The sequence below is a fragment of the Ascidiella aspersa genome, chromosome 1 (genome assembly GCF_963924565.1).
Source record: "Ascidiella aspersa chromosome 1, kaAscAspe10.2, whole genome shotgun sequence".
NCBI classification, from domain to species: domain Eukaryota; kingdom Metazoa; phylum Chordata; class Ascidiacea; order Phlebobranchia; family Ascidiidae; genus Ascidiella; species Ascidiella aspersa.
This window is the reverse complement of record NC_139447.1, coordinates 3,418,902-3,544,810: the sequence shown is the minus strand read 5'-3', so window position 1 is coordinate 3,544,810 and position 125,909 is coordinate 3,418,902. Positions and strand designations below refer to the sequence as shown.

Below are 125,909 nucleotides of genomic sequence, written 5' to 3'. Positions count from 1 at the left end.
GTCTTTTGGCATGTTTCATCAAACACTCTCAGTAATGGGAATATTAGTTAAAGAAATTTGGAACATTTTGAACGTTTTCAATAATTCTTTATTTAAATTTAACATGGTGAGAAGACACTGATTCAAATAAATAGTTATTCTAAACGTTCAAAATGTTAGATATTTCTATATGGACTTTGAAATTCTTACTGCATATAACTAAAACCTCCAATCATTTTGCCCTAAAGTTATTTCTTACAATGATCTGTGTTCTAAACTTCGGCCAAACGGAAAATTCCGTTTTGCAACTAAATTAAACTTCTCAATAGTACAAATTTTCAATTATTAGCCAGAAGTTAAACCAGAATTCTGTTTTAGAGGCTTGGGCTTCTGATTTAGTTTGACAATAGCAGAGTCGGTCATATTAGCATAATGCGGCCCACAATCTTTCCATTCTAGGAAACATGCAAGCGATGTTATATTGCTCAGCAGACGCCAGGAAGCACGTGACCGCCACCCTACGTCATCAACAGTAGATTGTTGCGTCACACTTGTTTGCTGGTTGGCGCAAATGGGGGACGTGCCTCAAAAACGTGACCCACAAAAAGAGCCGAATCATTTCGCTTTGTGTTTACAACTATTAGTAAGTCGGTGGAACAGAGAAGACATCTTGAACATGCTGCTTTTGTTTTTCTGCTGTCTAATGGTTTTGTTCAGCAAAGCAAAGTAATATTTTGTGACCTCAGTTTTGAAGGCTTTAGCTACACAAGCTTTAGCAAGGTTCAATTTCAAGTAACATCCAAATGTTGGTGTGATTAAGTCTTTGAGCTGCCAGTCAAATTTGAACGATTTATTATTTATTATCTTGCTGAAATGTGTTTTAGGCAAACTTTAACTTGACTAAATTGCTTTTTTTTCTATCTCGTGTAAAGATAGAAACGCAAGCCATCTCTGCATCTTGCACTATTAGGATGATTGATTATTGCCTAAAATGCACTCGTGGAAAGCTAACAAATAAGTGCTAGATTGCCAAAGCCAAAGAGGCCAAAATACCACTTTGTGGGATTTTAATGATGAGCATTTATTACGAAAAGGGCTATTCAAACGCTATTGATTCCCATATCAAAATAGCAAACAATATTGTAATATTGATTTTCATTTCGCAACTTATGATTCAGACACCCAAGATATTTACGTCTCTACTTTATATTTCATAAGTTGAATTTGTGATTATAATGACTACTATGCAAATTGCAACCCATTTGACCACACGGTTATTTACATATATTTTTCATGATTACCTAAACAAAACTTATTTACAAGTTTTAGACATGAAATACCAAACTGGCCTTACGAGAAACAACTTAGTGGACAACGATTTTAACTTTAAAACGTCAGGTGATTTTAACGTGATACCATTGTTTTAAATTTACGTATACGCGAGCAGATCGAACAACAAAAAGTCGAAATTAGTTGTCGTTTTAAAAGCAATCATTCCATTCCGTTATATTGCCTCTCACATTTCGCTAAAAATATTGCCTTTCCTAATGTAATATTGCTAAATCCTGATAATGTGACGATATTACTGTAAAGTTGCAACCACTTTTCGTCATTCTGATGACGTATACAGGCGAGTAGTACTGGACGCATACGTCACGAGTTATGACGTAACTTGGGGTAGATAGTTGAGTGCTTCTCGAAAGCATGACAATGGTGAAAGTGTTGATTCATGAAACGTGCGCGCTAAACTTTTCCTCTACCATTTGAAGTTATGCTGATGAATGGTAGGCTGTGTTTACTTCTTTGAGGGCACACAGGGTTGGAAGTGATAGCCTAGTAAGCCTTTCCAAAGATCATGATAGTTTGGTGCGTGTAAGCAATATGATTACCAAACCAAACGTTACTTCCTGTTGTTGCTATTGGTTAGGAAAGTGTATTCAAGATCCTGAAAGACAGAACGTTTTATAAGCTATACATTGACACGTTGGTTTTTGAAGTTGACTTAAAAAACTGTAAATTTGACAAGTTAGTCTGGTGATTTTAAAATAATATATATATATATATATAATCCAGCGGCACACTTTAGAATCTTTTAAAGCACACCATTGTGCTGCGGTACGCAGTTTAAAGAATCGCTGATTTAAATTACTAAAAACGTTTTATGATCAGTTGGTGTTTCTTTTTTGTCTAGAATTTTAAAAAAGAGCATGAAATGTTTTTGTCAACAGATTACATCTTGTAAAAGATTAAAACTTCGATCTAAACGAATATAAAAGTTACTTTCTTTTCTTCGAAATGTACCGGACTTTACTGAGAGGTGTTTTACTGTCGATCATGGCCACGTGGCTGCTTGGTAAGTAATCTCGTTAAAGGTAAAGCTTGGTGGAAATATAAACAGCGTAGCGTTATAGGAACGAATAAAATGTGCCCAAAACAACGGGGACGTTACGTTTTGACAGATTGGCTGTCGTGCATTGCAATGTGCTGATAATCGTGCAGGGGGAAGTTTATTGTAAATGAAAGTTTGCTGTTTAAAAAACGTGCTAGTTTGTAACAATTGCCAAATCTTGTAAACCGGGATTATATCTGTCACAGTTGGCATATTAGAAGGGTTTATTGCACTATATAAGGCAAGCTTAAGGGTCATGGTATTTATTGAAAAATGTCTAATTAGGGGATATGTCTCCTAAAACATAGAATTCTGTTTTAAAGAACATGTCTCTACACAAGTACACATTGGCAGATATTGCTTTATCTACGTAGTACCAATATATATATACCATACTAGTTTTTAAAATATATATACCATACTAGTTTTTCGAAAAAAGAACTCATTTTTAAGTTTGGCAAAATGTTAAATATAAACTGTTTTTTTTTAATTTGTTCGTTTAAAAACAATGTATTTTTTGATGAAAAACTCTCGAAAACGGGTAATCACCAAATGTTAATTCTCTTACACCAAATATATTTATACTTGAAATTTGCACTGAGTCATGAAATCAAATGGATTTCATCGACCAAAGCAAGATAGGCGGTGTCCCAGCTGTAGGCCCACAGCTTCGATTTTTTATGGTTGCGAAATAGGACAGTGAAACATTACGCGTCAAAATGCTAACAAACGTGATATGGCAAATGTAGTTGCCCTAAGTCGCTTAATGTCGGTCATGAAACACGCCGCACTCGATGCATTGCAGTTCCATTTGGGGCATTTACAGATAGTTTAGAAATCCTAACACGGTTGATTAACTTTACTCCAGCGATTTTTTTTTTTGGCATAGTGAAAATGTTAACATTTAAGGCCCGTTTACACTACAGCTGCACTGGGCGTGAAATTATTTTCACTACAGCTGCAGTGAGCTGCGCTGGGCGTAAAAATCGCCCCAAAACGTAACGTGTTTCAATAGCTGCACTGCGGGCTTGAGTTAGTAAAATAAAAAGATCACAAGCGTCATAAGAACGACATACTTACCTTTTCAAACCGTAAACGAGTCACAACTTACTAATGAGGCTGAATCAAGGAAATGAAACGAGCAAATAATGCAAAACAATGCCTAACAAGACATTTAAAACCTAATCACCCTCTAAACGTAGCGCTCGCAACCAATTTGTAATCATCGTTTCCTCTCTTTTCAGTATTAACTCGCACGCACGGGGTTCGTGTAAGCGTACAAGGAGGTTACAAGGAATACAAGCTACAAGCGATAGAGGGGGACAGAGTCAAGCTAATATGCACCTACAGCGCTCAAAACCCTAATGGACGAAAGAGGTAAAGAAAGTATCTCTGCGTACTAGTCTTGTAATGACTTAAGTCAGGGGTTATTAAACTGGGGTTAACGGACCCTTTGGGGGTGCGTGAAGTAGTTTTAAGGGATCCTCGAAAGCCTTATTAACTATTAGTGAGTTATTTATAGAGTTATGAATTTTTGAAAAAAAAAGTTTAATTCAAAATAAAGTTTTAGCACTGAATGTATATAGACTTAAAACTAATTTGGACCGAAAATAGAAGGTTTCTTAGATTCACTCGTTTTATAACGTCATATTATGGAGTCAGCTCTAAAAAAACACGCGAGCAAAAAAGTAACCCCAGGGGTCCGCGATAAAAGAGTCTAAAAACCCCGTCAATGACTTGACTTAGGTACACTTAAGTCGTCATAGTTTTCATAATACTTTGACTTGATTTGAGAATGACTTGTTTAGTCACGTTATGCTAAAATGACTTTTTCCAATTTATTCCTGCAATATGTGTTTATCTTGCCGCTTCACATATTTGCTTGTACCAACAAAAAAACAAACTTTACTTAGCACCATCAGGCGTCTTCGGCTTATGAGATCCAGAATCTGAGTAAACAAGAAAATGTAACGAGTTAACTCTATCAATGTTTTGGTTGTTTCACCTTCACTAAAACTAAAAAATATTAAAAAATATAAAACCCCCGTCAATGACTTGACTTAGGTACACTTAAGTCGTCACAGTTTTCATAACATTTTGACTTGATTTGAGAATGACTTGTTTAGTCACGTTATGCCAAAAATAAAATTACAGAAAAAATAGCGCAAAGATACGCAGAGAGTAACTCTTATCAGTGTTGTACTGACTTTTAAGTCAACGACTTGACTTAAGTGCACTTAAGGCGTCACATTTTTTTAAATTACTTGACTTGACTTAAGTCATTTGAAAATGACTTGTTTATAAAACTGCTATTTTATCACATTACGCCAAAATTCTGTGATAAGTTTATACTTTGACATAAAATAAACATCCAATCGCGTACAAAAGTAGATAACATTTGCTTGGGTCGCCCAATTTCTTTTTTGAAAAATTAATATAAGGTCCAGAGGGGCTTTTAATTACCATGTTTAAAATTGCTAATTTTTTTTTAATATTTCGTTACAATTCCCCAGCAATAGATTCAACCCTTTATATACGAATCATTGAATCTAAAGGATCCTTGATGTTTCCTGTATGAAAAACGAAACATCTTTAAATATAAGTTTTAGGGAAATGATTTTGCACAACCTAGATGGAGCATACAAATTTAGTAGACACTTATTCTGCAGGGTTCCCATTTTGACATGTTTACTTCTACGTACAGCCAGACTTGGACAACTAGATTTATTTTAGCTTTTCAAAATTAGATTAGAATTAGAGCATTTCAGTTTTTCCAAATTAGATTAAAATTACCGAATTGTTTAAAATCAGAATTTAACCTATAATTTATTCACAATCAATTTCATTTAAATCGCAATTTATAGGAATGTGCTTGGTTGGTATCTCTGTGCTAATTTTATATGTTTTTAGCATATCATATTCTTTTCAGACTGTAAAAATCACTAACAATTGTTCCAACCGAAATGTAATAATTCAAATTCTTTGTTATGACGCAGAAAATAAAAATGCTGTTGGAGAAAGTAGCGTTTTTAATTAAATCCGAACTAGATTAGATGTAGAATGAGGATACACAATCAATTTACAAATTAGAATAGGATTTTGCTCTAATTCTATAGAATAGAAAACTAGAATTATCTAGTTGACCCAGTCTGCGTACAGCCCACCATATTACGTGACCGAATGCACACTTTGACGTAGATACGAGCAGCGAAAAGTCTCTGCTATTTCCTGGAAATATACCAGTACGATCATAACGGTACGGTTTAACAACCCGGGGTATGACTCTCTGTGCGTTTTTACAAGTCACAAATGTGCTGCCAAAATGTCAGCCGAACCCTAACACAATTAGTTAAGGCACAAGCCTGCGGAGTTAAGAGTATAGTCTGATGGAAATAATGTTAACCATGATATTACTCAGACCCGTAGTGGAGGGGGTGTGGCTAGTTTAACCTACTGTCCCCGAAACATGTTTCCATACAAAATGATGTCCGTGATTCAGTTTCTGAAACGATTTTTGAATGACTTTAAACGATTTTATTTCTAAAACGATTTTTTGAAAAATTTTAAACGATTTTAGGATTTTATTTCTGAAACCATTTTTTGAACGATTTTATTTCTGGAATGATTTTTTACACTTTTTTTTATCAAAAATCTTCCCCTGCTACTTTTCAAAAGTTGGCGTAAAAACAAGCATTCTCAGTCGAAATTTGTACGACGTTTTTTGAGGTAATTTTAAAACAGTCAAACGGGTAGTAGCCTCAGAAAAATCAATTAGTTGTAGTTTAAAGCAGGGCTGCGGAGTCGGTTAAAAACAACCCGAGTCCAACTCCCGGGTCCGACTCCGGACAAATGTAAGATTTTGTCGAGTCCCGAGTCCAGCTCCGACTCTACAGCCTGTATTTTACCTATTTACGCAACTAAATTAAGGTGGATTTTCTGCAATCCACTTATGTTGGTGTCATAATTGATCCACCCGCATTATATGGTTTAAACATATTTCACCATTTGCTATTGCACTTTTACAACTTACATTTTGCCGCCTTAACAGTTTTAAAATTGATACTGCGCATGCGCACGTCGGACTCGGGACTCGGGTAGTTTTACGTGGTCTTACTCGAGTCCCGAGTCCCGAGTCCCGAGTCCCGAGTCCCGAGTCCCGAGTCCCGAGTCCCGAGTCCCGAGTCCCGAGTCCCGAGTCCCGAGTCCCGAGTCCCGAGTCCCGAGTCCCGAGTCCCGAGTCCCGAGTCCCGAGTCCCGAGTCCCGAGTCCTGAGTCCTGAGTCCTGAGTCGAACTCCGACTCCGCATCCCTGGTTTAAAGTAAACTTGAACATTTCCATATCGTATGCCAAGCAGATACTAAGTCGGACACCAAGTTATTATAGGAATTTATTCCTTGAATTACCTGCTTATTTGAGCAGAGTAATGACGTCATTTTGTATCGGATCGGATCGGATCTCGATACTTTTTGCCCAAAATATCGGTTATCGGTATCGGAATATCAAGTATCGGACATTAAAGGGTTGTTGAAATCACTGAGCCAACAAAATAAAACTGCTTTTTATAAACGAATCCTTTTAAACTTTGAATTAAATGAAAAAGAGATTCGTTTTTTACCTCACTAATTATTTAGACTTCTTGTAAAAAACGCAGTTTACTAAATAGAATTAAACCTAAATCCTTTTTATAACATTTTTAAAAGCATGAAAGAAAACTAAATAAAACAACCCCATTAGAGATCGGATCCCCCCTTACTTGAAAATATCACTCCCGATAAATATAAATAGTTATATTTGAAAAACTGAAAACACCGACAAATTGTATTTCGAAGTTGACGAGCATTCGCACAACCGCACTTTTTAAATTGACATTAGCTTGGCTGGATTGGTGATTGCTGTCTAGGCATAAAAGACGCACCTTTATGTTCGTATAATAATAAGTGCTATTTTCATTGGTACAACGAAGCTAATCATCAAATAAGTACGCGAACAAATTCTTTCTCAAGAACGAATATGAATTCTGTGAGTCAGATGTGATGAAGCACGGTTGTGAGAAAGCTCGTCAACAGTGAAATATAATTCCACAGGAGTTCCACTTGTTTTCAGTTTTAAATAAGACAAATACGTCCATCAACCAAGATACTTATATTTGTTTAGGATTGAGTGGATTCGTAGCAAGTCGGCTGCCAGTCGGGGAGGAAGACTCATCGTGGACGATAAAGTTACGCCGCATTTCGCCGGCAACTTCTCGCTTCAACCTCAAGCCACACTCGTCATCCACAGCGTTAAGAGGAGCGATACAGGTAAAGATGATAATATCGTTTCTTGTTTTTTTATACGAGGGCTGAGTAACCTCAGGGTTGTTGAGGCTAGCAATTTGTTAAACCTCCTTTTGGTTTGGACTCATCTTTCTTATCACATTGTTTTCTAACAGTGCTTTTCAAACACGAAAGAATTAGGTTAAATATATGTAACTTTTTGCTTGAGGTTTGGGGTCTTTTGCGTTAAGTTATCGCACGGTGGTTATGTGTAGCAAGAGCTTTGTGTAGCGCCGCAAGCCGTTTTTGGCGCATACAAACCGAATAAACAGATTTCCAAGAAAGCTTGAGAAAGGGTTGATTTTTGCCCTTGAAATATTCGCACAAGTAATGCCTTAACCGCCAAAGCTGGGGGTCAGTGAGAAACTTTTAAGGTGTCATCTCAATATTCTTAAATTAGTTTTCTGATCTGATTATTCTTATTGGTTCGAACACGCCCGTCTTATTGATTTGAACACAAGAGTATTATATTAGTGTAAGTCTTTTGTAGGTTTTTCTATAAAAGAAATTATAAGATTTCTAATTCTGCCAAGAAGGCAAAGAGGTCAACCCGGTGAAAAAGTTTAATAACCACTGAGGTTTTCTATGCCGTAATTGTGTCCTCTGGTAACGTTTGTCCGAGTGTTATATGCGTTGAATATATTATTCAGTCCATTCCACTGAAATATTATTTTTTTTGCTATTTCTTAAGTGTGACGTAAGATTCTAGATCGGTGATTCTTAAACTGTGTGCCTAGAGAGATTCTGTAGTGTGGCGCGAAACTATTTATATATTTGCAAATAACACATTGGAGTGCATTCAAGTATGCGATATTTAGAAGAACCCCATCCATGAGATAACTAATAGCATTACAGTTTTTACTTACTACATTCCTGTGGATTCATGGTGACTGTGAAGTTACAAGGTGACTGTGAAGTTATAAACGGTTTTGTATACCGTGTGCCGCGAATTTCGTTTTATATTTTTAGTCTGCATCAGACCACTGCTTTAGAAAGTTTAGATAGTCGTCTATTAATAATTCTAATCGACTTGGTATAGGCTGCACGTCTAAATTGCCAAATCGGGATGCTTAATTAAAACCTTCTGCGTCGAAATTTGGTTTTTAAATGCGGCAGCGCTGCCGATAGAATTTCTGGCTGTATGCTAAATGACTCACAGAACGAAAACCGGCGTCAGTTTAGAAATTTATAAGGGTTTGTGAATGGAAAATATGGCGGACTTTTTAGATTAAAAAAGACTTTGTTTCAGTACACATAGGAAGGTGGTTAGGGTCTTACGTCTGGTAGGTTAAATTTCAACAATATTTATGCATATACGTTATTCTCAACCGGGGTGCATTTGTTAATGCTCAATGTTTAATGGTGCCTAGATTTATCTGGGTTTATTTAGATTCAAATTTTTACTCTATGGAATATAGATAAACCTCTTTCGTACAACTTTTAGGACGATTAGTGTGCAATAAGTTAAATGGTTGTTTCCCACATTTATAAAGTTCATTGTGCTGTTCCAGTCCTGTTTAAAGTGACATTACAACAAACCACTTAACGTTAATTTCCGCTTAAATGTAAAGCACGGGCACTGCAATCCATTTGTTATTTCTGGGAGTGCCGTAAGCCATATAACGTTGAAAACTGACTTAAACAATTACGTGCAGATTCTAAATAAAATCCTGTTTTCACTATTTATCCTTAAGGGTTACATAAAGTAGCAATTTCTTTAAAAATCTGGCGGACTAAACATATGGAAAACCCTATCACGTAATACAATATACATACACACTATTGGATACGACTGTAAATTTTCAAGTCGCGACATTCCCGTGACTTTTTGCTTATGTAATATGTTAGCAAAATGCTGACGCAACATTGCGTTATCATCATGTCGCTGAACAACCTCTTCTAACCACCCCATGGTTTACGCACGGGGCAATAGAACTACTTAAATATAGAAACTGATAAACAAGTATGGTCACGAATTGTGACTGGCGTTTTGTCCACGGTTCCAAACGTCATTCACCGTATGTTTTGAATAATAACCAGTAAGTTGTTTTACCATTTCTGTGGTAAGAAAACTTGTTAGATTTTTGTATTTCTCATTATTCATTTTTAAAGCGGTTTCGAAAAATCACCCGCAAGAAATTGACGCTCAACTATGTGATAAACACCACCCTTAGAAATTACCTTATTAAAATAATGTTTTTTTTATAACGTTGGAAAGAAAGCCAAAGTGTTAATTGTTCTCTGTTTTCCCCAGGCTACTACAGATGTACGGTGAGCTTTCCTGGAGAGGACCCGAGCTTCGGAACTGCAAGCTACAACCTCACAGTGCTAGGTAGGAAGAAACTGACCACTGCTGACAGCACACTATCCACTGACAGTCGAAAGTTTGCCAACATCGGTAGCGAGCACGCAAAGTCGACAAACCACGGTCAACCACTGATCAACGGTGCATATGCGTGCTGTGCTCGTTCGATGCCTGTTGTTTTATGCCGCTTGTTGCACCAAATATCACCAAATCACTTCTAAAAGTCCTTTGACTTTTAAAACAGATTTGAGCCTTGGAACAACTGTAAATTAGCGAAAAACTGAAAACTACTACCCATGATTTATCATATAGCGATTGGTTCAGTGATTCTTAAATTGTCCGCGGCGGAACACCGGTATGCCTTGAATAATTTTAAAGTATGACGAGAGTATGTTTTCGATGTGAAAAAACATATACAGGTTTTGTAAAAAGCGCTATACATTAGAATTAAATAACCAACCAAACCGCTCACAAAAGGCACTCATAAACTGGCAAAACTATTTTCGCACGAAATCCAATAAGGGTTGAACAAAAAAAAGAAAAGCGTTACGCTGTTTTTGTATTATTGTACCGCAAGCTAAATAAGTTAAAGAACCACTGGGTATTGCTATCCTAAATAGACATATGCAATAATATCGAGCCCATGCTCGAAGCCAACTAGTATCGTTATTTGTTCGATACAAAGGGTGATACTGAGCTTGCGTATACATTCTAGCCATGGTTTGGTTTTTGCGCAATAAGAAACTTTCCAGAGTAAATTAACAAACGAATACAACCTTTCAATGTTGAAGCCCATTTGGTGTTATAACTTTGAAAAACATTAGGCCTACTTTCAGACTTTGGTAAACACCTTTTCAAAATGATAAAATCAATCAATTCCAACTTGATTTGGATAAACTAAAATCTCGCAACTCAATTTAAAAAAAGCTATGTAAAAGAATCAATTACCAACATGCATGCATCGAATCCCTGACGTGCACTACTTATCACTGTGTACTTAAAAGCGGAAATCGTGTATCAATTGCTGTGTGATTATATAATACTGAATAACATAAACTGATGATGTCATTCAATTATATGGCAAAGTGCATATTTATAATAAACTTTTCCTGGTTATAGCTTGAGAAGCGCACCCTTATTTTAAAATTTTAGAACTTTTATCATAGGCATTATGTGTTCTGTTGGAGGGCAGGAATCTGTTGTGGAAATACACACTAAGCTTACTATTGAATATACCTTGTTAATGCAAGTTTTATTTATGCAGTGAAGCCGACCAAACCGGTGTGTGCATTTCCTCCCGGCAACCGAATGACAATTGGAAGACGCTCGGGATTTACCTGCAGCTCATCCGATGGTAAGAAAAGCTATAATCAGTCAAACGTGACATCGCCATTTTGAATCGCCACCTAACATTTGTTTAGCCATTTACTTTAAATTCACTTATTATGCGTAAGAGCGTGTCGCTAGATTTGTTTAGAACAGGGGTGTCCAACTCAAACATGCCGGCGTGCCAAATCTTATAACTTCTTCCCGTGCTTTCTTAACCGAACTAATTCTTTTTAATCATAAATGCGCTTTTTAACCAAAAATACAAACGTTTTATTTAAACTTGAAATAAAACTGTCTAGTAGAAATGCGCATCACTGCATCAAAGTGTCTATCGGTGAGCTGACTTTGGTTTCTTCACACCAAGCTATATAATATTATGTGAATGCTGGCCTCCACACAGTATATTGTTACTATATCAAAAGTATAATTGTTGGTTGTCGTGATTGAACAAACAATTGCAATTGGCTATATAACAAACTTAGTATTTTCTGACAATTAGCTGAATAACAAATTGAGCTTTTTTGGCAATTCGCTAAATAACAAGTTTAGTTTTTCAGGGGGAGGGCTTGCGTGCCACTTTTTATTAGATCGCCTGCCACATTTTTTCACGCGTGCCGCTTGTTGGACACCCCTGGTTTCGAACAAATCTCAATTAATCTAACTGTGTAAAACTATTGCAGTCTGCGCTCCAATTTTCGGTGTCGACTCATGGGTTGGAAAACACTGAATTAATGGTTGGGAACTTTGGACATTACTGGTTCAACTAATATTAAACAGAACCAACACAAACTTTTCTGAACTTCAGGGATTCCGGCGCCGTTTTATCACTGGTACAAGGACGGCAAGCAGCTTCCGTACCACAAGCAGTTGAGCCCAGAACACTACAACTCAAGTTTCAGCTATCATCCCAAGAGCGGAGTTCTGAGCTTCAAGGTCAGCAGTTGTTTTTCTTGTGCTCCAACATTCCGAGTTTCTTTGATAGTTTAAGATCATTGATTTCTAGGATGGCAGTTTTATAATCTTAAGTTTATTTTGGGTTTGCGTGGTTTCTATTTTGTTGGCAATATTAAAAAAAAATATTGTAAAAGCGCTTAAGCTAGTAAAACTTATACATTACGAAGTGCATTCTAAATTGGCGAAGATACATTTCAAGGAGTTATAACATGCATTTAAGTACATTATACACGGATCTATGACTATAATGTAGCTTGAAAATGAATCCAACAGCTAAGTAGGTGGATTAAATCGACACCATCTTAAAATAACGATTCTTATTTAAGATTCTGTCGATTCACTCTACCTATTTGGCTTAAACATGCATTTTCGAGGTAGAATATGCCATGCTGTAAAACAGCGGTTCCCAAACTTTTCTAAAAAGTTTTCCTAGTGGACCCGTTGGAATTATATTTTGATATTTCGCGGCCCTATAAAAATTCAACGGTCAGTTGAGCAATGTTTCTTGTAGTATACTAGTGGCTAGTGCAGTCACGATTATTTCTAATGTGTCATCTTTATATCTAATAAACAAGCATAACTAAAGACAATAATGGTGACAGATAATGTTTAAAACAAAAAAACTAATTTTGAAAAACTTAAAAGACTAATTCTCCTTGTGGGCTCTCTGAAACTGCTGTACGGACCCCAGTTTGGGAACCGCTGCTGCAGAACTTGTGTTTATTAAACGTTTTGCTTTTCGCTCGGCAGAGTGTCACATCGTTCGATGAGGGAAGCTACTACTGCATGGCTTTCAACATCGCCGGCAAGAGCACGTGCTCTATGACGTATGTTTACGCAGGTGGGTACGTCACTTCCGTTTGACGTCATCAATGAAACATCCTGAGTTTTTGCTGACCGAACGCGTTCGCTGGAAAACTGAACTCTTGTCCACTATATTATTTAAATACTGCCGATAGTGAGAGTCGAACTAACGACCGCGGGAATATACGACCTTTGATTTACCGACTGGGCTATCAAGTTTTGTTTATAGTACGACAGTGTATATATTAACTGCAGATATGATAAGTAGCCAACATTAAAACCGGCAAGAGAGCTCTTTCAAATTATACCCTATTGCCATTGTTTTTATGCAAGTTACTTCACTGTCTGATAAAACTTATACTGATATTATAATGATGATGAATGGTGGACTACTTTACATTTAACCTAATTGCTGAGCATTTTTGTTCATCTAAATTTAATTAAGTTAAAGGGATTTATGTTTGTTTCAGTGGTTCCATCGGCAGGCTTGCGAAGCATGATGTCACTACTTCTGATAACTAGTTTGACGTCATTGGCCACATTCTTTGTGGCGGACATGACCTGAAGTGTGTCTTTTCTTGACTTCTGTTCTAAGTTATTTTTATATAACCTGTTTCAAGAGTATAGGCTCTACGGACTCGTTCAGCCTGCAGAAAGCAAGTCTGGGCCTCTGCTGTAAATTCGTGATATTTTTCAGCTTGCAGAACAACAAAAACAAACTTAAAAAAAATTCGCGACTTTTCTGTGTAACTACTTAACAATCTAATACAGCATTATGCCTTGACAATCACCCTTACTATTACCCCAAGTATACCTAATTCTGTGAATACCAAAGACTGTATGTCAGTTTGTAATGCGAGTAAATTGTTTTATCAAACAAAAAAAAAACTGCATGGCTCAGTTTTCGAACACCTTACTATACGCCAAGTATCTGATTCTGTGCATATCAAAGTCTCTCATGCTCTCCTGCATGTCATTCTCCAATGAGAAGAAATTGTTTTTCAAATCCAACACAAAAATCGCATGGCTCAGTCTAAACCATTCGTGTATATTATTTTTTTTTTTTAATAAAATTCGCCCAATATCACTGTCTCATATTAGCGATGGTTTTCGCTCAAAGACAGCAAACAAATCGCTTTATAATGTGTATAATGCGTGGCGTGATCTCGTGGAAGCCCAATCGGGTTGAATTTATTACTGTGTTAAATAGCCAAGCTCAAAACGCATGTTTAAATGCATGTCACGTTTTTACAGCGAACGCCAGAGAGAAAAGTATAGAACAATATTATCCCAAACCACCCTCCCATGTTCAAAACAAAAATAATTTCTCAATAACTTCGTGTTCTTATTAGGGCTGCGGAGTTGGTTTAAAGAAACCCGAGTTCAAATCCGGTTAAAATAATAAACTTGAGTTCCACCTCGGAGTCTCGAATCCGACTACGGTCAAATATGATATTTCGATGAGTCCCGAATCCGGCTCAGACTCTCCAGCCTGCATTCCACCCATTTACGCAACTGAATAGCGTGGATATTAAGGAATCCATTTTTATGGGTGTCATCCACTCAAAATACATGGTTGGAAAATATCCACCACATGCTATTCCACCCATACAATTTACATTTGGCGGCCATATCAGTTTCCAAAATTTGGTACTGCACATGCACACGTCGGACTCGGGACTCGAATTTTACATTGTCTTACTCGAGTCCCAAGTCACAAATGACTTGACTTGACTTAAGCCTTTTGAAAAATGACTTGGGTTAAAAGGAAGTGTTTCAATAAGCATTTTTTATACAATTGAGCTATAGATAAAAAATGTGAAATCCAATGACATAAATTTAAAACACAAGCAAACAGTTGGCACCCAAAATATATGCCATATGTTTTTAAATGAAATAGTTGCATTTCTAAAAAAACAGCTAATAAAGGTACAATTTGCATGGATACACATTGGACATATAAACAAAATATATATGCCTACTCTCTAAACTTACACATAAGAATCTCAATATGCGAAGCAACAAACTCTTCGAGCCGCATCAGCCTGCAATTTGGAGAATCCTGTTTTTTTTATTTTTACTGATAATAATTTGTTTGTAAATGCATAGTGTGCGTTTCACGCAAGAGTTTATTGTACAGTGCAAAGTAAAAACAACAGCTTCGGTACCACGATAATGGCTATATGCCGCACACACTATGGAACATTTTAACAAAATTAGAACAAAAATAATAACCTAAATAAATTAAAAGCATGGCATGAGTCGAAAAAGGGTTTGACCTTTCCAAGAGGCGAAAACCAATTACCGGCGTGAAAGAATAGTTTCACGGTCCATATATTAATATTCCGTCAACATGATTTTGCTGCAGTTGAGTGACGTTGAAGATTAAAAGGCCGCATTATACCGAGTTTAAATGCAAATTACTCTTTAATAAAAGCACAACTAACCACGTTTTACACTATAATTATTATTGGTGCCATTTGTAAGTTCTAAAACATGCTGCAAATGGAAGAATTAGGTATTGTTACTTGATTAGCTGTTGCCTAAAATATAAGAACTATAAATTTGTTTAACTATAGCAATAACGCCGATACAATAAGTAATACAGAGCCCAATAACAAAACTGTTTCAGTACATGTTTAACAGAGATTATTTTTTAGATTCATTTCGGTAAACGTAACGCAATTTCTTTAAATGAAACTTTCGAGCCTACAAATTACGCAGATATGGCACAAACTGTGCAAAATAATTAAAAAAAAAGATTGTACTGCAAAAAACAACAAATTCCTTTTACGAAAAGGCTCTATGTGCACACAAATCTAACAGTTCGTTTTGTTTAGCCGAACCGTAATTTTAGAGAAGCAAAAACGTGAAAAAATTGGGAAACGCCGAGGTAGATAGAGGGGCCTGTTTTGCAAAATAAACAATAACATAACTTTGTAGTGCCTAATGACAGATACGCACACACATGTGTTCAATATTGGATACGCACACACATGTGATTAATATAAATCAAAAACAGCTCCTTTGGTAATTTTAATTCTTTACCAACGTTTCGGCAACCTACACAAGCCGCCTTCGTCAGGGAGGGTTTTTCACCCTGACAAATGCGGCTTGATTAGGTTGCCGAAACGTTGGTTAAGAATTGCAATTACCAGAGGAGCTGTTTTTGATTTATATTACTATGCATGGTGGCAACACTTTTTACATGTGATCAATGAAAGATACAACTGTGATCTAGCCCTTCTGAACTTTGCAGTGGCGTGAACTTCATTGTTAACCCTTGTTGGTCACTCACGGTGATATTGATGATTTAAGTTTAATGCCTTCCACCTTTTTTTCAAAGTGCAACGATTTCAGCTGAACGGGAAAAGGCAGCAAAGTGTCTTGTTAATAAACCTCTTGTATCCGTCCCGAAAGTTCTTGTTCATCGCACCGTAAATAATGCTGTTCAGCGCGCTAAACACAAAGGTGAACATGGATATGTTTATTTGGTTTCACTATGCACGGATCTGTAAAATAGCTTGATTATGAATTGTAAAGCCAATAAGGTCGAGTAGATCGACATCATCTTGATTAAGACGTTTCGACACGAGCTTGTATCATCTTCAGTTAATGTGACTGAAAAGTAATCCAAGCACCACTTATACAAAAAAAAATTGCAACCCCGAAGTGCTCAGAGGGGCTTCGGTGTCTATCCTAGACTGTAGCCCGATTTGAAAGTTGACTCTTTATCAACACATCTGTATCTGTTTAACACCTGAAGGTGCTGAATAATTATTTGACTATAGAAATTCAAAATTATAACAATGGCGTTCCACCTTTTTATAAGTAATACTTGATTTACTTCGCAGTCACAATAACTGGAGATGATACAAGCCCTTATCGATATGTTCATTGCTTGGGAAAAAGATTCCCAGGGAGCAGCGAAAGACCGTTAGGGTCATAAAAGTAAGCCGTTCCCTGAAGATAATGTGCAATCCTCTGAATTTTACTGTGATGTTACTAAGTACAAAGAAATTATACAATACACATTGACGGAATAAATCAGATTACAAATAATAGCTAAAACATCTCCATTAAATTGTTATCTGATCAGCATCGATACCAGCCTGGCATCCTAAGAGTACAGATACAACCACTTGGTATCGGGTATCGTCTTCGATCCGAAATTATCGGACATCCTTTTGCAGAGGGTGTTTCAAACATTCGACAATAGCGTTACCTGTTGGTAAGTCCCAAGTAGATGAGTGCTCGCTTCACGAGTGCGTTTGCTTGCGGGTTGATAAGGGACAAGGTGGGGTAAGGACCCAGGCAGATAAGGTACGCTACAACCACTGCCAGCATCATTGTCACCATCTGCCTTTCGCATTGGTTCATAGCGTGACTCGAGAGACTTCGCCGGACCTTTATTGAGGTTTTCCATTCGGTTTTAACTTTGGTTTTGCTTTTGGTTTCAGACGCTCCCGTTTCGGTAGAGTTGCTAAGGAACGTTGAAGTTCCCGAAGCTGCCGTTTGCCTGGAGTAGCTGACCTCGTTCATCTGTAAAGCGTTGTAGTATTTTGTTTTTATCCGTGGCCTGATTTGTTCGCCGTGTTAAAACTTAAATTTAAATACAGACGAATAAGTTGTTGAAAGTTTGAATTTGTAAAATCTAATTGCTACGGCCTCGGTCATACGAATACCTTTTCTCCACCAACCGAGCTACATAGGCTCACCTTGGTAGTAAGTTATTTTACATATTGATGTATAAACTATCTTAGTGCCCATGCCAATAGCACCTCGTTGGAGATGGGCTTTTCAAACGCAACGAGTTTAAGGGGAGAGTATTGCTTAACCAATTTCACACATTGCTTTACATTTGTATAAGTTGTAGGCTTACTTCGTCCACCTTTGATTGTGCACATTAGCCATTAGGGCTGCGGAGTCGGGCGAAAATGTAACCTGAGTCCGATTCCCGAGTATGACTTCGGCCGAAAGTTTGAACCCGAGTCCGACAACCAAGTCTTAAAACCCATTCCGGCCAAATCCGGTTTTGTCCTGTTCTGTGAATCCAACTCTACAGCCTTTACCCATTTACTTAACTAAAATAGGCTGGATATTAGCAATCCACTCAAAGAGTGGGACACAAACTCATCCACCCACAATACACGGGTTGGAAAATAATGTACCAATAAGCCATTCAACCTTTGCAATATACTGTTGGAGGCCTCATTATGTTCAAAAATTGGTACTACGCATGTCGGACTCGGGACTCGGTAGTTTTACGCAGTCTTACCCGAGTCCCAAGGCCAATTTCGACTCCGACTCCGCAGCCCTGATGCAAATATTAAATTTTGTGCAAAACTAAACCCTTGGGATACAAATCCCTATATCAACATACATCGAATAGATAACATGAAAATGTGAAACAATTTTGTTCAACACTTTTAAACCTAAAGCGGTGCCAAAATCTTCATTAAATGAAATAAAACGTTTTTGGAATCCTGTGTGTGAGTAAAAATAACGGTGTAACAAAAACAAAAATATATTTTAATCTTCTCCAGGAGTATCTGGAGTAAAGTTCTGCAATCGTTTAAAAGGGTCATGTACCTTGAGACATGCGCTTGGAAGTTGCCTTCTGCGTTGCTTTATTCGTTTACGGGACTTCATTACAAATCTGTAAAGACATGTATATTAGTGACATTAAGTGTAGCATTGTGGTAAAGGTGTGATTAAGGTATACACGAATTTGTTGGTTAAAAGGTGAGGAAATGATTTTATATTGCATTTTACAGCGAAAATTATACAAAATAAAACTATTTATTTTAATTGTTTTTTTTTCATATTCATATACCGTTCCTGTACCGATACTAACACTTGGGTATCTGCTCCTGTTAGATATTATCGGAAGTCCCTACCAAAAACACTTACCTGAATATCTGTATGTAGAAAAACAGAAGTAACACGAGGGGAAGTCCCACTGCTGAGCCGATCATGACGAAGTTGTAAGCTTTGGATTTTTCGTTGTGGTCATCCCACAAGCACATTGCCACGTACGGGTCGAAGTCCAGAAGTATACCGCTCCCTGAAGTTGCAATTCGAACAGCAATGAATTAGAATTACTGATTAACTCTTATATGTTTTAAGGTGGTACAATTTCGAAGTTTTGCATCGTTTTAGGCTCAATGTGGTCATTTTTGGAATTTTTTTAACGTTTCTTGATAGTCAAAATGTAAAACGTAGGACGCTCGAAAATACCTGGTTAAAATCTGAATATATTAATTAACACAAAAATAACGGGCAAAGTCACGAACTTTTTAGGTCTGGGATACCAACACGCAAAAGTGACTGGACATGTCTGACGTGTCCTAGTTTTAACATTATTCTCCTTGCTATGAGCTTCAATTTTTCTTGTTCATTCAACCATAAATTGAATCAACATGACGTCGATAATGCGCATTGTTAAACTAGAATGTTGGAACAAAGCAAAATAGTTTTGTTTTAATACCCCGACTTATCTTTCATATAGTCTACCCACAACTTCCACGCCAGTTATAATGGTCCAAAGTTAATTTACACTTATAATGAATACGTCACAGACTCGTGACGTCATTCCGTCTACGTAACTGCTTGCGCTTACCAAACCAGCCGGTGATTTCCGGGAGAGCAACGAGTGCTGCTTGAATCCAGCAGTAGATGCACATCGCAATTGTCTTCCTGCAACATATTTAGGCTTATTTAGGGAATTGTACATTGAAACAACGCCGTATATTTAGAGCTTGGAGCCGTTGAGCGCACAAGTTTTATTAGGACCGAACGTTTTTATTCGCATTTGTATATAACAATGCTAGGTTAGGACCTAAAACCTTCGCAGATTAGATACGTGAGCCGTAATCGTTGGTGAAAAAGCAGCTTCAGAAGGACTAGATAACAGTTGTTGAACACACATATGTGTCTGGATCTTTCATTGCTAGCTTGCGATCCATAATAATCCTTGGTTGTTTAGGGCAGGAACGAGCGGGCTGCATAATAAATTATGTTTATATTTGCATCCGACAAACCTATACCTCTGCAATATAGAGGCGTTGGACAAACATTTCCGTCAATAAACTATCTATCTATTAACCGTGTTTTTTTAAATGCCGGTACAGGTAACCCCGCGGCATAGGCGTAGCCATGCCCCCCCTCAAAATTTATAAATATTTTACTCTTAATAATTTTTTTTTAGCATTTATGAGCAGTACCACAACAGTCGATCACAGGCATGCCACACCTTCAATTGTCATGCACTGTTACATCATAAACGATGTAGTTATTACTACGTTTGCTATACATTAATGCAGTTTTAGTATTTTAAGACAGTTTTTTGCTCTTTGACTGTGTTTTGAGTATTGCGTTAACAATCTGTCAGTTGTTGCTCGAAACGGTTTGCTAGCTTTGTTATTTTTGTTCGTTACGGCAGTTAATACAATGATAAAAGCTAAACAAAAAAGTTCAAACTTTTTGGCCCCCCCAAAAAAATTTTCTGCTGGCTACACCACTGCCCCGCGGGCCGTAGTTTGATGATCCCTGGGTTGGGGAAATTGTTCTTTTCCATTTCAATGTCGTTACCCCCCGAAAGAACCCAACTTATTTCCATTAGGCCAGTGGTTCTTGGCCAGGGTTCGATTGAACCCTTGGGGTTGGACGAAGCTGTTTCAAGGGTTCGGCAAGGACGTCCTCTGGAGCATAAATGCTGTTATTTCGAGCTAACTTCGAATCTCTTTTTTGCGCCAAGGTGTCATGTAACGTTATAAATTAAAAGTTTGGCAAATTTAACCTTTATAAATGCAAGTTTAAAATTTGATAATGCCCAGTTTCAGCTGCTAGGAGCAAGAAATGAATACTGAGCGAAAATTTGGGGTTCGACGAACGCTTGCAGAATAGCATAGGGGTTCGACAGGTTGCCGAAGGTTAAGAACCACTGGTTTATAGGCATTCACATTTTCGATTTCTTTCGAAACATGTCGATATGCATTGCATCGGAAACAATTGAAACAAGATTTTAAATCTCCTGGGACCGAATAGTAACAGTATAGCTATTGGCAAGGTCACCGCGTAAAAGCGTATACTACTATTCGAGCCTGATGAAAACAAATGATATATTTCTTCTGGGACCGAAATATTTCTATGCAAGGTGGTTCCTTAAATCAAAATCGCATACTAGACTTATGTTTGGACTATTTTATCGTAGTCCCTTTTTGGTTTGATGCAATGCTTTTGTCAGTTTAAGTTGTTTTGATGTTCAACTGTTCCTTTTAATAGGTGTGATACTTTTGACTAATTCTAAATATCCTATTTATAGTTCGGGCTGTCCTTATACCAGGGCTGCGGAGTCGTAAAAATTACCCGAGTCCGACTCCGGCCAAAAAAATAAACCCGAGTCCGACTCCCGAGTCCTGCGTCCGACTACGGTCAAATGTGCGATTTTGTCGAGTCCCGAGCCCGGTCCATGCTTTACAGCCTGTATTTTACCCATTTACGTAACTAAATTGACGTGGATATTCAGCAATACACATATAGGGGTGTCGTATAATTCATTCAAAACAAACCGACTTCTCGAGTCCCGAGTCCGACTCCAGCAAAACAAACTGACTCCTCGAGTCCCGAGTATCGAGTCCCGTGTTTAAGAAAAAAAATTATAATTCCATTTAGAACAAATATAAGCTCATACGAAATACATAAAAAAATTTGAACTAAATATACACACAGTCTAGAAAAATAAAAGGATCTTACGAATACAAATTTCCAATTCAGCATTATACACCGATTGACGGTTACTAAATGGTCTTCAACAACAGATTGGCATCACCTCTTTGAAAACCACTTGTCGAAAGTGGCAGAGCGTGTGATCTTCCAGTAACGTATAAGGGCGATGAACATGAGGGTTTGCATCGAAGTGTTGCAGAATATGGTTGCGGTGTAGCCTATCATGTGGCAAAATACCATGGCCGAGGCGAAAACGTTGGTGTAGCCCTGCGTTAACAGCAGAACAACGTTAGCACTGGCTTGCGATAGTTCACAAGGTTTGAATAATATGAAAATGTTAAACACGAAAATAGGATACCGGTACTTTAAAATAGAGGCCTTATTATTGTAAAGTATAAGCTGGGTGGTCGTTGGTAATTCTATTCAAAGCAGGGGATCTTAAACTTTTTTTTACCGCGGACCCCTAAATTTATTTTTTGCTTCGCAAAGCCAAAAAATTGGACCAAAGCCAAAAAATTTCAATTTTCAAAAATGACGTCATAAACTGACGTCACAATCAAAAATACTTTTGAATATATGCTAACAGTGTTTTTTTTAAGGTGTTTTGGGGACCGAAACGGTCCCCCAAATTTCTCCAGCGGCTTCCCAAATTTTGGACTTTGGTATTTAAATGAAACACTTGCGGTCTCTTAAAACTACTTAGCGGTCACCCAAACCAAACCTTAAAAAAAAACCTGTATACTAATGATTTAAGTAAAATGAAGTCTACATACATTCGGTGCTAAAACGTTTTATCGTTAATTAAACTCTTTTCTTTGAAAAAAATAAAACTTATTAATACACTAAAATTTCAATTTGCCTTTGTGGAGCCCCTAAAATTATCTCACGGGAAATTATCTTATGGACCCCAGTTTAAGATCCCTGATTTAAAAGGTTTGAAAAAAGTTTTTAAAATAGAAAGAAAATGATTATTATGGAAATAATGTTATGCATATTCCTCCATTAAAACATTTAAATACCTGCGAAGCTGTCATAGTTTTAAACGGAGAGTTCGAATATTAGCCTCCTACCTAATTAACGGGAAACATACTTTCCGACCAGTTTTATTTATGAAAAGCTTTATGAAAATCAAAACAGATGATAAAAACTTTTATTTTTTAACATATGTTTTTAATAAATAATTTTCTAAGAAGAAAACGGGATTTCCATACAAAGCAACGTAAAGCTTAACTTTTTACACTCGTATTAAACGTGATACAATTAATGATTCTAGCCGCGTGGTTTAATCCCCTTTTATTTTAACCATAGGCAATGAACGAAAATCCATTTGTCGGGAATTCCCAAGTGCTTACTGATTACAGGAAGCTATACGACAAGGTTCATGAGCGGGGTCTTTTCAAGCCATTATAATTTATATTTTTAGGTCTTCAGGCAAAACAACAGTGGCCTAAAAATATTCTATAAAAGTGGACATTTTTTAAGCTTTTAAAAATGTGCGCTTTTTTTCGAATGCGCGCACTTTTTTAATTTTGTTGACATTGTGCAAAAAATGCCTGTTTCAAAACCTCGCTGCAAAAAATTTTATAACAGCCTTAGGCAAGCTATACCACTCTACTAACCGTGACTATTAAGAATCTTTCCTGCTGCATATTTTCCTATGGTATCGAGTCTACAGGGACGTCAAATAAATTGGAATGGTTTCTGATTTGACGGATATTGATATAGGTCTTCAGGCAAAACAACAGTGGCCTAAAAATATTCTATAAAAGCGGAGTTTCTATATTTAAACATTTTTTTAATGTCGTAATTGGCCTCGTTTTCGATCATTCTAAATACAACGATATGATAACAATTGTAAAATTTTGTTTAAGTACTAACGTTACGACCTCCTGTTTGGGCAATCTTCTTCAGGGCAATATAATTGCAACTATAGGCGAAATATATCAAATATATATATGATAACCTGGACAAACTTGGCGCGCCTAGATTTAGGAACAATATCTCCTAAAGTTATGCCGCTAATAAACTTGGTACTTGTTTTGGCTTTGTCTATTCAGCAAACACATTTTTAGCAAACAATATTTAAAAAATATTGAAATTAAAAATTATGAATATTAATCATCAGCGATATTCACCATTAACTGTTCAGCCAACAAGTTTAAACTTTAACGATATAAACTAAGAGACACCATCTTCAAAAAGCGCTATAGATCATGTTCAATTTCATTCTGAATGGGTGTTTAATGTTTTTTTTTTAAATACATAACTGCTCAATTTTATAAATTTTCCTATACACGTCTATATTTTCCGCTATGCCAAACAACGGTCGGACATATATAGGAACAACATGGATATTTTTAACAGCGGTTTGGAACCTACTTTGGGTAGGACAGTCACATAAATTACACAACATTTGAACGGACAAAAACAAAACATCAGTAGGTATAGTTTAATAGTATACTTTTACTAAGTTTAACATTGTACGGGGGCACATTTAATAAGAAAGCAGGTTCCCCACCTCTAAAAATGCACTTACATTTACAACGGAGGCTAGTATAGTTGGAAGAACGAAGCCCGTTACAAAGATGTCGGCAATTGCAAGGTTGAAGACGAAGTAGTTCATGGTTCCGATTCTTCGCAGCTTCTTGTCTGTTGATAGGGCTCCCATGATAAGGATATTCCCCACTGTACCTGTTACACCACACGGAACAATATTATTCACTAAAATATATGTTGTAATGATTTAAGTCAATGACTTGACCTAAGTGCTCATTTTAAGACACTATTTTCAAAAAACTTGACTTACTCTCTGGGTCAAAATGACTCGACTGGACTTGAGTGTTTTGAGCACATAACTAGAGTTGACTTAAGGCTTTGGAACAAATGAAATGTTTTTTTTCATTGAGCAAATTTTTAAATTAGGTTATTGAGCTTAAAATTTTCAGATAAAACAATATGATTGCCATACGTTGCGTTGATGATGTCCTTTTACGTTATTGCTCATATTCGAACGAGTGTGTCAGTTAATGTTTTTTACTTGACTTGCTATTTATTCGAAAAAGACTTGATTTATAGGCTTCATTTTCTTTTTTATATATTCGTGAAGTTATAAACTACAATCAGTCCAATAACAGATAAAACTACGATAAATGTTTAAAAAAATCACCAAAAGAAATCAGCCAAGGCATTTTTTTTTCATTCTTAGGCCTAAAAAGCCAAAGAAAACGTAAAACTAACTATTTTAAGAAAGTATGGTTGCTTAAAAGAGTCTCTTCTCCTTGTTAAGAAGGTAATACGTAAGCTACCGTACTATATAATTGCTGGAAGAGTATCTTTTTAATTTACCATGCCGGTAGCAACGGCGCATAAATTGGGGTTGGGAACGATTGCTTTAAACTAGAAAACATTGCTGACAAATGTACTTCACCTCCGACAATGACCGTAGTCAGGTAAGCTCCTTCCACCAATGGATACTTGAATATATCAATGGTGCTCGAGTTGGCAGTCACATTCATTCTGGCTGACGGACTGAAACTCCTTCTAGAACGGCCCACGCCAAATAATTCCAATCACCAGCCACTGATTTTTTTTTGTTAGAAAACTGCAACACTTGTATAGTTATGCTTTTCACGCAATCTAAAGCAGGGTTTCTTAACCTTTTTTGTATGTTTTTATCCGTTTAGCAAAGACGAATATCAGATTTACCCCAAAAATATAAAATGGTGCTCATACATGACGTAACAATGAAGTAGCTAAGATATTAAAAGTATCAATTAGCGAAGCATAACGCTACCGACACTAGATAAAGAATCAATAGGCTACTAGGCTAGCTTTAAATTAGTAGTTAATCTAAACTAGGGAAGTAGGCTACGGTACCAATACCTATCGCTAGTACAATTTTTCTGTCCCGCGAACTGATGTGTATTTGATTGATAGTTCATTTACCCCCTAAAACGAGGAATATACCCCGGGTTAAAAAGCTGATCTAAAGAGATCGATAATTGTTCATCATTCATTTTAATGGAAGGCAAAAAGGTCGAGTAGATCGACATCATCTTTATAAAAGACGTTTCGATACGAGCTTGTATCATTATCAGTTAACGTGGCTGAAATATATTAAAACCTCACTTATAAAAGGTGAAACGCGACTTTGAGATTAATTATCAAGCTACAGTAAAGACCCGTGTATAATGTTCGTATTTAAAGAGCTATTTTTCCATTATTTTTATTCGAGGCTATATAGCATTTCGTCTCCCTAAAATAGAATATTTCAAGTCAGTAGTGTGGGATAAAAGTAAGGCTATTGTTTTAGCGAAGCCTGTAGGCTACTGTTTTAGTAGGTCTAAAGGTCATTTTTTTACGGATTGTTTTTTTCTCTCAAGGTCGACATTTTGTATCTTTGTCTCTCGAAAGATAGTGTCATATTTAACTTTCTGGCTTTTCACAGGAAAGATATCTTGAAAGATGTTTTCCTACCGTGAACTGTAAAGCTATAATGGAATTTTTAAATTAGCAAACTACCACACGGTTTTAACACGCTATAATCACTACAGCCCAGCAAAAAGACATAAGAACTTCACTTTAAATTTCACCGTATTCCATCTGTCTGGCCTTCCTTAATGACAGCAAAACTAGGCAAGAAAAGCTTTAACAATCTTCAGCTTATCAAGGTTCATTGTTCTGGCATTGTTTTGGTTTGACAAACGCAAAATTAAGCTTGCCTTGAAAAATCGCTCTGAAATTTCAAGAGGCTGCCATTACACTAGTTTCCGGCTGTAGTTAAAAAGGTGCTATATTTTGCTAGACTGTTTATAAATACATCTGAAAAAAATAAAGTCACTGGGCCTGCGATCTAACTTTTTTCTGATGCACATATTATTTATTGACCTTTAAACTTTTAGATTAATTTTCTTTTAACTTTTTTTAGGGGCATTTTTTTCAGAATATGGGCAATAACTCTAACTCAAAAATGGGCGCGCATTCGAAAAAAAGCGCACATTTTAAAATGCCTTTATAAATCTGCGCACATTTTTGAGTTACAGTTATTACCTACATGAAAGTGTGCGCACATTTTTGGTTTCATTAACAAATGTGCGCACATTCTGAAAAAAAAGTGAGCATATTTCTGACGGCTTTTAAAAATGTGCGCTTTTTGTCGAATGCGCGCACTTTTTAAGTTTTTGTTGACATTGTGCAAAAAAAATGTTCGCATCCCCGTTTCAAAACCTCGCTGCAAAAATCTTCATAACAGCCTTAGCCAAGCTATAGCACTCTACTAACCGTGACTATTAAGAATCTTCCCTGCCTTCATATTTTCCTATGGTATCGAGTCTACAGGGACGTAAAATAAATTGGAATGGTTTCTGATTTGACGAATATGATTAGCCGCGCCTGTGACAAGGCTATTTGGCGACCACATGTCGACTAGACGCAATAGACATAGTTAAGTTGAAAAATCGATGGAAGAAGCGAAAAAACACACTGTTGCGATTAGATTCGCCTCCCACTTTTTTACATGGGCGGTAAAAACACGTCAGCGCAGATAGACGGCGATAAATAAGGCGAAATAATTGTATTTTCGTATCGCCCAATAAGGTATACCATAGTGTTGTAATGACTTAAGTGCACATAAGTCATTATTTTCAAACGACTTGACTTGACTTAAGTCTTTCGGAAAAATGACTGGGGTTGAAATGAAGGTTTATCATTTAGCATTTTTGGTTAAATTGGGTTATTTATCTTAATATTTGCACATAAACAATTTGTTTGTTATACGTTGCGTTTATCATATGTTTTACTTACTCATATCCGGAGGAGTTTATCGGTTAACGTTTTGTTTTAATGACAAGGACTTTAATCGAAGTTGACTTGCTCTAATTACAGTATGACTGGACTAGGACTTCACTTATTATTCGAAAAAGACTTGACTTGGACTTAACTGGGACTTAAGTTTAAAAATGACTTACTTACAATACTGGTATACCAACATCACGCCGAACACGTCTTTTTTATTTGACTTACAAAAACGCCGAAAATTGTTGAAATGGCAAGGGTACACAGTGTTTAGAGAAATCGGAAAGTTTTGGCACAAAACAAATTAAAGGAAAATTTTGAATTTTTTAGGCTGTGTGGAGTCAACAGTGTGTATTTAGGGGCAGAGATAAAAAAATATTACAACATTCTCAAAATCAAAATTAATTAATTTTACGCTTAGAATGAATTTCAAAGCACATACAGAAGATTGGTAGCATTCTGTGTACGTTTTAAATAAATTTTAAATTATTAATAGGATTGCTGATAATATATTAGGATTTATTAGAAACAGTCAGAAAATGCTGCATATACTTAAGTAAGGCCTATAATGTTTATTCTGCTATAACTTTAACCTCTAGCCACAATACATTTTGAAATAACTACAGCAATGACACCAGCATTAGTCACAAATTGAAGGACGGTATGTTAAACAAACAACCGAATGCAAGAAATTAAGAGAAAAATACACAACACACTTTTTTTTTATAAAATTATTTCGTTAAACTGAAAACACGTTTGTCAAACAGCCTGAGAATAAATCTAAATTACAATAGACAACAAAGATTTTTAATGTGTTTCACAAAAAAATAGGTACATTTTTATTTACGACGAGCCAAACAAATATTAGAGCTATCAGTTTAAAAAAAAAAATGGACAAATTTTACAGTAAGAGCGTCAAGTGTTTTTAATTCGTTGCTTTGCCCAAATAAAGTAAATCTAATTTTTTTACTTGGAAAACTTTAAAAGTCTGCTGATTTGAGGGCCCGCTTAATTAAATGCATATAAATAAAGGTTACAGTGTACTATTTTTCACAAACCACACCAAACAAACAAGTAATAGGATGTTTAACAATATACCTGATAGTAGGGGGTGGGAGAAACGTACCCGATGTTTTTGACAACAATTGGAATTACAATGACGGTTTAGTTCAGTGGTTCTCAATCTTTTTTTCTTTCGTGGCCCATTTACGTTGCAAAAAAAAATCTGTGGCCCAATAGTTTTATGAAAGAAAAAACTGTAAAATAGGTTTAGAACAAAACACAGCAGAACATATTTCAAAACATATTATTTATTCAACCGTGCATTAGTTAGATGCTTGCGGCTGAACAATAAATTTAAATTTCGTTTTAATTTTTCCCCAAGCCATTATTCCTGAAAAATTAAATAAATCTAGCTTTTTAAATTAGTCTGTGGCCCACCTCAAATGTTCTTATGGCCCACCAGTGAGCCATGGCCCACTGGTTGAGAACTGCTGGATTAAATAGGCATAAAAAAAAACTAAATGAAACGTGTAAACGTGATTTTTTGCCGGTGGTAAAACAAAAAAACATTTTGCACTGGAAAACATTCTGTTCGCATTTTTTAACGCAAAAAATCCTTTTTTTAAAAGTTGGTTCACGTGTACCCAGTACTTTTAATAAATTTACCTTTTAAGTTGGAAATCGTTAAGGGTTGCCTCATAATTTTATGAAAAAAAATCAACGTCATTCAAATAAATTTGTAGGTTTTTAAATATCTATACTTGAAGTGCTTGACGTTTTCCTAATATTCGAAAACAAAACAGTATAAATGCCATGAAAACAATCTAAAATGTTTTTTATTTATTTTACCGTCACTTTTTTAGCACACAACTTAAGCCGGGCGAAAATAAACTCAAAGACTATTCAAACTTTGGAACAAAGATAAGTTTTCTTTGAAGAATTTAAGACAACCCTGTCGTTGCATTGAATCTTGAATAAGACTGAAAATCCCATAATGTTTTGGTATCGGATCGGCACCGATACAACGCTAATATCGGACGAGTACCGATACTACCACTTAGTATCGTATCGGCACAGATACCCGCTAATATCGGACGAGAACCGATACTACCACTCGAGTATCGTATCGGCGATACCACGCTAATATCGGACGAGAACCGATACTTCCACTCGAGTATCGTATCGGCGATACCACGCTAATATCGGACGATATCTGATACTACCACTTAGTATCGTATGGGCACCGATACAACCCTAATATCGGACGAGTACCGATATCAGACAACCACAATAACAACGACCATAAACAAGAAAAAATTAGCCAACCAAAACAACGCTTATTGGCCTGAGTTCTTTGACGAGTGAAAATCCACCCAGGCGAGCAGTTTGGCGCGCAGACGAGCCGCGAAGCAGAACGAGCCGATGGAGAAGAGACAAACCACCAGGACAGCTGCGATCTCGTAGAGGTAGCGGGGAGCAAAAATCCACCAGACCATTAAGTGGCGACGATGGATGAAGCTGGCAACCATACAACCCAAGGCCTGCGCGATATAAGGACGTGTTAGTACGCGACACCGGACACAGTACTGTAGGAATAAGGGATGTCCGATAAATTTTATTCCTATACCGATAGCCGATATTTTCGGATAAAAAGTATACAAAATAACGTCATTACTAAATTACGTCATTACGAAATGACGTCATTACTAAATGACGTCATTACTATGCTAGTACGCGGCAGTTGACACAGTAGTAGGGATTGGGGATGACCAATACTTGAAATTTTGATCCGATATGAGTAGGGATCACGGGCGGATCCAGGGGGACCATGCTACCCCCACAAACTGTATATTTTGCCTTTCTACGCAAATGTAAAAAAATCACGCGAAATTGTTGTTTTTCGATAACATCTTAGCTTTTGTATTGAGATTAACACCTTTCAAAAAAAACAAAAAAAAAAACTATACATCCTAAAGCTTTTTAACCATAGTTATCCGACCTAGTAGCGATATTTTTTGTCGGACATCCCTTTTAGACACAGTAGTAGGGATTTTAATTTCGCAAGATTGTCGATCTAAACCAGGGATTCTTGAACTGGGGTCCATGGACACCTTGGGGGTCCGTGAACTAGTTTTAGGGGGTCCATAAAGGCCTAATTTAAATATTAGTCTATATTTAAGAAGTAATCAATTTGTCGTAGAAAACCAAATTTTCAAATCTTACCTTTAAAGTTTGCATAGTGATGTGTTTTGTGAAGAGATCGCGCAAAGCCGGAATGAAGGTCTCTGATTGGATGAAATGCAACTCGCTCTCGTAGGCGCCGCCCTTTTCGCGTGACGTAAGACGGCCGCGCGTGATTGGCCAGAAAAGTAGGAGGGGCAGTAATACTGCCAAAAAAATAATTAGAATTGTTTTCACGCAATGGATGTTTGCTTTTTATGGCCACAAAACAAATTACCGAAAGAGCTTAAGCAAATACTTTGTTTGTGACACAACTACATTAATTAAAGAACCAACCAACCTGTGTGGAGAATCTGTGATGCGTAAATGTGTGACGTCACCATGAGGGCGGGTAGGACCACGGTGGGGTGGCTGCCCCGGAAACCGACAAAGGCCGCGTTCCAGGGAATCCCCGAAATGGCGCCCTGGTGCCCGGTGGCGAACCACCAGAATGAAGTTGAAATTGACCAAAGAGCAACCGACGGCCATGAAGCCTCGGTAACGTCGGGGTCACCAATTCTGGACAAAATGCAAGCAAAGGTATCATGTTACAGATCTCTACATAAATACCAAAAAATAAAACGCTATTCCTAGTCATTTGGAAAAATATCTCAAGTAAAAGTCTTTTCAAAATGTAAAAAATCATGTCCCAGTTAAGTCATTATTAGAGCATCTCCAAAATAAATCACTAATTTAACCAATTCTGAAAAGAGTAAGATTAAGTTAATTGAGACATCTTAGGAGTCAGCAGTAATGGCTTAAATTTGGTTAATTTAAAGGAAACGTCGGTGTAGCCATTTCTGTAAAATATGCAAGCGAAGTTAAAAGGAAACTTCGGGGTCTAATTCTGGAAAGAGTAATATTAATTTAGGTGAGAGATTTTAGGTGATTTCAAAAGTTAAAAATAAGGCATTTTAGAAGTCACTAGTAATGAACTAAATTTAGGTGATTTAAGCAAAAAATGCAAGAAAAGTAAAAAAATTCAAATTTTCATTTTTGAATTTAACAAAAATGGTGAAATCACAGGCATGGTACTTTGTAAATTGAAGGAAACATTGAGCATACCAATCCGACTAATAAATAAAAAGAAAAAAGCTAAAGTAAAAAAAAGTTAACAGTTGGACATTTGTGAAATCAAAAGGCGAGTCAATTAAAACATTTAAATTTTAGAACCACAAAATAATCTGATTGTAAATCGAAAAAAATAGTACACGGCCAACCTAATATAAACTGTGACTAGAAAAACAAAACAAAGTCCAAGAACACAAAAACAACCTGTGCTTGGCGATGGCGATCAGTTCTAGCAGCAGGTAAGTCACGATTACGTAGCAAAGCATCAGTAGCGCATACTCTGCTTCCAGTAACAGTAAAGCGAAGAGGACTGTCACCTCACCAAGACCGATGAAAGCAGCGGAACCTACTGTGTATAGACCAAAGGCTGCTGGGAGAGCTGCTGGCGGTCTATGCTGATGTTGGTTGCCTGCAAAAAATTATTGTTGTGATTGGGTTATTTGTCTTCTGGCAGTGTTGTAATGACTTAAGTCAATGACTTGTGACTTGACTTAAGTCTTTTGGCCAAAATGACTTGACTTGACTTAAGTCATTTGGACAAATGACTTGGGTTAAAATAAATTGTTTTAGTTAACCAATTATTTTTAAATTTGCGTTATTTATCCCAATCTTTGCACATAAAAGAATTTGCTTGTTACATGCTGCTTTTATGTTATTTTTAACTTGAGTTGCTCATAATAATCGGAGGAGTTTGTCGGTTTTCATAATTTAAAGTTTTATTTTTTTGACAAGGGCTGGACATGAAGTTGACTTGCTCTAATTATGACTTGACTGGGACTTGACTTGTTATTTATTCAAAAAGACTTGACTTGGACTTAAGTTATTTTACGAATGACTTGACTGGGACTTAAGTTATTTCAAAATGATTTGTTTACAACACTGACTGCTGCATCTTGGGAGGTTTCTGGAAAGAAGTTTAAGTAAGCGGAAGATGAAAGTTTGGGTATTACAGAAGAGATAACGCTGTAAAAACATTACTTTTGACTTAACTTTTTGTTAAATATCATGCAGGGGGCAAAAGCTAATACTAGGTCTTAGACGTGTTCTTGTTACATAGTATTATTATATACCGTTGGATGGGAGGCACTACCCGATGTTATATAAGGTAAAAGGCATCAGTGATTTTTTTAATATCTATAATTGTTTCTTCAAACAATTACGACGTATCGGATAAGGGGTGTTCAATAACATTGTATCGGGGTTGATACCGGATGCCAAGAGTTAGTATCGTTACTCGTCACATAATAAGGTTGAGTATCGGTGCCGATCCGACTCCAAATTAAGACTTTAAGACTGGATATGCGATCTAACGTGGAAATATATAATCCGTATGGTTTAACCCAGGGATGTCCGCGGCCCGCCTGATGTTTACGTGTGGCCCACCACTTATTCTCACTTTCAGTAGTCTTTATTTAAAACAATGTTTTCACTACCATTAAAACGTGGTGAACTCGCAGTGTTTGATGTAGGCCTAATCTTGTATATTTTAAGACTATAATCGAGTCTAATGTCGCATTTCAACATCCGTCGAACACTTTTGTGCACAATTATTGCTAAGCAAGATTGGTGTTTTTCTAAATGTGTGTTTTATTGCCGACATTTTTAAGGAAATACATCAGCCCAAAGGTGTCGTACCATGACATGATACGGCATGGCGATATTTACTTGCATATTTACGCACGAGTTCACTCTCAAAGAGCGGGTGTTTATAAGTGAAGTTGTTTTATGACGTAGCTTATGACGTCACCTATTTAATTTAATAGGTTTTTCCTATCGAAAATTTTGAAATAGGTTTTTCCTAAAATCGAAATTTTTGAAGTTGCAATGCGGCCCATTCTGCTAAAAGGTTGGACATCCCTGGTTAACCTATTTAAATCAATTTCCTCACATTAAAGCAAATTTTGACCTTACTCATCGAATAAACTGTCGCTACCGGGCATAGTAATAATAATCAAAAACAGCTCGTCTGGTAATTAAAATTCTTAACCAACATTTTGAATTCGACAACCTATTTAAATCGCCTTTGTCAGGGTGAACGACTATTGAATCTTTCAATTTAATCTATTTCACTTGTTTCAGAATAGCAGTGACGTCATTTGCTGTCGTATCGGAACGCGATTTTTTTTTTCAAAATATCGGGTATCGGGTATCACTGAAATAATTTCCAGGTGTACAACGTGTTTTGTTAGTGCTATAATTTAAATAACGACAAATGAAGCATTACTTTTAATTTGGCCTGGCTTACATCATAACATTACGAATCCCCTCAAGTTAAAGATTATATTGGGTCTAGGTTTTCAACCGCGGCTCCTAACCGTCTTTTTAGAAGGACCCAAATAGAGAGAATTCAAAGTTGTTTATTTTCGTTTCTATTGTTTTTCACATTTATATTTTTGCAGAAACCGCTTTCACAGTTTAAAGCAGATGATGTCAGTTGACTAAAAAGTTAAAACAAACACTTTTAATTTTACTTTTGAAGTGTAATTTAGTAATGCACTCACTTCATTAATTTAGAGGGGCGTTTAGGAATCTGTTTAGGCCAAGGGGGCACTAGTATGAAAAAGGTTGGGAAACACTGGTCTACCATCTTGCTGTTTTTTTTTAATTACAGTGTTTTTATGTGAAATTACAGTGCACCAGATGTCAAAAACATGTTTTAACAAATCAATAGGAAGCGGTATCTATTTCTAGTTTTAGATTTCGATTCTACCCGATAACGTAACAGGTATTGTGCTTAAGAATCTAAACCGCCGATTTTCAACTCTTCGAAAGATTTAATATTGCAGGTTTAGCTTTAGATTGAGTCCAGAAATACGTTTCTTGCAATGTTGTTAATTTTTCCTACCGTTAGCCTTCGAGCTGGAATTTTTCCCGAGTTGCTGACGCAGTTGGTGAAAGCTGGAAATAACTTGATCCTCGAACTTTTGGTCAGGGTTGTCAACATAGCGACCACGACTGAAAAACAAATATCAGGGAAATGTCATCTAGGGAATATATTAAAACCAGAGCGGCAGATTCCGACTCAAGGGGAAAAAATAAACTGGAGTTCGACTCAGGGTAAATTGCCGATTCCGTCGAGACCATAGCGCGGCTTCGATTCTGCAGCATGTATTTCACCCATTTACTTAAATTAAACAGGTTGGATATAGAGCAATCCACTTAAAGCAGGGGTTTTTAAACTGGGGTTCATGGACCCCTTGGGGTCCGTGAACTAGTTTTAGGGGGTCCATAAAGGCCTAATTGAAATATTAGTCTATATTTAAGAACCGGAATCAGCAGATTTATGAAGTCTATTTGTACTGTGACGTAAATTTATGACGCAATTTTTGAATTTTTTTTGCCTACCGTGGTCCATGAGAAGCAAAAAAAATTTTTAGGGTCCGCGGTAAAAAAAGTTTGAGAACCCCTTACTTTAAGGGATGTCTTACAACTTATCCAGCTACAATACGTGGTTGGTCAATATCTTTCTGTCTGACGTTTAACACTCGCGCAGCTACAGTTTAGATTTGATATGGCAAAAATCAGTAGTTTTTCACTTTACGCTTTGTTACACTTTCGCAGCTTCTCAAGTTTGTAAGCAGCCGAACCAAAACTAGCGAGAAGCTAGTTATCGGGTTTGATCTTGCCCGACACCTCGCGATACAAGTTCTAAAATTAAGAAAAAACAAGCTAGCTGTACGAAAACCATATAAATTTGGTTTGCAAATTATCCGGCCCGCCGAGACGGGGGCGCGAGTAATTTTTGCACAATATGCGCAAAAATGTGCAAAAAATGTTCGCAAAGGCATGTTGAAAGGTGCGTAAAAATCTGGAAAAAAAGGTGCGCACATTTTTACAGCCATTTTTAAAAGTATATACGCAAAGCTATTTTAAAAATGCGATTATCACGCAAATTGTGAAAAACAACGCCATGCCCCCTGTTGCAATTATCAATCTAAAAATAAACCGTAAAATTCCGCCCACCCAATTATCTACACCAGTACGAAACACTCTACGATCCGTTATATTAAGTCCCACCTATCGGGATAAACCAGGTGCGCGGTGACCGGCGACACAATCCACCAGGTGGCGCTGACGAGCAGCAGGGCGAATGCGCAGCGAGGCAGAACGGTGACGTAAGCATCAGGAAGGCTGTCCAGCAGGCGAGGGTCGGAAAGCTGCAGAAGCCAGTTGAGCGCCATACACAGCGCCGCCAGCGGCAGGATATTTCTGGCGCAAATCCGCGAGGGGGCGAGGAGAGCACGCGCGTTGCCGTTGCGCGCGAACCACTGGACCGTGACGAGCAGCAGGCCGACCAATGAGAGCGCGGAGACGACGAGGCTGCGGAAAGAAAAACAGTTGTATTTTCTTCTTCATTACCAGCATCTTTCGCGTCATCTCCACCCTGTGTCCTTATCTTGGCCCTCTTGTGCTGTTTTGCAACTTGAGATTTTTACAAAATCCGAACAACAACTAAGGTATTTTACCAACAGTTTACATAATATACTAATTCCAAATTTTTCAGTTTAAAAAAACTCAGCTAATATTCCCAATTAAAATATGGGTTCGTCAATTCGACGAGGCTGCGAAAAAGGAAAAACAGAACTATTTTATAAGTTCCTAAAAAGAAACTCCTTTTCAGCTTCAAATAGCATGCAGTATACCGAACAAATAAAAATTATTCAGGTTGCCATACAACTTTATACAAAAATTTCAAAACGTTTTAAAGAAAATTTGTAGGTTCTTAAAACTGGGCCGCTCGACGTTTTTTTAAATATAATTTTCAAACAAAACACTATAAAAAAAGTAATGGTCGAACACAATTAATATATTTTAAATTGTTGCTTTTACGACATTTTTTAATGCACAACTTAAGCTGGACATAAAATAAATTCAAAGCCTTTTAAAATAGCATAGGGTTTTTAAAAGAATTCGAAGATATTTAAAGGATTTTTACGATTCAAATATTTCGTGGTATCCCTGTCGTTTACCACGAATGCTACGTTTAAACTTCAAACTTTTTCTTTAGTTTTTACCTTGCCGCTGGACTTGTCCGTTGCAGCAACCGCAGTGGGTTTTCCTGCTCGGTTTGGTTGAAGCACCAGAACTGCTCGGGGCGACATTTGCGGAAAACGAAGGCAGCGCGGACCAAAACGGCCAGACAAGTGCATAACAAGCAAGCACCTGAACCCGGGACAGCAAGCCGAGTCCACAGCTGCGCCGCTCGCTTTTTCAAGCTTTTACCTGTTCTTTGAGTTCTACCTTTAGGCGGATCTAGGCTTCTGGCGAGAACAATTAGCAGCAGAAGCAAGGCTGATATGAAAAGGTAGCTCATGGCGCGGTCTTCGTTCAGTATAAGGCTGTTGCTGGTGTACAGGCCTGCGTATGCGGCGAGAAAGCAGGCGAGAAGTGACTTTGGGAAAGCGTTTTCACTTCGGCGGGAAACTGAGCGCCAAAATCCGGCCAAAGCAAACGCGACGGCCCCGAGCGAGATTAACCTTCCTGCTGTTTCTTTGTCGTTTTGCGCCAAAAAAATCAGCACTGAAAACGCCGCAACTATCCCCAGCGACTTTGGCTGGACCAGTTTGAAGCTGTGCGCCACAAAAACGGTGCAAATCAGCAGACCGGCAGCTATTAGGGCCTCGTCGAAGCGAGCCCAGATGCCGCGGCACATTTCGCGGGATTTACGAAGCAGTTTTCCGGCAGAAACCACGTCTTGGTCCCGTAAGGCGCGCCCGGCTAGATCTTGCAGTTGCTGTGTGATGGAGTCGTATTCCTCTTGGGGAAAGCTCTTGTGCGTTTCTTGGTATTCCCTGAGGTAGGTTAGGACTTGGCGAAGATTAAGGGAGAGCGCCTTCTTTAGGTTGGACTGCTGTTCGCCTGAAAAACAGTTGATACGTTGATCAAGCAGGCAAGACGTTAAGCAAGTAGGCAAGACGTTGATATAGAATAAACTATTTACTTTTCTGGAAAGGATTACTTTAAAAGTGTTTAATAGACCTCAAGAATTTAGAATTTAAAAGGTTGGTAAAAATCTAATAAATTTCTCAACTTACTGTGACTTTTCCCTGGACTTAAAGCTCCAATAAACGATCCGAGATTGGAAAATGGAATTGGAGATTCAAGTAAAAAGGAAAGAGTGGGAACAATATCGACCTGTGGAAAAGAAAATGAACTGTCAAAATGATCGTTTTGTTGTCCACAGGCTATATTTAAATTGTCTATTGTAAAGTAGTTGTTCCGGCAATATTTTCTTTATTAAATGTACCAACGTTTCGGTGACCTCTACGGAAAGCCTTCATCAGGACAATGCCTGGTTGTCAAAACATCGGCATATTTAAAAAATATTGTCGAAAGAACAATATTTCAATTGATACAATTTCTGGCAGCTACCATATAATCAAATTTAATGTGGTTTAGACAAAGAGTAAAAATTTTATAGGTTTGAATTATCTTACATTCAACATAAATGAAAGCTGAACAAGTTGGTTTAAAATTGACAACGAGAAAAAAAAAACAATCTACATTTACAGTAAACAAAGTAACACTTCTGTTTTTAAACAAAACGAAAGAGACTAAGAATTTGTAAATTGTCTTCAGCAGTCTGTAAACCTTCTTACCTGTTGGATTTTTGAGTCGTAGCAGTTCTTGTCGTAAGTTCTTTGCAGTTCAGTCATAAGGGAACCAGTTGGACTATAAACAAAGAGGGTTGTGTCAACCTCGTCTGATGTGGCACCACCGTGATCACCTGTCTCTGTCATGCCTGAAAATAGCACAAAAAAATTGAATCAAAATTTCCATATTACCCCACAGGGAAAATACAGCAATTTACACAATTTTGTTTTAATGCCAAAAAATAAATTTTGTTCTCATATTGTTTATTAGCTTGCAATAAATATGAGCTTAATCGTTATTACCGTTTAACATAAAAACATATTTTCCAAAATTCAGAGTTTCTGTACAATTGCACAAATAGGTATTGAGAAATGTTTTTTTTTATTCTATGCGGCTCAAAATTTTAAACTTGTCTAAACAGTTGAACAGCGATTTAGACTAATATCAGATCTGCAACAAAAAAACCTTAGTATCGACATCAATATATGTCTGATACTAGGATGTTATCAATGATAACAATGTAACACAGGCAGTTTAACTTTAAAGGTAAATTTAACTTTTAAGGTAAATTTATAACTGAACTTCTTCAAGCCAAATCAATTTTTTGCCAATTGACCTCTTAAAAAACCTTTGGGGGTTTAAATTTAACCAAATTTTGCTTATTTGAGTTGCTGTTATTTGGTATTGTATCTAATCGCAATAACTTTTTGTCCAAACGGTTGGGTACCAAAATAAAATGCAAAGCATTGGTAATCTATAGTCATCAGTTTGCTATTTGAAGCATTGTTTATTGAAGTGGAATTTCACTGATCAATTTTAAGAAAAAAACTTTTTCGTAAACTTACCGTGGTCGCCCATGACAATAAGAAGAGTGTCGTTGCTCATAGAGTGAACAACTGACTTGATCCAGTCATTTACTTGGTTCAGTTTAGCTGTCATCTCGTGATTTACAGGGCTATATCTGTTGTGAGACAACAAGGGTATTCAGTGACCAGTATTTCTTATTTGAGAACAATGAATAGTTTAATTTTATTTATGAAGCAAATTGATATTTAAAGTCATATCAAAGCTTACAAGATTTCTAAATTAATATTTTTATTTGATGAATATTATTCATTTTTATCATAATCTAAACTTAGAGAAAAAATAAGTATATTCTTTGTCTTTTAGAAGCAAAAGGCTATTCTGAAGGAAATTTTTTTTTTAAATTTAATAATTCTACAATTCCACAAATGTTTTGAAATCCAACAAACCTGTGACCACAGTGATCTACTCCGAGGAAATGTGCAATGATCAGGCCCCAGTTGTTCTTACTTATTTCCTTGTGTATATGTTGCATTATTCCGTTATCTACAGTGTGCAGATCCTTCACGTCAAACGATGGAAATGGAAGGGCAGTTTTAAATCTATTAGAGATGGAATTCAGATCACAGGCCGATTAGTAAGACAGAGTAAGATTATCAAAGCCAATAGTGAGGTAAGTATCATTTTAAACGTTTCAAATATCTCTTTATTCATTTTCACGTCATTTAATGATAAAGAGTCTTCTCAAATGTAACTTATAAATGTGGTGTGTGAGGTGTGTTACACAAGTAACACAAAATTACATGAAAAAAATTAAATCAATTTCAACTAAAGAGATTTGCTTTAAAAATATTTGTAAAATGTATAGTTATTTAAACAAACAAGGCAGATAGACAGAATTGAACACTATGGTATCTATTATATATATTTACTCCAGATAAAGATGTTTTAAGCCTTCAACAATTTATATGTGTAAGTACATATCATGACACCGCCATATAAAAAACTTCCATATATATATTTTAGTAATTTGAAGTAAATATATACTTATATATCGGATTAGCTTCTAGCAATTCTCACTATGATTACAAATAGCTTGAGAAGTGCATTGAAACGGAATTTTATTTGAATATAAGATAAACTGATGATGCCAATTATAAAATGCATTTTTATATTAAAAGTTTTACACCTTACTGCCTGATTTTTGTTTGAAGCTGAAGCGGTGCGCTTTTCAAGCTATGGTAAAATTTTAGAACTTTTATCGACATCATAATGTGTTCTGTTGGAGGGCAAGATTCTGTTGTGGAAACACATACTAAGCTTACGATTACAGATAGTACAACTATATGTATACCTTCCAGGGAACAAGTTCATCCAAGTATCGTCACCAAGTAAGGTGACATTGATGCCTTTTGCCACAAGCTGATCTATAATGTTGTCTTCACTGATCTCGGCGCTATCAAAATTATTGCTGATGTCCACAAAAGTTGGAAAACTTCCGGTCGTAAATCCTTTTATCCTCTGCATTGTAGTCGTAGGGGCATCGGCTTGAAATCTAGTTAGATTATGTATCTTTTTAAAGGAAAACAGTAATCATTGTGTAATTGAAAAAAAGGATATAATAGACAGAAAGTATACTGAACGTTCATATAAACAAACTGCATTCTGAGATCAATACATTTTGCATGATTTCTGTAAGGCATATAGTGTAGATATGAACATCATACTCTTTTGTTTGTATACTGGTATATGCAGAGGAGCTTTCAAGGTTAACCTCAATAAGTTCACCAAGAAAGGATTTATAGGCAAACAAAATAAACTAGACCGTTTTAAAATCATTACATAAGGCTCAGCAGTAAAACAAGTCAAAATGGAACAAATATATCCATCTTTGTTAGCAACTATGTATGTCTAATCCAAAATTTGGAAATCAGGTGGCACTTTTGAAGCCAAATGGGTGATAGATTAGATAAAATTCTAATTTAAAAAATGGTATAATGCTGACAAACTATACACAAGAAGCTTTTAATAAAATTATATTCAAATTTGTAGTTCGAGTGTCACCTAATTTCCCAAACTATGACTAAAAAATGTTTTTGAAAAAAAACAAGAGACCAACCTGAAAAGCCTAGCGCTTGCACATCCTTTTTCTTCTGCAAGTTCCCTGAAGATCTTGAGTTTGTTAATATATGGCAGATCTGCAGGTGTGTCGTTGTACCAGGCAAAATCGAATCTCAGGGCATCAATTATAAGCACGATGGCTTTACTGTGAACTCTGTTAGCACCAGTCGCCACATAACAGGTGCCATTGCTGCTTTTGTGGCATGAACTTTTCCGACTTATTTCGTGTCTGGTCAAAAGAAAGCCATTTGCGAATATGGCGATTCCAATCCAGAGCAGTAGAAGAGACAGCAGTAAGCACCCTAGCTCTTTACAAAAACCCATGGGACCCACCCTAGGCACTAAAGCACAAGAATCAGTGAAAGAATATGTTATTATGGCACGCAGAACAGCGATATGGCTATGTTTTCATACGGAGCATATCAAGCAGAGGTTACAGCTACTTAACGAGTTTTAGATCTGCATTTTTGGAAATAGCTATGTAATCTTGGAACCAAAATAAGTCATATACAAATTATAAAAAAATCTCAAAAATTCGAAACAAAATGAGTTCTGACTTACCAAAGTGACTTTAACTAATTAAAACACAAATTGGTTACTGTTTTTTTAGCATTTTTTGATAGTACTAATAATTGCAATACACTGTTAGTTAACAAAAATATGCATACAGTCATTTTAATTATGCCACTTATTGGGAACAATTGACATGAAATCACATGCAAGACGTTAGGTATAGAATAAACTATTTATTAGCCAAAAAGTTTGAAAGACATAAAAGAAAACAGTTGATTTTACAATTGTTAATGTTTACAGATGAAACTTTGGTATTAAAAACATTTGATGACAGACTTCAGTTTGCTGCCAAAATGGGCTGGCGACATATTTGATAATAAGAAAAGTATTTGCAAAATTCAATTATTTTTCAGTTAAATTTTTAAACTGGGAATATTAATATTCTACTTTGCTTTATTTCTTCTCTTCATGGTTTGCGTGCACTGTGGACAATACCACTTTCCTTTCGGAGCCTCAACTAGTCCAACACAGCCGTAGTGAAACCACTCGATGGGGCACTTGTCATTGTCGCAACCCACCATTTCCCCGTAGGACACATGATTGCACAGGCAATATCTCGGTTCATTGGGGTCGTAAGTCCACTCTACCGAGCCACTTTCTACAACTTCAACCCCAGACGAGTCCGGCACCGTTTCGCCCGCCACATGCTCCTTCTTTTTCTGTTCGTGTCGCGCTTCGGCGTGTTTCATGCGCTCCTGAACCCAAGCGGCAGCTTTAGAGGTTTGCTTTTTGGTTCTCGACGGTCGAAGGATTGTGTGGCCGCCTGATCCGATGCTAGAATCGCTGACAATTTCCGCGCTCGTGTCTTGGGGGTCTAACGCCATTCCCTCCATATCGATGAACCTGCTTGCCCCTTCGGACATCCGGTGGCTATCAAGTTTGTTTGACGATGAACGACGGCTGATGTGGCCCGTCGAAGAGCTCCTTACTTCAATGTTGGATGTAGACGGTTGACTGAGATTGGTTAACTTTTCATCTAAGAAATATAGTAAAGAATTTTTTATATTTTTTTGCTTGTTTGACATTTAAAAAGTTAATTTTACTGAAAATGGGTTAAACCATAAACTAAAATCTAGTATATATATTAGATACTAAAAGAGATAAGGCATTGTTACTCAAAGTGGTACATATTAATGTTTCATTGGGTCTATTTACCATATTTTGAATTATTTAACTGATAGATTTTATTAGCTTTAGCATATCCTTATAGCTAATTTGTACATTTAAATATTTGTAAAGCATTTTTTTTTCTTGTTTTAATAATTTTATGAGGAGCCCAACTATTTTCAAAAATGAAAATATTAACATAAAAAATGGGGTCCGTGGAACCTTTAGTGGTAGGTGAGCCATTTTTTGGGGGGTCCAATAAGGTTTAAAAAAAATCTTACTGTGTAATTCAAACTGAAATAAATTTCCTCAAAAAAGAGATTAACTGAAAAAATGCTTTGGTGTCTTGAGTATATTTAGACTTAATTTGTGTTCATATTTACGCAGAAGTTGCACCAAATTAAGTCTACATGTTTGATGATGTCATCTCACACAAATTTCTGCCTACCCTTTTTTTGGGGCCCCACATAAAAAATTTTTAAAGAATCCCAAAAAAACATAAAACACCATAGTACAGATAAATATAAACAACAATAGAAAACTATCTTACCATTGAGGTCCGCATCTATCATACTGGAGAGGGTTTCCGCAGGAAAGCTGTCTTGAAGGTCGGGGTACAACGTTGTCGTTTCTGCCTGGAGATGTGCCAATAGCTCCGACTCGGGCAGAAGTTCGACTTTCGTCTTCTTGTCGGGCGGGTCGTCACCGTTGCTGGTTGGCATGGAAACAAGTGAAGTGCTTGAAGCTGATTGGGTGATGTTTTGCGATTGTTTGCGCTTTTCTTTGTGAGGCTGCAGGAATATATGGTTGCCACAAAAACATTATGAAAAAAATTCAAAGATTTTTTAAAGAAAATGTAAAGGTTTTCAAAGAGATAAAATTGGATTGCTCAGCGTTTGTTTTTACATTTAATTCTAAACCAAAACATTATAAATGGTCAAAACACATTTAGAAAAAACATTTTAATGTTTTTTTGTTTTTTTTTTCGAAAACACATAACTTGAGCTAGACATAAAATAAATGCAAAGTCTTTTAAAAAACAAAGGTTTTTAAAGACTTTTTTCACGTAAAGCCAAAAACTTTGTGCCAGCCCTGTTAGAGCAAAATTACACAATTACAGAAATATATTTTCAGAATACAAAAAAAAAATAAAAAATTACTTACAAAACCCGGCACTCTCTGTTGACTCGCTGGATTGTCAAGCTCCAACGATTTTCGTTCCAGGATTTCAGTGATGCCTGCATTGTCAGCTTCAAGCTCCATTTTAAACTTTGACAATTCTTGGTCGAGTTTACGGAGATGTCGGTCCACAAGATCGTAAATCTGATTGGCGAGCTGAACCTGAATGAGACGCAAATAAAATGCATAGAAATATAATTTGGTAGGTACAGTGTTTTAAAGAAACGATCGTTTAAAATTACCCTACTTTTGTAACTCCAACAGAGAATTTTCAGTTAGTCTTTGTCTTTTTTATCATTTTTTAACTTCTCTTCAAATTTCGTAGCACTCACAGAAGTGAAATAAAAAACAACACAGGTATGTACGATATGATCTGTGTTGGTCGGAAATCGCTACTTTTTGGTTAAGCACAATTTGTTAGCTTCCTAGTTAATAGCAATGATATATTCAAAACTTTGGTTTTAAAATTTGTATTTAGGTATCGCAATCGTGCATTCATGTAATGTGCAGCATGGTTGTATTTACACTGAGTTGGGAATACTACATCAACTAGGCTGAGGAGTTGTAGCCGAACACACAGTTCCGGAGCCATGCATTTCAGCTAGAGAGAAAGACAGTGTAATAGCCAGAGCCATTTTTGCTATGTTTGTCAAGATTGGGGATAGTTTTATTACTTTTGTGAAGCCGGAGATGGAGCCATTTTTATTGCGACTGTGAAGCAGGAACCAGAGTTATTGGTCAAGTTTTGATAACTCTGGTCAATCGTTTAACGAGTTGAAAAAACATAAATGTGCAGTCCCTAATCATGGTGTGCATTTAAATCGACTTAAAATCCGTTGGTTGCCGCAAAAAAAACAAAAAAAAAAACAAGTTTAGAACATACTTTTTCATCCGCTTCATCCAAACATTTGTTGTATTCTTTTCTTATTTCATCATAGGCTTCGTCGGCACCCTGAAACTTTGCTTTTCTTAGCGAACATTTCTGAAACAGTTTTGTTGCCCTTTCTTTCAAAGTGTCAATGGTGTTCTGGACCTGGATGGTACAAATAAAAACAAGCTTTAAAGCATAATGGCTTGAGATTAAAATAAACACTGTTCACAAACGAATGGCCATTTAAGGTTATAGAGAAGTGTACACTGAAGTCATTGCAGACTCACAGAATTTGTCGATCAACGATAACAAGCAAGGCAGGCTAGAAAAATAACTAGCCTGCAATAAGGTTTGAACTCACGGCCTTGGTCATACCGCTAATACAGAAGTGGGTATACATTTTTGTATGGAATAAATCTTGATAAGAGAAGTTCAAAAATGCTAATGATTTCGTCTTTGTAAAAATAAATCCCCTGCGCAGTTGCAACCTTAGTCCAGTCTGCATTTAATGGCACAACAAGATCTTGGGCCAGATTTGAAACTTTGGATTTTGCGTGGGGGAGACAATTTTGCAGCTTAAAATTGCACGGCTGTAATAACATTTCCGCCCCAATTTGCACGGGAATAACAGTATTTCTAAAATTTGCACGGTTACTGAAAATTGTTGGAGTGATGAAAGTTTTGCATGTTTGAGTTCTTCGCAGCTCATTGCATTTTACGTTGATTTTAAAACAAATGCGCGGCTATGAGCGTGGCCGAGTGGGAAACTGCACGGGGGATAAATTGAAAAAATTCCCCGCGCAAGGCTTACTTTCCAACCTGGATCTTGGGTGCCAGTCTTTAAAGCATGGCAGATGTCGAAAGAATTTTGCGGGTTTTTATGTGTGCAAGTTATTAATTCAAGCGTGCACACAAATCACTTTTGAAAAAACTGGAGTTTTCAGTGGTGCCTAATATAAGTTTTCAATATGGGGTAAAACTTAATATCAGCCAGAAAACTTTTAGCAGTAACTTTATTACAGCCGCGTAATTTTAAGTTGCACAAACATCTCCCAAGTGCAAAAAAATAAATATTTTAATACCAATGCAAACCTGCAAATCCATTTCTCTCATATCGGTGAATCGTTCACTTAGATCTGAGGGAAGGTGCTCTATTAGTTCTAAATAATCTTCGAGGTAAAGCATGATTGTTGTCTAAATTTTCCCTAATTTAACAATCTATAAATTCTTAAATTGATGGTATCAAAAGAGTGTAATGTTAGTAATGCACAACATAAATTTGTCGCTTGTCGCATTGTAGTTTTGTAAACATTAAATAAAATATTAGCAAACAAAAGATGAAATTTATGCATATAAAGTGCTTTTAGTTAAGCAAACATTCTTTACGCATTAATATTCATTTTATATTTTTGAAATTATGTTATGTTTTTTTAATAATGATGTTTTGCCTTTTGTCATTTGTGCTGAATGTCGCGTTTGGTTAAGCGACATAAAAGGTGATTTCCCTTTTCTGTAAATTTGCCTCCATTTTTGGTTTTATGATGTTTTTGAGCACAATTTTTGTACAATTAAATCAGGGGTCGGCAACCTTTTTCTAGTCGCGGGCCAAAACCAAACTCAGAAAGGTCTCTGAGGGCCGCACAAAATGTTAACTTATAATTGTTTTATTAACATGTTAGAACTGTGAATCAGGCGGGGCTCGGATAGTTTTTGCACTTGAAAATTACATTTAAGGAGGCAGTAAAGTGTTGACGCAAAGCGAAAAAAAGCGTTTGTATGTTTTAAAATTCGAGTTCACACGTCGTCACCTATACTACTCATGAAAAGTGTAATAAAACTACTTTAATGGAACGCGATAAAATTGAAAGGTAACCTAGCTAAGTGTTATTTATTTTTTAGCGCGATTTTTTTTTTGGTTTACGAACATTTCTTGCAAGTTTTTATTACATTGACGAAAACAAAAAATAATTAAAATGATAAAAAATATATGTCCAATATTTTAGAATACGCTTTTTTTTCGCGACACAACGGTAAAGAAGCGCTGATCTAGTTCAAAAGACAGCATCAAAACGTAAACAAACCGGACGTAGAAAGATCATTCGCGCGAAGCTCGAAAAATTTTTCGAACTTACGTAGTTAAAATAGTCAAAAAGTATGTGAAATGGACTCGTGTCTAAGTTGTCAAAGAGGCGGCGGGCCCGATGAATTACATTGGGCCGTAGGTTGCCGACCCCTGAATTGAATAGTAAGGTAAAACAACGAAGCTCATAGACTTAGTTGTTGTAAAGAAGTGAAGTGGCACTAAATAGCCAGAAAATTGTTTAAAAAAAATACGCCAGTAAATTGTTAAAAAAAGGGTATTGTCAACATCAGTTGGCTTGTTTAAGATTTTAGCCTGTATAAAGGTTCGAACTCACTACCTCGGACATCGTCGCTCTTCTATGTGTGGGAGACTGGGAGTGCAAGCTGGTCGAAAAACATATTTTTCGTAAATTTAACCTCGTGATATAGTGGTTTGTGGATAGTTGATGCTTAACAAAGACCTAAGTGTATTCAAAACACATTTAACAACTTTACAGTGCTTAGTACATCAAAGCAGGGCTGCGGAGTCGGTTAAAAAAAACCCGAGTCCGAGTCCGACCAACTACAGTAACTTAAAAATTAACCCAACTACAGTAACTTAAAAATTGAGAGAAGTGTCATGAAAGAAGCACAGCTGACCGTAGCAGACAACTCTATGGTTTTATTGCGACGTGGCCTCGGCGCTTTTTCGGTGGCATGTGCGGTTGCTCTCGCCATTTCGGGAAAAACAAGATGTGTAGACAATAGACATGGTAGCATTCTTCATACCGGGTCACACTAGGAAACCGGCCCACTGTAGAGGCTAACCTTATTACTTTTTCCTGCTTTCAAAAGTTTTTTTTTATTTTGCAGGAGTTAGTTTATTCGGCCAGCCGATGTTATTTTTACCTGAATTATGACGTCACGCAATGGTATACTTTTGTGACGTCATATCTGAAAAAAATTCATGGCCCTCCCCAAACTGAAATCCTAGATCCGCGCCTGGTTATCATACTATCGGACATATCGGCCATATATTAACATTCGATCAACTTAATCATTCTGAATTTATATTGCCGCAAAGTTTATGTTGGTATAAATGAATCATATAACTTATAGATTGATTGATATAAAGTATTAATTAAGTTGATATCATTTATGCGGTTTGTGAGTCCATTCATAAACCTAAAAATCAGGCTATATTTAAAAAGGCACATGCAATCAAATTTGGCAGTTGCGCTTTCGTGCAACAAGTAAATAAAATAAAACATCGCATGGGATAGGGACTTTTCAGGACACGGTAAAATGAAAGCTAAGAAATTCAAAAACCTTATGGTGAAAAGGTGAAAACAATTTAGATAGTCCATAAAAAATGCTAAATATGCTAAATGCGTGGCTATCTCTTAATCAGCAAATCATTAAAACAATTACGAGAGTATTGTAAGTATGCCTGGCATACCGTTAATTAACAGACGCTATTAATGTCTGGCAAGCGGATATCGGTGTCACAATATTGCGGGCGGCACCGTTGAGGGATGTACGCAAACAAACATCCTTCCTTTTCATAAAGTTGGTTTGAAACGTATGCGCCTTTCCTTTGTTCCATAATTTTAGTATTTATTGTTTAAGAACATCACATGACACAGCTTTTCTTACGCGATATGCCTACGTGATAATATTTCAGATACATTAAGTTCACAAGTTTAAATCATTGTGTAGTGCCCACTAACAATGAACGCCCATTGTAACACCTCACAATGAGAAAGGGTCATTCGAACGTTTTCAAATTGTCACCGGGCCTGAAAAAGTGACGTAATCAGTTCATACTTCTGTCATCTGATTTTATCGAAAACAAAGCTGCGATGTTATTTTTCGAACAGTATTGTTTTTAATCGAGTAATGGCCAACATGCGCAAGGTTGGTAAGTAATGTGTCTATTAAGTTTATATATGTCACCGTACATTTGACAGCATTAATACATTTAAAAAATGTCGTAATTTTTCCTGACATAATTCGAATTTTTTTCTTTAAAACATAATCTTTAGTAAAAACAAATGTGTCTGTTGCCTCCTTGACAACTGATTAATTTTTGCCAATGTCAAAAATGCTTGAGTGATAAGAAACACAGAATAACGCCAAGAAGCGTCATTTGCAGAGGCGAACAGTCTGGGCATTCAAACACCAGTTTCGCCATAATAACCAACTTTTCCTTTTATCGACGCCAATTCATATCAATGTAAACAGCTTCAGTGCAATAAAATGTGCCTACTATTAGCCAAAGGTCCCGAATTATGTAATCCTAGTTTAAAACCAAAACTCTAATCGCAAATTCTTGTACGTTTGAAAATAGTAATATCCAACCTTATTGAGTAGTTTGAGTTTATTATTTGCATCATTACAAATATCGAAAGGTTATCTTGTGGTATCTGAAAAATGACACAAAGTGAACCCACTCGCATTTGACACGGAGTAACCCCTGAAAAGAGGCGTAGTGATCAGCTGACCCCGTCACGGCTGAGCGGTTTCCTGCTTTAAAGATACGCCAGTTTTTTGTTTTGGTTTGTTTTCTTCACTAGTTTTATTGTTGTCTCTGAACGGAACGCAGTTTATTAGAGGCAAGTTAATGTGAATTGCAGGTAAGCGATAGTTCACTTATTGACCAGAAGAAGCGAGTTAATCTATATCTAATTACCCAGTTGGCTTAGCCTTTCTATTAAATCTAAACCAGAAAATATTTAAATGATTGTCTTTAATGTGAACCTACTGAAAACGATTAGCTATTTGTTTATGTAAAGCTGGTGTATAGTCCAATCAAACTTCTACAAATTCGTTACATATTTATGGCTATCAAAGTAAGACTGAATACATAGTTTTGGTGTTTCCAGTAGAGTATGACGATTTAGCGTTTTTAGTCTATCCAGTTCCACTGCTTCTATAAATAATATAAATTTGATGAGTTAGTAATGGGCGCTGTTCCAAATTCCTATCACAACGCATATTTTTTGGGTTAGGGTGCTGAGGAAAATTATATGGTTAAACCTAAATGTAGAACGCAAATTGATGCTAATAATAAAAATGTCAAAGCCGTTTGATTTAATAAACATGACATTTACCTGTTCGCAAAAGTTTCGCTAACAAAATATCAATTTTATTAAAGATTGTTGATTGATATTTTTATGGAAGTTATTATGAAATGCTGGGTATTGTATTCCAAAGTGATCTTTTACCACAATACTGTTTTGCTGTAATTTAGTTTTGCTGTAAAAAATCGGTTTATTTAATTGGAAAATCTTTTAAAGACCTTTAAAAGGATTGTTATTAATATTCTTTATTTCTAGGTGATTTATAATGGCAGCCTCAATTCTCGTCACTTCCCATTCGCTGCAAAGTCGTCACATCTGCTTGTCGTGCGCAAAGCCCAGAAAACACATGGAAACACAGATGCAGCAACAATCAAACTGGGCCAGGCACCAATCAAGAGTCGAACTACGAAAGCAGTCGTCGCCTGCTGGCCTTTTTGCTTCAGGAAAATGCACGCTGTTAAGTGTTACGTACAACGGCCGAAATTGCATGCAGCTGACTGTTTTGCTGCCCGCTCGTACACTGAGCACAAAATCGCAAATTACCTCCGCTATCAATCAGTTTGTGGACTACACGCAGAAAAAGATGTTGTCGCGCTTGAAAATTCCACACCTCGCAACTTCTGTAAATCAACCTCAGACAAAGCAGGGTTGGTTTTCGGGCAACAAAGCCAAAAGTGGACCTCTCGTGTATTTTTCGGATTCGAATGCACTAAACGAGCAAGTTCAAATAAAATCATCACCTGAAACACCAAGTCTTGAAAATAACGATACCTCTTTTGACGATGTGCATCAATCAGAAAATGGTTCTAATGTTCAACCTGATGTTACTATTCCTCATGAAAGCTCCTTGAATGAAGAACTTAATTACAAATCAAACTCTCAGTATGATTATCTGATTGAGAAAGTTGCAAAGGATGAAGTTGTCCAAGAGGCAGAGCCAACATTGTTGTCTTCTGTTAAAACAGCCGTCGAAATGCCGGTAAACAGCTTTTTCAGCTTCATATCGCAGTCAAACTTATTTAAAAAGGGAAGTACAGTTTCCTCGAGTCAAACCACAGATGATTCTCAAAGTACAACCGAAAGCGATAAAGCAGAAAAATCCACACCTGACCCTCCCGTATCGTTGTTAGAAAATTTGTACCAGTTTATTCCGTACATGTTTTCTTCAAGTGCACCGGCTTCACCGAAAAAAGATCTCGACAAAGAACTGGATGAAGCAAAGAAGATTGCCATGCGCATTCAGGTAAGAAATTTAACTAACTGATCAATTTCCAAAAGTTTAATATTAATGCAACTGTTCATGTCATAGTTTATAATACTTCTATCAGCATTATTAACCACAATTTTATTACCAGTTAATAACACAATATGAGAAGGCAATAATAACACAATATGAGAAAGTATAATAACACAATATAAGAAGTAACAGAGCTGATCCAATACCAAATTAATATAGGAATTTTAACTGTGATTTACAATTAAATTCATAATACCTAACAACTGGAGGTAAATTTACTTCTTACAGCTACAGCAAATTTGGGCCTAAAAAACTAAAAAAGTTGCTTTTTAATGTTATAAAGTTTTCTAGTTTATTATCATTCAGGAAAATTGCCCGAACAGGTGGTCGAATCGTTGGTACTTTAACAAAATTTGGCCAGAAAAACAATTCCATTGAAATTATAAACAATGCCTGGCAGCAATAGTATATTTAATATCATTTTTCAGCATGAAAAGGCAAAAATTGCCCAAAAGGTAGAAATCAACAATCGGACGAGATACTTGATTCAGAGCATTCGAGATGCGAACAACCTGTCGACCATAGCACTTCACGTTCTTGATTTAAAGAATCATTTGTTGAGATTTCCTGACACACGCATTGCTGCCGTAAAGGTATTTAAAGATAAATCAAATTTGTTGTGTTACTGATTTTTTTTAGCAAACCATTCATCAAAATAGCACAGCTTACGTATCTTTTACAGGAGAATGCTGTCCGAGAAATCATTCATGTCTATCGCACAACAGTGGACGAGGAAATCTTGCCCAACTTAAGAATGACCCTGGCGCTCCTCGGGGCCGTTGACCCCCCAAAGCAAAAGGGAATCAGGGTTTTGTGCATTGACGGTGGCGGATGCAGGTAGGGTCCTTTTACCTTTACTTTCAAAAAACCTACATGCAATGATAAATCAGAAAATGGCACTTTTGCAAATTGGATAGCTTCTAACAATTACTGCTTATAAATCACCAACGCTTTCTTAATTATATATGTCTTCTTTTTTCTTTTTTCCTTGCAGTATTTTAATGTGTACATTTTTAGAGGAGTTCTGGCGGTGGAGATTTTGCGGCGTCTTATGACATTAAGTGGAAAGCCGATTCATGAGATGTTCGACTACATTTGTGGAGTGAGCACTGGAGCTATTCTCGCATTTCTTCTCGGCCTTAAGCGAATCTCTATCAATGATGTAGAACAGATTTATAGGTAGAAAAACATATGTTTTTAGCAATGATGTAGAACATTTTTATGGGTAAAGATGTATATTTGGTTACACTATGCGCGGATCTGTAATGTAGCTTGATAATGAATTGCAAAGCCAAAATGGCCGAGTATGTTGCGTTTATGTTATTTTTTACTCAAGTTATTGCTCATAATCGGAGGAGATTATTAGTTTCAATAGCTTAACGTTATATTTTTATGACAAAGATTTGAGATTTGACTTATATTTATTTAAAAAGACTCGACTTGGGACTTCTAGCTTTTTTACGAATGATTTGGGTGGGACTTCAGTCATTTCAAAATGACTTGTTTACAATACTGATCATTTACCAAAGTCATATTTCGGCAAATTATTTTTTCTTTAAGTAGGTCACTTAAAGTTGAATCTTTTCTCACACTTGTGTTTTTATTGCAGGAGTCTTGGTTCCGAAGTTTTCCAACAGAATCGAATTGTCGGCACTGGTAAACTTATCGCGTCACACGCATACTACAGCACTGAGACACTTCAGAAGATACTCAAAACTGTGTTCGGTATGTTTAACGTTATGTAAAAAACTTTCCTATGATTAATATTTTTGGAGCATAATGGTTGGAAGTTGTAGTAAGACGTAATAAGAATATTAAAGCCCAAACAGAAGTAGGTATCATTTTGGACGTTTTAAATAACTCTTTATTCGTTTTCAACATAGTGAGAAGGCAGTGGTGTTGAAAATGAATAAAGAGTTATTCGAAACGTTCAAAATGATGCCTACTATTTTCGGAATAATGTTTTTGCAAGAAATGTGAAATGAATTTCGTTGCCGTTTTATTGAAAAAAAAATGAACTAAGTACTTCTTTATTGACTAAAATCAGTTTTATCATGATATATAAAAGTTAGAAATACATCATTCAAGTTTTCAAATGATTTTATTTTGTGAGCACAAGATGATGTGTCATCTTATAAACAAACAAGCGGATTATTAACATAAGCAATCTTATCAAGCATACCTTACTGCCACGAAAAGTTACTCTTGTAATATGATTTGTTTTTTCAGCCGAAAGGCATATGACACCATAGCTCAACCTCAAAATGAATTTTTGTGTGTTTAACTGAATCTCGTTTTTTTAAGGGGACAAACTTCTCATTGAAACAGCAGCTGATGAGGACTCGCCAAAATGTAGCGCAGTTTCCACTTTGGTCAACAGACTGGTTCTAAAGCCTTTCGTGTGGCGAAATTACAGGTACTGTTGTGATCTTTTACACTTTTGACCCATTTGTTTAACTTTGTATTTTGAAAGTTTGTTGAACTTTAAGTTCAGCTTTGCAGTTTGGTGTTTCTGGATTTCAAATGTTCCCTAAAGTCTACAGGCCTCTTTAGTTTTTAATGTTCCATAGCGGGAATCATATACAAATTGACCATGTGGAACTTTAGTTTGTGTTACCGTCCGCAATTAAACCATATAATATGTTGTTTATTACACATTTGTCTGCTATAAACGTAGGAAATGTGACAACTACGTTAATTTAAAATATTTATTTTGGACTTGGCATCAAGAGTCTGAAATATATTGTAGTTGGTTAGTATGTCTTTTCTTGATTTGTTTAATACATTTTTGATAGTCATTAAATTTGTCACTAGGCTGTTCGAAACCGTTTTTCAATACGAATTTACCGGCCCTACTATTATGGAACAAAAACATATCGATTTAAATCGTTTATGTTCGACATCTGCTGTTGTTAGTGTCAGTTATTACTTGACCTATCACAGACATTAGCTCTTTTGGCATTTTAGTTTCAAGAAATATACAATGTCTTTTTAGGCAAGCAAAAAATAAGCCTTAACATTGTTTTGTGATTTTTTAATTGTTGTAAAATGCGAAACACAAAATGCGAACACAGTAGCATACAAATGCGAACACAGTAGCATACAAATGCGAACACAGTAGCATACAAATGCGAACACAGTAGCATAGGATTAACGAATACCACAAAATGGTTTTCAAGTCAGTTGACCCTTAACACTGTCTAATAAATCGATAACATCTTGTATTCAGCATTGTACTCGGTACCCGTTTTGACCTATCACAGACATTAGCTCTTTGGCATTTTAGCTTTCAGAAATATAGTATGTCACTTATTTAACACAATCTCTTAATATAGTTGCTAAGTTGGTACCAAACCTGGTCTATTCTAACTGACTTGCTACATACAAAATAAGATAAATAAGATAATTTTTTTTATAAATAAGATAATTTTTTTTATAAATAAGATAATTTAAGATAAATAAAATAAAGTGCGAACACAGTAGCAAAGGATCAACTAAGAACACAAGATTGTTTTCCAATCAATTGACCCTGTTTATACTGTTTGACTAAAAATCGACAACCTCTTTCTATAGGCAAGTTGGTAATTGGTTTCAAACCTGGTCTATTCTCACTGACTTGTTACTTACACTGCTAAAAATTCGACACAACGTCTTGTATTCAGCATTGTCCCTGGCACTCGTCTCACCCACTGGCCTGGCACATGCCGTGGAACCATGTGGGAAGCGGTAAGAGCGTCATCAGCTGCACCCGGGTATTTTGAAGAGTTCAAAAAGCACCACAACATTCACCAGGTGGGAATTGTTAGCTTAACAGCAGCTGCTTTTATAATAATATTTTTCCGATGATAATGAATTACAAAGTCAAAAATGTCGAGTAGATCGACATCATCTTGATTAAGACTTTTCGATACGAACTTGTATCATCTTCAGTTAATGTGACTGAAAAGCAATTCAAGCATCACTTATTAAAGGTGGGATGCAATTTATATCAAAAATTTCTATAGATAGAACTATAATATTTTTCTGATGTTTTTCAAGACAGCGACCTTCTAAACTTAATGTTTTAAAAAGACTCGACATCACTTGACAAGATTTGAGTCGTTTTGACTAATTGCTAAAGACGTTGACTGATGTTTATTGCCCAATACCCTTTCATTTTGAGAAACCTCACACATTTATCCGGTATTTTGTGAACGCAGAACACTTTGTCTGGTCCCTTGTGCGTGTTTTTGGGCGAAATAGGAGGTTTTTTAGTTCCTTGAAAAACAGCGCCAAAAAATTGAACCCGAGTCCGAGTTCCACTTCGACAAAATGTGCGATTTGGTCGAGCTTCGATTCCAGCTCTGACTCTACAGCCCGTGTTTTACCCATTACGTAACTAAAATAAAGTGGATATTCAGCAATCCACTTAAAGGAATGTCATATAATTCATCCATTCACCTTACACGGTTAGAAAATATTTTACCATTTGCTATTCCGCTTTAAAAATTTACAGTTTGAGCCTTATCAGTTTCGAAATGTGGTACTGTGCATGTGCACGTCTCCAACAAAATTAACGGATTACGTCGAGCTCCGACTCCGCAGTCCTGATTTAAACACCCAAGTAAATACAGCAACGCTAACGTTAAAAACTTTCGTGTTCAGGACGGCGGCCTACTTACCAACAACCCTACAGGTGTTGCGTTGAACGAATGCCACCTTCTTTGGCCGAACGCGCCCATCCAGTGCGTTGTGTCGGTTGGAACCGGACGCTTTGAACCCACCGTGGGTCCCACAAGCGAGGACTTTCTCACCCTCAAGGATAAACTACTCAAAGTTGTGGACAGCGCAACCAGCGTGTCAGGTATAAGCGTTTGCTGTGATTTTTTTAGTTTTTTTTAGAACATTTGTGCGTCGGGGTGTTTCAGCAATTAAAAATGGGTGTTTTTTGAGATTTTTTCTATAACAGGCTACGTTTTTATTATATATTCGGGCAATCTTTTTTGGGGCAATATATTTGCCGTTTGACAAGTCAGATATTATTTAACCCACAGCAATGTTTAGCTTGTATGTTCTTGATATGATAACAACATTCACAAGCTAACATTTTCGTCAAAGCTTGTTGATCAAAATGCCGGTAATTAATTGCGCATTACAAAGTCGATAAGCCTACACGAGCAGGAAACGAACCTGCCTGTGATGAACTAGTGTAAACATTGTCGCCGCTAATTCCTATAGGTTGTTGTATTATTGTCCGCTTGTCACTGTGTTTAGTGTATTGTGGATATTAGTATTAGACCACAGACAACGTGTGTGCTCAAAACAATTATACATTTCTACATCCTCAATCAGTCTAGTGATCTAGTTCTAGTTGTTTGCACAAGTCAGTGTTTCCTTAAAACCTTTTTCGCGTATTTGCGTTCCAAATGGCAAAAATGCGAAACAGATCTAGTTCCACACGGTTTATAATATTTTTGACGAAACACTTATTTTGTCGCCTCCTGATTTATTACGTTTTATTTGATTGCACAAGTGCGTACGTGCGCACACATTGTGCCCGGGTAAACTTGTCACACCTTCTTATGACCAACAAGCCATGTTGGGTCGACTCAAAGTTACTTTTTTATGATCAAAACCCAACATCTTGCTTTGGTGGTATACGAAAACATACCAATAAAACTAAAATAGTAACATTTTTAATGTTTTTACGGAGGGCCAATAATTGATACGTTGTTGTACGACGTTGAAAGTAATCAAGTGTAGTACGAAAATCCCTATAATTTTCTATGCAAGCAGTGAGTTTTACCAACTTTTCGTGATTATTTTTTGCCAATTTTCTGCGTAAAATCTATATTTTTAAAAGCATTTTAACAAAAAAAAATGTTAACAAAAAATATTTTTCCTTTATAGCTTTTATCTGGTTTTTGATTAAGTTTTTATGTTTAATTTTTTTAGCGAGAAAATAATCTAAATCTATTATTGTTTTGTACTTCACAGAGGTCCACACAGTGATGTACGACCTCCTACCAAACGGATCCTACTACAGATTTAATCCATTCATCAGAGGTAAGTGTACTGATATGCATAATTACATATATGACACGTTTGTTTACAATTCATGTTTTGTTAGCAGGCAAGTCTGGGAATAATGTGCTACAAATGTAATGACAATGTGACACGAAGCATGTGCCAATCATGGAATTTATTACTAAACATTTACCCTTTTAACCCGCCTTTATACAACCATGGGTACGGTGAACAGCTGATATATGTCTTTTTGACGTTTCGGCTTTTCAAAAGATGGCTCACCTACTATATCTAGTAATAATTAGGGCCCGCAAAAGTCAATAAAGTTAACATTTCCTCGTATGTCCACAAATCAAAGAATAAAGTTGTTTTTAGCACCTAGGGGACTGTTTTTAGTTTATAGGTTAAAATAAAGTTAAAATTTTTTAATAAAGCTAAAATTTGTCAAATTCTGTTTTTTGCCAAAGTTTTTGTGTTTCGTGAGAGTAATTTTTGTGAAAATCGTCGTGGAAGCATTGTAAATCAGGAACTGCGACACAACTAAACCATATTAAGCCATAAAAGCAGGAAAAATTTCACAATTCCCACTTGGATCAGCAGTAACTTTTATCGCAAATTGCCAATTTTTTTTATTTATTGTTACGTATTTAAATAATTCTTATAAAACACTTTATCTTCATAAACGCGGTCTTTTCGAAGATCAACAGTTTGGATTTTAGGAATAGCCTACTGACATTTTGTAATACAAAAATACCTAAGCAGGCTAAATCTAACGCCAGAAAAACCCGACGCACTTTTTATAATCCATAAAACACCTTGACTTTGAGACAAAATATTACGTTTGGGTCTGAAATCGACAAAATATTATGTCTCTGAGTAACTAGCATCAATTCAAGGAAAAACTGTGGCCTCTAGAAACAAGCAATTTCATTAGGTTAAAATTTATTAAAAATAAAGTTAAAAAATTTTTTTTTAGGTTAAAATAAAAATGGCCCTAGTAATAATAAACAGTTGTATGCCGACCTAAGCAAGGTGGCTCGTTTATTTGATCAAGAATTACCCGGCTAGAGTCCGTTTTTCTTGCAAATAAAGCTACTTGATATTAGTCTTTTAGGCAGGAGTGTTTTTGCTAAATAAAATTATAATTATTTTTTCGTTCAAAAGTGAAAAATCTATTTTGATAATTAATCGGTTCACACTATTTTTTGCTGAACATATTTTATGGTGATTGACTTGTCCTGGAAAGTTACGTTTAGTTATAAACGACTAGACTTGGAATTGAGTTGTTTTGCAAATGACTAGACTTTGACTTTATTTTACGCCTTAGTAAACATACCTTTCGTTTGTTTTTGTCACCATTCTTGAGTTAGGCGATTTTGAGTGACTTATACTCGACGATATAGTTTAATATACCGAGGATTTTTAAACGCTGTTGCAGAACAACTTCAGCTGGACGACTTCGAAGAGCACAAACTTGACATGTTAGTGGAAGATGCCCACCAATACATCGAGCTCAACGACTACAAGTTCAAGCACTGCGTCGATACACTCACAGGGGTCAACCAACTCTTCGCCGCCTAAACCACCATATTTAACCAACCTTGTTACTGAGTAAACAAACGGGATTAACAAGGCCACATCTGTCGACGATTTTTTTTCGGATTCCTCTTAGTAGGCCACTGCCACTTTTTGACTGTTATAGTCGGTAAAATGCCATTTGTATTTCGAGGCATGGGTCACAAAGAAAAAGTGTTTTTTTTACCTTGTTCTAGTGTCATTTTAATTGTGAGACGATCGGCGATTAATTTCAGTTTAGCTATATTCATTAGCTTGAAACTTGCCTGGCCTGTTATTTAGCCACATTAGGCATTTCGTTGTTGTGGTACTTTTGCGTTTCAGGTCTGGGATTGTTTAAAAACATATTTTTATTGTTTTACTCGATTTTTTCTTAAGGTCACCAAAGACTTGCACCAAAAATGCATTTAGCTCATTGGCTCACAACCTTCCCGGGGAGTTGTGTCGGCGGTTTTCTTATACCTCATAACACCATTTAATGCAAACGAAACACAATAATTATATTCAAGTCAACTTATTTATTATGTAAAGATTTGAAACATTTCGTAAGGGAAGTTCACCTTGAAAATACTGCTGAAACAGACTGCCCTATTTACTTAAAGGCTATGCTATTGACATTGGAGCCTAATAGTTTGTAGTAAGACGTAATAAGAACATCAAAGCCCATTGCCCATACAGAAGCAGGTAAAATTTTAAACGTTTTGAACAATCATTTATTCACTTTCAACTGTTGAAAACATACTTCTGTATGGGCTGTGATATTCTTATTACATGTTTTAACCATTGGGGCCCAAGCATAACGGTTTTACTATTCCAAAATATCGACTGTCAACTTAAAACTGCATTTTTCTTAATATTTGCAAGCAATTTTACCAGCCCTGTTAATTTAGGAAAATAAGTACATTCTTGCTGTCAAAACATGCGGTGCTGCTTTAGTCAATGTTAGGTTATACACTTTTTTCTTATTTATCGTTGTTATTTTTTTCTTAAACATTGCTTATAGTATTAAGGGGGCAAAGTCCGGTATTTTCGCTGGGTTTAGGAATTATTATCAACCTTAAGCCTTAAGGTCGATATAACGTTACCTCAAGCACGCTTGATACGTTAGAAAATCTATTTTTTTGTCTTCTATTTATTTTAGGCGTTTGTTGCCCTTAATAGCCTGACATATTTTTTTATCCTAGACGAAATTTTGTATATGCGAGATAATATCGGCTACAAGTTCGTAGAGGTAAAATATGCACCTTAAAAAAATGGGCACCAATTGTCACAGACAAGAAAGGGTTCTGAAACCTGTTTCTTCAAACTAATTGGTTTCGCAACTCCTTAAAGGTGTGATTCAAATGTAAAGTAATTACAATTATCGGCTTGTAGACGTGGCTACCGTTATGCTATATCTCTGCTATACTAAATTGTACAAAACTTTTTATGTTTTCTTTCGTTTATGCATGGCTGCGGGGAGCCTTTTTCCAGACTTTAAATCTCCGAAATGACACAGGTGTGACAATGAGCCCTTTCAAAACCAAAGACTCGCAGTAGAATATGTAACTCTGTGTCTTACATAAACACGTTACAGAATATACGCAACTGGAGTTTTTTTTTATTGTAAAACGCTGCTGACTTATTTTAACATTTTCATGGAAGAAACGATCTTGGCCTTTTTATGTTATAACATATTGAAATTGCTGAGAAAAGCGTTTTTGTGCCGCAATGTTCAGAACACTTTTATCCGTATTTGATTTTATGACAAATCTTTAATAATCCCGCTTTTGACCCGTTCCTACACAGAGATGAAAGAGTGTTCGATGTTGTGCACAATAAAACTAAAGAAGACAAACATAGTTTTGGGACATTGCCTCTTGAAAAAGCGGCATGTTTTTCTGGTACGACTAATTCTTTTTATTGAAACGCCTTTCAAAAGTAGTTTTTTTCGCGTAACGCCGTGCTGTCAACTTTTACCACTCCTATTGAAAAAGGTTGTGGTCTCGCCTGGGCTTCTTAGAAGTTCTTTTCCCTCCTAAAAATTGCCCTGTGTTGCACTGTGCCCCAAGTGTATCTCACCTTTGTTTATATTGTAAAAACGAGCGTTTAAATAATGATGTTTTTTATTGTGGACGTATTTTGCCGGAAAGAATTGAGGCCCATAACTGAAACAAGTCGTCGATTGTCTTGAGTTGTTTTTTATCTTGGCAAACTCAGGTTAGAAAGAACTTTAGAAAGCTTTAAAAATCTAAGGTAGTCTAACAATTGAAACACATCACTCCAAATGCGTTATAACTTATAACTTGACCTGGCAGCGTAAAACCCAAACATGGGGTCGCGACGTTCGGCTACATCCATATCTGCCAATAATTAGATTTTTGTAAAAACTACTTTTTTATGTTCAAGTTCGTTCCATCCAACCCAACAAAGACTGAATTATTACATCTAACGTATTTCTTTGGTTTCGTCTTATTGAACTGAATCATTGCATCATGGGCAGTATTGTCGGTTTGCAAGTTACTTCCTTCAATAAATCATGTATGAATTCAAGTCAATCTTGATTGCTGAAAAATACTGGGGTTGGTTACCAAATAATATTGGAGCTGAATAGTTGTTTTTGGTAAATAGGTCAGTGGTGTAAAACGTCAGTAAACCATTAACAGTTTCCTAGTAATAAATTAAATGTATTGAAAACTAGCATTTTTCAAACTAGTAATCCGTATTTTGGGTCGCCGAGGTGTTCACAAAACTAAAATTTAGGTCGCACTTGAAAAGTTCGGGAACCTCTGCATCATGAGATATGCGTTATTGAGCTGTAGGGATTTAATCGATACATGGAGTTTTTTGTGGTTGTGGTTCTGAGTAGTACTGAAGAAGCGCTGAAGAGCTCTCAGCCAATTTCGTTTTATTAAATGCTGGTCGAAATCAACACCATCAATCGCGCTTATTGTCGTAAATAGAGGCTGCGCTACGGTTTCGTTCGAATTATGGAATTGGTAACTTTTTCAAAACAGCGTTGCTTGCTGTTGAACTTTTGGCTGTAACAGGTAACGGCAAGGATTTTCAGTCAAGGATAAATGGTGTTTTTTAACTTCTCATGGATTTTATTGATAAATAATAACGAGACATTTTATTCAGCGCACAAGAATATTCCAGCCAGTGGTTTTATAGCTTTTAGTAAAACAATGTAGCAATAAAACCAAACCTAACGTAGAGCGCGAATTTCGCCAATAAAAGCGTCATCTATTTAACCTAGACCTTACGATCTGTTTTTGTTTATTCAAAGATTTTTTATGCAGCCTATTTTTGGTCGGTCCAACGGTTATGACAGCCTTGCAACCTACGTAGACAGAATTTACCTTAAAGACCAATAAAAATCACGCCTAGCGTTGGTCATCATTAGTTAGCACCGATGTCTGATCGCAGCAGCACGCCGTCCAGTTGTAGTGATAAAAACATTGGGCTTTTTTTTAAGTACTGACTTGGAAATCATAATATAAATTATAGGCAGAATCATTCTGGTGGTATTACTCAGGCTACCGTATGTTTATAGCGATTACTACAAATTAAGTTTAAAAGGTAAATACAAAAATCCACGCCTGGCGTTTGTGAACGTTAAGCACTGATGTCTGACCGAAGCAGCACGCCGTCCAGTTGTAGTGAGAAGAGTAGGGAAGAAGCTAAAGGAGCTGTGAGGAACAATGGAGGAGCCGCAAAACCAAGGACTTTTCGCATCCCATCTCACAGTGAAAATCTACTACAGGTCAGTCGACGACAGGCGTGGTTTAAGGGCGCCCATGATATTTTTAGAAATGGAGTTGTAACAAAGTTACATCTACACGTGGCGTCACTGTGTTGTGTTCTTAAGATTACCGTCATAAAGGAGTAACCTTAAGAACACTACACACTGGGCTCTGGTCTAGAATTCTACCACAGCGTTGAAACAATTATTAAAGCCATGCACAATATTTGGGTTAGGTTGTCGGTGAGTGTTACGGTCAAGTATTTTATATTCATTATGTAATAATATTTCTTAACGTTACCCGAAACCAAAAGCTAACCCAAATAATATGCGTTGCTTTATTATTTGAACGCTGTTGTAGGATTCTAGACCAGCCCAAAGATGTTAACGATAAGCGAAAAAACACATTTTGCCTAATTTTGGAGGGTGCAATACGCACGACACCATTTGGCTTAAACAAATTTATCAAAAGATGGTAAGACAGACTGCAAACCAAGTTTTTTTTCAACAAAATATACTAAAGAGTTTTCGCTTGAAATACTGAGAGCAGAAAAGCATGCTTGGTACACTAAGATGTGTTTTTAGTTATTAAACAATTTAACACAAACCTCGTCAATTACAAGATCATAACTACCAATCATATTTAATACATAATATTTAGAACATGCTTCAGTGTTCTAGCCTGGCCTAGCTTGCACTACAATCCTGGGCGCTCTTTCACTATTGTACGTAAAAATTAATAAAAAAAATTTTTCTTCAAATGCCGCATACCACAACACATATTGTTTGGGTTAGGGTTAGCGTTTGGTTGAGGGTGGGTCAAGTTATTATTAATAACAAACATAATATTACTTGACCCACTGTTACAACAAACTAAAACGTTATCAAATAGCATTAGTGAACGTTATTTTCAAGTTAATGTGAGACAGACAGCCACCGCCTATTGCAGCGACTGTCGGCTAAAACTTCGCAAAAGAATTCTCTAGAGAAAAGCCCAAAGCCGCTGAGAAACGACATGTATATAGCCAATACGTAAGAAAAAGAACACGAATGTTACGTCATATTTGACCAATAAGACTGGCCGGCACTCTGAAAACAGGGCTAGGCATTACAGCGGCTATTCTAAGGCCAATTTGCAGCGGGAGTCAGACGCCAGCGAAACAAGTGGCTTGTTTTGCAGAACGTGAGAAAACCGCCCGCAAGACTGACAGTTATAGATTACGAGATTAAAGGTTACATGTCAAGTTTGAAACGAGGCGAGAGAACGCAATACGGAAAACGTTACATCATGAAATATTATATTATTCAACCAATAATACATTTGATTATGTGAAAGCTAGAACGCGCTAATCTAAAGCCCTATTTAAAAATTCGTAAGACAACTTAATATTAATATGAACTCTAAGATTTGACTTATGGCAATTAACTAATTTGGGTGTTTAAGTGTTGATAAACACGTAACACCCACCCTCACCCAAACGCTAACCCGCACCCTAACCCAAACAATATGCGTTGTGGTATGCGGTATTATTATTTTTTTTTTGCTTCACGTACAATAGTGAAAGAGCGCCCAATCCTGATCAGGCTGGCTGGCTGATTTTGGTAAGCCCCTACGAAGGCATCTTGTGTAGGTTCCGTTATCGTTGGCCAGTACGACTCTAGAATATCTTGATCACGGAACATATATATTGTACTGTAAATTGTATTTCATTTAATGCTTCAGTTAAGTTGACCTCTAATTTTTTGTGTACCTCACAGTCGCTCAACCGTCAACGCGCCAACGGCGAGTTCTGTGACATCACAGTGCTAGTGGAGCATCAGCGTTTCACAGCGCACAAATGTGTTTTGTCCACAAGCAGCGCTTACTTCAGGTAAGACAAACTAGATTTATTTTCGCACTTTGACATTAGATTATAATTGCAATTAAAGCATTTTATTTTTCCATATAAATTGGAATTTTTTTTCAAATTGTATTAGAGTCAATTAGAACTACCGAATTCTTTGAAAAGTAGGAAATAATATAGAATCCGAACTAGAATTTACATTTAATTATCCACAAGAAATTTAGTTTAAATCGCGAATTATTCTCATAAGCAAACATTTCTGCGGTAATATATCTACATTTTAGCGTAGCCTATGCTTTTTAGACTTGAAATTTTTACCTAAATGTCGTTCTGACCAACGAGCAATAATTCAAGCTCTTTGTTCCGACTTAAAGACTAAAAACGCCGTTCGCCAAATAGCAATTTTTGTTTCACAAGTTGGAATACAGTTGTAATTAGCTGCAATTTGTTCCCATTCTTTAATTAAACAACTAGAATTTTCTAGCTTAATAATGAATTGCAAAGCCAAAAAGGTCGAGTAGATCGACATCATCTTGATTAAGACGTTTCGATACGAGCTTGTATCATCTTCAATTAATGGCTTTGCATTTCATTATCAAGCTACAATACAGACCCGTGAATAGTGTACCCTAGAATTCTCTGACTGTCCAAGTCTACTTCAGGTCGCTTCTTTCCAACGAGAACGATGGTGTCTTCTTACGTCACGTGACTGCCGACAGCTTTGCCGCCATCTTGGATTTCATGTACACTTCCAAGTTACAGATCGAACCGACAGCTGTGCATGATATCCTGGCAGCAGCCAAGTTTTTGCAGGTCAAGGGGGTCATCTCGATTTGCTGCAGGTGCACTTAATGTTTAGTTTTGGCTTTATTTAATTTTGCGTTTGATTTGAAGTAGGTTGCATGTTGGTGTTTTACACCTTTTTCGATTTTCCTGGTATTAAATGCTTTTTCACACGATAACGTAACACGGTGACTTAAGCCGCTAGTATAAAAGCCGTATATCGTAGAACGAAACGCTAAAAAACGCTTGGTCCGGGTCTTGGTCACACGTTGTCAGTGGACGCTGGTCACGTGCATTGTGACGTCAAATTGGACAATGTAGTGGGGTAGGCTAAGATAGAAAAAAAAACTTCCTAGCGCTACAGTCAACGTATCTATCTTGCAATCGCCAATCTATTTACCATACACAGAATTAATTTTCTATGTTTAATATATTTTGCATAATCAGTTGTTCTTCTTTTTAATCAGATACCTTGAATCCCAAATCCGAACCCTGGCCCGCGATTTGGACGAACACACAAAAGACAACCCGCAGATGATTTCAGTCGACGGCGACTTCTTTAAAAACCAGGCTCCAAATCAGCTGCAGCCACAACAGGTGAAGATTTTGTTCCAGTTTGCTCGAAAATCTGAAACCTTCGTATTTCAGTTTACAGTTGGCCGGTGGATAGGAATGTCATACCCATACTCGAAATTATGGGCAAAAGCCGATGCTAAATTACGTCATTAACATGGCCGACTAAGCTCATCACATTGATGACTGCATTACAATTGATTTCCCTTTTCAATTTAATTTATTTTTGATAATTTTACTTTTGTAAAAAAGTATAAAACTCAACGTTGGATCACAAAACATGCCCGAGTGTATCTGGTATCGGCAGCTATACTTTCTTAATATCGTAATATCGGAGTATCGATACGATACAACTTGGCATCGGGTATCGTCTCTCATCCGGTTTTATCGGACATCCATAGGTAACAGCACCATTTAAGTTAGGAAGATAAAGCAAGCGTTAAAAGACCAAAAACCGCAAATTGTTCTTTACTCTTATATTGTCTGTGGTTAGTGCAACTTTCCATGCAAAAAATATTTCAACTCAAATACGTATTTCCCATCGTGTAATCGTCATTCTAGCCGAGCTAAATAATCGCAATAATGTCATCCAATAAGTACTATAGCATTATATCTTACCACAGGTTAACTACAACCCAAACCAGCAGCAGCAGACAGGGCAGTACCTTGCCTCTCCACGAATCCACGACCTATACAGCTCACCCAACGACCGTACAGTGGACAGCAACAACCTACAGCAACGAATGTCAGTGGCCGCTGCTCCAATGGCAAGCTACAGCGGCCAAGCGACCAACCTGGTGCCTATGAACGCGACAAAAGCATCTGTACAGGACTTGGCACTAAACGGCTATGGAAATTATCCACTCACAGCACCGCGGAACGACGGTACAGTCATTCAGCAACCTCAACAGCAGCAGCAGGTTTACCTTCAGCCTTTCCAGGAGGCCACGTTCCGCGCCGACCAGCAGCGCTTGCCTCTTAACCACCAGCAGCAACAGCAGCAGCAGCAGCAGCAGCTTTGGCAAGGCGACTACAGTAACCAGCAACAGCAGCAGCCTTTGTACCAGTACGTTGGCGCCCCAAAGCCTCCAAGCGCCTTTACAAACGGCCACAACCCTTTCAGCATCGCGGCGCCACCGCCCCGGGAACACCTGCCCCTCCCCCCGATCATGAGCAAGCGGAACCCGGGTCTCCCCACGGCCCAGTCGACCGGGGGCAAGGGCAGGAGGCCCCACCTGCAGCCCCGGCGTAAGGGGGACCACCAGGCCGTAAGTGAAAGCGCCGCTGCCAAGTTCAGGTTTACACCCAACAAACCTACAGGTGTAAATAGTTTGGGAGGGGAAGCTAGGCAGGGGGACGTGCTCATGTTATCGTCTGCCAGACCCGCCGGTTCCGAGCGGCGCCGTTTCGGCGGGGGAAGTCCCGACACGGTGTTCGACGTTGAGGCTGAGGATAGGTATTGGGATGCGCTCTCCACAGCCCGATGAGCATATAGGGGTAAATTTAGGCCTGGAATATTTTCATTGCCGAAGACAAAAAGTGCAGTGTAAATAGAGTTTTACATTTTTACGTTGTCAAAGTAGGTTGTAATGAATTACAAAGCCAAAAAGGTCGCGTAGATTGACATTATCTTGATTAAGACGTTTCGATACGAACACATGAAGATGATACAAGTTCGTAGGGAAACGTCTCAAAATAATGTCGAAGTTTGGCTTTACAATTTATTATCAAGTTACATTAGATCTGTACATAATGTACCCATTTATCAAATATCTTTGCACAAACTAAATAAAACGCATAGGCCTAACAGCCAATGTAAGAGCGAAAATACGTCAAACAAGGTAAATTTATTTGGCAGATCATCTATTAAGTTAGGTCAGGTTTGACAAGGTTACCTGTTTTTATGACTTCGTCATCTATAAAAAAATTTCAAGCGTTCCGGCAAGAAATTATTTTGAGCTGGTTTTAGCCCTGACAATGTCTTATTTGCTGGTTTAGTGGTGGAAAGAGCCAGCCGCATGTCACATTGAATATCCAAGACACTACGCTGCTTTGTCTTTAGAAGTAGCAATTGTTGAAAGCCCACATTCACAACGATATGTTGCAACAGCAATGGCATGACAATTTAATTAAGCTTAGGGTGCAAATTGCTTAAAAATGTGGCCAAACTATCTTTCTCAAAGCCCAATCCGGTTTGTCGTCTCTCCTTTGAGTTGCCGTTTCCCCCTTTAGGGGGCCACGTTGGTAACCCCTGGTGTAAATGATAATAGGCCAGTCATCGCGTTATCTTATAAAAACACGCCAAAACATGCCTGGATAAAAAATACGGCCCTGGGCATAATATTTAGAAATAAAAAAACTTAAAATCGTTGAAAAAAGGGCGACGTATTCGTGGACTCTTTTAAAAATCGGTTCAACTGGTTGTTTCTTTTTGTTTTATGAAGAGCTCTTCAATGTATGCCCCGAGCCGCTACAGGCATCGCTGAGAATAGAGAGAGAAAGGGAGAGAGAGTGGAAAAAAACACGAAGATCATGGAAAGATTTTTGCGTAGCAAAGCTTTGCCGCCATTATAAAAACTTGAAACTAATATACATTAAGGATCAGCCATTCCGGAAGCGGTCTATGCCTTCCTTGCAAATATATCCTTTTGTCAAACTGATATCGGTACTAACACTGCTAGGCTATCTGCTGTTCTTATGAGTCATGAATTTTCAAACTATGCAGTAGAGCTTATATGACTTTAGTTTGGTTGTTGGGTAGGTAGGTGGTGTGGCCGGGTGCTGTGGTGTGGGAAAAGTGCTTTGTGGTTTCTTGACCAATGTACGTTTGCTGTGACTAAAAATAAACTTGTTCCTTTCTACAACTAGTGGTCATCGGCAAAGTTGTTCTGAAGTTTTACTTTTATACACCTAATGGCACAGAAAGCCATCTCAGACTCACCGAATCTGTCGATCAATTATACAGGCAAAAAACAACTAGCCCGCAGTGAGGTTCGAACTCACGAAAAGACGATAAAAAAAAAAAAAAAAAAAAAATAGAGAAAACATATTTCATCTATTAATTTATTATCAGCAATTCTTTGCTTTATCTGAGTATCTTGATAGCTATATAACCAGATCCATCGGAATAACCAGATACATCGGTGTATTTTGATCACATGTTAATTGTATACCGAGACGGTCGCTCTACCAACTGAACTTCACAGGCTCAGAGAGGAGCAAGTCGAGAAACAACCATGACGCCAATGCTTGCTACATTGTGTTATTGATTGGAACTTATGTAGTTACCAATTTAATAGTTTATAAACTAGTTGCTATAGCAACAGGGACGGACCTAAAATTGTTTTTCCGAAGGGCCATAAAGTTTTCAGGAACAACGTCACAAAGTTTCGTTGTGACGTAACCTCATAAAACAATGAATCCTAAAAAGACCTGTTGTTCTCGAGCGAACTCGTGCTCTAAATGTAAATGAAAATTACCTTAATTCGGTTGAAATTGGCAAAAATTCGTGTAAAAGGGTACGTGACACGCTGGGTACCTGAAAAAGATTTTGATATTGCTGGCAAACACGTGTGTTTAATTTTAACTGACATGCAGTGTTTTTTAAAGGTGTTTTGGGGACCGAAACGTTCCTCCAAATTTCTCCAGCGGTTTCCCAAATTTTGGACTTGCAACTTTTGGTATTTAAATGAAACACTTGCGGTCTCTTAAAACTACTTAGCGGTCACCCAAACCAAACCTTAAAAAAAACCTGCTGACATGTATAGTCTATCTTAACTGAAATTGCACTTCGTCGAGTCTATGACCTTGGGACTGAATGAATTTGCTTAAAATTGACCAAACATAGTAGAAAAACAAACGTTCGCGAATGTTTTTTTGGTATTTACACTGTAAAGTTGGCAAAAAGGCATGGCCTGGCTCCGCCTCTGTACGGCAATTGTTAGACTGTGGTTTTATTTGGTTTCTGTTAAATATTATGAAACATAACTGATTTGCAAATACTTGACCTGGACTTCAATCATTTTTAAATGCCTTCTTTACAAGAGAGTGTGCAGTTTCGGTATAGGTTATTTGCCGAAGCGTTGAGCGCTACCGAAATACCTGTATTTCAAACAATTCCTCAGTATGAGTCGCCGTTTAATTGACTGGGTCGCCGACTGCAGTAGACGTCTTGTGCCCTTCTTTAATTGTGACTAAAATTGCACATTTTCGCACAACTCCAAACGTACGGTAATAACAAGTTCGTTAGCTTATTTGTTTTATGTCGTCAGAGTATGGCGTCATATTGAGTGTATTTGAGATCCTAATTTTGCCACAGCATTTCAAGTTTCTTGCGCCCGCGGTTAGAAATAATTGCCCACTGGTTTAACCCAGCACAGATCAATTGGCCAAACACGTTATTTTTACATTTACAGCTTTCGCTGCTAAACGTAATTATAAGACTGTCAGGTATGCATTTAGTAACGCGGCGTCCGCAAAAGCAGCGTATATAATTGTGCGGGAGAAAATGCCCTATCTGGAAATCTGTCGCTATTTTAGCCCAACTGCAGTTTCTCGTCTCTGTTTAACGTAGCAAAAATAGAATTTATACTTTGACGTGATGAAGCACGGTTGTGCAAAAGCTTGTCGAGAATTCAATACAATCTGTCTTTACATAGTGCCACCTGATTAGCATATTTAGAATTAGACAAATACAGCACTTTACAAAGATGTGTATTTTGTGTATGTTGGTCTTATTCCTTTAAATAGGGAGCCCATGAAAGGTCGTAAGCCAATGGTTTAGAGAATTGTGTCAACGTTTATTCCCTTACGATAAGTTCTTTGATATTTTTTTCCATGTCAGCTTTTCATCTAACCTAATGTCTCTGTGCGGCTCACAACAAATTCAACAGTAGGTTTTATTTCACCTCGAGTTTAATAGAATGTCCCTCTTTAAAAACCTGCCGCTCTTCAAAGAAACGAAACCGCTGCAAAGTTTTTTAAGTCAGTTTACCGACCGATTCAACCGGTCAAGCAACTTGAAGATAAGCCGGATAGAAGATGAGATGGTAAACAAACATGATAACATGCCGGTGAACTTATCTATGTTAAATAGTAGCGTTTTTGCGATTACGACTTTATAACTTGCGCCAACTCCACTGCTAGGAGGTGTAATTCATGAAAAGGTTATTCAAAATAAAAGTTTGTAGTTCAATATTGAAGAATTCAGCTTCGAACGCGAGTTAAACTGCACTTAAAATAAACTCGGAACGCGGTTCATGTAATTCTATTTTTAGTTTGTAATTTTGGACTGCAATTAATTATCTCACAAAATATGTGTGGATTTAGTTTACATGTTTCCACTTTTGGTTAAGAAAACCTCGCGCAAACTTTAATTGGATTTTTTAAATAAGCTAACTTACATAATGTGTTTTGGTTGATAATTCTATTTGAGATTATAACTAGGATTTTTTTTAAGTAGCTAACCACATACTGTATTTTAGTTGAATATTTCTCTCTGACTGGATTATAATTTTTCCTTTATATAAAAAATTGTGCATTAAAGTTAAAACTATGGTCATCGAACGAAACATAATATATACAGGGAAATTAAGGCTAATCTGTTGGTCAAAATGTGCCAAAAAGAAACATGAAACATGCCGGTGGCCTTATCTCTCTCAGACAGTTGCATTTTTGGCCATCACCGACTTAATCAGTTAAGCCATGTGGTTTCATGTGGCGATGACAACTTTCCATTTAAAGTGAGATTGCGACCTACAGTTGCACTCAATTAATCGCAGCCATAAGCACAAGTGCGTCAATCACGATAATTGCGAAAAAGATTATTTCAACCACGAACTAAGTGAGTATGGGCCATTCGGCTCAATATGGATTTAACCGCACGTAGATTAATTTAAGAACAGGTTTCTATTTGAGTTAATAAGCTCTGCAGCTAATTTTCATGGAAATAACTTACAACACTTGGACGAACGGTTTATCGCGAAAATTAGTATTAAAAATACTAAAATAGATCACCGCAAAATGTATTTCAGTAAACTTTCTTTTAGAATATCATAAAAATTGCACTTTTTGCAGCTTAAATTAGTCGAAGGGGCGTGTTAAATTAAAAATGCCTATAGTTGGATTGAAAGCACATATATTTTAGTTTGTTTTTGTGAAACACTTGCCGAAATGTAACCAAATAATAACAAAAATTGCATTTCTAAACCATTGCGGGAAAACGATTTCCTTAATGTTAATACTCACACCTTTTTCGTCATGCCTGGTATACATATTTTGTCGCACTATAGACTATAGCAGTGTATCTTAACCTTTTTTACTTGGGTGCGCACCTGGAGACGTATGAAAACGTGGCGGCGAACCTTGCTAGCCAAGCGAGCGCGAAATTTGTGAGGTGTACCTCTATTTCTCTTAAATTGCTCGCAATTTTTAAAAATAGGCTTTATAATTGCATATCTTAAAAGAGACTCCAGCATTGAGACCAAAAACGTTATTTTGTCCATTAAAGTCTTATTCCGATTAATTTTGAACTTTTTTCGACATGTTTTTTCCGTTTGCTCGCGGTGTACCTAGCAACCTTCTATGGCCACCGGTTGAGAAACGCTGGACTATAGAGCAGGGCTTCCCAAACTGTGGTCCGCGACGACTGCACAGGTGGTCTGTGGCGGTATGACAAGAAATTAAAAAGTCACACATACACGTGGTAAAGTACGTACCCTTTCAAAGATAATTGCCGCAGTTATTCACAACTTAATGATTTCGAAAGCTTTTGCTATCCAGTAACGTAAATCTTACATGTTGCGCCTTCGTTGTAGTCAAAAAGTTGTTTACGAAAAATTCTCGTATTCCTCGTCTATGACGTAATAATATATGCTTATCGCCATTCGAAAAAATACAGGTGTTTCACATAAAACACAAATAACGTATTGATGATGTATGCAGAAAGAACCAATCGCATCCGTCTCGTCAGTTTTTTTGTGTGTTATTTTTGGCTTTGTATTGCGGTCCGCGAAATAACAGATTCATAAACAGTGGTCCGTGGTCCAAAAAAGTTTGGGAAACCCTGCTATAGAGGATCTTCAAAATTTCTCGATTTACATTGATCCATTTCATTAAAAAAATAATCTACCACAGTACACTAATACATTCAGCAAACTAATGCCAGATTTTAGAGCAGAGATCATAGAATAAACACAGACGCTTATAAAGAAGTGTATGGATATTTTCCAGCGTTTTAAATAAATCTGTATTCATTGTCAACATTGTCAGATTTGCATTTTATAAATTAATTGCATAAAAACAGGTCACTGCAAGTCCAAATAGACGCACCTACACTGAAATGTTGACATAAAAGCATTCGTTGTTATAACTGTGTGTATTTGCATTTAACTAGAAGAGTATCTTCTTCAATTGATCGAGAATAGGTTTACGAAGAATTCAGCTACAGTTTAACCAGTTTATTTTCTTTGAAGTGCTTAAATCTTTCCTTTTTCACTCTTGACTTTTTTCCGCACGATTTGCCAGTTTACTACTGAAGCTTGCAAAGTAATAAGTCCTTTGATTTCGCACCCAGCGCTTTTGCTCACCCTTGGTTGTGCAAAATGTGTTTTTTACACGAAGGTTGGACTCGAGTTTTGTTATACTGACCCTACTTCAGCCAGCATACTGCATTGTGGGTAGTAACGTCAATCATGTTGCAATCTTGTTTGTTTTTTCATCTTGATGCTTTGCTTGTTGCATAGCCGTCTTGAATTTGTACTTACCTTGTACCGAGTGTTGCACCCGAACTGCAAGATCCCTACTTAACAGCCTTGCATTGGATACCTGAACGCTACACGATGCGTCGAATAACTGTATTAAAGCAGTTCGAACACATGGGAAATAATAAAGGCGTAAACGGTATGCGGCCCGCAAAAAGGTTCGAACGTTGAGTTGTCATTTTGAATGGTTCCCTCTGACTTCCCACATTTTTTGCCACAAGTCTAATGATGTGAAAAAGGTTGTGACTGTGAGTGCAGGAGATGGCCAGAGGTAAAAAAGTGTCAATGTAAAACGCGAAAATATAAGAAATAATAGGCCTACAGATGAAATGAAAAATGCCGCAAGAGTGAAGATAGGTGAGAAAGCAAGTGAAAACGCAATGGTGGAAATAACAAAACGAATAAAACATTTTGTGTAACACCGATTGCCCTGGTTGCATTGCCCTGTAAAGCGAAGATTTTTCCCATTTGGGCACTGTGTGACGCTTTACTGCTGTACTACAAAAATAGCTGGCGAACAGGTAAAAAAAAAATAAAAATAAATATGCTTTGGTAGCGGTTTGAATCTTGATGCTTTACGCCCCCACAGATTGTATGCATAACCGTCTTGAATTTGTACCTTTCTTGTACCGATTATCCTGCTGCCCTGTAAATCGAAGATTTGTCTTATTTTGGCACTGTGTGACGCTTTACTGCTCTAATACAAAAATAGCTGCCGAACCGGTTAAAAATAAACCTACTTTTGTTGCGGTTGTATGAAGTCCGGCAAACTGTTGACTAATGCAGCCTGCAGGCGAACCAGCAATCACAGCATCGCTATAAGCATATGTCGCATATTAGGTTAAGGCGTTATCGCTCACAAAAAATCGACCGCTGGTCGTCGGCCAAGTTAGAAGGTGAATCAGCGCAGGAAACCAAACTATATTTTAAAACTTTCCTGTTGCCATTTCTTTCGAATTTACATGAAAAGGTATTCGGAAAAAAATGTTTCGAACACAGTTGATAATTTTATCCATCTATTTTTTTATCTTTTTAACGACAAGATTCTGGTTTTGCGTACGTCGCGTATCGTTAACGTTCTCCCATTGGGGCTGTTATATCTTTCTTATCAAGGTTTAAACTTTAAACAAGTCTAAATTAATTAAAAAAAATCAAAGCATAATGGTTGGAGTAAGCGTAATAATAAGAATGATCAGTTTTAAAGAGTTTTCTGAGAATGGGTGTTTTGGTTTAGGGTACTCCTTATAATAAATAAACCATGTAATTAGTGACCAACGAGCATCTCACGAAGTTTAAGAACGACCAGATCATTTACTAATTATTCCCAACCATTTTAATCTTGTTGTCCCGAAAAAACACTATGGATATTACCAAGACCTTGCGGGGTATTTTCTGCGATCGGTTAATGAATAAAGTTAAATAATAATAAAAAAGTCATAAAAATTTAATTCAAGGGTGAAATAATAAAGCGACTGATACGGATTCAGCGTGCAAAAAGCATACAACTACCTGTACATTTTTAATTGGCTCTTTGGGTCTTCATCCACAGTTAAAAACTGTTTGTATAGAAGCACAGGTGACTTTATGGTATAGGGAAAAAGGAGGCATTTGAATCGCTGTCAAAAATATGTATTTCTGTGTATTTAATAGCAGAAATTGAAACAATTGTTCACTTTTGAAGGCATGGTTTCGACCATAAGTCACAAAGATTCTCATAAAGGGCAGAATAAGGACTGGAGATCGCGGACCTGGTATAAAATTTTATGTCGAACTTTGTTAACTTTTATGCATCATTAAATGAAGGATAACCTAATATTTTTTTATCAAAATGGTTGCAAGCTTTATTATAAATTGTCGTTCGATTTAAATATTTTTTTTAAATTTAGTGCATTTTTAACATTTTAATTATGTTAAATCTTATCTTCATTTAGGTAAATATGCCGCGGGCAACAAAATTAATCCAACAGACCGTAATTTGGCGATCCCTGGTATAAAATATTCAGTTTTTCTGAGGTCCGACTGGTTAGTTTACCAAGTAATATTTAAAAGCAACTTAAATAACGAAGCATTCAGTCATAAAAGGGATGCTTCAGAAAAAGTAGGTCAAAAAACCTCGCCTTCACCGTTAGATCGGATTAATTATACGTTTCTTCTAACCTAAAGTATTTTAAGCGGACCGCTTTTAACCTTTGAGATTTGCATTAAAGTTTCAATTGTAATCAACAGTCAAGCCTTTTGAATCCGCTTTACGTTTTGGTTCGGTTCATCTTTTTCACCTGTTTAAGAAGCGCTAAGCCTTTTGCTTAAAATACACATTTGCCGTAATTAGCGGCTTTTCCGAAAGTTTAGTTCAGTTTTGAGAACGGCTAGACAAGGCGAAGCTTGGTTTTTGAGAAAACCAGTGATGTACTTTACGCCCTAATTTGTTTTAAGCTTTTTTTAATACCGGTGATAACAATTGCTCTAAGGCAGGTCATTTCCCTTTGACGTGTATAGTTAAGTATGAGAATTGGCACTTATTAAATGGCAGTCTATGGTTAAAGTTAGGGAGAAAATACTTGTGTGATAACAAGAAAATATATATAAATTACTCTACATGGTTTAATTATAAAACATGTAGAAACAATAATAGCTTGAAAAGCGCACCGCTTCGAACAAGAATCAGTCAGCAAGGAAATTCTCTTTAATAGAAATATGCATTTTTCGCAAATACATGATTGGCATCACCAGATTATCTATACAAAAAATTAGTAAAAAATATTAAAATATTAAAAATGTAAAATAAATTAATAAAATATGTCCAAGACTAACACGGACAAAGATAAGCTGCGTTTAACGCCCACCACTAAAGTAAAAAGGAATAAAGAATAAAAATCATGATGCGTGAAATGCATATTTATATTAAGTTTTAGACTTTGTTGACTGATTGTTATTCGAAGCGGTGCTCTTCAAAAGCTATTATTGTTTCTATTCGTTTATTTAATTAAACCATGTAGCGTTACCCATTTATGTATATTTTCTGTTATGTGTTCGGTCGGAGGGCAAGATTCTGTTGTTGAAACACATGCTAAGCAACAAATAAAAACTTATTAAATCGTACTACAGTAGCTGGGAAGTCACTAATCTTCCAGCGAACCCCGTTAAAATGCAGTTCTCGGTATTTGATAGATCGATAGCCAGATATTATCCTGAGTGTTAGGAGAAAAGCTAAACGAACGTGCCGTGCAAAATATTCAGTGAAGGATATTTTTGACAACTGTAAAACTGTTGGTAGGGTTTGAGTGTTGCTGTGAATATCTTTAACCTTTTAATTCATTTTGAAATAGTTGATTATATCCTACAAGCGTGTTGACACATACATTATAGTGCAGGCTTGCACTACAGACATTATGCAAATCTTGCATTTCGTTTTTAGGCTGTAGACTTTTCATATGCAATTTTGTTTCTGTTGTTGTTGTTGTAAATATGCTGCTTTTGCATTTTTATTTGTCTAGCACAGGGCTTCATAAACTGGGGTACATGAACTCCTTGGGGGTACGTTGACTAGTTATAAGGGGTCCATGAAGCCCTAATTGAAAACTATTAGTGTATATTTGAAAAGTAATCATTAAGAAAAGTGTTGAATTTAAATAAAGCGTTTTTGACTCTTAAAATTCCTTACCTATACATCTCTAAAAATCTTGCCTACACTGATCCACGCGAAGAAGAAACATTTTTTAGGGGTCTGCGCTAAAAAAAGTTTAGGAACCCCTGTTCTAGTATATAGATAAGGTGTGAGGGTTAAAAATATTTAAACGTTTTTTAAGTCAATTAATCTCGCAAAATGTTAGATTTTTAAATCTCGTTTTGGCTGTAGTGCGGTAAAATGGATTTATTTTTCTGGCATTAAGATCAAAACGTTTTTCGAATGTCGAGTTTAGTACTCATAATTAATAATTAAAAAAATAAAATTAAGAAAATATTAGTTGGAGGCAGACATGGACAACTAGATTTATTTTAGTTTTTAAAAATTAAATTAGAATTAAAATTAAAGCATTTCAGTTTTTCTAAATTGGATTACAATTAGAATTAGATCGTTTTGAATTTTCTCAAATTAGATTAGAATAAGAATTATTGAATTCCTAAAATATGAAGTTTCAACTAGAATTTGAACTTGAATCACATACAATCAATTTAATTTAATTGCAATTTATTCTTATAAGAACGCGAATGGTAGTTATGTGTGTGCTGTTTTTTTTAGACTGTAAAAATACATACAAGACCCAAAATATTATAATTGAAATTCTGTCGTTAAGTTGAGAGACTAAAAATTCAGTTGGACAAAGTAGCATTTTTGGTAAAATCCGAATTAGATTAGAATTAGAATTAGAGCACACAAGCAATTCACAACTTAGAATAGAATTAGAATTAACCGCATTTTGCTCTAATTTAATGAATTAGAAAACTAGAATTATCTAGTAATTATCTACAAGTCTAGTTGGAGGTTAATTTATGTTGGACGTAGAAAGGAGAAGAAAATATAAAACAAAAATTGTACATAAAGTAGTAACAGCTGTGTAAACATCTTTGAAAAAAATGTTTAAAATTCATTTAAATTGTACATACAATGCAACTTGCTTTAGGGAACTTTATAAGTCTTGTGTTGGTAAAAAAAACACCTTTTCACGGAAAAAAATCTGGAGCTCAGCGAAAACGAAAACTGCAAAAAATCGCGCACGGCACTCTTTCGAAGCGCCGGCAATTGTGACGTAACACAAAGCGCGCCGAAGAAGGCAAACCAGTTTGAATTCTGGTGTGTTTTTTTCTTCCGCTTTCGAGAAGCTGATTAAAGCGGAACGCAAAGCAAGAGCTGTGTGCAGTTCGATCCGGGAAAAAACGCAAAAAATTGAGGACCACCTCCGAAGCTTCAAGCACTTTAGTCTCATTAGGATTCGGTGTTTGGCGTTGTTCAATCGAGATGTTGACTTCTCGCGTTTTAATCCTGTCGGTGATTTTGATTCTTTCCGTGGTGTCTTCTGCGCATCCTGGTGGCAAGAAGAAACACTCAAAGGTAGGAAGATGCTTAAAAAATACGGCACAACATTCTGCGTTAAAAAAACACTTTGCAGTTGTATTAATTAGGGTTAACAAATTATTGGCGCTGGTCGAGAATCCTACCACAGTGTTCCAACAATTATTAAATCAACGCACATTATTTGGGAAATTGGGTTAGGGTGAGGGTTAGCGTTTGGTTGTGGGTGGGTCAAGTATTATTATTTCATAATATTGCTTAACTCACCCAAACCCAAAGGCTAACCCTCACCCTAACCAAACTTCCCAAATAATGTGCGTTGTGGTAAAATTCGAGACCAGCTTTGAAAAAATTGTCCGATACGATAAAATTTTTTTCTTAACAAAACGCATGAAGATTTTCAGAGATGATTTCGTAAAGTTACGCCTAAAACAGTCAAGTAACCTTCGAAAACCTGACGTTATCCTTTCGATCAAATATGCGCCTGGAATCTGTGTTTAAGCTTGAGGGATATAGCGGGATGGCCTGGTATAAATAAAAGGATTTCTTAGCTCACAAAAGTTTTTTTTTTGCCAAACGCCATTCCGACCCGTTTCGGTTCCGGCTCAGTTTCACCACTGGTCTTAAAGATTACTAGCATCTGTAAATGAACCTATTTTTTGTTGATAAATAATAATTGCCGTTAACCGTGGCGTTCCGTTCTATATTATGCTGCGCATGCGATTGTGGAGCCTTTGGATTCTCGTTTATTTTTTTCGAATTTTTTCGCAATTTTTATCAACATTTAACATTGTATCTGAATCTTAACTTCGGAAATTCAAGCCTGAGGGATTTTGGTAGATGCAGATTTTGTCGAATGCCTGTTAACCCGACAATTTAATTTATTTTTACTTTATTTTTGGATTGATATTAATTGGGGTGACATTTTACCCAAGCAATAGTTAAATAAACATAGGGTTGAGAAACCCTACCCTAATGTATGATATTGATGAGCTGTACATCTCAAGGTATTTTTCTTGTTAAAACTTCACGACATCGTGTCATGGGGAATAAAAGCAGTATTTTCGTCTCTGAAATTGAAAACAAATTCCAAAACGATAACAAAAGCGAACGATTGAACCTTGTTTTTAGGCTAAAAAACGGAAAAATCCAACTGCTCCGTTTTTTGGTAACGGCCGCATTTGCATCCAATTTTAAAATCCTATCTATAACAAATGAAAAAAATGCCTCCTAACATTTGCTTTATTTACTGTGTCTTTCTGTTCGCTAAATGTTCATTGAGGCCTGAACGCACGCATAAGGTGGTCGCGCACCAACTGTTTACGTACGGGGTCTTAGCCCTGACTTTCGGCATTTCATCGAGTGAAGGAATATCAAGTTCCTATAGGTATGGGGAAGGGGTGAGTTTTGCTTCCTTTGGACAAATATTTGTCGATTTTTTCACGCAAGAACGCTTCTAAGACTGAGTCTTTTTACTATGCGAAAACAGTGGAAAGATTTTTTGGGCGTTCGACTTCTAAATCGCTTTGCAAAATAGTAGATAATAGTAGACAAACACGATTTTTTGAATTCGTTTTTTAAACGTAATACTAGATTTGCCATTTTGCATGTAATTTGTCCTAATAAATCGGCTGTAAACATCTTCTTTTTAGTTGCATAATTATATTAGTCCGTAACTCTGCATTTTGCCGACGATTAATCATAATGTATCTACAATGGATATGAGGAAGCGTTGGCGCAATTTCTAAAACACCGGATTTTACATAAAAAAAGAAATCAATTTGGCCTTGTTTGCAATAATACAAAAAATCATGTCATAATAAGCGGAAAACTATTTTTTATACATGAATGAAGTTGATCTTCTATACAAGCTTTTTTATTGTTGCAAAATAAGAATTTACACAAACATACTATATCTGCTTGTTAAACCTGACACGTTAATGACACCGGTGCCATTCACCCTAAAGAAGGATGGTTGAATCGAACACACCCAGTCACCCATGCTTTTTGTAGTGCATTTTTACCACTAGAATTGTGTATTGTAACTCCTTGCAAGGTCAGCAGTCTCTTTTGTTTTCTAATCGAGCTGAACTAAATCAAAGACTCTAGAGGAGTGTTTCGCAACCTTTTCTGGCCTGAGGCACCCCACAGAAATGTAAATAGTTTGCGGCACCCTTGCTCGTATTTTTGCTGAGTGGTTAACTGTCACGTTACAATAAACGAGATTGAAGCAGCACATTACCGGCGCAACAAGGTTGAAAATATTTACACTTTTATCGTGCACAAAACAATGTATCAAGAAGCTCGCCAATAAAGCAAAAATTGGAATCATTAAGAATTAAAATATCTCGCGGCACCCTTAAGTGTTAAAAATGGCACCCTAGAGTGCCGCGGCACCCCGGTTGAGAACCACTGTCTCAGAGTCTAGACTGCTTTCCGAAGTTACATTTGCCTGTGACGTAGCACTTTTGCCACGTGATCGTAGTCAGCTTCACCTAAATTTCCTACCAAATGCGAGTTGTTTACCAAAGTTGCACTTTTCGTCGGGCGTCCTGCGGTCTCGCAAGTACGCGAGAAAAAACAACAGCTCGGGAGCTGAATTCTGCTGAGCCGACAGATCGGGTATACGAGCGCGATTTTTTGGTGGATTAGAAAACCAAAGATCTATTTGCGTCAGGCATGTTGAGGGGCCAACGGCGAATTAATGCCGATGGAGAATGCAGTCGTTGCAAAATCCAGACATGAAGCACTTTGGCTGTCTTTTGTACGTGATTGCGCGGTGTACCGAAAAATTTCGCCCGAAATAGGCGTATTTGCTGAGAATTGGCGTTTGGCGCAATTTTTCTTATAAAATGGCTGAAATTTCTCTTAAATTGCTACAGTTTTGTCGAAAAAAGGCACTGCTTATTCCTGAGCTTCTGTAATTTATCCTTGAAACCTTCGTCTGTCCATTAAACAATACAGCTTTATTTTTCTTGAAACAGTTGCATTTTTTTTTGTTTTTTTCGAAAAGGTTAATTCACTTTTCACATAAAGCGTCACAGTTTTTTATACTTCGCTTTTCTTTTGTATGTGATTGCGCGGTGTGCCGAAAAATTTCGCCCGAATTAAGTCTCGTGGTTTTTGATCCGCATCTGCGTAAACACTGCGCGATATTCGACCTTGAACGGCTTCTTAAGAATCTCCAAGGTCACGCCGTGGCCGAGTGTCGGGCGCGAATCGGAAAACAATTTTCCTTTGAAAACAGGCTCGGTTTAAAAGATAACATATAGTTTTCAATGAATATGCTGTTGCTGCCAGGCATGGTTTTAATGGCACAATTGTTCTTCTGGCAAAAAAAATAATAATGTGTTAACGTTTCGACCACCTATTAGGGAATCTTCTTGCAACTACAGGCGAAAACAATAGTTGCCCTAAAGAAGATTGTTGGGTGCGTCTGTTGCTCAGAATTGGTGTTTGACGCTGTTTTCAATTTTAAATGGCTTAACTTTCTCTTAAATTGCTCCAGTTTTGTCGAAAAAGGACCCATTTTTTCCTGAACTGCTGTTATGTTTCCTGGAAACCTTCGTCAGTCCATTAAATAACACAGCAGATTTTTAAATGTTACAGTTTTTTTTTTGTTTGAAACCTAACACAAAGCGTCACAGTTTTTCCACTTCCTGTCTGTTGTACGTGATGGCGCGGTGCGCCGAAAAATTTCGCCTAATCAATTCTCGCGGTTCGTGATCCGCAACTGCGTAAGCACCCACGATATTCGACCTTGAACGGCCTCGTGGGCTTCGTGAAGGTCAAGCGTTCGCCAGTGCCGGGCTCACGAACAGCAAAACAAGTTTCTTATTCTTGGAATAGAGCGCGGTTTTACCGACATCGTTTGCGTCGAACGAAACCGCGAGTTCCCATTAAGAGCTCTTTCGTTCTGCGTTTTGTGTTGAAAACGTATTTTACCGAAAACTTATGTGATTACCTGTAAAACACATTTCTGTGATAGCGGAAGTTTATTCCTAAACTGCATTTTTATTTTCATGGAAACGTTTCATCTTTCTTGCAGTAGGCTACAATTGTATCCTGGCTACATTTTTTGTATATATAAGCCTATATTTCTGCAATATGCCTTACTTTCTATTACTGCTACATTTTAAACTTGAAAAGCCTTTTTGTAAAAAAACCTTCGGTTTGCCTTGAATTGTTTTGGGTACTTCTTTAAAATGCATTTTTTTGGAGGGAAAGTGACAGTTTTCCTTTGAAGCACACCACTTTTTCTTCCCAAAAGCGTTTTTGCATTAATGGTTGGCTTTATACCAAATAATGATTAACATATTTGAACTTCAGGGTCTAATTGAACGGAATTCAATGTAATCAAAAATTCGCGTTTAGTATGCCTACTCGACGAAAACTGCGATCAGGAATATCCAAGGTTAAACAAACATTCAAAAAAATAAAGGAATCAGGTGGCACTGTATAAAGACAAATTGTATTAGATTCTCGACAAGCTTTCGCACAACCGTGCTTCATCAGGTCAAAGTATAAATGAAAACAATTAAAATGCACGTAAAAGCACAGGCGCAAGTAAAAGGCGATAAGAATGGTGACGTCTAACATATCCACAGGCACATGCTCGCAAAAGCGTGTTACTGACGCAAAAATCTTTTTTGTGGATCTTGCGCCTGTGCTTTTACGTGCATTTTAATTGTTTTCATTTACACTTTTACCTGATGAAGCACGGTTGTGCGAAAGCTTGTCGAGAATTGAATACAATTTGTCTTTATACAGTGCCACCTGATTCCTCTATTTAGAATTAGACAAATACGGCCATATACAAAGATTCAAAATAATGTTGCTGTGATTTCCATTTCCTTACCGTTTTACCGAGTACTTGTAATGCGATAGAGGATTCTAATTTATTGCTAATTTAAATTCGTGGGGCGCCCGCCAAGCACCGTATGGGCTTGATCTTTTACACGACTTACTCTTGAAGTTTGACCTCATACCAGTCGATTGAAGTGTTTCCGGCTTAAATGAGCCGAATCCAAGAGTTCACATCCAAGGCGCACCTGACTAGGTCACAGCACGCTTGTTGTTTTGCATTTACTCGTAAGCTTTTAGCCAGACTCATTACAACTTAACACAAATTAATATGTTTTAGTCCTTCAAAAGCAAAAATATGAGCCATTTTGCGAATTTAAACGTTCGAGAAACGATCAAGCAGTTTGCCGTTCATCCTATGTATTTTAATGGAGCCATAAGCAGATTACCAAAACCGACAAAATGTCGCACCTATGACAAATTGGCAAAAGCTTAAGTGTATGGTATGCGATCAAACAGCCTGATCTACCTTGATAGTTTATATTAACATTAAAAAATGAAGCTTCTTAAAGCTGACACCGTTTGCTTATCAACTTGTTACCATTGTATGTGCACTCAAATCACAATGTTGGAATACTTTTGTCATTTTAATCTGGTAATGACGTCATTTGATATGGAATTTGACAGGATCATTAAAGCAGTGCGTGTTGAACACATTAACCAGGAGTATTGATCATCCTTAGTCATAATATGGTGCAATGAAAAAATAACTTTGTCAGCTTTGAGCCATAGCCAGCCTGAGAAAATTTGTTCAAGTGGGTTCCCAGACATCTACAATACTTGGTTCGAGGGCCACAACCTATATACTGTAGAAATCCATCCCTAATGGTCGTGGTAGGTACTTCCTGTCCAAACAGAGAATATGGGGGATTTGAAAGAATCTGGGTGGTATCCCATAAATCTAAAAAATTTTTCAGATTGACAAAGGTGTTATCCATTCGCGAAGCGAAAAACGACCTTTATAATGTTCAATTTACCAAATTTTTTTCAAAGGTGCGATGAAACGCACGACGGCTTTGGGCTAAAGTGATTTTATTAAAATGGGACATACTTGAAAGGTGTTAAGGTTTAGGCAAAGCGCGACAACAAATTTGGCTTTTGGGGAGTTAAAACGGCAAAAAACGTAGTTTAGGAAGGTGGCGCGTGGCCATGCCCGCTCCCAGACCCCCAACTTCTAGAATGCTCCTTGTTATCGCGGTTTTCTTGGGTTATGTCGCCCACAAGTCTGTAGATGCCACGATACCGAGTCTCACGTTTGTCCGTGTTTAAGCTTTCGCACTGGATTATCTGATTAGCACTACTGATAAACCTTGAACCGCGTTTGCTTTTTCAAAGAGCGGTCTGCCGAAAGCCAAAAAAATTTTGTTTATATTTATCGCAATATTTTGAGACATAACAATGGTTAGAATAAGAATTTTGACATAAAGGAAAAGACAAAACCTATATTACGGATTTAAAGGAGCATTATTACTTTGTCCCAACTAAATAATGCTAATTGTCGACGTCACAGTGCCTGGAATTTGTGTTTAGACGTAGAAAATCAACCAGCGCCCGTAAAAAGTTTAATTATTAGCATTTTGTGAACGTTTAAAAGGTAAATGTGGCTTTTTAGCTCATACACAATGTTTGCCTCGCTTCGAAAAACATTGATTGTGTTTAAACGCACATTTCCGTAATGAGATGTTAACTTATTTAAATGTCAATTTATCGCAGGATGGGTTCTTTGGGCATTTAAACACGGTCAATTCCACCTTGAGAATATTTAGTGATGGTCGTAATTGTCTCACCCAAAATATGAAATTAGGCGGCATTGCTTAACGACAAATTGTATTAAAATCTTGACAAGCTTTCGCACAACCGTTTTTTGTCAGGTTTTCTGTTTTGACCTGACAAGGCACGGTTGACGGTTGTGCAAAAGTTTGTCACGATTTTAATACAATTTGTCGTTAAACAGTGCCACTTGATTTCCAGATTACTTTAAGAGCTGATTTCTCTCTTTTACTTCTTATTTTTAATACTGCAAACAATGCACTTTGAATTTTAACCGTTTGCTGTACGTTTATAGTTCGACATGTTGGACAAGTTACAGCGCAACATCGACTCGATGAAAGGGCTGCTCACCCGCCAGGAGCGCCGCATAGTGGTGGGTATCGAGCAGTTGCAGTTCCGCATGGAGTCGCTCGACCATCTGGCAAACAAGGTGGAAGAAAAAATCGTGGAGGGACGCGAAAATAAAAGTGAGTAGCAGGTCTCAGTAGTTTCCGATCAATCTTTACTCCATAGAATTCTTTACCATAGAGCAGGGGTGGCCAACACGCGGCTCGCGAGCTGCATGCGGCTCTTAACCTGTTTTATGCGGCTCTTACTTTCATGTTGCACTTCTGATTTTTTAGAATGTGCCCGATTTCGTTTTTGATTAAGTTAGTTTCATTGCCGACTCAGACAGCAAGGCAATTGTAATGTTAGTAACACTTTTGGAAAATGATAAACGCAAAACAGTATGCCTTTTTTGCACTTCGCAAAAAAACTTAAATATTGGGTTGCTGTGCTGCCATAAACCTGTTGATCAATGACCCTCGCAAAATATTTGTTCAAATTGCTGCCATTGCTAAACGTTGTGTGAGAATCCGTCATAAAAAGATTAGTTTACGTCGGGGTCACCATTTGTAGACTCATAAACCACAAGCTCTCAGCAGCGCGTAGTTTAATTAAGTGACCTTATATTCCACACAACGTGGAACAACGAGACGCAAGTCGCGTGTCGCGAACACAATAATTAAACGACACGTTACAATATGTTTCATTTTTTACGTCAGAAAAATACAATCAGGACAAAGCAGCCATCACCAACATTGCAATATTACTGGTATTAAATTTCAAACATCTATTATTATCTTACATATTTCGCTTCTGTATTGAAGAAACCTGATAGATATATGAATGTTATTAGTTGCGGGAAATACTCGTATGGAATCAAATTACTTGCTTGCCACGAAGTCTGCTCTTACTAAACAAAATAACACCCAACAGACAAAATAAAATCAGCCAGCAATGCATAGTCGTCTGAATTACAATAGGCACAAAGGCTTTCAGTGTTGTTTGTCAAAACATTTCGAGGTCGACCAACGAAACAATTAAAAGCTTTTTGCCAATATTTGACTGTTCACCACTGTAGGACACAATGTTTAAAAAGATCGTTCGCGAAATATCCAAGGCACCTAGGTCGGTGGTAAAGGCAGGGGAGAGTGTAGTTAAAGAAACGGTAAAGGCACCTGTACAAGTTGTTAAAACTGCTGAAAAGCTGGTTGGCGAGGTTTCCAAAGCCCCTGAGGTAATCGCTGAAACTGCGGGGAAATTGGTTAAAGAGACTGCAAAGCTACCTAAAGAGGTCGGTAAAACTACTGAAAAGGTGATTAAAGAAACCGTTAAGCTGCCTGAAAAGGTTATTAAAGAAACCGTTAAGCTGCTTGAAAAACTTGTAAAAGAGGTTGGCAAGACAATTAGAATCGTACCGAAGGCCATCGACAAGACAGTTCGAGAAATTGAGCGAATTGAAAAGCAACTGGATCGAGCAGTGGACGAGGTTATCAAACTACCGGTAAAAATCGTCGAAGTTGCAGATCAGATAATTCCGATCCCAGATGAAATCGAGAAGCTGGCGCGTGAAGTGGTTAGAGTAGAAGAACAAGTGAAGAACTTCAGCCAGAAAGTGCTGAGCGTTCCCGACAGGATTGTGGAGGTTGTTAAGAACATCGTCCCGCTGCCAGAAGAGATCAAATCATTGGCGGCGAAAGTATTTAAGATCTACAAGGTGATTCTGATGATTGAAGCTGGCTTTGGTGAGTTGGGAACCAACCTTGAATCATTCGGAGAACAACTAAAACATCTGCCGGAAAACTACGTGGAAGCGGTTGGAGAACGATTAACCAATATTCCCAACGTTTTCAGACTTCAAGCAAGTTGGAACCGAAAATAACAGCATCGAACAGGGCGTGCGCAAAGTAAAAGCCGAGATGCTTAAAATACCCGGAAAGCTGAGCGAAAACGGAGGAGAGCTTGGTAAATGGCCTGAGCAGTTTTCGGGCGTTTTCGACGAGATTGACAGCGTCAGGCGTCACGTGACCCAGTTGGAGAGCAACATCAACTCTGTTCCGAAGGCGCTGAAATTGAGCATCCGAAAATCCTCCTCCAGCCTCGAGAGCGCCATGAAAGGAGTTCTACGGCTTCCGGAAGACGCACAAAAGTCCGTGGATGATTTGTTGGAAGTCAGGGAAAAAGTTAAGGAGATTACAAAGGAGGTCTCTAGCCTTGAGCATGACGTCATTGATGCAGTGGACGAGATCCGGGACCTACCCGCCAAGAAGGTCAAGGCCGCCGTCAAAGAAATTTCTGGAATGTGCGAGGAAATCGAAAGCTCGGCGCGCGAGATCGGGGAATTCCCCAGAAGAGTGAAGGAGGTTGTTGAGGAAATCGCGGATTTTCCTGAAAAAAATAAAGCAGACCGTTGAGAAAATACCCTTAAACAGATACAAAAGATAAACCCTGAAAACATAAATGACCAAATCTTTATGACACTGTCAAGTTGCAATTTTCTAACGAATCTCTTGATTCTCAGTTGGCTTTTGAGATACGTTCGTACTCATATTTCAAAATAAAATTGTTGATTACAAACATTAGAAAATCTATTAAAAATCTAACACATAAATCATAAATCATTATTGTTACGTGCTTAATTAGCACTACAAAATTATCACCGGTTGCTAATTACGCCGACTGTAAATTCTAATATTCATTATTAATTTTGCGCCTTTGTTCTTAAATGTAGGGCTAGGAATTAGGTTTTCGCATTTCGAGACATGTATAATTGTATATTAACGTAATATTCTTGTGCGCTGTGGTGTTCGCCGTTAATTGGACTTTGGACATGTTTTTTCCTGTCTCCAAACATTTCTGCAAATCTCACGATTATTTATCTCTTGTTTTCCGGCGCGGTTTAACTTCTCACTAAAAGGTCCGCCCAATGTTATCTTTCCACGAAACGGCCGCCCTGTAAGGCAGGCCTGGGGTTTCCGGGAGCGCGTCGGTTCTCGTGAAAAGGAGTTTTGTTTTAGCGTATATTACGAGCGGCTCACCGCCTACAGCGGAGAGAGACGTCTGGGTGTAGGTGTGAAATTAGCGAGTAAAACTTTAAGTTTCATTATGCTCTGTCTGTCGCCTTTGTAAGTAGTTGTGTGTGTCTAAGTGTCATTATTGTTTGTGGTGTGGTAATTTTCTACTCTTGCAACCAATACATCTGTACATTGGGTTTTCTTGTTGTGGTCTTTAATATAAGTTCTCTTTGGTAGGTTATTTATTGCCCGAAAATTAAGAACTCACAGCGACTTTACAGGAGGCCTAGGTAATTTTCTAGAATTACTAGTAAAGTCGTAACATTATACTGAAAGTTGTTTTTGACTTATCTATAAAGAAAGTTAAATCGTTGTTCAAAATAATCAAATTGTTCAGTTTGTTTGCTGAATCACTCAACCAAACCAAGTTAGAAAGTTTTTAGCACTTCCGAGATTCATGTTACGTTTACACTTCAGGTATTTTCTTCAAACACTGAATATCTATGTATAATTTATTTTTCCGTTAAACACACTGTTCAAACTAAACCGATCTAGAAATTCAGAGGTTTTGTACGAAACGAATTGATATTTATTTAGGCAGATGATTTAACCTTCATAAGAAATGCTGTCTTTAGAATAACACGGGACCTATTATTCTCAATTTTTTTCTTTTGTCTTTTTCGTTTTAGGAGAAGAAAACAGATTACCAAGAGTAATTAAATTTTGTAGAGAAACGACGCATGTTTGTTTGTGCTTGTAATTATAGCGTGTTCGCCTGGTAAAGTGTTAAATATTTCACCTATAGATACTCACTTCCTTTCGTGGCCGTTCTGGCAATAGCCGACATTCGACTCGGCTAATCTCCATCGCAGTCGCTCTTGTGCTATATAGTGTCACGCTGCTGTTGGATTAAAGACTACAGTCAACTGATGCATGCCTTACTTGCGAGACCCGTTTTTACTGCGCTGTAAGCTCTTTTATTGAAAGCGAACTATGCTAAATTATGTGAATGTACAATAAATCTATAAGCGACTTGACAGTATGCACTTTGAAATGCTATGACAGTTTGTTTAGTTTCGATTTAGTGGAGTTCAGATAGCACGGTGGTCATGTCCAACCTGTTGAAATATACAATTTCAATGTTTAAAAAAGAGTAAATTAGTTTTTTATTATTACGCTGAGACAACAGAATAGAAAGACGGACGAGAATAAAAAATAGCACTTTTCAAAAAGCGACAGGTTGGGCTAAAGGCCAGCCCACTTAACTTTATGAATTGCGAGATAACTTGGCGTTTCCTTTTTCATTCAGCCAACTGCACAACTCCAACAGCGCCAGTCAACGGTCACATACTTGGTCTTTCTTCGGACACCAACGGCGCTGGCGAGCTGACCGGAAGCCGTCTATTTTTCGTTTGCAACGACGGATTTCACCTAAACGGCGCCGAAACTCGAACTTGCTTATCAGATGGAAGTTGGACGGGAGAAGAGGCAACCTGCGTAGGCAAGTAATTTTATAAAGCATTTTTCCTGTTTTTTGTAGCTTTTTAGGGTATTAGAACTCCATATGACATTCGCAAGAAAAATGTAAATTTTCGTGAGGAAACCTGCGTAGGCAAGTTGTTTCTCAAGTAATTTTGCTAATTTGTGTACTTTTTTGGGTTTAAGAACTCAATTTGACTTTCGAAAGCAAATGTAATATTTTTGGTTTTATAAACAGGTTTAAAACAATAGAAACCTTCGAAACCTGCAAGATCCAAGCTTTTGATTTTATTTAGAACTTCATTAAGTTAATGATGAATTATATTGTAGACATGACCACATTGCTGAAACACCAAATCATTGCCTGTGCTGATCTGGATTGCCAAAACGGCGGGGTGTGTTCTCGAATTCCGGGGAGCGAAAAGTTTTCATGCAAGTGCCCAAAGCAGTTTGGTGGAAGAAAGTGCGAAACGAGTAAGTAGAGAAACCTTGATTTGAATTCTTCAATGAATTTTGGAGTGTACTGATCGCACAAGTTTGCAGAAAAAAAATTCGCAGGGAAATGCACCAGGCAATTTTATGGACCATTTTATAATGTGAAAGCCACAGCCAAGCGTAATGTTAAATTTGCAATAAGGTATTTTTAAAACATAAAGTTAAACTGATGTTTTTTTTGTTTTTTTTTGTTTTTTTTTCATGTTGAATGAATGCTTTCCTCCAAAGATTTCCTCTAAAGGTTGTCGTGAAAATTTAATCGACAAATTAAAAAGTCAAATTACTCGTGACAAAAACCTGTTGATTTTTTTAAATATATTTGACTTCTTTGTTTTTATTATTATCAATCCAACGCTACTTACATTTGCAGGACAAAGCTCCCTCACTGGTAATGTGCGACTATCTCGCTGTATTACACGCGGTGAAAAGAAGGTTTGCAAATGTGACCCTGGATTCAAGAAGGGGGGCAATCAAGTTCTTTGCTTCGGTAATTTTAGCGTTCAAGTTTCCTTAAACAACATTGGTTGGAGGTTGTAGTAAGAATATCAAAGCCCACACAGAAGTATATAGGTAGCATTTTGGGCGTTTCGAATAACTCTTTATTCATTATTAACATCTTATTCCAAAGGAATTATTTGAAACGTTTAAAATGAAACCTATACTTCTGTACGGGCTTTGATATTCTTACTAAAACCTCCAACCATTATGCTGCCAAAATTTAATGAATTTTTATGTTGAGATAGTATCTGAAATGCAAGAGCGATGTTTGCTGGGTATAGGCCAGTGTATTTAACAAGTCATTGCAAAATTTCATTTAAGTTAGTCTTCTTTGAAATAAGTTTATTGCAAGTTTATCAAATATCAGACCAAACTATCGCTATAGCAGGCCTAATCCAAAGTAAATGATTGGTCATAAAACCAATGATTTATTTTGGTTTCAACCTCACAAATAGAACACGTGTTTTTGAGAACTGTTTTATGACTTAAGGCTATGACGCAACTTTCTGTGTGCTAGAAGATTCCGTTTTAATGAATATGCTGTTGCTGCCATGCAGGCATTGTTTTAATTGTAAAATTTTCGCCTACAGTTGCAATTATATTGCCATTAAGAAGATTGCCCGATTAGAACGTTGGTAATTCTATAAAAATTTGGCCGAAAGAACAATTTTACAATTGATTAAATGATTACATATTTTAGCCTCTTGGGCAAACGCGACTATATACCGTTTGAATTAAGTATAGCTTTGTACAGTTCGTGGTATATGGATATCGTGATAGCTTTACTTAAGCCTTAAAATGTTTATATTTGGTTTATTGTTTTCTTTAGATATAGACGAATGCAGCAACTGGCCGCAGACAGCCACTGACGTAATTCCTCATGACGTAGGTACTGACGTAAGATTGCTTTACACTTTTGTTTTATTTTGTGACCGATTTTCAACGAATAACGAAAAGTAAAAAGTTTGCTGCGAAAAAGACTTTAACGTCGATATTTTGAATATTTGTTTCTTTAGTACGTATATGCAACAGCTTGAAATACAATGGTTCTAAAGAACTGAGAATAATTATAGGAGGAATTTTAAATTTTCGTCCAGTAGTTTGGACATTGATAAAAATTGCTATTTTTCACAAATTAGCATCAAAATATTTGTATAGGCCTGCTAATTGTCGTAATTCCTGTGTAGTTAGGACTTTGTCATACGTTGGAAATAATCACGTGATGAAAAAACAAACTGACATTGTGAAAAACGTTTCGAATTGTAAAAATCAGTAATATAGTTTAATAATCCCTGATTTAATCGGGTATTGTGTCTGGCCTATCAATAAACTTTAACTTGCGTTACATGAGAAATATCGCCCCATTCATACACTTATGACCCAAAACACAAATGCTTAAAACAGAAACCGGTTAAAAAACAACCATAGGCCTATATGAGCGAACTTTCAACTCAACCAGGGCAAAAGCACAGTTAAAACTATATCGAAATTGCCATGTAAACTGGAATTCCCTTACATGACAAATATCGCCCTATTCATGTACTTTTGCCATTTCCAGGTTTGCTGACGAAACGTCACGCCATCTCCAAGGTCATTGACCGCGCTTGTCGTCACACTTGCGTGAACACGCCGGGGTCATTCCGGTGCACTTGCCCTCCCGGTTATGCGAGCGACCATACAGGAAGAGACTGCCTCGATATAGACGAATGCATGGCAGGTAATGAGACATGTACAAGCACAGAAATACCAAGTCAGGTCGTTGGCATTATATGGTCAACGTTGGGATATTAAAGACCAATGAACTCGGTCGATTTCGAGACCCATTTCGCATTTCAATCCCCTAAATTAGATGGAGCAAGCAATATGATTACGTATAGACAAAATTAGGAGAAATATCACTTTACACCACGAAAGTAAAAACAGCCCAAATGGCTTCGCCAAGTTAAAACTTTGTCAGTTTATTTAAAAAAACATGTTAGCCTATCTTGTAGTAGTAAAATTTGTAAGCTTGGGCAACGTTGGACTCGGAAGCACCATTTTTTACGACTTTACAATTAGTTCCAATTATTCCTAAATTAATAACACTCTTAAAAGTCTAGTTTAGCATGTAAAATGCCGGTTCGCAATTGCTAAAATGCAAGATTTATTAAAGGCATTCAACTTGGTGCACTTTACTAGGCCTCGTCAAGTACAAGAAAAATTACCGCCCCCAGCATTTAGTATTTCTCGTTTTCTTTCAGGTGACCACAACTGTACTTCTGGGCAGCACTGCTTTAACACCGGAGGCTCCTACAAATGCGTGCGGGTTAACTGCCCTCGAAGCTACGCCGTCACATCGTCTTTGTAAGCATTTTAGCTCAACCATATTACTAAGGATGTTTGATATTTCATATCCAAGCCAATACCCGATACCCGATGCCAAGTGGTAGTAACTGTACTCGTCCGATACTAGGCTCGTATCGCTGGTAATCTGATACCGAATTAATATAGAAATTGTAGCCATGATTTACAATGTGACGCAGCGGTTTCTATTTTAAAATGTAAATCTATCGGAAAAAAAAAATAAAACTTCACAAATAACCAAATAAAATATACTTTTTATCCTTTTTTAATATTATAAATTTTGCTTGTTTTTACCATATAGTAATGACTTCATTTCATTAACAATCAAATTGTTTTCTGTGCAAATCTAATTGCTTTTTGTGCAAATATTAGGATAAATCAATCATTTAAAAAAAATGTCTCAATAAAAAAACTTCATGTCAACCCAAGTCATTTGAAAATATTGACTTAATTCATTACAACACGCTTTAAACACCTTATTTGCAGCGTGTGCCAGAAGATTCCATGTCGAAACATCAAGTGTCAGAAGCTGCCAGTGACAATCACGCATCATTACGTAGATCTTCCAGCTAACCTGACTTATCCAGTGGAGATTTTTAGAACTAAGGCAGATGCAAGGTAAACTTTAATATCATCTCTTCTAAGATTAAACTATGAGTACAAGAAACCCGACAAAATGTTTATAAATAGTTCGAATTTCACTAATTTTGACTAATTAACATACGACATTATTCGTATTCTTCCTTTTTTTTAAATTTTGCCTAGAACCCATTTCAATAAGCATAACCATGTAAACTACTGCTGCCGGCAACCCAACCCAACCAAATTAAAAATAAAATTGGTTCGCGACCCATAGGTTTGAGAGTTTTCGGTTAAAATAGCGTCTTAAGATTAACTACAAACGTACGGTGGGAATTTCACCATTATTGTGTCCAACCTCTTTTATGATATATATCTTCAGCGCGTCCACGAACTTAAATCGCTTTTCAATCGGCTCGGCTGCCCATCGCAACTGGTTCGTTGCAAAGAAACTGGACCCGCTTACCGGAGCACTGATCTTGCTACGTCCGCTAGACGATGTCAGAGAGCACGTTGTGAACTTCGAAATTCGTGAAACAACAAGAGGACGGCGCCATCGTCTTGTGGCCAGATACGTTTACCGGGTTACAGCCTTTTCCCCGCCCTACACATTCTGATTTTCAATCGGAAAATGAATTTCTATTTCTTCTTGAGCTTTTTTCTTGCCAAAAGAGGCCACAAGCCCTAAAGAGCTGCCTGTCGTGTTCTGTTAAAGTTTACCCGCTACCAAACATGGCCTAAATCTTGCCAAACCCTATTTTCTTCTTTTCACTATCTTTTTGTTATTTTTTTTAACAATATAGTCAACTTAAATATCATTTAAACTGCAAAAATGTAACGGTTACTACTTTGCTTAACGCCGAAAATGAATCAACTAAAATGTGGTGTGCATTTGCAACTATTTTGCTAGGATAAAAACGAGCAATTTTGGTATTTTTTCTTCATCTGTTGTTTTTAGCTTATGTTGAACTTTTTCTTCGTCGAATACATTTTGCTTTTAATATTTTTATTTTACGGGTGAGGTCAGATTTCAACAACGATTATTTAATTACCTAGTCTAGCGGTTATTCAATAAATTGAAGAGAACTTTCAAGTTTCTTCAATAGCACCTGCTTGCTTATTTCTTTGCTCTTCCTTATATTTTTCCTAAATAAATTTTGCTTATCTTTAAAATTTCCCTGTTTAATAACATGGTGATCTGGTAATTTTGAGGGCAAAGACTTCATTTACGAAAATAACATTGAAAACAGATTGGGTGTTTTTTGAAGTTTTGAAATTTTTTTACCAGTGTTGTAATGACTCGACTGAAGTCACTTTGCTTTAACTGACTTGACATAAGTCGTTATGGGAAAATGAATTGTCTGAAGGACAATGTCTTGAATCCATTTAGTCAACTGCATTACCTTGAAATTAAGTGATTTTATTTAATGTTTTTTTTATAAATTTAGGTTAAGAATCTAAATTAAAACAATTAACCCTCAATAGTTGAGGTTTTCGTCATATTTTGGTTTTGGTATTTTTTTGGTTGCTCATATTTAGACAAGTTTACTAATTTTAATAGTTAACGTTTTATTTTTTTTAACTACTTGACTCGAACTTCACTAGGGTAAACATTTAATACCTACACTCTAAAGTACAATGGCTAAGACATTGAGAAATGCTTGGATAAACAGTAGTAGTTAAAAATAAACTACCAAAGCTAGTTGTTGCTAATGTCAGTAAAGATAATTCTAAACAAGTTTTACAAAATAAATGACTTTGCATAATCAAGTAAATCGATCCACAACATAAATATAAAAATCTGGAATAAAGAAATCTCTAAAATAGGCAACAGTGGTGAAGAGTCTTTGTATTTGAAGAGTTTGCAATATAAAACACAACAGTCAGACAAAACGTGCACAATTTAAAACAATATAAAAATAAAAAGTACCCTAGAAGAAACTTGGTTATATTATTACTGCACTTGAAATTTAAAATAGCAAGCTACATTATAACCCAAGCACAACACAGTTAGTTAAATGTAAATAGTATAATCGTATAAAAAATAAAACAAATGTAAAAAACACAAATAGGATGCAGCGAAGTTTTAGGTTGATTTGCATAACTTATGTAAAAAGAAGAGGTACCAAAAATTATGCATTTTATTTAATTTTTTGTGTGGTAATTAGCTTTACTAATTTCAATAAACTAGGCTTATTTTGAGCAATTAGGATAACATAAGTAGTGGAAATTCTGTTCAATCTAGACCTGTGTTTCTTAACATTTCACGAGCCGTGGCCCCATTCCAAGGGCCTTTAACACTTTTTGGCCTTCGCTTGTCACAAATTTAAAAAATACTTTACTTATTGTCACAAAAAAAGTTATTATGAAATGATAAATTGAAGTTTAACTGACCTATTATTAAAAAGATATGCTTGTGGACCCCGATAGACTGCTCTGTGTCCCAAAGAGCCATGGTTAAGAAATCCTGATCTACACTCTATTCGCAAGTATTACAATACAAATTGATAAGCACAATGGTTCAACAAATCCCCGTTTGAACCTGATATATAAATCTGGAATAAACAAATATTTTATCTCTGAGATAACCTAGATAGCAACAGTGTTTTAATCAACCATTTTCAGATTTTGTTTGGTTAGAATTTTGTCCTTCCGATATTGTTTGGACAGGATTTTCTGGGATTAAAGGTTTCCGAAAAACCATTCCTTCCTGGTCGTGAATCGTTCTGCCTGTCATAAATTTCCAACCGTCGCCTTCTAGAACTTGAAGTAGATTAACAAGCATTTGTGACTTTTCTTTCAATTGCAACGGCTTGCTGAATATAAAAGATATGTAGTTTGAACTTGACGTGACGTTGACATTAACATGTTGAAACTGGGTGAAAACGGACCTTAGCAAGAGCAAGGCTTCTTCGATGAAAGGGGCACACACAGTGGCTTCGTACTGCACTTGCATTGTGTGATAGATGTGCATAAATGCCATGGATGCAATTGCAGTTAAAAACAGTTAATAAATAATTCTTATTGCACAGAAATGATTAGAATTCAAGTTAAAAAAAAAATTTGTTCTAAACTGAAAAAATAAAATGTTTAGAATATTTATTCTTGCAGCCAACTGGGTAAATAGTATTGTCTGAAAATTTAACATTGTGTGATAGATAGAAATGCCATATACAATTGCAGTTAAAAACAGTTGACAAATAAATCTTATTGCACATAAACGATTAGGATTTCAGTTAAAAACAAAATTTGTTCTAAACTGAATAAATGAAATGAATAAATGAAACAGTATATTTAATCTTGGCATAGGCTGGAAGTATGATGAAATTTTAATTCCAGAGTTTTAATATCAACAGACAGATTTAATGAGTATATATTACATTAAAATAATTTGTTATCGTTGTCAATAGCCTTTTCCTAATTTATTTTAAATACTGATCTAACATAGTTCTAGACTTTTCATAGATCTTTTTTGGGCGCTGGTCTAGAATCCTACCACACACAGCATTGAAACAATTATTAAAGCAACGCAAAATATTTGGGTGTAGGTGGGTCAAGGTCAACTATTATTATATTTATTATTTAATAATATTGCTTAACCTACCCAAACGCACACTAGACCAAATAATGTTTGTTCCGGTTATGTTCTATACCAGCGCCCTGCCATGACAAATTACAATACGATTTATTGAGATATATGGTTATTTAGCCGTTAAATTTTTTTCTGAAATTTTGTGCCGTTAAGCGAATGATGTGTGACTGAAATTCCGACCTTCCCTCACACGGAACTATTTTTTTTCTTAAAGTTGATTTGTATTTCGGGTAAAAGCGTTCTCAATAGACTAAATACTGTCTTAAAGCATGTACAAGTACTTAGTATATAGTTTTATCGCCATTAACAAGACCTTTTGGTATTTTATTTCGAATGGTAGCTTTTGTAAGAATTCATCGTAGTTAAATATTGTTCACGTAACGGGGGAATACCAAAATAAAGTGTGTAGAAAATTATTGCGAAAACGAAAGAAAATCTACTAAAAACTATTTTAAATTTGTTATTTAGTCGATTATACTAACTAAAAACCATTTTAAATTTGTTGTTTAGTCGATTATTATGATTATATTCTAATTATCTTACCTAGTTGCAACATTTAAAAATCGATTTAGACGTAAAAACGGACACTCTTGATTTAGGGCCTACTTTGAAACCAGAACCATTGTGTTTTATAAATATGTACAGCTTTGTGCTTTGCTTGCACTTTCATTGTTCGTTTCGAACTTCATCCGCAATCTAATTAATTTTCAGAAAGCATAAATCAACCGCAAAGTGCATTGAGTTATACATAAAAGCGGCAACAATTTTACAGGAAAATCGTGGACACTCATTGTTTAAAATACTTTGTTGGAAAGCGTTTCAGATTGACAGCTATAGTACATTACATATAATCGACTGGTCTACAATCCTTCCACACCATACATTATATAGCAATATAAACGGCTGGACGAAAATGTGATAGGATTTTAGACCAGCGCCCAGGATTTCAGTTTTATAATTTATTTAAATAGTCATGTATGAGAGTACCCAGAACTGACTGTAACTTGCTGTTAGACTGTTATTTTACTCTTGCAGTGGACTTTCAAAATTAGCTGTATTGATTTAGACTTCTTACCATTTTACCTGCAGCAGTTTAAATTACTTTGTGGTATGTACCACAGTTGAATAAAGAAATATAATTAGTGGATGTTAATAAGAATTTTCTTTTGAATAAAATTATCTGCAATAATCACCATGACGATAGTGATGATGCTGATAGAAATGAAATATATCATTATATTTTGGATTTCATTATGATTAGTGGATATGAAATAGAATTATAATATGTTGTTAAGTTTTAATATCATTGTTTTTAGCAAAAAAAATTAGTGTAGCTTTCTCAGTTCCAACTCCTTTGTTCTGCTACATGTTCAAACTTTAATGATAATTAGTTAGAATCCAAATATTATTGTGTCATTATTGTAAGACATAATTTAAGTATTACGCTACTTCATGTTGTCCATTTTTTTTACATTTTTAGGAAACTATTTAAATTTAATTGAATGCAACACTTAACTTCTAAACATTACCGTGCTTGGCGACTGTGCAAAGAAGCTTGCTTCAAATGTCAATTTTCCACTTTTAATGAAGCAATGCCCAAAACCGCAGGAATTATTGTAATTGGTAAAAAATACAGGAATTATTTAAATAGTTAAACTATGTTTGAGTATATCTGTTTTAAGTTTTTTTGCTACGCTTTTTCAAAAGTTTTGTTGAACACACAATGCAACTAGCGAAGATAATTTTAGGCTGCCAATTTTTCTTTGTTTTCTTGTTGTTTGTAATTAAAAAGTATAATCAATTGCTGTTTTTGTCTAAGAATGATTTTAAATGCACATGTCACAAAAAACAATATAAGCAAGCATTTTATTTGCAAAAATTGAGTTAAAATATAAAAGAGAATTTTTTTGCAAAGCTTTTAAAAATTTAAAACGACAAACCAGGTCCGCTGCTATATATGTACAACTGCCTTGATCAACATTTCTGAAATTTTATATTAGTTGGTAAAACAAATGTGTGATTTGACCATTTATTTATTTTTTATGTTTTTGTTTATCAGGAGATGAAATTTTGAAGGGGCAAACTCAGGACACCAACTCGCACTATTTATGTCAGCGACTTCATTCTCTGGGTGTTGGGATTAAGAAAATCTCAGTTATAAGAGATGACATTGATATAATTGCTGCAGAGGTACACTGCTTAAAAAAAAATTACAACTAAAACTCTAATTAAAAAAAATCTGTCAAATAGGATAAAAAGTTTTTTCAAAATTTTTTTAAATTTGTTAAAATTTACCTTTTTTCAAGCATTAACCAACAGGCAAAGACCTTCTGTCAATCGTTTTAGGTTCTTTTTAAATTAGCTTGCTGATAAAAACAGGTTATGTTTATTTGTTTTTATTTTGTCACACTTGGTCTTTTTTTTAAACATAGTTTCTTTTTAAATATTAAACCTAATGGATCAGCTGGTTTATTCGGCCAAAACTTTGGTTTATATTTTGTTTACACCAGAAGAGCAATTTCTAACTATTAATATTCTGCCTGGTAAAACAAACTCTACTCCCACTAAAAAATATAAACACAGTGGACAACTTACTTAAAAATTGAATTTAGATTCATCCACTGTGTTGGCATATTAGTTGATTAAACTACAAATTAACCTTTGGCAAGCATTTTAAAGTAACTTAACCAGAGTTTTTGTTTTAATATGTGGTAAAACTATAAAGTGCACATAAAAGTCTTATGCAGTGGCATAGTACAATGTTAAAACTTTTCAGATCTCCAAGTTTTCCGAGCAATTCGATATTGTCCTGACTTCTGGTGGAATCGGCCCGACTCATGATGACCGGACAATTGAGGGGATTTCGCAAGCATTTGGAGAGCAAGTTATACAACATCCCACTTTGGTTGAGTTGTGCCAAAAGTAAAAGACTTTTTCTACCTTTATCTAGATTTATAAAAACTCAGGCTGGAAGTTGTTAAGGATTTACGATAAATTTATGCATATGTGAAGGTTATTTTGTATAGGCTGACTTTGTTCATTTAAAATTGATTAGGGCTATTAAATGGTATTTTATGGATTCATTTTTAATTAATTATATTGTTCTGCTCGTTTTGTCATAACAATTATTTTTAATTTATATAGGATGAACCAGTCAGCTCATTATTTACTTCTTATAATTTTGGCCTGTAACACTTCACTGAATATTTGATGTATTTACTTTTTAAATAAAAAGAAAAATTATGCTAATATTTATTTAGGATTTTTGATGTGTATATAATTTTTTGATTAGATCATATTATTAGTGTAGTATATGCTTAACTGACATTTCCCTGTTTTTTTTTATTTAAGGCATTTTGGTCAGGGCTTTCAAGATTCACCCAAAGTCAAGCTAGCCTCCGTTCCCCAATCAGCACAACTGCATTTTGGCGTGGATAGTGTCAAGGGAGAAAGACTGCTTTTTCCACTGATCTCAGTCAAAAATGTCTTTATTTTTCCTGGCAAGTGGCCTAAAGACTTACTATGGTTTCTTTGTAGTACTGGTTCATAATAGATTTAGTATATAACAATATTATGTTAATGTTGTTTGTAGGAATTCCAGTTCTGATGAACCGACTCTTTCAAAATCTAGAACATCTATTTAAATCTGATGGTAGGTATGCTTAATTCAGTCATTCTCAAACTATTTGTCTTAAAAGGTTGTCAATTGTGCCACGCAACTTTTATTCTGATTAATTTTATGGTATGTACATATATCCCTGTTGTGTGTCAAAATCGATTGCCAAGTAATGACAAGTGTGCAACAGAAGCAGCAATAACTTTTTACATGCTGCAAGCTGAAACGGTTCAGAAATCAGAACCACTGGTTTAAAATAGCTCATAACTCTTGTGTAGCAATTAACAACAGTGTCCTTAATGCCTTGTGCTTTATTTCCAGAAACTTTTCATGTTGAAAAACTGTTAGTCAATGCCTTTGAATCCGACATCGCTTCATCATTGGCAGCCTGCGCAAAAAAGTATGTTAAATTTATCTTAATAGTAGTTGAGGCCATTTTTTTTTTCAAAGTTAAACTTGGAAGATATGAAACTTTAACCGGCAATATTTAAGCAAAATATGTAAAAAAAAACATAAATCATGTTATACATTCTATATTTTAGGATTCTTGAGTAAGTTAAAAAGACCATTTTTGCATCCAAAAGCATCTCAAAAATTCTTGTGTATGTTTATTGAGAAAATCAAGTATTTATTTATGTTTAGATTTGAAAACACTGGCGTACAAATAGGATCTTACCCAGATTGGTTTAACAATTATTACAAAGTAAAGGTGATGGTGGAATCTAGTAATGAAAAAGCTACAAAGGCCGCCTTTGCTGATTTAAAAGAGAGCCTACCTGCTGGAATAGTTTTAACAGGTAGAAACTCTTAGAGTTTATTTAAGAAACCTTGCCTGATTTATGTACAGTATGCGGTGGACAGATCTTTAATGTAGCTTATACTGAATATCAAAGACAAATAGGTTGAGTGAATCAACATCATCTTTACATTATTTGTTTTATTTTGCCTGCTTATTTAGTTATTGTTGCTTTGTTACTGACAGTAAGCCTGTATAGCGGTTCTCAACCTTATATGGGCGGTTACCCCTTTCCATAAGCATGCAGAAATGTGTTAACCCCTTGTATACGTTTTGTAACAATACTTTATGTTTCATGTAACGTCACAATACAATCTTTGAAGTATTAGTAAACACTAACAAAGGAGACACCCCCCCATCTCTCCAACAACCTTCAAAGCTTTTTTTGAACCATATGAGACAAACATGAATTAAATGCATTAAAGAAGGCCTGTTTTGTTTAGAAAAGCCTCACATGAGAAGTGTTTTGCTAAATTACAAATCGTTTTATTGTGTTTATTTATTGTTTGACAGATTATTTGGAAAATCAACTTGACTTAAAGGGAAATAATAATTTCGGCGATGTTTTTAAAGTGGAAAACCCAGTTCTTCATGACAAACTATCTACATCGGTAAAAAAAAAACATTTTAAAATGGTAAATTTTATCCAGTGTATAAAAGCTATTTGAAAACATTAAAATTTTAGATGGGTATTTTGGAGGAAGCATTGGACCGGTACGACCCTAGTGAAATTTGTATTGGATTTAATGGTGGTAAAGACTGCACTGTTTTACTGCACCTTTTCTACGCTGCAATGTGCAGGTGCATACTTTAATCACATTTCGAAAGCATGATTGTGCTTTGTCTTTGACACCCTTTGTTTTATTTGTTCTGTTATGTCCAGAAAGTTTCCCAACGGTCACCCGAACATTCAAGCCTTGTACATAAAAGACAAAAACCCGTTTGAGGAACTTGAGCATTTTATGGAGGACTCAATTAAAAGGTAATAAATATTTTAGCAGTTTTTTAAATCTGTTTCTATGTGAAGCCTGTGTTTTATTCCGTTCTCATTTAATTTTTTTAAATAAATGTGTGCCAAATAGTCGCGCAAAGAACACAAGTCATAAAATGCCGCGCTTAGCAAATTTATAATGTAGTGGACAATGCATTTTGATGTAAAAAACATAGTACCGCGGTTCAATCGTGATAGGAAATGATATCATTACTAATTACTATGGTCAAACAAGCAACATACATTCAGTTTGAACGTTAAAAGGTATTTTCCATGTTATCAGGCCGAATTTGCTTTGCGTTAAACAGTTTATTTACCTCCAGTTGTTAACCTACATGTTTAACGTCATCACCCTGAAGGGAGTTAACTTTGAATGTTTTAATTTCTTCTATTTTTCTTGTTTGGGCGTACTAATGACGTCATATCGCATCTGACCGTGTTACGTTTTGTCCAAAATACCGGGTATCCGTATTAAATGTAAAGTATCGTATATCGTTACTTCAAGAAAAAAAAAACCGAAACGTACCTATACGCTTTAAGCAGATAAAGAGGTGTTTTCTTTATAAAAGTAAAAAAAGAAATATAGCAAAGCACGTATTTTAAGGTGTTTTGGGAGACCGAAACGGTTCCCCAAATTTCTCCAGCGGTTTCCCAAATTTTGGACTTGCAACTTTTTGGTATTTAAATGAAACACTTGCGGTCTCTTAAAACTACTTAGCGGTCAACCAAACCAAACCTTAAAAAAAACCTGCGTATAGTTATACGCTTTAACCATATAAATAAATCTTTCCTTAATTATATAAAAATATGACACAGTACCTATACGCTTTGAGCAGATAAAGAAGTATTTTCTTAAAAATAAAAAAATAATGCCAGGTACAAGCTTAACGTGATCACGTTATCGGGAGATATGAAGCCAGCATTGCGCGATTTACAGGCGCAACGACCGAACATCAAGGCTGTAGTGATGGGTACTCGATGTACAGACCCCTACTCCAAAAACCTTTCGGCGTTCACCCCAACAGACGGTGATTGGCCGCAGTTTATGAGGGTCAGCCCTATATTGGTAAGAATTTTATTTTGTTGTTTTCATTTTTGTTTTTAATTTGTGTAAGTTTTCTTCAAGGAAATCTGATTTTCGAAAAAAATGAAAATCCTCTGATTAAGCAGATAATAATACGAACTGTTAGAAGTTATTTAAAAAGTATTGAAAACTAAAAAAAAACATTTTTTAATTGTTTGTTTTTGTCAAAACTTATTTATAAGTCAAATAATTTAACAAGATGGAAAACAACTGCTGGTACTACTATAAAAGAGCAGATCTTTTGACAAGAAAAATTACCTCCACCCCTCCACCCTTCATATGTAATTTTAAATAAGCTATAATGCTGGTGGAAAATCGTTTAGTCGTTAAGAATTTATGAAATGAAATGAAAGTGAACAAAGAATGCTTTATAAGTATTTTCAAAAGTTAAAAAACATGGGTAGTCTACTCTTTAAATTAAATTAACGAAAATTGACGTAAACGATACAAAGGATTTTCTTTACGTTTTTAATAATATTGATAAAAATCTATCGCCTCCGAACATCAAAATACGGACTTTAACAAAGCTCCCATAAAGTCGCCTTAAAAGTTCAGCACCTTACAAGTTGGACCAAACAAAACCTCGTGCGAAAACTTCTATAAAAAATATTTTTTTTACATTGCAGAACTGGTGTTATCGCGATATCTGGTCATTTCTCCGACAACTTTACCTTCCATATTGCGTGCTGTACGACCGAGGGTAGGCCTTTGCCTTTTATGGAAACAGTTTTGTAAAACTAGTCATTTCGTGCGTTCACTGACATTCGAAAAACAAAAAACAACAAAAAAGTAACCGTGGGAAACCTTAGATTATTTTTTATAACTGAAGGTTATTGTAAGATGTAAACCAAACATATTTTGGCTACATGGATACCTTCAATGATTAGAAAAGAAATATAAGTTGTAAAAAATGTATATGTCCCGTACATTGGCATGATAAGTCTCAAAAATCAAATATATAGAATAGTTTTATGTTTCATTAAATCAAAGGCTGGAATTTGTCGATGTTTGTGATGGAAAATGTAAACGGCGAAATTTTATGCAGCTTCGCGTCACAAACACCTCGCTTAAATAAAACATATCAACACTTTATCAGTGGAACGAATTACTTCATCATTTCGTAGTTGAAAGTTATTTTTAACACTTTTGCAGTTAAACGTTTAGTTTAACACTCTTACTAAATTTCTTCTCCATTACCTTCGTTTAACCACAGCTTGCTTTCAAACCGCTTTGTAAATTGCGATAATATTGGGTCGTGTAAAAAGGAATGGGCTTTAAAGGTGATTGAATATCATCACTCTATAAAAAAAATATAAGATGTACGTGAGGACTATATTCCGTTGTAGTATTACGATCAGCCTGTTCAACCAGATGATAAGTACAAATCCTTTTTTTTAGTATAAGATGTAAATAATCTATGTCGCCTACAATGGCATCATCAGTATCCTAACTCAAATGACTTGTGCCATTACTTCTCCCTTGCCAGAAAACAAAATAGTTAAAGAACCCTGGATGCACATCCCTGGATTAGACACCTAACTTGACTTATACAACAGTCTCCTAACTCAAATGACCAATACAAATACTTTTTCTCCCTTGGCAGATACACAAGCCTTGGAAGTCGCGAGCGAACAAAACGCAACGAGAAGTTACTTTACCTGGACGAGCAGGGCACCGCAAGGTACAGGCCGGCGCACTGCCTGCAGAACGAAAACCTGGAAAGAAACGGGCGATTGTAGCAGAACTGCTGCTGAAAAATAAGCTTATCCTACTTCTTAGAGTCGCTGGTTTAAAGGGGCGCGTTTTAATACTTTTTTAAACGCGGCTGGTTTAACATGGAAGTGTCGTTATTAGATGTCCGATATTTTGCATTTTCGATATTCCCGTTACCGATACTCGATATTTTGGCCAAACAGTTTCGCGATCCGGACAGACACATAATTGTGTCGTTACTTTTCGCAAACAAGCTAAATAAATTCAACTGAAATGTTCAAAGGTAGTTTTTTGTCTATTTAGCAAAATACGGGTTATACTAGATTTGTTAAGAAATTCAAACCGCCCATACTTACTTTTTACTTTAAAATATAATATCTTGCTTCTAGGTTTGCTTTCAGTTTTATTGTGGTTGTTTTTTCTTTAAGTAGTTAAAGGAATGCAGTTCATTCTTGGCAATAATCGTATCTGAACCGCCCAGACCTAACCTTATAAAACTGGTGCTTACGATAGATAAAGTGTTGTTACAACTTAACGTTTTGCTTGTAATCGGTCCTATGCAAACTTTTGTTTCTGTTGCAAAATACCGCCGTGCGTACCGCTTTCTTCGCAATACACGACTTGTCTTTAACTACAGCTTCTGTTTTTATACTTTCTTATTTTAGAATTTTAAATTGACGCTGCCCTAAACCAGGGTCTCCAAAACCAACTACTTCCCGTTTGTCAGAGTTAAATTTTAATGAGTTTATAAATTGACACAAGTTTATAAAGTTAACAGTCATCCAGCCCGGTAAAACAAAAAAAAGTAGAAAACGGGTAAAACAAAAAAAAGTAGAAAACATCTTTCTAAATAGTATAACTCAGTTTCAAAATCCGAAGTTAATGGGCTAATAGAAAATAAAACAATTTGTTAATTTGTAAGCTATCAGTTATTCCATTTTTTTCCAAACAACATATTTGTTTGGAATTTTAATGTTACCTAAAATACCAAAATATTTAAGTTGGCCTGCTGAAATAAAGTAATTTTGTGCACATTATTTGCGTTCACCCCCCCGCAATGCATTAAAAAAATCACCTTTGCCTAATTATTTTCAGCCAATTAAATAGCAAGCAAAAAAATATTTTTCAAACAATGCACTCGAGTGAAACTGGTGTTTTGCTTCAGTGAACAAATCCTGTGACAGAAGGGCGGACATGTTTGTTCTCACTCCTGTGTTATTTGTAAGATCGATGTTAGATCGAAGTTCTTTATACGAATGAAAGGTTGAATTGCAAGAACTAATAGGAATATCCTTTGGATACTGATAAAAAGCTGTTGAGCTTTACTGAGCAAATCTTATGGCAGCAAAAGTGCGCGGACGTGTTTTCTTAATATTCCTGTTTTATTTGTAAGATCGAAAGTATTTGGCAAAGAAAGGTTAAATTGAGAAGAAAATGTAAAATTTACTTTGGATATTGTTACAGAAACTGTTTATCATCAGTGAACAAATCCTGTGTCAGAAGGGCGGACATGTTTGTTCTTATTCCTGTGTTATTTGTAAAATCGATGTTAGGTCAAAGTTCTTTATACGAATGAAAGGTTCAATTGCAAGAACTAATAGGAATATCCTTTGGATACTGTTAAAAAGCTTCACTGAGCAAACCTTATGGCAGCAAAAGTGCACGGGCAATTTGGAAATGAAAGGTTATATATTGCAAAAACTAACGCAAAATTTATTTGGATGATGTTAAAAGCTGTTTTAAAATTAGTGAAAAAATCCTGTGACAGAAGGGCAGATATATTTTGCTCTTATTGCTGTTTATTTGGTAGATTGGAGCTCTATGAGAATAAAATGGTAATTTGCGAACTATTTTGCGGTTATTTAAAAAAAAATTAGGCTGTAACTTGAAATCTGCATTCTGCAAGCCCTATGATAGAAAGGCTAACATGTTTTGCTGTTTTGTTTGTTTAGATGAGTGTTAGCTTATGCATTATTATCATTAAACAAGTATAAAATTACAGATCCTATTTAATTACATTGCTAAACTGTAATTTTCAATCACAAACACTTTGGCCATTTTGTGTGTTAATTTCTAGGTAAAGATATTATTTTGTGTACTTTGCAGTTAAGTATGACTGGTTAAATTGTAACTTTGCCATTAAGTATGACTGGTTAAATTGTAAAAAAAACTCAGCAATATCTTTTTAAGTTCTTTACCTTTACTGATTTTAAAATCTATATTACTGCAAACATATTCACAACTATTTTAGATGGCTAAGCATTGTGATGCAATGCCCCACAGGTATTGAATTTAACCTGGTAATGATTTGAAATGCAATTTTTTTACCGCAGTATATGCCATCTGTATTTCCAAAGAACTTCTGGGTGGTTAGTAAGTTATACTGTAATAGAACTAACTTTCCAAGAACTACAGTTATGTTCAATCATAGTCTGACAACAGTTTTAGTTCATGTAGTTTCAGGCCAATCTGCATTCTGTGGCAAGTGCACATCTGAATTGGTATGTTGCACACCTAAACTTAAAATAAAAGGTGGTAGGATTTCCAACCTAAGATGAGCAAAAAATATGATTGCATATCTGAGGTTGCGGTGTGAAGTGCCGTAAAATGCAAACTGGATTTCAGGAAAAAACAAACTTGGGTACAATATGTGTTAAGATTTTGTCTAACCATTTCAAAGCCGTAGTGGGTGACGAACAAGTATTTATTTAATAAAAAAACACACATTTCGGAGAATTAAGTTTAAAATACATTTTTTTGAACCAAACATATTTTAATAATTCTGCAACAAATAGTGTCATGGATGTGGTTTGGACAGCGTTCTATGCAGAAGCTCTTTGGCATGTGAAGGCATTCAGGGCTGAGATAATGTGGCTTAACTCACAAGTCATCAAAAACCAGTTATAATATTTAATTCCAAGTTGCAGGCCATATTTAAGTTGCCATATGGTTTAGCCCTTTGTCAGTTGTTTCATATAGAAGAAAAATATTTTTTGTGTTAATTTATTAAGATTTGTATTGTTGTTTCTCAAGTTATATTTTGTTTGACTTTTTAAGGAATTATTTGTAGGTTAGTTAAGTGTGTAATTTATAAAATTTGGCATAATGCTGGTTTTCGCATCTTTAACCCTGCTCTTGATTCTGCAAGTTTCAGCATCATTTGCAGAAACTAGTAAGTGCATATCTATAGTTAAACTGATTTTATTGAAAACATCTATTTAAAAATCATAATTTAAGTTAAAATTTGTTTTCTTTTTTTAAATTGTTATTTATATACCATTTTAAAATTTGTTTTGAAACTTAGATGCATTTTTATAGTCCTTATTCCAATTTTATATTAAACAATAAAAATTTTGGTATTTTACACTTACAAACATGTTTCCTTTTTAGTTTCAGTGGACATTACCTCGGCAACGGATCTAACAACTGTAGCTATCAATTGTTCTGGATCAGCTGACATTAACTATGTATGGAAGTATACAGCAACAGGCAGTAACCCTGCTCTTGTTCAAAACTCATCCTCAGATGTTCTCTCAATCAGTAATTCAGCCAAAACTGGGATGTATGTTTGCAGCCAGGGTGGAAATACCTTAGCAAACTACTCTGCACAAAGTATGTAAAAAAATGCCATTGTTTACTTTTGGAGATAGTATATTGCCCACAAAATTGATGTCCTGCCGAACATTCACAAGTCTTAGCAGACTAGTTCTAATATTTTTTAAATATATACTTGAGTAGTACTGTTTTAATTTATATATTTATATATCCTGTTAGATTTTATGCTATTATTTTGTTTTTGTCTATACACTAGAACACCTAATGTTGGTATCCATGGGGGTAAGGTGAAATATATTATAGCTCTCTGAAAATAAGTTGATTATTAGTAATTTATGCTTTTGGAAAATAGCCACTTAACAATCAGTATTTCTTTAAATCAAAAAAGTGTCAAGCTGAACAGTAGGAGGCCCTGTAGATGTTTTATGGCAGGTAATTTAAACATTCCATTGTAAAGTTATATAGGCAACTTCAATTTTACATACCTTGCAGTTGCTATTTCCCAATACAGGTTATATATATATATATACTAGAATAAAACTTTTAACTGACTTTGATCAAAATAGAAAAGTCTAAAGAATAGTTCAGTTTTACATTGAATTATTTTTCAAATAGACCTATTCAAGCCAGAAATCAAGCATCACGGAAATTCCATCACTTACACTGAAGGTGACCAGAACAAAACCCTGACGTGTGAATCCCATTCTTCACCTGTACCCACCTTCACTTGGTCAAGAGTGGAAGGAGCAGTGGTAAGAAAACCTATTTCTCCCATTTGTTTTATAGTGTCATTTATTACCACTCGTGTTATTAACCACTTATAATTCACAACTTGACTTAAATACTTCAATTTTTGTGACTGGACAGGCATTAAGGCACCCAACTTATGTCTGACTCAAGCTTTTAGTTATACCATTTGGTTAAAATGGTGTTTTTTTAAACCAATTTCTGCTTGAAAAACTGCTTTCTTGCCATATAATTGTTTGTTAAACACAGACAAAACGATTTTACCTATTTTATTTTGATGTAAAAAATACTGAGACATCCAAAGTAAATCTGTGTTTGACTTGACTTTGTTTGGAGTAATTTAAAATGTCTTGTTCACACAACACTGATACTATATCCCCAAGCTATTTCTTCTTTGAATACCAGTTCCACCCAGACTCTGGTCTTGATACCAATGGTTATTAATTTTCAGGATGAACTTTTGGCCACACATGGAAACTACTTGATTAAAAGTGATGGAGCTGGAAAATCAGATCTTCTTATCTTGAACCTTAAGATGAACAGCAGGGGAACATACAAGTGCTCTGTTAGCAGCGATGTCGGAACCAAGATGGTAAGCAGATTTAAAGAATAAGCAGTTTTAATTTAATTTTTTGCGACATAGTAAGAAACAGGCAACTCTTTATTTAAATATCTAAAAAATGAAAAAGTACTGTTTTATTCAATGAATCTTCTCTTTTTTTGTAAAAAGTTCAACATAGCATAACATTTTTATAATGCGTTAGTTTCGATCATTGTCTGTTTTGTTAAACCAATTTTTTTTTGTGGAATCTATTTAAATTAAAACATTTCACTTGGAATGTTTAATAAATTTTTAAGTATTTTTTTAATAAAAATTCAAGTATTGGAAAAGAGTATATGACCACACTAGTGTCCTGCAATATAGAACTTTCATAGATTGTGATCAGGGATTTTATTAAACATCTATTTGTGACATTGGATGAAACTTCTTGTCACATTGGCTTGGTCCATTCAAGCAGTTGTGCCTGGCTACTATAGTCCACATTCCCATGGGTGGAGGTTTGTGAGTCGTTGGTGCACAGTAATTAAATATAAAGGAATGCCTGGCCTCATTCCAGTAACTGAAAGTCAATTATAACTGTGGCAAAATTGAGATGAACCTTTTAGGCTGATTATAACATTTGTAAGCCTTGCATTTAATAATTTAAATTTGCACTTTGTATGAAGTATATATAAAGTATTTTTTTAAGATTTTGTAAGATAGGTAGATATATTTGTTGTTTTTATACAGCGAATGAACAAAAAAGATAAGTAATCCTAACATGACAATACTGCAATAACTGTGGTTTTAGTTTGTAGGGGACAAAAAAACAAACTGTAAGGTACAAATTCCCCCCCAAAAAAACCTTAATAAAATATTTTTTTTAGTTTTGCTTATTTAAACTACTAATCACAAAAACCAAAACATAATGTTGGACTGGCAATGATAGTATTTGTGTAGTACTGTGTATCTAGTGTTGTTGACTATTGTTTAAAGTCCTCTGGTGTGAAACACTAAACCAACAAGTGTCCATCTTTTCTTACAGACAACCTTACTGGTCCGTGTACACTCCAAGCTTGCCTTCCTTTGGCCACTTATAGGGATTGCCGTTGAAGCCATCGTCATCTTATGCATTATCCTCGTTGTCAGAAGACACTCCGCTGAAACGACTAAAGGTGTGTTTGTATAATGATTGCACGGATCAAGTAAACTTAATGGAATGTATCCGCCAGACAAAACTTATGCACTTAGTCCTAAATGAAAATTCTAAATAAACACACCAAGGGACTTAAAAGTCTTTAAAATAATGAGAATTGGGCAGCTATGAGCTAACCAATGTAAGAATATTTCATGAATCCTTATTTATTGCACAAACTTTATCTACTAGCCTTTGACAATATACAGGTATGGCCTTTTAACTCAAATTTGTAAGTGTATAATACTAGTAAAGTGCATTTTATGTTGATTAAAGAACTATTTTAATTTCATGTTGTGGTTCCAGTATCAGCTTAAATCACATCTCCAAAATTAAATTTTGTACAAAAGATCAAACTGAGATGGTTGTTGAATGGGACGTTTCTAATTATAGCTCCTGTCATCTGTGTGATAGGGATTCATTGTTTCCTTCGCCGTGCCTTTAAATTATTGATGCTGGTTAAACAATGTGATTGATGAGATACTGTAATAGGACAAACCTACACTGGCCAGATTTCGTGGAAATTTTAATGCAGTATTTCGTAATACCTGTTGATACCTGTATGATTGTGACTATGCGGTTGATGCAATTTTGCGTTTTCCTACCTATGTTATACACTAAGGCATGTTGAAACAAACATACATTTAGATTCAGTTAAGCTGATTTTTTGGAAACTATCACAAAGCTTTCAATATTTGAATGTTTGTCAAACAATATATAACTATTACTAATTCAGTCACTACAGCATTTAAAATTCTTTCTATCCAAACCCCTTTTAAAGATATATGTGAAATTGTTTTTTTTAATAATTCATTCACAAAAAGAAAATTTGAGCCTGTATGGGAAATATTGAAGATATTAATATAAAATATTGAAGACTTTTTATGGTCATTTATTTGTAATACGTTCTCCACACCAATTTTTATAGCGCTATATTGCCTACATTGTTTTATAAAACCTAAAAAAAAATCAGTAGTTGGTTTAAAATAAAAACTAAATATATTAAAATTACAAGAAATAAAATCTAATGTAGTATTTCCAATTTTTTTATAAAGTGTACTTGCTTATACACACAAATTTAAAATATAGTTATTATGTTGTTCTTTACCACTTTTAAGCGTTACTCTCTAAAAAAAGGGTGACGACAAAAGGGATCAAATCAGTAGCCAGACCGCCGTCCGATTCAAGTCCGGTCAATCATACCATAAAACGAACTCACCCAATTTCAACCTTCGTGTTATTTTTAAGCCGAAGCCGTAGCACCTTCAGCCGCCGCAGCAACAGCGCATTCTTCGACCGGCAACGACGAGCAAGCCAACTCGGACGTACGCAAGCGATCCAGCGTGAGAACATGAAAGATTAATTAGCCTCCCGGTCTGTCTTCAAGCCGCCACCCGCAACCACTCACACACTACCACACAAAAACTCACACAGGGGGCACAGACCCTTGCGAAACACAGCACTGTCCACCGATTGGGTCACCCATATAAATATATACCTGTCAGCTAGCTGAATTCGACGTTATTTTGTATTTTAACACATTTTTTTTCTGTATTGTAGCCGTTTGGGCTACCGCAAAACTGGACCGTATGAAAGTTGTGTGTGGAAACCTATAGTGGCAAATTTGCCGCCCTGAATGCGTTTGCGTGGAAGGTCTAAATATGTGTGTAAAGGTGTCTATTCTCTTACATGCCCTCAGTAAATTATTTACATCCTTTTTACCAGTCCGTCACTCGATACGTTTAGACATGTTGAACAGCTCTAGAGCGACAATTCAAGGCCACAGCGTGTAAGTGTAAGCCCGGGCGTTTTAGTGCCTGGCTTTCAAAGAATCAATACTGGCTTGACTTATTGAGCTGACACTGACCGCCATTGATTTTAGCCGGGACAGCTAAATTGGCGGCGGCGCAAAAGCTAATCAGACCGGCGGCGCACTAACAAACCGAATTAGGCATTAGTCTCTTATTCCGTCTCCTCTTTCCATTCTTCAAACCGCAGAGAAGCAAGTGTGTGTTCCGTTTAACAGCCGTTGTGCTGTTCGTACCTCTGCCTGACACTTTCAACTGTTTTAAATTTAGATTAACGGTGCGCGGTGGAAAATTGCGCTTTTTAAATTCACACGAAACGCAATAATATTTTGCGCTTTCCGGTGACAAAACCGGCAGTAAATGTGAAGGACGTTCAAAAAGCGAAAACGCACTGTAAAATTTACGCGTTTTCCGTGATATAACTTTAAACCTGATTCGCCATTTGGTCTAAAAAAACAAAAGCAGTGCATTGTTTTCGTTTTCGCTCTTTTTATGCACATGTAGTATTCAAATGTTTTTTGTGTTTTTACTACGCGGTCTTTTTCCAATGGTACTCGGGAGCTATGTTTTCAGTTGCTAGGCTCTCGATAAGTTGTTGAAAGTGCTTCACTAATTTAATGATATATAACCTGACGGTTGCAGTTAACTAATATATTCTTATTATTATTTTGTAATTCGTTAGTTTTATTGACTTCTATGTTTAGAGTTGTTATTCCTTGTTTTTTGTTTTTGAGCATGTGTTCTTTGTTGCATTTTTTTGCCGTTTACTGATTTTGAAGCTACACGTTAAAAAAACACCCTGGAATGTAATCTTATAAACAGGTTTCATAAAGCTAAAAACAACACCGTAAATCAAAAAACATCTTATTGAACTGCGATGTAAGTTCTCCATAAAATTTTATGAACCCAAATGGAAGTTGGCATTTAATATCCAGTAACTTTTTCTTCTAACATGAATTGTAGCTCTAATCGAAAATAAAACCCATTTCGAAGATTTGTTTGTTTTTAAGACGCTAAATGCCTGTGAAATTCTCTATTCACTGTGAATGGAACTGTTAAGGATTCAGCATAAACTCGGATTGTATATTTTTGAACGTTATATATTTCTACATGAAAAATTGCAGTTTGCGATTAAAATTAGAAGCGAAACGAGAATAATAAATATTGAAAATGCAAAGTAACACAAGGGAATAATTTTAACAGCAATATCACCGAAAAACACAACCATTGAGAAGCATTGAACATAAATCAATTGATGAACTGTTCTCACAATTTAGGACTTTGTTAAGAGATAAATTGAATTATCACAGTCATGTTTTGAGTAAACAGTTGTACACTGCCATTTGGAATTGGCATTGCAATACTGTGTAATCCACATCAATGGTCTGAACTGTAACTTCGTAATACACCTCGTACGTTTTAAATTTTTTAATCGACGAAATAGATTTTTAGTTTCGCAATTCAAAATGTTTTCCCCAAAGTTTGTCAACTTTCGTTCCAACGCGCCATTTTAATTACTTTTTACTTAAAATGCAACTCACAAACATTTTATTAATTAATTATAGAAGGTAAATAATAAAACATTGTTATCTTTAGGTTACTTAAAGTCCCGCTGTTTTATTTTGTAGAAATATATATTAATATGTTAATAAACGAGCAGTTAATACTTTTTCTTTTGTTATCCCAGAGCATAAAGTGTCACATATAATCGTTCAATGTGTAGTGTTAGCGCATGCTCGACAAAACGAACACACAGCAAATTTCAACATAAATTAAAATGAAAATGATACTGGTCTGTGTGCTGCGGTGTACAATTGAAACCCACAGATGCAATTCAATCACCAACTTGAAACCCAGGAGACAAACGATTAAGTTCGTCAAAAGAAATTTGATTAAATTTGCTCCCCTGGTAATTGACGCCTTGCACTTACACTCAACATTTGAATACAGTTATATGATTATATGGATAAGAGACATTGCGCTGTTTGTGACGTGTTCTAAATCTGGCGACGTTTAACGATAACTTATTTGGATTTTTCAGTTAAAATTCCGGTTTTCTTGAAACATTTGTTTTACTTTTTTAACAGATTGTCATAACAATATTTGTCAAAATCGCTGTGCATATTTGATATTCATGTTTGGCTAGGATTTCGAATATAAATGTAAAAAGGCGTTACTTGGCTCATGTCACAATAGTAGAATTCAAATTTCGCGAGAAACAGTGCGAAACGCGAGAAACAGTGCGAAAGACATTTAAATTGTTCGCGGGACAAACATTAAAACCGAAGAGGGAAGCAAAGTAACACCACACGTCAAATTTGTTCCCTTATAAAGTAGAGAAAACGTACAGAACAACAGCAAGCATATAGTTCCACTGTTAAGCGCTATTTGTATGTAAAGGCGAAATACACAACAACAGTAGAATGAAAACAAAATTACCTCTAAATTAAAGAATGATTGCATGGACAAATAGGAACTTATTAACTTCACTTAAAGCATGCGTCCAACTTTAAAAGCGTCAAAATTCCGCCAGTATTTAGCATATTATCAACATGAACAGAAAGTTTCATGTGGCAGTTACTAATTTTGCACTTGCGCAAGTAAATTGAATAGAAAATTAATCGCTTTTTCAGATGAGAGCGGGAGATTTATTTATTAGTGGGCAGAATGCATAATAATTCAGAAAAAGTAACAGGGCACCCGGTACCAGCCTAGTATCGGACGAGTACAAATATTGCCACTTGGGGTCAGCCATTGCTGCCAATTCGATAATGAAGTACATCGAAAATTCACAGCCGATGACCAAGTGCAGTAAAATCGTGGCATAATAATGCTACAAAGCGGCTAAGGAAAGCATGTGATACTGAATGTACACGGCTCATTATCAAAATCTAATGACATTATGCTATTTACCCGTCGTCGTGTATTAGAGGGGTGATTCTCAAGTCATGATATTGTTGTTTTGCAAGAACTGCGCCCCGAATAATAATTAATACGCGGACCCCCTGAACAGTTTATTTAATTCGCTTGGACGAGGGCTGACAGGAAATTTTTAGGAATGACGTCATAAAACAAGTAGACCTAATAAACCCGCTTTTTTCGGTCTAACAAATGTAAAGCTGAAATGAATATAAATTTACTTTAAGGAGAAGGCGCTTAAACGTTTAGTTCAATTTAACTATTTTCTTTAAAAAAAATTGATTTCATTTTGCAAGTTATTCAGCCAGATTTCAATTACGCTTTCATGGACCTCTTAAAACCAGTCCACAAACCCCAAGGGGTCCAACGGTCCCTGTTTAAGTACCCCTGTTCAGGCCAGCGGTTCGTAATTTCGAAATTAAATTAAACTATTTTCGTAAAAAAAAAAGATTCTACTCTTTAAGTTAAACATCAATATTTCAATAATGCCTTATTGGAACCCTAAAAGTAGTCTAGGAACCTCCAAAGGGGTCCATGGACCCCAGTTTAAGAGCTGACCAACTTCTTAGGGTCATATGCGCACTCTCCAGCCACGAAAGTAGCTTGGACAAAGAGTTCATCGTCGAGTAGAATAAAGTCGGCGTCGGTTCCACTGGCCAGGGTTCCCTTGCGCCCCTGGATGCCCAGGCAGGTGGCCGGGTGGAGGGATCCGGCCTCCAGGGCCGCCTCGACCGGACAGCCCGTAGCCTCATGGAAGTGACGAACGCAGTGGGGCATTGTGGCGATGCTGGAATAAAAAAAAAACAGTAAAAAAATTAGAAAAGATCGAAATAATTTGAAATTATTAGTTAGTTTAAAGAATTGTAACTTTATGTGCGCAGATTAACATTGTGGTGATGCTAGAGTGCTAAAAACATTATATAATTAAAAAAAACTAAGTGAAATTTTTTTTTATAAAAATTGAAAATTACTAGTTAGTTTGAAGAAATGGAACTTAACGTGCGCAGTTTGACATTGTTGCGATGCTAGAGTGCTACCATATATAGTAAAAATCGAAAAAAACAACAAATCTTTGTTAAGGAAAACGGGAAAAGTTAATAAGGAAAAGTAAATTCAAAAAACAAAATTGTTGATTTTAAGAATAGAAATTTCCATGTAAGCAATGGGGCATTGCGCCGATGTTAATGTACAAAAGAAACAAAACAAAACCGAGGTTACGTAAAAACCGAGGTTACCTATAAACATTGTTATAAGGATAAGAGTGTAGCTATGCTGGGTTATAACAATCATAAAAAATAAAAGCGGGGAGTTTACTGTTAAGCAAGGCTGCGAGTCTGAACCGACACTTGGGACTCGACGAAGTCAGCTTATAAAGTCATACTCGCAACTAGTATAGGACTACACCAACTTGAGTGTTACGCCTATCCGTAATAGCAAGCTCTGAAACGATTAAGGCCGCACACTCTAAATCAGGGTTTCTTAAAAGGGGTCCGTGAACTAGTTTTAGGGGGTCCGTGAAGGCCAAATTGAAATATTGGTGTATATTTAGGAACAGGAGCAATCAATTTTTCTAAGGAAATAGTTTAATTAAAAATAAAACGTTTTTGCACTGAATGTCTCTATTTCTATTCTCCTTTTCACATTTTGTGGACTGAAAACTGCAGATTTCTACAGTCTATTTTTATTACGACGTCAATTTATGACGTCATCCACGCGAAGCAAAAAAACAATTTAGGGGTCCGCGGTGAAAAAAGTTTAAGAACCCCTGCTCTAAACTGTAAAGGTAGAATGTTTTGCACGAGTTGTGTGTCATCCCCATTCGTCGATTTGTTATATCAATCCATTGAGTTTGGATGGGTGGAATTCAGAGCTATGCAATCAGAGCCGGACTCAACTTTTTTCTCTTGAAGTCAGGCCTAAACGCGTTAATTACATAATCAAACCCGGTTAGTCTAGAGCAGTGGTTCCCAAACTTTTTTGGCTCGCGGCACACTTTTAACAGAACAATAATAGAGCAGTTAGAGTAATTATAGAGTAATCGCCCTTAATACGCGACAAACGATATGTAAAGGTCTCAAAATTATTTATTTGTAATGAATAGTGCGTATTTAAGTGTTAAATGCTTGCGTGTGTGCCTATTCGTAATACAAATAGCCTACTCCCTTTTCCAAAATTAAAAAAAAGTTTTACGGCACCCTTGACAATCTTTCGAGGCACACAGTTTGGGAATCACTAGTCTAGAGTTTAAAACATCCATTTCTCTAAGTCTAACATATTCCGGTTAGCTTTTTTCAGGGTTGTTTGATTTTGGTAAAATAAAAAAACACTTAACTAAAGTTATCAAGCTGATTCTATTTTAATTTTACCATTTCTAGGTTTGCGTTAAAATTCGCACCTAATCCATTATTATCGTACAAACAGTCTACAATCGATTAAAGAGAGGCCCATTCTCCCGCGTGGCCGTCGGGCTTGATTTTCGCGTTGCTGAATTATCGAAAAGGCAGCAAACTGCAAATCAATACAAAGCGCAGAAAATTTAATTAGGTTAGAGTGCCCTGTCCCACAGGCATCAAGCAATTTTGCAGCCGCGATAACTAGTTTGTGTATGTATATTAAAGTGAAACGGTCCCGTATCGTTGCCCAATAGTAGGGTCACATAACTACGGCCCACCGGTTTAGGCCTTCCGGACAGCTAAATATTCCCTAAAACAATCGGTTATTAATAGTTTGTTAGCAGGAATAGACACATGCCATGCTGCAGGTTTATTTTGATGAAATGCTGAAATAAACGATTGTTTAACTGAAGTTTTATTAAATTTTATTTTTTCTTGGTTTTAGGGCAGTTTAGTAAATAAATTTCGACATGCGACCCGCGATGGTTAGGGCTCTTTATCCGTCCTTCTATAAAAAAGACTTGGTGACACCTGTTTTAGAACGCCAAGCAATGTTGGTTCAAACACACTAACGCGACGTTAATTCTTCAAATCCCCTGTTACAATTAAATAAAAATCATTCGAAACGACACACAAAAAAATGTAGGCTACTTTTGTACGACTTGGATATTTGATTTAAAAAACCCTATCTCTTTTAAATTCGCAGTGTTGAACGTCAATGGGACTAAAAAAATAATACGGAGATATTCAGGCCATGAAATTTAGTGAAGTTTTATTTTTGTATGAAGCAGGGTCTCGTCGTAAATTTTAACAGAAATTAAATATCGCTTAATTACTTTCAAAGGTACTGATTTTATCATTAAAAACCATGGCAATGATTTGCAGTTAAATAATTTGCGAAAAATAAATCAAGTCTCGTGTTATTTGTTTCATCTTGAAAATATCAAAAAAAAGATTACAAGAAAAAAATAAAAATCTTAATCAAAGAATTTGTAGTATGGTACAAAGCCGAATCGAAACTGGCGACGACAGAATTCAATACCGCACCAAAGAGAGGAAAAATCTTCAATCAAAACCCGGTTAACCCCGCAAGAAACGTTCGATTTTCGCTTGGTGCGACGACGGCGAAAAAAGTGCATGACTCTCGACTTGCACTTAAATTGTTTTGAAAATGACTTTTGAACTTAGGGTATTTTGTGAATGCATTAAATCAAATTGTTTGGCAGATGATTTGACTTGAAATTAGGCTATTTTGTATTCTACTGAACTTGGACTTTTTTTTAGGCTGTTTTGCAAATGACTTGACCTGGACTTCATCATTTCAAAAATGTCTTGTTTACAAACATTCCACAACAAACCTCCCGGCCAGCGTGTTGGTTCCGTCTAAGTAAGCTGCGTGTCCGTGGATGTCGATCATTTGTTGCCCGAGCTTCCTTCTGCCTTGCTCAAGCCCCATCGCCGAGATTGCGTCGGTGACAAGGATAAGACCTAAAGCGTAAAAACAAAAACAAAGGGATGGGTGGTAGGTATGTCATAACTTTGGATTTGCGTATTTGATTTTTTAAACTGAACAGGATAAGACCTGAAACAGCAAACAAGAACGAAGGCATAAGAACTAGGGAAGCCCGATATTTGGGATTTTATTCCGATACAGGTAGCTGATGCCTTGGATGAAAAGTATCGCGATCCTATACCAAATAACGCCATCGCTGTAGAAAAAAATTATCTAAATTAAAATCAAAACACGGAAATATAAGGATTTAAATGGTCAGTTAAAATGTTACGTTTTTTTAATTCGTTCTTTTCTAGGAAATATTCTTTTTACAATAGAAAAAGAGCGATAAGTTCTTTTTAAAGCTGAAGACATACAAATTTTACGTCATAACGGGTGTTAATACAATAACTGACGGTTATCTTTCGATGTAGTGCACAAATATGCAACTAAAATCTTAGTTTAAGTACATTCAAGAAATGGCATTTGTTTTACCAGTACGGCGAATCTGCAGCAGTTCGTTTTACCAGAACGCCCGCTACAGCTAACTTCCAAATTTCGTCCTATAGTTTGTCATACTCTTTTTGGAAATCTTTTAAGCGGCTGAAAACCACAAAACAATTAACTAAGCACTGTTGCACTTTTTGTACTTTTTTCCGTTACGGATAACTTTCAAACTTAACCCTATCGTTTGCTCCAACTCCGGGGTTCTTGAACCTGGGGTCCATGGACCCCTTGGGGGAACGTGAACTACTTTCCAGGGGTCCATGAAGGTATAATTCAAATATTAGTGTATATTTAACAAGCAATCATTTTTTTAAAGAAAATTGTATAATTAAAAATAAAACGTTTTTGCACTGAATGTATATTTAGACTCCAAGCAATTTTTTTGTATTGTGATACCAATTTATGACGTCAGCTCTCAAATTCCTTGCCTTCACTGGTCCACCCAAATCAAAAATATTTTTTAAGGGTCTGCGGTAAAAAAAGTTAAGAACCCCTGCTCTAATATTTTCTGGATATCTTCCAAGCCGCTGAAAATAACCACAGAACAACGAACAAAGCACTGCAAATAGCTTTTTCCTTTACAGTAACAGAAACAAAATCTTGGTTCAACTTTTTCAGCAATTTATTTGGATTTACAAATTAAACATCATTAAAAGTTATTATGTCATCAAAAAGCGATTTAAAGAAGCAACATTAGATTGTTAAAATTTACAATTGTCAGTTGTGACTTACTTAACTTAACTTTACGTTGCCTGATATCATATGAGCAATAATATGAATTATTTGAATATAAGCTATACTAAAAAATATTTTTGTAGTGTGTTACCTTTCGGGTGTGCTCTGTGGGCGATTCTAAGCGCTGCTGGGTTTGTGTGAATTCCATCGGAAATCATCCCGTAGTAAATGCACTGGTTTTCGGGAATCTTGTCACTGGTTAGAAGACCAACTATTCCGGGATCCCTGGAAATAACGTTCGTGATTAACGTGAAGCGCCGTGCGCGAAAACTAGAATCTAACACTTATGCTTTAATAGTGTGTCGTTTCAGGTGTAAAATATTTAATTTGGTTTGCTAAAAATCAGCCATTTATGTTTAGCCTTTGTTGTGTTAAGATGTCTGACAATATCATATCGGAGCCGATACACGATGCCAAGTGGTAGCATCAGTACTTGTCTGATACCAGGTTGGTATCGGTGCCAATTCGATTTCAGCGAAGGTATTTTATTCTAACGCATTACGCAGTGATTTTTGCCCTGAGAGGTACATTATCAAAAAACTACTACATCAACAGCGCTGGGTGTTAACTAAACTTTGACACTACGGAAATTTAGACTAAATAACCTTAAAAACATTACAGTTTTAACGTTTTAAGTTTATCTATTTTACTTACTTAATAATGATGTCATTAAGCAGGGGTCGGATGGCGAAACTATCGCTAACAATAACGTGTCAAGTAATTATAATCCCTACTTGCGTTTATGGTTAGAGAGACTTACTCAGTTTAAAAATTTTGGTTAAGCTTTATTAATCTTTAAGCCTTCGAGTCTTACGAAAGCAACTAACCGATTTATGCAAATTATGAAATTAGTATATAAAATGTTGTTCTTGATTTCAGTAAGTGCTTTCAAAACGATGCCAAATATTATACTTTTTAATATGAAGCATAATAACCTGTGATGGAATGGAAGCATGGCATTGAACAAGTGTGTGATAAGTTTTGCTCCATGATTGACAGCTTCTTCTGACTGGCGCAAGTTCGCCATCGAGTGGCCTGAAGTGAAAAATGATATTTAGCATTAAAATTGAATCAAAACCCAAAAGGCAGATTGTGCCTGTAAATTACTGCTCAAAGTACATAAATAGTAATTTTAAACAAATTTTAAAAACCTTAGCAAATAAACAAAAAAAAACAGATTTTAGATGATCATCATACACAATGCTGCAATTTTACCAAAACTTAGGTTGGTCAAAATTGTACAGGTTTTCAAACTAAGGGATTTAATTTTTTTTACTCAAATTGAGCCAAACGAGTAAAAATAAATTTGTAAAATCATGGAAATCCATCTGAAGCACAAACAAACCTACCAAGAGAAACCACAATTCCTCTCTTTGACAAAGTTTCAATTACTTCAAGGCTGTGATCGAGTTCAGGGGCTAACGTCACAATAGCAACGTTATCAAGGTTTCCATAGGTTTCCAAAAGACTGTTGAAGCCACTAAGTGCTTGGATATGTTTGGGTGGATGAGCTCCCCTCTTTTCTTCACTGATAAATGGTCCTTCCAAATGAAGACCTGCAAGAATTAGTTCAAAAGATTAAGCATTGATTGATATATAAACTGTGACTACCAGGCATAGTAATATAAATAAAAAAAACAGCTCCTTTAGTAATTGTAACTTTTTACCAACGCTTCGCCATCCTATGCAAGTCACCTTTGTCAGAGTGAATGACACCGAACTCTTGCACAATACTTGGAAAATATATTGCGGAATGATATCATTTAAAATATATTGCAATTTACTTGCCTAAAATTCCAGCTCCTTCCTTTGAACCAGGTTGAATTCTAATTTTTGGGAGAACCTAGAGAAAAATTTAAAGTCAAGAATTAATATTTCCTTATACATAGAGTTTGCTTTGCATTTATGTACTGTTCAATTATTGTAAATTATTTGATGTATTAAGTATGTTTAGTATTCTGGTTCACACAGCTAAAACAAATATTTAAATTAGTGCATGTGCAAACATTGCATGGTTATAAATAATAGCAAAAAAATGAAACCTAATAATTTTAAGTTTGGATATTGTAGCTCTTCTGCTTTGTAAACTGTATACCAAAGGTATACAAAGGGTATAGAATAAGTCAGTATTAGGGCATGCAACCATAGGCGCCGAACTTTCAAAATTGCAGGGCGTTATTTTCTAGATAGTGTAAAGTGGCCTATTAATTAGATAAAAAATGTGAGGCCTTAGATAACAGCTGTTATCACTGAGGCAACCATTTTGCCTTTTAAAACTTCATTTTCGCACCTTAAGGATAAAAATTTCTGTCGAAATGGGCAAATCGTATCAATAATAATAAAAATGGGAATTCCATGGCCTCATTCAGGTGAAATAAGACTGTGGTACAGTAATTATTTTTCACTATTATTGATAACTTGGTCGAATTAAGAGAAATTTAGGGTGTCTAAAAACGCTCTGCACACCCACGTTCGGCGCCTATGCATTCAACAGAATACTTTTTATTTATTCTGAACTATGCTGTAGTTTAGCTGTCAGAAATGCATGTTTATGAACCATCACGCCAAATCCTTTTTTAGGTTTTATGCATTTTTATTACATACAAAGCTGTTACTAAGTTGTTGAGGTTTATGACGGACAAAAATTGGTTGAGATGCACTGCTCTTGATAAACACTGTTTAAAATAAATTTACAAATACCACTTTACCTGCTTGTAAACTGATTGAGGGGATGTTACAATGGTGGGGCAATAGGAGGTAACACCATATTGCAAAAGGCCCTTGGATACCTTTTTAACTCCTTCTTCGATTTCAGTTAAATTAGATGAAAAATCAAACTCAAAAGCCCCTTAACAAAATAAAGTTGTTACTATAGGTTACATGTTCCAAAAAAAGTATTATTGTCATAATTACCGTTGAGTTGCAAGTCAATATAACCAGGTGCAATAATAAGGTTATGACAGTCTATTCTCTCATCAGGCAATTTCATCTCATCGAAGAAAATGTCCCCAGGGTTCTGAATTGTTCCATCCCTAACCCACAAATCCTCCCTGGTAAAAGCAATGATGGAAATTATAACAATAAAGAGAATGGAAAGTTCCGAGGACTTTAATGAAAGGCAATTATTTAGATGAATGGAAGTGTAGATGAATATTTGGTATGTTTCTTATAGAACGTTGTTGTCACACAATGCCTAGTGAGCCACATGGGGATAAATGGCATAAAAATACAAACTTGGGAAACTCTAAGAACAATAATAAAAATGTGTTTTAATACCATCTGAAGCTAAAAGATTGTTTGGGACTACCCATAATTATATCACCCTAAACCAAAACTTCTGAAGTCATTGAAGTGTTGTAGGAGTTTTAAAACATAGGACAAAAACGATACTTATTTTGTCAGTAGCCTATCAGTTAGTGTGTTGACAAAACGGTTTAATATAAAAGTTTTAAACCAAAAACCAAAAGTTAAAAGGTTTAAAACTGTAAGTGTATCATACAATTATAATAATGAAAAATCAGTTGACGTGGTCGCTGTATTGTAAATACCTTATAATTTTGTGGTTTAACAAGATTCTGCAATTGTGGAACTGCGTGAGCCAGCCTTGGCCGTTCTTCTGAGGTGTGGTCATGTTATGAAGACTTGATTTGCAGATCAATATTGTCGTTTTGCAGTTTACAAATGAAACGAGCGTATTTTGCAGAAACCTGTCAATCAACAATCTTTTCACGCTTCAATGACCCTTATTACGCTTGGTTGCCAAACGCCAACGAATGGGGGAATTTTCAATGCGATATAAATTTAGACGTGAAAAAAAGTACGATCTAGGAACGTCTGAAACCCGGTATTTCGGACAAAAAGCACCGAGATCCGATAACAAAGACGCCATTACTATAGTCAGGTAAGCAAAATTGACAAACGAATGGTTTTCGGGGTATTAGGCCAGAATTACCTTTGGACCAAATTTATCTGTGATTTTTAAAGTTTTAAAGAAATTCACCAC

The 125,909-nt window shown here is 36.2% G+C and overlaps 11 protein-coding genes across 11 annotated transcripts; 7 read left to right on the top strand and 4 right to left on the bottom strand.

Annotated features, from left to right (window-relative positions):
• Positions 1–2,274: 2,274 nt before the first annotated feature.
• LOC146166589 (junctional adhesion molecule A-like) lies at positions 2,275–12,320 on the top strand. Its single transcript, XM_083391365.1, has 7 exons — positions 2,275–2,332; positions 3,613–3,745; positions 7,523–7,668; positions 9,938–10,015; positions 11,253–11,342; positions 12,123–12,250; positions 12,300–12,320. Exons 1-7 carry the CDS (start codon positions 2,275–2,277, stop codon positions 12,318–12,320), a joined length of 654 nt encoding a protein of 217 aa, XP_083247491.1.
• Positions 12,321–16,431: 4,111 nt separating this feature from the next.
• LOC146166588 (melatonin receptor type 1A-like) lies at positions 16,432–25,320 on the bottom strand. The gene is made up of 8 exons (XM_083391131.1): positions 25,233–25,320; positions 24,342–24,496; positions 21,909–22,072; positions 19,698–19,774; positions 18,989–19,142; positions 18,668–18,734; positions 17,301–17,617; positions 16,432–16,534 (listed from the first exon to the last, which is right to left on the bottom strand). The coding sequence occupies exons 1-8, from the start codon at positions 25,318–25,320 to the stop codon at positions 16,432–16,434; spliced, it is 1,125 nt and encodes a 374-aa protein (XP_083247257.1).
• A 4,508-nt stretch (positions 25,321–29,828) lies between these two features.
• Positions 29,829–41,734, bottom strand: LOC146166587 (GPI ethanolamine phosphate transferase 3, catalytic subunit-like). Its single transcript, XM_083391027.1, has 13 exons — positions 41,409–41,734; positions 40,644–40,844; positions 39,739–39,891; positions 39,331–39,446; positions 38,491–38,633; positions 37,927–38,026; positions 36,907–37,750; positions 35,909–36,211; positions 34,737–34,846; positions 32,102–32,300; positions 31,122–31,339; positions 30,824–30,987; positions 29,829–30,141 (listed from the first exon to the last, which is right to left on the bottom strand). Exons 1-13 carry the CDS (start codon positions 41,732–41,734, stop codon positions 29,938–29,940), a joined length of 3,081 nt encoding a protein of 1,026 aa, XP_083247153.1. The 3' UTR covers positions 29,829–29,937.
• A 632-nt stretch (positions 41,735–42,366) lies between these two features.
• On the bottom strand, positions 42,367–46,369 carry LOC146166586 (inhibitor of growth protein 3-like). The gene is made up of 5 exons (XM_083389299.1): positions 46,233–46,369; positions 45,153–45,302; positions 44,255–44,431; positions 43,633–43,881; positions 42,367–42,996 (listed from the first exon to the last, which is right to left on the bottom strand). Exons 1-5 carry the CDS (start codon positions 46,323–46,325, stop codon positions 42,367–42,369), a joined length of 1,299 nt encoding a protein of 432 aa, XP_083245425.1. The 5' UTR covers positions 46,326–46,369.
• Positions 46,370–50,549: 4,180 nt separating this feature from the next.
• LOC146166585 (calcium-independent phospholipase A2-gamma-like) lies at positions 50,550–59,995 on the top strand. The gene is made up of 10 exons (XM_083391016.1): positions 50,550–51,527; positions 52,010–52,174; positions 52,264–52,418; positions 52,599–52,760; positions 53,191–53,306; positions 53,886–53,997; positions 55,244–55,373; positions 56,226–56,424; positions 57,558–57,626; positions 59,026–59,995. Exons 1-10 carry the CDS (start codon positions 50,550–50,552, stop codon positions 59,166–59,168), a joined length of 2,229 nt encoding a protein of 742 aa, XP_083247142.1. The 3' UTR covers positions 59,169–59,995.
• A 2,774-nt stretch (positions 59,996–62,769) lies between these two features.
• On the top strand, positions 62,770–67,573 carry LOC146166584 (uncharacterized). The gene is made up of 5 exons (XM_083390993.1): positions 62,770–62,907; positions 64,645–64,757; positions 65,393–65,572; positions 65,981–66,110; positions 66,710–67,573. Exons 1-5 carry the CDS (start codon positions 62,770–62,772, stop codon positions 67,571–67,573), a joined length of 1,425 nt encoding a protein of 474 aa, XP_083247119.1.
• Positions 67,574–78,684: 11,111 nt separating this feature from the next.
• On the top strand, positions 78,685–95,504 carry LOC146166582 (fibulin-7-like). The gene is made up of 10 exons (XM_083388804.1): positions 78,685–78,896; positions 85,786–85,957; positions 90,138–90,329; positions 90,638–90,781; positions 91,173–91,289; positions 92,130–92,189; positions 92,859–93,017; positions 93,541–93,643; positions 94,130–94,261; positions 94,605–95,504. The coding sequence occupies exons 1-10, from the start codon at positions 78,804–78,806 to the stop codon at positions 94,837–94,839; spliced, it is 1,407 nt and encodes a 468-aa protein (XP_083244930.1). The 5' UTR covers positions 78,685–78,803; the 3' UTR covers positions 94,840–95,504.
• Positions 86,851–87,696, top strand: LOC146166583 (uncharacterized). The gene is made up of 2 exons (XM_083391053.1): positions 86,851–87,129; positions 87,163–87,696. Exons 1-2 carry the CDS (start codon positions 86,902–86,904, stop codon positions 87,694–87,696), a joined length of 762 nt encoding a protein of 253 aa, XP_083247179.1. The 5' UTR covers positions 86,851–86,901.
• A 3,675-nt stretch (positions 95,505–99,179) lies between the features above and the next one.
• Positions 99,180–106,639, top strand: LOC146166581 (bifunctional FAD diphosphatase/FAD synthase-like). The gene is made up of 13 exons (XM_083383972.1): positions 99,180–99,437; positions 99,874–100,004; positions 100,591–100,736; positions 101,166–101,314; positions 101,407–101,466; positions 101,752–101,830; positions 102,073–102,227; positions 102,740–102,837; positions 102,912–103,027; positions 103,110–103,208; positions 104,094–104,283; positions 104,928–105,001; positions 105,905–106,639. Exons 1-13 carry the CDS (start codon positions 99,317–99,319, stop codon positions 106,038–106,040), a joined length of 1,554 nt encoding a protein of 517 aa, XP_083240098.1. The 5' UTR covers positions 99,180–99,316; the 3' UTR covers positions 106,041–106,639.
• A 2,416-nt stretch (positions 106,640–109,055) lies between these two features.
• On the top strand, positions 109,056–115,018 carry LOC146166580 (basigin-like). The gene is made up of 6 exons (XM_083390997.1): positions 109,056–109,186; positions 109,405–109,626; positions 110,185–110,321; positions 110,768–110,908; positions 111,903–112,032; positions 113,301–115,018. The coding sequence occupies exons 1-6, from the start codon at positions 109,120–109,122 to the stop codon at positions 113,405–113,407; spliced, it is 804 nt and encodes a 267-aa protein (XP_083247123.1). The 5' UTR covers positions 109,056–109,119; the 3' UTR covers positions 113,408–115,018.
• Positions 114,943–125,579, bottom strand: LOC146166579 (N-acetylglucosamine-6-phosphate deacetylase-like). The gene is made up of 9 exons (XM_083390996.1): positions 125,455–125,579; positions 124,820–124,956; positions 124,615–124,754; positions 123,695–123,749; positions 123,256–123,462; positions 122,842–122,941; positions 121,998–122,131; positions 120,531–120,660; positions 114,943–117,566 (listed from the first exon to the last, which is right to left on the bottom strand). The coding sequence occupies exons 1-9, from the start codon at positions 125,535–125,537 to the stop codon at positions 117,326–117,328; spliced, it is 1,227 nt and encodes a 408-aa protein (XP_083247122.1). The 5' UTR covers positions 125,538–125,579; the 3' UTR covers positions 114,943–117,325.
• Positions 125,580–125,909: the final 330 nt, after the last annotated feature.

Coding starts and splice junctions, on each gene's coding strand:
- LOC146166589 (XM_083391365.1), top strand. CDS start 2,275: ATGTACCGGACTTTACTGAGAGGTGTTTTACTGTCGATCATGGCCACG. Junction 2,333..3,612: donor CATGGCCACGTGGCTGCTTG/GTAAGTAATCTC, acceptor CTCTCTTTTCAG/TATTAACTCGCACGCACGGG. Junction 11,343..12,122: donor TACCTGCAGCTCATCCGATG/GTAAGAAAAGCT, acceptor TCTGAACTTCAG/GGATTCCGGCGCCGTTTTAT.
- LOC146166588 (XM_083391131.1), bottom strand. CDS start 25,320: ATGAATGTGACTGCCAACTCGAGCACCATTGATATATTCAAGTATCCA. Junction 24,497..25,232: donor GACTACGGTCATTGTCGGAG/GTGAAGTACATT, acceptor GTGGTGTAACAG/GTACAGTGGGGAATATCCTT. Junction 22,073..24,341: donor TACTAGCCTCCGTTGTAAAT/GTAAGTGCATTT, acceptor CTGTTAACGCAG/GGCTACACCAACGTTTTCGC.
- LOC146166587 (XM_083391027.1), bottom strand. CDS start 41,734: ATGGGTTTTTGTAAAGAGCTAGGGTGCTTACTGCTGTCTCTTCTACTG. Junction 39,892..40,643: donor ATGAACTTGTTCCCTGGAAG/GTATACATATAG, acceptor CATCTCTAATAG/ATTTAAAACTGCCCTTCCAT. Junction 39,447..39,738: donor GTAGATCACTGTGGTCACAG/GTTTGTTGGATT, acceptor GTCTCACAACAG/ATATAGCCCTGTAAATCACG.
- LOC146166586 (XM_083389299.1), bottom strand. CDS start 46,325: ATGCTTTACCTCGAAGATTATTTAGAACTAATAGAGCACCTTCCCTCA. Junction 44,432..45,152: donor TGGATGAAGCGGATGAAAAA/GTATGTTCTAAA, acceptor CGTCTCATTCAG/GTTCAGCTCGCCAATCAGAT. Junction 42,997..43,632: donor CGGACCTCAATGGTAAGATA/GTTTTCTATTGT, acceptor ATGTCAAACAAG/CAAAAAAATATAAAAAATTC.
- LOC146166585 (XM_083391016.1), top strand. CDS start 50,550: ATGGCAGCCTCAATTCTCGTCACTTCCCATTCGCTGCAAAGTCGTCAC. Junction 52,419..52,598: donor ATTGACGGTGGCGGATGCAG/GTAGGGTCCTTT, acceptor GTACATTTTTAG/AGGAGTTCTGGCGGTGGAGA. Junction 53,307..53,885: donor GATACTCAAAACTGTGTTCG/GTATGTTTAACG, acceptor CGTTTTTTTAAG/GGGACAAACTTCTCATTGAA.
- LOC146166584 (XM_083390993.1), top strand. CDS start 62,770: ATGTCTGACCGAAGCAGCACGCCGTCCAGTTGTAGTGAGAAGAGTAGG. Junction 62,908..64,644: donor ACAGTGAAAATCTACTACAG/GTCAGTCGACGA, acceptor TGTACCTCACAG/TCGCTCAACCGTCAACGCGC. Junction 64,758..65,392: donor ACAAGCAGCGCTTACTTCAG/GTAAGACAAACT, acceptor AGTCTACTTCAG/GTCGCTTCTTTCCAACGAGA.
- LOC146166582 (XM_083388804.1), top strand. CDS start 78,804: ATGTTGACTTCTCGCGTTTTAATCCTGTCGGTGATTTTGATTCTTTCC. Junction 78,897..85,785: donor GCAAGAAGAAACACTCAAAG/GTAGGAAGATGC, acceptor GTACGTTTATAG/TTCGACATGTTGGACAAGTT. Junction 94,262..94,604: donor AGAACTAAGGCAGATGCAAG/GTAAACTTTAAT, acceptor ATATATCTTCAG/CGCGTCCACGAACTTAAATC.
- LOC146166583 (XM_083391053.1), top strand. CDS start 86,902: ATGTTTAAAAAGATCGTTCGCGAAATATCCAAGGCACCTAGGTCGGTG. Junction 87,130..87,162: donor TCGGTAAAACTACTGAAAAG/GTGATTAAAGAA, acceptor CTGCCTGAAAAG/GTTATTAAAGAAACCGTTAA.
- LOC146166581 (XM_083383972.1), top strand. CDS start 99,317: ATGCAACACTTAACTTCTAAACATTACCGTGCTTGGCGACTGTGCAAA. Junction 99,438..99,873: donor CGCAGGAATTATTGTAATTG/GTAAAAAATACA, acceptor TTTGTTTATCAG/GAGATGAAATTTTGAAGGGG. Junction 102,228..102,739: donor TGCTGGAATAGTTTTAACAG/GTAGAAACTCTT, acceptor ATTGTTTGACAG/ATTATTTGGAAAATCAACTT.
- LOC146166580 (XM_083390997.1), top strand. CDS start 109,120: ATGCTGGTTTTCGCATCTTTAACCCTGCTCTTGATTCTGCAAGTTTCA. Junction 110,322..110,767: donor CAAGAGTGGAAGGAGCAGTG/GTAAGAAAACCT, acceptor ATTAATTTTCAG/GATGAACTTTTGGCCACACA. Junction 112,033..113,300: donor CTCCGCTGAAACGACTAAAG/GTGTGTTTGTAT, acceptor GTTATTTTTAAG/CCGAAGCCGTAGCACCTTCA.
- LOC146166579 (XM_083390996.1), bottom strand. CDS start 125,537: ATGACCACACCTCAGAAGAACGGCCAAGGCTGGCTCACGCAGTTCCAC. Junction 122,942..123,255: donor AGGAATTGTGGTTTCTCTTG/GTAGGTTTGTTT, acceptor TTTTCACTTCAG/GCCACTCGATGGCGAACTTG. Junction 117,567..120,530: donor ACCAACACGCTGGCCGGGAG/GTTTGTTGTGGA, acceptor TTTTTATTCCAG/CATCGCCACAATGCCCCACT.